Here is a 113,625-nt window from a genome sequence, read left to right on the forward strand (position 1 = left end):
AAAAATTCCTAAAGGAATTGAAATTTTTGATGAAATTAAATGTTATTTTATTCCAATTATTTTTTGAAACAGAGCTTGAAATACGTCCCATGGGTACCTACAGACACGTATTAGACTATTTATCTGTAAATCGTCGAGTAAATTTGTCAAAAGTGAAAATCGAATTTTTCGAAAAAAAGGGAAGGGGGGGTGCCAGAGATTTTCGACGAAAAAAAAAAAATTTCAATTTCTTCTGAAACAAGTATATTTGCTTGCGGTGGTCAATTACAATCATATTAGGAGCAAAAATACCCCCAAAATCCTTCCCACTGTCGAGAAAAAAATTCCTAAAGGAATTGAAATTTTTGATGAAATTAAATGTTATTTTATTCCAATTATTTTTTGAAACAGAGCTTGAAATACGTCCCATGGGTACCTACAGACACGTATTAGACTATTTATCTGTAAATCGTCGAGTAAATTTGTCAAAAGTGAAAATCGAATTTTTCGAAAAAAAGGGAAGGGGGGGTGCCAGAGATTTTCGACGAAAAAAAAAAAATTTCAATTTCTTCTGAAACAAGTATATTTGCTTGCGGTGGTCAATTACAATCATATTAGGAGCAAAAATACCCCCAAAATCCTTCCCACTGTCGAGAAAAAAATTCCTAAAGGAATTGAAATTTTTGATGAAATTAAATGTTATTTTATTCCAATTATTTTTTGAAACAGAGCTTGAAATACGTCCCATGGGTACCTACAGACACGTATTAGACTATTTATCTGTAAATCGTCGAGTAAATTTGTCAAAAGTGAAAATCGAATTTTTCGAAAAAAAGGGAAGGGGGGGTGCCAGAGATTTTCGACGAAAAAAAAAAAATTTCAATTTCTTCTGAAACAAGTATATTTGCTTGCGGTGGTCAATTACAATCATATTAGGAGCAAAAATACCCCCAAAATCCTTCCCACTGTCGAGAAAAAAATTCCTAAAGGAATTGAAATTTTTGATGAAATTAAATGTTATTTTATTCCAATTATTTTTTGAAACAGAGCTTGAAATACGTCCCATGGGTACCTACAGACACGTATTAGACTATTTATCTGTAAATCGTCGAGTAAATTTGTCAAAAGTGAAAATCGAATTTTTCGAAAAAAAGGGAAGGGGGGGTGCCAGAGATTTTCGACGAAAAAAAAAAAATTTCAATTTCTTCTGAAACAAGTATATTTGCTTGCGGTGGTCAATTACAATCATATTAGGAGCAAAAATACCCCCAAAATCCTTCCCACTGTCGAGAAAAAAATTCCTAAAGGAATTGAAATTTTTGATGAAATTAAATGTTATTTTATTCCAATTATTTTTTGAAACAGAGCTTGAAATACGTCCCATGGGTACCTACAGACACGTATTAGACTATTTATCTGTAAATCGTCGAGTAAATTTGTCAAAAGTGAAAATCGAATTTTTCGAAAAAAAGGGAAGGGGGGGTGCCAGAGATTTTCGACGAAAAAAAAAAAATTTCAATTTCTTCTGAAACAAGTATATTTGCTTGCGGTGGTCAATTACAATCATATTAGGAGCAAAAATACCCCCAAAATCCTTCCCACTGTCGAGAAAAAAATTCCTAAAGGAATTGAAATTTTTGATGAAATTAAATGTTATTTTATTCCAATTATTTTTTGAAACAGAGCTTGAAATACGTCCCATGGGTACCTACAGACACGTATTAGACTATTTATCTGTAAATCGTCGAGTAAATTTGTCAAAAGTGAAAATCGAATTTTTCGAAAAAAAGGGAAGGGGGGGTGCCAGAGATTTTCGACGAAAAAAAAAAAATTTCAATTTCTTCTGAAACAAGTATATTTGCTTGCGGTGGTCAATTACAATCATATTAGGAGCAAAAATACCCCCAAAATCCTTCCCACTGTCGAGAAAAAAATTCCTAAAGGAATTGAAATTTTTGATGAAATTAAATGTTATTTTATTCCAATTATTTTTTGAAACAGAGCTTGAAATACGTCCCATGGGTACCTACAGACACGTATTAGACTATTTATCTGTAAATCGTCGAGTAAATTTGTCAAAAGTGAAAATCGAATTTTTCGAAAAAAAGGGAAGGGGGGGTGCCAGAGATTTTCGACGAAAAAAAAAAAATTTCAATTTCTTCTGAAACAAGTATATTTGCTTGCGGTGGTCAATTACAATCATATTAGGAGCAAAAATACCCCCAAAATCCTTCCCACTGTCGAGAAAAAAATTCCTAAAGGAATTGAAATTTTTGATGAAATTAAATGTTATTTTATTCCAATTATTTTTTGAAACAGAGCTTGAAATACGTCCCATGGGTACCTACAGACACGTATTAGACTATTTATCTGTAAATCGTCGAGTAAATTTGTCAAAAGTGAAAATCGAATTTTTCGAAAAAAAGGGAAGGGGGGGTGCCAGAGATTTTCGACGAAAAAAAAAAAATTTCAATTTCTTCTGAAACAAGTATATTTGCTTGCGGTGGTCAATTACAATCATATTAGGAGCAAAAATACCCCCAAAATCCTTCCCACTGTCGAGAAAAAAATTCCTAAAGGAATTGAAATTTTTGATGAAATTAAATGTTATTTTATTCCAATTATTTTTTGAAACAGAGCTTGAAATACGTCCCATGGGTACCTACAGACACGTATTAGACTATTTATCTGTAAATCGTCGAGTAAATTTGTCAAAAGTGAAAATCGAATTTTTCGAAAAAAAGGGAAGGGGGGGTGCCAGAGATTTTCGACGAAAAAAAAAAAATTTCAATTTCTTCTGAAACAAGTATATTTGCTTGCGGTGGTCAATTACAATCATATTAGGAGCAAAAATACCCCCAAAATCCTTCCCACTGTCGAGAAAAAAATTCCTAAAGGAATTGAAATTTTTGATGAAATTAAATGTTATTTTATTCCAATTATTTTTTGAAACAGAGCTTGAAATACGTCCCATGGGTACCTACAGACACGTATTAGACTATTTATCTGTAAATCGTCGAGTAAATTTGTCAAAAGTGAAAATCGAATTTTTCGAAAAAAAGGGAAGGGGGGGTGCCAGAGATTTTCGACGAAAAAAAAAAAATTTCAATTTCTTCTGAAACAAGTATATTTGCTTGCGGTGGTCAATTACAATCATATTAGGAGCAAAAATACCCCCAAAATCCTTCCCACTGTCGAGAAAAAAATTCCTAAAGGAATTGAAATTTTTGATGAAATTAAATGTTATTTTATTCCAATTATTTTTTGAAACAGAGCTTGAAATACGTCCCATGGGTACCTACAGACACGTATTAGACTATTTATCTGTAAATCGTCGAGTAAATTTGTCAAAAGTGAAAATCGAATTTTTCGAAAAAAAGGGAAGGGGGGGTGCCAGAGATTTTCGACGAAAAAAAAAAAATTTCAATTTCTTCTGAAACAAGTATATTTGCTTGCGGTGGTCAATTACAATCATATTAGGAGCAAAAATACCCCCAAAATCCTTCCCACTGTCGAGAAAAAAATTCCTAAAGGAATTGAAATTTTTGATGAAATTAAATGTTATTTTATTCCAATTATTTTTTGAAACAGAGCTTGAAATACGTCCCATGGGTACCTACAGACACGTATTAGACTATTTATCTGTAAATCGTCGAGTAAATTTGTCAAAAGTGAAAATCGAATTTTTCGAAAAAAAGGGAAGGGGGGGGTGCCAGAGATTTTCGACGAAAAAAAAAAAATTTCAATTTCTTCTGAAACAAGTATATTTGCTTGCGGTGGTCAATTACAATCATATTAGGAGCAAAAATACCCCCAAAATCCTTCCCACTGTCGAGAAAAAAATTCCTAAAGGAATTGAAATTTTTGATGAAATTAAATGTTATTTTATTCCAATTATTTTTTGAAACAGAGCTTGAAATACGTCCCATGGGTACCTACAGACACGTATTAGACTATTTATCTGTAAATCGTCGAGTAAATTTGTCAAAAGTGAAAATCGAATTTTTCGAAAAAAAGGGAAGGGGGGGTGCCAGAGATTTTCGACGAAAAAAAAAAAATTTCAATTTCTTCTGAAACAAGTATATTTGCTTGCGGTGGTCAATTACAATCATATTAGGAGCAAAAATACCCCCAAAATCCTTCCCACTGTCGAGAAAAAAATTCCTAAAGGAATTGAAATTTTTGATGAAATTAAATGTTATTTTATTCCAATTATTTTTTGAAACAGAGCTTGAAATACGTCCCATGGGTACCTACAGACACGTATTAGACTATTTATCTGTAAATCGTCGAGTAAATTTGTCAAAAGTGAAAATCGAATTTTTCGAAAAAAAGGGAAGGGGGGGTGCCAGAGATTTTCGACGAAAAAAAAAAAATTTCAATTTCTTCTGAAACAAGTATATTTGCTTGCGGTGGTCAATTACAATCATATTAGGAGCAAAAATACCCCCAAAATCCTTCCCACTGTCGAGAAAAAAATTCCTAAAGGAATTGAAATTTTTGATGAAATTAAATGTTATTTTATTCCAATTATTTTTTGAAACAGAGCTTGAAATACGTCCCATGGGTACCTACAGACACGTATTAGACTATTTATCTGTAAATCGTCGAGTAAATTTGTCAAAAGTGAAAATCGAATTTTTCGAAAAAAAGGGAAGGGGGGGTGCCAGAGATTTTCGACGAAAAAAAAAAAATTTCAATTTCTTCTGAAACAAGTATATTTGCTTGCGGTGGTCAATTACAATCATATTAGGAGCAAAAATACCCCCCAAAATCCTTCCCACTGTCGAGAAAAAAATTCCTAAAGGAATTGAAATTTTTGATGAAATTAAATGTTATTTTATTCCAATTATTTTTTGAAACAGAGCTTGAAATACGTCCCATGGGTACCTACAGACACGTATTAGACTATTTATCTGTAAATCGTCGAGTAAATTTGTCAAAAGTGAAAATCGAATTTTTCGAAAAAAAGGGAAGGGGGGGTGCCAGAGATTTTCGACGAAAAAAAAAAAATTTCAATTTCTTCTGAAACAAGTATATTTGCTTGCGGTGGTCAATTACAATCATATTAGGAGCAAAAATACCCCCAAAATCCTTCCCACTGTCGAGAAAAAAATTCCTAAAGGAATTGAAATTTTTGATGAAATTAAATGTTATTTTATTCCAATTATTTTTTGAAACAGAGCTTGAAATACGTCCCATGGGTACCTACAGACACGTATTAGACTATTTATCTGTAAATCGTCGAGTAAATTTGTCAAAAGTGAAAATCGAATTTTTCGAAAAAAAGGGAAGGGGGGGGTGCCAGAGATTTTCGACGAAAAAAAAAAAATTTCAATTTCTTCTGAAACAAGTATATTTGCTTGCGGTGGTCAATTACAATCATATTAGGAGCAAAAATACCCCCAAAATCCTTCCCACTGTCGAGAAAAAAATTCCTAAAGGAATTGAAATTTTTGATGAAATTAAATGTTATTTTATTCCAATTATTTTTTGAAACAGAGCTTGAAATACGTCCCATGGGTACCTACAGACACGTATTAGACTATTTATCTGTAAATCGTCGAGTAAATTTGTCAAAAGTGAAAATCGAATTTTTCGAAAAAAAGGGAAGGGGGGGTGCCAGAGATTTTCGACGAAAAAAAAAAAATTTCAATTTCTTCTGAAACAAGTATATTTGCTTGCGGTGGTCAATTACAATCATATTAGGAGCAAAAATACCCCCAAAATCCTTCCCACTGTCGAGAAAAAAATTCCTAAAGGAATTGAAATTTTTGATGAAATTAAATGTTATTTTATTCCAATTATTTTTTGAAACAGAGCTTGAAATACGTCCCATGGGTACCTACAGACACGTATTAGACTATTTATCTGTAAATCGTCGAGTAAATTTGTCAAAAGTGAAAATCGAATTTTTCGAAAAAAAGGGAAGGGGGGGTGCCAGAGATTTTCGACGAAAAAAAAAAAATTTCAATTTCTTCTGAAACAAGTATATTTGCTTGCGGTGGTCAATTACAATCATATTAGGAGCAAAAATACCCCCAAAATCCTTCCCACTGTCGAGAAAAAAATTCCTAAAGGAATTGAAATTTTTGATGAAATTAAATGTTATTTTATTCCAATTATTTTTTGAAACAGAGCTTGAAATACGTCCCATGGGTACCTACAGACACGTATTAGACTATTTATCTGTAAATCGTCGAGTAAATTTGTCAAAAGTGAAAATCGAATTTTTATCAGATGGCAGACCCGTGCCCATAGGGAGCTGCCCCACCACTTACACACACTAATACCAACCTCCTTGTATATGAGTTCTGGCGTTTCGTATCTCTTCGAGGATTCGAGAAAGGCGGCGAATGTCAGTCTATCTTTTTTGCTCTTAACACAGCCGAAATTCGATTTCGCATAATCTTGAGCCGAGATTCTCGACTGCCCAGGCATTTTTGACTTTCCGTCCTATGTAGGCGTATAAGCAAAATACCATAATGAAACAAAAATTTTGTTTACGGAAATACACGTTTTAGGACCCCTTGATCATATTTTAACTATTAAAAAAAAGACATTTTTTTACTATGCTTATGAACGTGCGTTCATATATTTATACTATTAATACTATTGGGTCTAAACAACCGAATAAATTTCACTGTAATTTTTAATTTTTAAATCTGAAAATATTTGAGAATACTGTCCTATTTGTCCTCTTTGTTTAGCAATTTAAAAAAACGCTGACTCATTAAAATCAATCATGAAAATGAATGGAAGTTGACACCGCCCCTACTGAAAATAAAGGACTGGAAAATTTTTGTTCTTTCAATGAGGGAAACTCTTTTACTTAATCTTTTTCGAAGGCGAAGGCGAAAAAGTCGATTTCGCCACGGCAACAATGGTTGGACGCGACGCGTGGACATTCCCCCGAAATAGAGGATCGGCTTTTGTTTTCCAGAAACGCTAGCGACAATGTATTTTCCAAGAAAGTCGAATGTAAGGACCACTGAAGGACGCTCAGTCTACGATACATTTATGACAGAGTTTTGGGGTGCATGTGGCCTAAAGAGCGAATGAGACTAAACAGGCCTGGCAACGGGTGACGCGATAGCGGACGACCGCGTTGGGTCTCCAGGTAGCACGTGTCGAGGCATTGATTGTTTATGAATAGAGAGAGAGTAGTTAAAAGAGGCAGACGACCTGACGTCGTACTGCTGGAAAAAATGAAGACTTTGTCCTGAAGGATCTGGCCACAGAGTGGGGAAGGCGTGGGACCTTCCGGTAAGAGCACTGTGAGGAACGGCACAGGACTTACCCCAGAACCGTCAAAGGCAAAATTTCTAACATACAGGCATGTCTCTATAAATTTCAAATCCATTAATCAATATGAATTTGTGATATCATGTCAGCCAATTTCGAAAATATGGTTTCGAGAAAAACTCATTTAAAATTTCTTGTATGATTATTAACCGTTGGGTACTCTTCCTTCTAAATGGCTATAACTTTGTTATTTTTACGAATTTTTTATGAGTCTACGATTATTATAATTGCTAAATGAAGAGGACGTGTTCCGAGTCAAAAATCAGTTGCGGGGTTTTAAAAAAGGACAGATTTGCAGGTTTGTTCTCATTAATGTTTGCAGCGTGTTTGCGAGGGATGTGTCCGATATATACATATGTATATAATCAATTCATTTTCCTTCAATAATTCTCCATTGCAAAAATTCTACAGTATTCTTACATTTTTTTATATTTTAAAATTTTCCCATGTTATTAGAAAGTAGATATACGACGAAAGTTATACAACTTATAGTTCCTAGCATGTATAACATGTATATGTATATAACGCATGGTCGCTTCGTATGGAAAGTCAATGAATCTTCAAAAAGCGCCCAGGTCCGATTTCGAGAAATGTAAGGTTTGTCAGTCACGATGGCTTTTGTCGTTTACTAACGATTCGAACAGGTGGCGATGCCAGCAGGCTTGCTTTCGAGAAATGTAAGCGACGTCAGCGATGCAAGAGCGAGAAGGAAAGCGATTATCAGCCTGTCCTTCTCGGCTATTCCGAAACTCAACGAGCTCACGTACACGCAATTGGGCATAGTGTGCGAAAGTGACGAATGAGAAGTTTCCGAGGCCCCGATGCACAGTCTGATTAAACTGATTTCGAGTCGCAAATACGTTTCTGGCGAGTTATTTTTTTAATAAATGATGTATTACAATTTAAAATAAAAAATAGAGAATTTGCGGTGTACGTATCAATGAAATACATCCTTAGGAATTTTAATAATCTTGAAATTTGTAAATACTCTTAATCGATTGATTTCTCCAATGAAATTAATCGATTAATGTCCAATGATAGACCCTACAGCTTTAATTCCGTTAAAAAATAATAAAATTTATGCAATTTTATTTTCTGTCCCACTTCCTCTTGTGTTAATTTCTGAATCTGTTGATAACGTTGCGAGTGACACGAAAATGGTACTGGGGTCCCGGGACCCCAGAAACTCCGGCCGAAAAATTACATTACGTGAAACGTCTATTCATATATCTCGTCTGTGTTCATATATCTCGTCTGTGCGTTCGCTTCTCATTATTAGACACGTAGCGGCACATAACGGTAACCATCGGTACTTCGATGTTTGTTTCGCGTGCCGAGAAGTTATTATCTGTACATCAAACACCGCCGAAACGTTATCTGACGAATAAAAGAAGTATCAAATAAATTTTCATAACGATTAAAATTTCGTTCAAACGTTCAAACATCCTTAGAAACTACATCGAACGCGCCCGGTCCCGTTCATTCCGACAGCCGATCACCCTCCAACCTACAGTTTCGAAGTTTCCAAATCAATCCACCATGGTTAACGCGACGAACGCCTGGCGTCACGACGCTTCGCCACCATACGTTTTTTATCGAGTAGGCGAGCGTGCGTGCGTCGATGTCGGGAGAGTTCGGGTAACCTCGCGGTTTGCTCGTCGGTCTAAACGTCCCTGTGATTCCCCATTCACTCACACCCATCCACCCATACGGGTTAGCATCTCGGCGCACGAGGAGTGGTTGGCAAGTAAGAGAGGTGCGCAATCGACGTGTAACGCCAGTGTGCGTAAAGCGTGCGCGTGTGCAGTCCAGCGTATCGTTTTGAAGCGCAGTCGTGCGTATGCGTGGCCGCGGTGCAGAGAGGAACCCGACGTTGAAAGAGCAAAAGGTGCGCGCGAGCGTAGACAGAACGGCGGCGTCGAGCGCGAGCAAACGGAGTCGGCATTGGTAAGCGCGATTAGCCGAAAACGCGCAGTCGCGCGTCGATCCTGTCGGGTGGGAGGTGATCAGCTGTAAACACGCGAGGAGCGAAATGTTCGTCCTGCAAAAGTCTATATTGTGAGTACCCGAAATTTTTAACGCAAAAACCGCGTACGAGGAACGGAGAGAGTCTCGGTTCGAAGACGAAACCCGCTCCGCGTCGTTGCACACCGGTGCAGGGCAGCAGCACGCACGTGCGCGCCGCGATTCCGGACCACACCGGGCAAAGTGGAAAAAGCCAGTGGAATATTCACGAGAAGGGCCGTTGGTAACCTAGCTTATGCCGCAATGCAGTGCTGAAAATAGGAGCGCGCAGAGAATCCACGATCGATACGAGGCCACGTTACTCTGCGCTCTGTAGGACAGTGCCAAACACGATTGTATCACGCTCGCGTTCCGGTGGCATTAGAAAATTCTGCCCTTCCGGTCCATTCCTCTTTCAGTCTCATCCTCACGGGCCACCTGATCCCTGCGCGTGAGAAAAGTTCGACGACCATTCCCCGTTTCGTTCCACCCGGAGTCGTCCTGTTTCGTCCTTTCTCGCGGAGCGTCGACCTCCTCGACCGCCCGTGCGACGTCCAAAAATTCGAGGAAAGATGGATCTCGGGTTTCGGTGAAACTTCCGATCGCGAACGACGATCTTTTATGTCGGGCTAGCTTGCATCGAGCATCCATCTACCCGAGCGTCTCGTTCGTATCAAACGCTTAGTGTAAACGATGACAAATCGCATTGCTAAGGTAACTCATAGTCTTTACAAAGTAGTCAGCCTCTGGGAATAAGTTACTAGAGGTAACAAAGAATGACGAAATTCCATACATTGTATGAGTCGATCGTCAACTTGCATCTATCTTTGCTTCCAATATAGCGAGGTTCATCAATATTCCAAAGATGCGATAGAAAATGGAATGCAAGCTATTCGTGATGGAACGTCGAAATTTTGTTTTATTTTGTGTAAAATAATTATTTGGCGGTTTAACGAATTAAACAATTTCGGAATAAACATTAATGTACTTTAAAAGCGACTGGAGTAAACTTGAAACGCTCGGTGCAAACGCAATCGAATTACATTAATAAATGAAAGATGACAATTTAATCAGCCTTAACTGAACTCCTTGCACTCGAGTTGTCTCTAGAAATTAAACGATAATGGTAATCTGAGAACAAAACAATGAAATTATAAATTACGATGATAATCTGGTTGCTTCGTTTTTTTCAAGTTGGAATTTCATTGTTTTGGTTTTACGTTACTGTTGTTGTTTAGTCTCTGAAGGTGACCAAAAACTCAAGTATCGAAACGTTCGTACAGAGCTTGAGTTTGGATGTATTTATTTCTTTTGATTGTGTTTGTCGACACGAACCGCTTTGTTATCGATTCGGTTTGGCGCACCTATCGTCGTAACGAGATTTTTTTATTGATCGGGGGAGATGCGTGAAGCTACGTTACAATGTACCTACGTTTCGAAGTCAGCATTTCCAGCTACATTTACAGTTTTTATCGTAAAATTACAAGTAGACTGCAAAAAAGTGCAATTTGGAGTATGCGATACTAAATCAAACGAAGATCTTGATTGTTAATTATAGCAAGGATACAAAAGTTTTTCGCGACAATTCACCGATATTCATTAGATCAGATCGGAAGCAAAAGCAAGGTTAGATTTGTCATGCACGAGACACGATAATGCGGACGAGCCTTGAAATTTAACTATGTATATTAACAGGCTTGTTTAGAAAATTACAAAAACGCTCTAGAATCAGTTTCTCCACTATTTTTCTACAATATCGAACTGTTTTACATGCTTCTTAGCACTGTAGAACGACTCATTAATGACTTCCACAATAGCTGAATAATATTTCCTTTGTGCAAGTAAATTTGTTACAATTTCTTTTTTCGGAAAGTGTTATTTCTTGTTTGCGTTTCTTTACGTGTTTTCGCTTCTTTCTACCGACCACGACAAACGAACGTTAATGAGGATGACAAATTAATATCACAATAATCGCCAGATGGTCTCTGAATACAAGATACGCGGCGCCATTTAAGAGCTTGGTGCAGAATTTTCTGGAAAAATATTCTATGTCAATACTGAAATATTTGGATTATTTTTGGATAAAGAAAACTTTTTACTTGTTTATCCTTAGTGTCATAGCATTTTTATTATGACGATCATCATGCAAGGTCATTCAAGGCCATGCAATACAATAGATAAATACCGATACGATGCCTGATGTTTTTTCATGTTGTCGGTCTAACATGCTTCTAAGCTATGACATGTATATAAATACACAATTAATAAAAACAGTAAATAGTGAATTCCTTGCATTGGCCGTGCTAGAAACTAATAATTCTTTAACTTGTCGTTAGTGTCAATACTGTTCTTAGTGACCAGTTTATGTTTAACAGCTGCTGCTATCAGCAAACAGTTTCCCTTTTTAGAGAAACTCAGAAAAATTCAATAAGGCTGGGATCAACTAAAATATGATTCTAAATATAAATTATTAAGGAAAAACGAAAGAACTATCAAACATCGATTGTCTGTTTTCCGATCTATAATTTTGTAACACACTTTTGTTCGTGACTGTACATGTTTTTAAAAGAATTCATGTGACGCGTCGGTTTATTTCTATAACCTCACAGTGTTCAGCGTTTTAAAGAGGATTCTCGGAAATTGACAGTACTGCGGTTTCCATAAAGCAAAAAATAGAAATACTTTGACTTCGTTTAATTTTGCGCTGTGTGCTCAAATTGTTTCTGTTCCAGGATGTATTTTCAAATTTATTTGTGTGGTCTGTACAAACAATACTCGACTGCAACCCCTTACCCCTTTATCATTAACTTAGTTTTATACAACAATGGACGACACTTCTATTAAGGTATTAATAATACCTACTGTTTATATTGTATTATAACTCCATTGGCATACACATTTACTAATTACCGGTTTGGTAAATATGGCTCGCAAAACAAACCTCTATAAAGTACTATATGACCAAATAACCTTGTACATAATGTTTCGAAATAAACTTGACACGAACAATTAGTACACAGTAACCGACAGAAGACCGTGTAACCAAGCCTCTATTTTCACTTTCATTTACAGTACGATGTTAAAAGAAGCAACAAACTATTGTTTGATTTTATTAAAGTTACTTTGAACACAGCTTCCTTCGGTTCAATTCGTTTTAGTTTTATGAAAACACAAAGGACAAGTTCGACGTACTCAGTGACTCAAGTATTCCAAGATCATTCGAAAATAAAAGTCATTTGAACTTGAAACGAAAGTCGTGAACTTATAAGACGTCTCGTAAATATAGTAAAAAGTATCGAATACCACAGTCTTTATTCAAATATTTAAAAATAACTACAGAATTTTGATCGAACGTTTAAATAAAAATTACATTTAACCCGTTTGCATCATACATATAGAATAATAAAAAATATGGCCCTATCGCTATATATTTCTTTTAACCCAGTCTAATGATAATAGCCAGAGAAATTACGCATGTAGATACATATATGAGCTAATTATGAAAATGGGTTAAACCTAACTGCTTAAAATAAAGTGAAATTTAATATTTAAATGCTTGCAATAAAGTAAAATGAATCATGTAATTACAATTATGCTTTTACTTGATTAAAATTTCGATTTTTTATTAAAATAGTACGGTGGCCGTTTAACAGATATTTCATGTAAAATACGTTTCTAAACACCCAGTATATAATGTGATTCTTCTTTCATTGTAACACATTGTTTCTTGGTTATTACGTACGTGAGTAAATGTCGCAAATTTTGCGTTGCACAGCGATGAGTAATAAAGGAAGCTTCCTCTCGCGCGAGCCTTATAAAATAATTCCCTTCTTTTTTACGTGAACAATTTGTCGTGAGAAGTCAGAAGTAAAGAATCATAACATACGTCATGGCACCTGTCACTTTCGCATCGGTAAAATTATATCGGCGCTTTACGTAACACGTTAAATCGAATAACTTACATAATGCATGCTAAGCATGGATTTATTATTTAGAGCGTTCAAATGGAATTCTATGTGGCCACATTGTACGTTACGCAGAGAATGGCGTAAAGTTATGTGAAGTTGCGGTAATAATACATTACCACAGACAAGAAACAGTTTACGACTACTTTTTCGAATGCATTTAGTGATAAAAGTTATTGCATATTCATGCCCGTTAGGCAAACGATTTATTATCTTAAACGATGGAACAAGCTCGAAAGGAAGAAGTTAATTTAATTGCCACAAAAAAGCCGCAACAAAATCTACATGATTTCAGTAATTTCAATATTTTTATGCGCGTCTAGCAAGGATACTTATACTATACAAAAAGATGTACTCTCGTTATATACAAAGTTTGCAAAATTAGTCAATAATGTCAGAAACATCTTTGTTGCATCGAACAGAAAAATTGCAAATAATTTTCCTGTAAAGTTCTAGTTAAAAATTTTATAAATAGCGTTGCAGCAATTCACATTCAAGTTGCGTATCTTGCGCGCATAAATACATTGTAACGAAGAAAATCATTCTGCAATAATGTGTGCACGACTATGTGCGATTCTACAACAAACTGGTATGTGCGATATGTGCTTCCGTATGGGAAGGTGACGTCACTTGACGTCACGCAGCTGAACTCATTCGATGACGAGGAAACCGTAATGATCAAGGCCACCATGTGATACGCAATAAACCTAATTCTACAAATCAGTTGCGTAAAGGGACTATCGATTCGATCAAAACTAACTAGACAATTCTAAAACCATATTTTTTAACTGTTCCATGAACGAATATGTAGAAGACATTTTACTACACAGATTAGGATAAACAGTATTACGAAATAAATATTATAAAAAATATAGTTCGAATGTGCATACTTTATTTTCGTAAAACAATATTGTACTCGAATATGACAACAATTTGCAAAAAGTAACTGTCCGTAGGTATGGCATAACAAACATATTTTCTTTTAGAACAGAATGATTTGAACGAGCATATTTTTCGGAGTTATTGCTTTAAATCTGGCCGCATGCCACTGAAATAATAATAGATTACCCTGTTCTCATTCAGAAATGAAGTATATATTGTTATTACACCTAAACGCGTGTCTTTAAAATACCTTTCCTTTCATTGTATAATATTATTAGTGTCGCGTAAATAGTTATTAAATTAAATGCTATATACGGAACGGAAATCATTGAGGCAAGTTCTCCGGTATTATCACTGCTCATCAAACGCGATCAATTGCAGTCAAACATTTAATTCCCGGTTCAGTTATAACCAGATCAAACTGATACCGGTGTGTTACACGACGTCCAGCTATTATCTATACTTTACGGTTAATTGATAAATCCTGTCTCACTAGAATGCCTGATAATAAGCTCTTGATAAAAGTGTATTGCACTTGACTCCTACATGCGAAATTATCGTTGACGGGGATCAAATTAAACAATGAAAATTATCATTTAAACTTAACAACGCACTCCAAAAAATATGCCACACCGAGAATATAATTATAGCGCAAAGAATTAATTGGCTAAAACGACAATGAGGTATGCCAAATGAAAATATTGTAGGTGCCAAACGCAATCTTGTATAATTTTTATCGTCTTTACGTAATATATACCTAGCAAGTTCTAAGTTTTTCCTGCATTCTTTGTTCATTTTCGTTTGATGACTTTCGAACACCAAGGTATAGTATGTACTTATAATGAATATATTATTATCGCATGATAGGCATCGAGTTATCGGCGCGATACACAACTTTTCTTGTTGCGTTGCCTTCAGAATATTTTTAATCGATACGAACCTTTTCCTAACATTTTTAGTGTCACGATACCTTCGTTCTCGTAGCACAGCATATATAAAATATTTAACAGTACGCCAAGAACTTAACCTTGTAAAATACTTTTAAATACGATCATCATAATATAACAAGATTGTTTAAAATCAAATGATGGTTACATACTGAATATTATCACATTGTTTGAACATTTTCACTACTATATTGTTCTGTTTGGACAAACCTGCAGCCAGAACTACACAAATATTATCTACGAAACATTTGTTTTGCCGTGCTATTTCGCTAGCATGGATGTGGGTTTTAACAATCTGCCATTGGATTCTAATTTACGAGTCAATTTACGAACGAAACGTAAACGGACGAAATTAATTTGCAAATGAATCTGAAATGTTTATTCGTTACTTATGAATCAGATTTGCCTAACAATGCATGCAGTCATATGCTCTCTATTTCTCATACAAAAAAAACAAATAAACCTGACATAAAAACGGGAGTTCAGGTTAGTTCAGTAACACTTTGTGTAACAATACAATTTGAAAAGTATATTTAAGAACATAATCTATTTGTAATTACACAGTTTATCTCGTCTATCGTCGTTAAAATGGTCTACGATTTGGCACAAGGTTGCGTGCCACAAGACTGTTCGTGTCGTGACTTCTTGATTTACATCCCTATAAAATATTTGGCAGCATAATTTGATCATATTTTATTGTTACCCTTATACCTAGCAAGGAGTGTTTCCACGAGAAAGATTATCATTTATTATAAGTCAAGATTATTGACGAATGAGTCACGCATTTCGCGAATACAGTTAATCGTGATTTCGCAGAAGTGGTTCTGGTCTGTTCTCACGGGCGTCATTTCATAAAGTTTTTCACAAATGACTCACTTGGTTGAACACACTAATTGGCATGTGCCCCGTTTAAAAGCCTATAAACCAGCAAATATTTGAACGCTGAACCCAATATTGAAATTTTAGAAACTGCACTCACGCTCCTAATCTAAGATAATCATTCTCGTGTAAGAGCCTTCCAACGAAGTTATTTTCTCTGGGGAGAGTTACAAATTTTTTTTGTTCTATCGAGTTGCAACCTAAGTAAGTTTGGTTATATCGAATATTTTTGTTTTCATTGAAAAAGTATGCAGTTAAAAAGACAAAATGTGACCGGAGTACTGTTTTTATACCGAGCTTCAAACGAGTTCTGCAAATATTTTTTAATTTGAATTTAAAAATAAAAGATCGCAACAAAAACTATGGACCGTTTCGTCACATATGTCCGCTATCTAACAGATTGGTTGGATTCTAGAGCTTTTTTACGGGTAGAACATGTGCTCATTCCTTGAATATTATTGCAGCGTTTAGATAGCAAGATCCCCTTTGAATTAACCGAGAGACAGTTCCCGTTAAACGTGCATTTGGAATGACTATAAATACGTCACAAGGGCAAACACTGGTGGAGGTTGGAGGAATTCTGCGACCAACTCCCGGTCATGTTGAAATTCTATGCGACATTCTCGAATGTTAGGTTATTAAACAATAAAATTTACTTCGAGTATACAAATTAACGCGATCGGTTCGTTAAAGAAATCGAATATCGTTCGAACATATAATTTCTTAAGCAAAAATTTCTCTGAGAAGCGTAGAAAAATAAAAGTAAACCTAATTTAGACAGCATTATATGTTTTTTTTCTTTTACGAAAAATTACATTATACGTATAGTTGTTTCGTAATCTGATTGAATGTAGGAAACTTGGTTCGATAACATCAGGGTTAGTCACGATTCTGTAGGTAACGGACAACATTTCTATCAGGAAAAATTCGCTTGCGTCTAGCAAAGATTAGGTTAACTACTCGAGTCTGAATCGAAAAATTCTATGCATAAATCCGATAATTATTTACTCCTTTCGCGAAAGATTTATATCTGCTAGCCTCTGGGTGAAAATTAGCAACGAGATAAATTTTAATAGCACTCATCTTGCGACTTATGGAGGAAATTTTGAAGCTTCGTTAAAAATCATAACCATAAATGATCTAGAAGGGGGGAAAATCTATATGCTCTTAAAAATCGCAAAATATTTTTACTTGAAAGAATAAAGTGAATAATTAATTTGCTTGTTGTGCGTGTTAGGTCAACCAGCAGCAGAAATTGTGCAGGATCATGGGCTCGAATCCTCCCAGCCTCGCACCCTGCCGCGAAGGATATTCAGCAGAGGGACATCCACGAGGTGTGCGGAGACGTTGTACCGATCAATATGGTGAAAGGTATTGGTCATTTAAGGGATCCCCGACTTAATAAGGTACATACTAATTAAGTCCTTAATATACCCTATTTGTATCGACTGTAGGGGTTGATAGAACTCATTCAGTGAAACAAAAAGCAAGTTAAAAAAATACTGGCTCTATTTGTAGACAATTCTGCAAGATATTTTACTTTTTTCTTTAATTTATATACAAGGTATAATAATAAAGAATAAACTCTGTAATTACTTCAGTGTAAAGACTTTTTTAGGAAACACGACCATTTCACACTGAGAGGTCGTTGTTAGAATCTTTGCTCTGAAACTAACAGTGTCATAAATATTACGAATTTTTAAATGAAAAGTACTTTGCATGGGCCTGTGTGTCATGGAATGAGAATGAATTTAATTTTCTATACTGTCGAACAGGGTTTGGCATTTACTCTGAAAGAAAGGATATCTTTGGGTATCCACGGTCTGCAGCCACCGAGATTCAAAACTCAAGAAGAACAGCTGGCTCTGTGCAAGGCTTCGGTTATGAAATATACCGAGGACCTAAATCGATATCTTTATCTCGTGGAACTGCAGGTAAAGAAACATAAACCTACTCAACAACTTATAATAACGTACATGCTTTCAATTATAAATACGAAACGCTTGTCTGTTGCAGGAAAGAAACGAGAGATTATTTTTCCGTCTATTAAGCGAGAACATCGAGCAAATGATGCCAATTGTTTATACCCCTACCGTGGGATTAGCCTGTCAGAAATTCGGCGTCATTTATCGCAGACCTCGTGGATTGTTTATTACAATATTCGACAAAGGTCATATTTACGAGATCCTGAACAATTGGTTCGTATTTTTTAAATATCATTTAAACCTTCGTGTATCCATTAACGATAGAGTTTGGTTTCATAAGAATTATACTTCTATTATTTTTCTCTATAATTCTGCTTGAATAAGACTCTTTTCTAAAATTTAGCGATGGAGTACGTGATATGATTGTAGTGTTAAGTATTATATCAAATAATCTGCAGTAAAGCAAGTAAAGAATTTCTTGCGTTTAACTGCTTATAAACAAGATATCGAAATACATAGTGTAAATGTTTGTGGAAAGTGGGACACATGTGCTCGCACGTGCATTCTTAACTAGATTTTCGGTATCATGAGTTTAGATAAAGAAGCAACTGTCACAGATATTCTGTACGCGAACTTTAAACAGCTACACTTTCATATGCGTCGTCTGTCATCTGTATACGTTATTAATGCATAAACAGTTAACAGAATATCCAAAGAATTCAATGTTTTTTAGTTTTTATTTTTGCTTTGATAAATGTAAAATCATATCCTGATTAGAAAGTGGAAAAATGTCTAGACTTTAAGATTCAAGGACAGGAAGAACATATAGTTTGCTTTTTCAAACGATAGCGCAACAAACACTTTAATCACGTAGATATACGTAATCCGCCGGAAGGAAAACCTTAAATATTATGATAACTGTTTAACAAAGATAAACAATCTAAACAAACGTCATTCGCTACGCGATATATAATTGAAATCCTCGATAAAATTCTTAAGACCACACATCGTTTAACGTGCATGTATCGAAGGCCTCCTTTTATTTCTTACGTTACACAAAACGTTAAAAGCAATTTACGCTGTTAACACGGACGATTATTTTTAACGCAGGCCCGAGCAAGCAGTTCGCGCGATTTGCGTGACTGACGGGGAAAGAATTCTTGGTCTGGGTGATCTGGGAGCGTGTGGAATGGGAATTCCAGTAGGAAAATTAGCTCTTTATACAGCTCTGGCAGGCATTAAGCCACACCAATGCCTGCCAATTACTATTGACGTAGGCACAAATAACGAGCAGCTCAGAAACGATCCGCATTATATCGGTCTCAACAAACCGAGAAGTCAAGGCGGGGAATACGACGAATTGATCGATGAATTTATGGCTGCTTGCGTGAGGAAATATGGTCAGAACGTTCTCATACAAGTACGTTTCTAAAAAAAAAAATATACTACTTGCCCTGAAAATTACTACTTTTATTCTTCCTGTAGACCAATGCAGATGCTTTACGCTTGCAAATGATTACAGTTTGAGGACTTCGGGAACCACAACGCCTTTCGATTCTTAGACAAATACCGCGATAAGTATTGTACGTTTAACGATGACATACAGGGCACCGCTGCGGTTGCGGTTGCCGGAATTTTAGCTTCCAAAAGAATAACGAAGAAATCGATGAAGGAGAATAGGTTCGTCTTCTTAGGTGCCGGCGAGGTACGCAAAATATATCATAACAGAATCTCAAATGTAACAGTTATTAACGATGTGCAAACTTCTTTGCTAATTTACGAATGTTACTGATTTATTTTGACGAGTAACGGGTCCCAATTTAGTTCACTACTTATTACATACAAATTTGAATTCGACATATCAAAAGAATCCAAAAAGGAAACATTTCATTAATTGAATTATGAGATTCACCTTTACCCCATAAGTGAGTAAAGTGTTACAAGTAACACGAAAAAATTAACGAGACCTGTCTGTCCTCCAATGCTCCTAAAAAGAAAAATTAAATTACTTTTGAGTAAATTTATTTGTTTCGATCGCAGGCGGCTATCGGAATAGCCGATCTTTGCGTCAAAGCATTGGAAGCGGACGGATGCACGGAACAGCAGGCTCGAGATAATATTTGGATGATGGACATCGACGGATTGCTCGTTAAAAACCGACCGGATGGTAACCTGGATGGTCATAAGGTCTGGTACGCGAAAGATCACAAGGTGATGAAAAACCTGATCGATGTTGTGAAAGAAGTGAAACCGACCGTTCTGATTGGTGCGTAAACTTTTGTTCATCGACATGCATCGATTTCTGTCTAAAGTAGAAATATTCAAACAGGCGCATCGGCGGCTGCAGGAGCGTTCACTCCTGAAGTATTGAAAGAAATGGCCAAGAACAACGAAAGACCATTGATCTTTGCATTGAGTAATCCCACCAGCAAGGCCGAGTGCACGGCTCAGCAGGCGTACGACTTCACGGATGTACGAATATTATTTATTGTATTAAATTTTGCAAGAATAGGCGCGTTGCTAAAATCACGGAAAATATTGTTTCCTCCAGGGAAGATGCATTTTCTCGTCGGGATCGCCGTTCGGCGAAGTGAATTACAACGGGAAAATTTACAAACCCGGTCAAGGAAATAACGCGTACATATTCCCTGGAATCGCATTGGGCGTCATCGCGACCGGATGTCATCACATCACCGAGGATTTGTTCCTTATTTCCGCCCAAGCAGTCGCCGATCACGTGAAAGACGAACATCTTGAGATGGGTAGCCTGTATCCACCGTTAGGCACCATTCGTGAATGTTCGATAGACATTGCTATTCGAATTGCCAATTACGCTTACGCGAGAAGTAAGTTGCTCGTCGTTATTTCGACTTACCTCGTCTTACGATTTCTAAGATAGAAATATAAGAATACGATTTCTATTTTAACCCTGTATGCGTTATTGTATTTTTCAAAAAAGAAATTATTTATTTTAATTAATTATCGAAATAATTGACTAAATTTTTTAGATACAGGAAATGAAATTTCAACTATCTAGGTATTTTGAAATCTGCATATAAAATCCTTTCCTTTTCAGCTGGATTAGCGAGCGAATATCCGGAACCGAAGGATATACGCAAGTTTATCGTGAGTAAAATGTACGATGCCAACTATGACAGTCCACTACCAAATGTTTATGGTTGGCCGGGCGATTATGCTAACCCTCGCATTCTGCCAGAGGTGTAAGTATTCCAACATTTTCACAAATGACCAAAGTTCCCTATGTCACTTACAATTTCATCATACAAGCACTATGAATAGAAGGAAGTTTTTTAGTAACGATTTACATAATTAGGAAAATAACACGTAGTTTGATAGAAAGTAGCAGTAACAGATAGAACTCACTTAGGAAAGTAATAATGTGTAAAAGAAATAGCGAGTTTAGACGCAAACGAGACTGCAATGGTATCACGATTAGCAACACAGTACTTTAACATTGCACGTAGCTTCTTAATCTTTCGAAAAAGTAATGGCACTTGCAAAGTAAGTTTTGGTAGTAGCTGCAACGCAACTAATTTTATATGCTCAATTTCACGCCAGTATTGTACGTATACTAATCTTTCTTTGCGAAGAAAAAATAACCATGACAAAATTTTAATTTTTTCTCCGCAAATTGAAACTTTTATGCAGGATAAACTACGTAATTGGTCCATCCAAATTATTCTTCTTAGTTGACTAATCAAATTTTGTTTTATAATCGAGAAACATTTAAAAAATTTGTTTATATTTTTCTTTATATCTATCTTTATATCTGAGTTCTATACCTTGTCTCAAGATCTGATTAGATTTTTAGCAAAATCGATCTATTGATAATGATAAGTACCACTTGTAGTTTATTGGTTTTTAAAGTAAATATTATCTTCAATTGTTTTCATTGTCAACTAACAATAAAAATAATACAGGTAGAGAAGTTACGTGGTTAATTCTGTATAATAACTGCTTGCTTTAAGGGCTGTAGTACCATTATTTATCAGTAAACAGCATTCTTTTACCATCGGTTCGTTGCTCGACAGCGATTGATTTCGTTACAAGCAGCTGAAGCTTTAATTAATTTTTTTCAGAGAGACTGTAGAAATCCGCCACGATTTAAAACATCTGTAGCGGGTTTTACCGAGCGGGATATTCAGAGGCTATCATTATTACTATTGTCGATAAAAATATCGCTGTGCCCTGAATTGAAAATATAAGACAGGTCGTGGCAAATACAGGCAACAGTGCAGTTTTAAACAGTTTTAACTGTAAGGACTGTTACTTTGTCAGTGACTAATACCAGTGCTTTTACGATGTAACTTGCACGAAGTGTTAAAGCACGAAAAAAAAAAATCACGATGACATAGTGCTATTACTACAGCATCGTATGTCGCAGTAAGCTAACATTGCAGTATTTTAATGTCCTCCTTCATCCCATAAACAGTACAGTATTAGGATTGATAATTTAGCGCTCGGAATCATGATAGGTGTTAATCATTGAAAGTATTTAAAGAAAGTTTATGGACTTGTTGTCCATGTACGCTCTACAATTACGTTTTACGAAGCAAACAAGTGAAATAGTAACGTATTCCTTCGTAGATTAAAGCACTTCCATGCAATATATTATAATTTTACAATATACGAATAGTTTAATACACCGATACTTATACGGTGATAGTTTTCGATCAAGAAATGAATATGAAGGTGACAAGTGTGAACGCACATTTCGTTTTTTCTATTCATGTTTAATTTTTTAAAACAAACTTTTCTTTTGAAATTTTACTTTGAAGAAACAATGCCCTTTTGATATAGAAACTAATTCTTCGTTGTATGTTTAAGGTTGCCCGATTTTTCCTTTACGGACGACCTTCAAGTGAATGTCAGAAGTCCGTAAACCCACCCCGAAAAAACCAACATAATTCCTCAGCTCATATCCTCTAACATGCTTTTACTTTGCGATGTTTTGTATTTATATACACTATCCCAATATACATTTCTCAAAGACTTTGAGTAAAGATTATTCTAAATATATTCACTGGAGAGAAGTCGCAAGAAACGACTATTTCTTTCCAATTTTGAATAAATGTCTTATTATTATTTCAGCAATTGGCATTCACGTTCAATCAGTACCATTTTATTTATTCGTATCCGGGATGTCCCGTAATTCTCAATGTAATCGATAAGTGATTAGTATCGCGCACAAAAATAAGTAGCAAACTAGAATAATATTTATTTGTACAAAACTTTGTTTCTGTATATTCTTGACTGAATTTTGACTAAACGAACATGGGTAAAGTTTTGAAATATATTAATTAAAGAAGTGTTGAAGGCATTCTTTCGGTTATAGTATAGAACAAAATCAAAATTTTTGCTATATTTAATCATATTTTTCTTAGACACAAATAGTCAGTTATAAGAAGAACGTTTTATAAATAAATTAACAAAACATACAATTCAGGTACAGAATACAGTAGAACCTCAAACTAAGTCTTGTACGAACAAATTATTCTATACTTTGAAACTTATTTTTATACAACGAATCACTCACATTTCGGTTATACTCCGAATTTCGAGACACTCAGTAGAATGTACATCAAATTATGTTGAAAAAGATCGCGAAAAATCGCGCGTAGAAAATATTTTTATTCCGTAATAAACGTCGAGATATCATGAAATATTTCGCGCTCTTAAATATTAATGCAATTACGTGTCTGTTCCTGAGACATCCTTGATCTTCGTGTTTATCGAGCGATCAGGAAGCATCGTTAAGTGATTCTATGCAAATAAAATGATACAACCTATTTTTCTCTACGTGAAAAGTGTCTATTTTTCAGGGGTGTGTTGGAAATGCCCTTCTTTGCTGTTAATATTTCAGTCTTTATATATACATATATATATGTATATAAACGGTGTATTCTGGTGTCTAGCATGCTGTGCAATACCTAATCCTGTGAAACCTTAGAAAACTGGTACACGCATATAATGTGCTTGCTATGTGTCGCAATGTAATTAATCATTAATTAGCAAGAATGGTTATTAAATTTGGATTACCTATACGTAAGGATATTTGCTGCCACGAGTTTGTTTAATTTGGTTACATAGACATAAAAGCGGTGATGAGTTTAACCAAGCGGCGCGAACTCACGGTGTAATGCCGTTAGCTCGCGATAGATGGACGTTAAAAAATAATCAAAACTGATGCGCCCACGAGCTGATCTTATTTTTGCGTGCACGTACCTCGAATACGTCCACGACGAGTTGCTTGGTTAAACGAGAAATACTGAGAAGTATTATGTTATTACTAACAGTGTTCTTCTCCCAACAGATTATGACGTGTTGGCGAGTCTAAAGACAAGACGACTACTCTGATGTATACACACACGTTTTAAGTTAATTTTATCGAATGCGAAATTAAATGTTTTGTAAAGTGGCCACATCTATAACCGTAGGAAACCGAAATGTTATCGCGTACAGTGTTAGGGAATTGACGGTTTCAATCGAGATTCTTTGCTCGTCGATATTCAGTACTTATTTATTGATAATTTAATTACCGTATCTGTATTTTGTGACGATGTATACGATACCAGTATGTATATGTTATTCGCTAATTCTAAGATCGAATTCTCGTGGCCTGTTTCAACGGAAACTATTTATTTAATTTATTTATGATCTGTACTCTCTAACGTGCCATTTTATGTTGGACAAGTATTATTGCTGCGCGTGAAACGAGTAATGCCACGAAATCGAGAAGGAATTTTTTTTTTTCTTTTCTTGAACTTTCCTAAAGAGAAACCCCGGTGAATAATTCATTAAATTGCAGCAGTATTGTCCACGGAGGCTTCCTCGATTTTGTCTCCTGTAACCATATGCATAAACGGTATAGCTTATTTCGCGTTATTTGTACGCATTTCATATAATTATAATACAGCGTGCAAAAGAGACAAATCAGCATAAAGGGGCTCCATCCGTGGACAGCGCAAGCTCATATGTATGTCGCAGATCTGTGCGACGTGAGTTATACATTAAGTAACTTTGTCGAAAAAGAATGACGAACATTCGGATTAAATGTTCCCATCACGAAAATATTTTAACCCATTATTAGATATACTGTGTAAGGCCATGCAAGTTGTCGCACCGTTTGTTCAATTTAATAACGTATTTGTACACATTATGATCAGAAAAAGAAAAACAGTACAACATTGTAAAAGCCGTATTTTTTGTACCACATTGTAATTTTCACTCTTACGTTAAGTAATATACGAAATGAAAATTGTCTCAAAATGTTCCTGTATGTTACATAAAATAGAAAACTTCGATCGACAACATCGATTAGATTATAATTACTGCCACGCTACAGGCATAAAGCGACACCTGTCGTACGAACTATTGCGGATTCACACTATGTTTGCATAAAAACCATGTCGCGGATGTAGGAGCGAGAAAAGAACGGAAATTATATTATCCAAACGTAACTCCTCGCTCATTGAAATTTGTTACTGTGCGTATAGACTATACACTAAGGCTATTAATAAATGTTAATTCATGATCGTTAGTGCGTCAATTTATTTCACTGTACTCCACTTTCGATAGGTTTTTTTTTCGAAGAGACTTCAATTAAGCGTGAGGGAATTATAATAGTAGATTTATTAAACAAAACTTTATGAAAGTAATTCAACTATGTACATAATTATAAAAAGTATTTTCCTTATTGAATGTTTTCACTCTTTTTCGCACTTACACGTGTAAAAGTTATCTGCATAACAGTTGTCAACAAGTTTTAGCCGTGATATAAACTGCAAATAGCACCAATGAATTTTGATGAATTCATTTTGTACTGCTATAATTTATCTCCAATACATCAATCTGCCATCCGAGTTTCAGTATTTAAGGTAAACTTTCAAGTATTAATTTCTTTTGTAAGTGTTGGATTCATCTTGTGAGTAATTGCATAGAATGTATTGTCCATGAAAGAGACACATTGTGGATAAACATTGTCTGATGTTTCTCATCACATGTTACAGGGTTGAATTTAGTTGGTTACTTTTAATCAGTCCCTAAACGTGCTAATGTACAAAAGTTATACCAACTTCAACTCCTCCAAAGACCCACACGGAAGCGTGCTACTGTCTTAATATGCTACTTGTATTAGATTCCTGCATCCCTTCCATTGAAAATATATTATATTTATTTTAGGCACTATCGTCAGAAGCGTTTGGTTCGTAATCAGGATCGTCGTCGTCATCGTCTTCCAGATCCAAATCATCGAGATTTTGAAACAGACTTTCATCTACCTTAACAGCATCTCCTACAGATTAAAAAATGAGCGATGCATTCTTACTTATTTTCTACGTCTCGATTTAATGTGAACGTTGTGAGAAAATGTGATCACTATGGACGCTGACATACGGAGTTCTTATGCCAGGCCTGACGAACTGGCGGCCCGTGAGCCCACAGTGGGCCCTTTACCCTCACTCGTTCAACCATCCACTTGATCGTCGGAAAGTCGCAGTGTATTACCCCTTTCTCATCCTCGCCACACGCATACTTTGGACGTATACTGTCACTCTTATCACCCCGCACGCACACCGTCATTCTCATCGCCACACGCACACTATTCTCGTCACGTGCACTCTTGGTGAGCATGAAAGTCACAATAGTTCCCGACCAGCCAACCAATTCTCCCACCACCAGATTTCATACTAATTAGGTTAGGTGCCCAGCCACTGGGCCAGAGTAAGCATAGTTGGGAGAGGGGGACAGTTCTACGCATGCGCGAAATAGGAAAGTAGGGAAAGAAGCCACAAGTGGCTTGCGAATCGCTAGTTCGTCACCCCTGCAATACGCGATTGCATATTCTGTTTTTTGTAATAAACATTGTAATAAAGTTTATTATAGAGATTAAAATTATTTTTTTAGCATGCATACGACAGACACGTATATATACACTCTTCGTATGCGAGTGTTCATTTTTAGAAAATACTCTTTGAAAGCGTATATATGTACTCTTTGGAGCAGAAGGGTTAGAAAATTCATAACGATACCATCATCTAAGAATTTGAGGTCTGATTGATCCAATGTTTTGTCTGTCATAAATAATTCTCTGCCTGTTAATTTTTTCCCTTCGCGTTCAGCCATTTCCCTTCGCTTTGTATATCCCATTTCTTGGTCAAACTTTTCTTTCCAACTTAGAAATGTTTCTACAGTGACTCGAGTTCCTTCAAACTTTTTCTATAATAATGAAAATGAAGTCACTTTCACATTTATACACTTTATAAAATTAAATACATATTTAATTAAATATACCCTTTCTGCTTCTTCTTCTTCTTTGAGTTTTTTTGTTGCAGACTCTTCTCTATTTAATTTAATTTTGTCCCACTGTACATTAAGCCATTCCTGAGCAGCACTAACTAATGTGAATACCATAACCATTCCAAGATTTTCATTCATTTCTTCTATTAAATGATGCTTTAATTTTTCTGCACTCCCTTGTTCAAAGTTCTCTTGTTCTTCTATTGATATGAGGAGTGCCTCGTCTGGATACTTTGCAGTGTATGTAAATTCTAAACGACAACTAAGACCATTCACAGTTTCTGGTTCATACTCCTCTGTTTTAATGGGTATGGCAAATGTGTAATATGGTTCAGTAACTAAAACTATGAAAAATTTCTATTTGCAGTGTTTTTACAATTGAAGCCAACAAAACAATAATTAATACAAATTTGTTGCTTCACTAAATCAACAATTTGAATGTAATTATTGAGAAAATAGTAATGTGTTTATATTGGAAAAACAAATTTATAGGTTATGCACCGTTACTTACTTTCCAATTCACCGCAATAGATTGATTTCAAAGCCTCGATTTCATTGTACTGCTCGTCCTCGTAATCCATGGTGTTTGGATTAAAACCAATTTATTAAAGGCTCCTTATGTTACAGATTTAATTGATAACTTCGACTAAATTACAAGAAATCATGTTATAACCATGACAGCAACGGCAAGTAGCGCTGCAAAATTAATGCTGCATACTGCACATGCGCATAAATCGTTTACCAATTTCCGCTTAAAGCCGCTGTTATATTGAAAACGTAGCTTTAAGATCAAAATTTAAATATAATGAACAAAAATCAAAGTGTACAACGCTTGAATAAATAAATGGAAACATATTATACATTGTGCCAATCAAATTTTGTATTTAAAAAGCAACAAAATATGTATCCCACGATTCTTCCAAATGTAATATTTTAAAAATTGATACTGCTTTCAATAAATTAAACTGTACCAAAGTTTCATTATTATTACAAACGGATCATATAAATAAAGAAAGAAATTCTTTATAGGATGAAAGGTAATCTCTCTCATGTTGTTCTTAAAATACATTAAACACAGTAGCTCCGAAAATATGCTAACTGTATTTTTGCGAACGGTCAAACAACATTAATCAAACACAGAGCTGGTAATAAATTTTAACTATTTATCAAACATTGACTTCACAACGAAAACTGCGCGCAGTCATGAAATTCGTTGAGAAGAAACTTACATGTAGGTCAAGGCAAATAAAAATAAGTTTGGAAAACAAAGTGGTTCTTTTTTACCGTTCTCGCTTTTTATTCTAGTCTTAAAAACCTGAACTACATTGTCAGCATTATCTTTCTCGCGAAATAAATGAGTAAACGCCTTTTTATAATAAATATACAATACTTTTGTATTAAGTACCAACACTTTTTTGAGTAAATCTATCTTCATTATTTCAAATTTACAAGAACCGATGTCAAGAATTTTAGTATTGTTGAGGTTTAGGAGTAAGTATAGTTTTGTAAGGCCCATTCTGTGATACGATTCACATAATTTTATTTTAATAGCTTCATTAAGATTATTGCGATAACGTTGCAGATAGATTCGTAAATTATTGACGTATAACATGTGCTTGTAATAGAGTGGAAAGCAGGTCATTTATATTAATGGTGAATAACAGAGGATCGAGAATACTTCCCTGAGGTGCACCTAATTTGATAGGACGCCAGGAGGATTTCACGTCACTTACTTCCTACAAAACCTGATAGCGATCACAGAGATATGTGTAAAACCAGTTAATAACAGCATATGAGCATCCCAAACCAATCAGTTTACTTAACAAATGGTAGTTCATCTATATTTAGTGAACCCAAATAGCTTGAAATATGCAAGAATATTTTTTTTAACCAAAGAAAACAATTCAACGCCGAAAAGGTTAATACATTTTCCAATCGATTGGGTAATTAATCAACCGAGTTTAGACCATGTTCAAACTAATTCCGAACAACTTAAAATCAAAGGTAACGTTAACAGGGATTAAATAAAAGTTCATTTCATCGAAGCATGAGGGTATTATAGAGAATGTAGACATTCTTGTTTAAATATTTTAAATATTACGATAGAGAATTTTGTTGTCTGCTATAAATGTGATAATATTATAACGTCAAATGATTACTACGTTGTTTTCTTCTATAAATATATTTTATGAACATTGGAAATAAAAATGTTCCATGACAATTACACATACTATTAAACTGTCCTAGATTATAGAGATTAATATTTGGATATTATATGTAGATGTAAACGCTAATATATTTGATGAGCATGCTGAAACAGATGGTGTAAATACTTCGGGTGAATATTAACACGAGGTCAATTATAATCCCATAATAAATACATTGATATTTGGGAATTTTGGTGATATTTCAACAACACAAATACAGTGATCTGGATAAAGAGACGACGGGCAATTAGAAAGCAAATATACGACATTCAATAAGAGGGGGATTGAACCAAAATATACTTTAACAAATAATTGCTCAACATAATGATAATAAGTACAGTGACATTCCTGAGGAAAATACTATTTTTAGAATTCCTATTTTGACACCGACGTATAATAGTATCGAGGGTGGTAAAATTGACTTATTTTTTAAAAGAACAAGTAATATAATAAAATTGTGTTTGCTTTTTAAGAATTTGCTTCAGATTAAGCCAAAGATATTTTTGAGATGCAACAGCATCGTAAATGAAAGCATACAGGCATATTCGAGTGTTGCATGTTTTTATGGACACGCGAGAGTTACGGAAAACATGAAAGAAAAATAGGTGTCCGACAAGTGAGCAAGCATAACACACGCGTTTGTTTCTATAACTTTCATAGAAGACGTAGAGTTCGAAATATATTTAGTTTTTTAAAAAAGCATTTGAACTACGTATACGAAAATTTGACGAGAAACGTTTGAAATTTTATTCAAATCAAAAAGTATTATTCAATCGTGTTTCCTCTGACGGTCTACGATATGTCAGACGCCGAATTGGCGAAGATTTGAAACCACAAAGCAGTTTATCGACTATGAAACATGGAGGTGAAAGCATAATGGTGTGGGCGTGTTTCTCTTGTAGAGGCCCTGGACCGATACGCCGAATTAATGGAATTATTGACTAGTTTCAGTATGTAGACGTATCGAAGAATACAATGTTTCCATAAGCACGCAATAACAGTTTCATTTGCCAAAATGATAATGATCCTGTTATCGTGACTTAAACTTAAATCCAAGTGGAATACAGTAAAGACAAGCTAACACCATTTTTTTGTTTGTAAACTAACAACACTCGAAAGCCTCGAAATCTATACATATTTCTTTTTTTAGACGATTTTGTAATTAAATATAGCACTATAGAGGTAACATTATTAAATTTTAAGTGAAAATAATTGTTTTAATTACTTATTATAAAATATCAAAATATAGATTTTTTTGTACAGTTAAGTAAGCATATTTCAGTTATTTATATGTGCCATAAGCATGTTTTAAACCATAAACAAAGAGTGCAAAGTTTTCAACAATTTAAACTTTGGGAGAGCTTATAAAAACATGTGGAAAAGTGTTAGACGTCGGACTTCTTTTTTATGAAAGCTGAGACCATTGTTAACAAGAGCATCTAAATTAGTTTATGTTAAAAAAAGACCATAAAAAGAAAAGATATAAATCGCTTTGGAGGCCACTATATACCGCGTATTGGTATCGCCATTAAAATTTTTGATTTCAGATTCGACATCAGCAATCTCGAAAACCCTAAATTACCAAGTTTTCGAAAGATTCGATGAAGTCTTGAATTTTCGGCGCGTTTCCGACACTTTCGGTCCACCGTGCCGTGGGTGAATTGCACGTGACCGGTTGTAACGAAACGTAAAAAAATGTCTCGTACCGCAAAGGGTTAAATTGTTGGAACGTACCCAGCCCGAATTCGTACGCGGTGCCGGGTAGCGCGCAAAAGCTTGCAGCGGATGTAACACGTCCGTAGACCGTCAGGTGGCCAGGAGAGCAAGCAAGCGCGGAACGCAATCAATATCGTTCGCAGAACGCGACGACGGTGCCTCGTGCGTGGCAGCTCCGGCCGAGCTTTCAGTCGGACGTACGGTCGCGACGAAAGCTCACCCGAGGCTCGCTTCGCCAAGCGCGTGTCCTGCCGCGTCGCAGCCGTATCATCGCGAACCCGCTCGGGGGTGGTGGAGTTGTTAAGCTGCCGACAAAATGGCGACCGCGATACCAAACAAATGACTCCGCGCGAAGAAAGCTGGCCCGCGAGCCTCGCGTGATTTCGACCGGTCCGTGGGTGATCGTCTGCTACTACCTCATAGCCGATACCATTTCGCCGAAAGCACGAAAGCTCGAATGCGTGGACGCGGTCCGCATCTAGGACACTGGGTCGGCTCTATCGTTTCGCGCTCGCGACGACGTGCATTCGGGAAACACCGAGAGGGAACGGTCGTCGAGGGATCGCGGCGCGGATCGGCCGCCACGGCGATCGAATCGATGCTCGCGTGAAGGATTTCGGTGAGAATTCGATTATCGACCAGCGATCCTCGGGGCTCGGGAACGACTGGCGGACTAATGGTATTAGAGGGTCCCGCGCTGTGCCCGCTTCTTAGCTGAGTGACGATCGCGGTTGGTCGCTGCCGGCTTCGATGGCCTGACGAATAACCCAGACGGCTGCCGCGATCGAGTTACGCGACCATGCATTTGCATTTCGAAAAGAACAACAATGCCAAGTGCGACTGCAACATCCTGTCGCTCAGCTGGATGGGCAAGGTACCGGATGAGTCGCCGGAGGTAGGTGATTCGTTCTTTCGCAAGGTTATCGGAGCGTAGTCATCGGAACAAATTGCATAGCCACCTACGGACGTGGCCAAACCGACGTTCTCACAATTTCACGACGAGATTGTTCGTTACGACATAAACGCGCGTACCAAGAATTTTATTAATATTTCGTACGCCCGCCTTTAGCCTTAATTACATTTCACGCGGTTAGGCGTACCTCTTATTAGCCTTGGACATGAATTTTTAATATTTTCATCTTGAGAAGTGCCTCTTTCCTTCTTATGGTAATGTTCGGTAGTTTAGCCGTGACAATCGACCATAAATTTAATCAGGGTTGTATTTAAGCCTGCGTATTTACATATTTGACCAAAAACTTCGTTGCTCATAAATTATAACCTGTTTTTTAATAATCGACAAGATATTGACAAATTATTTCAATATTAAGGCGGTTACCTCGTGTCTTGGGTAAAAAATTCATCTTTTTACGGATTCTTAAAGTTTAGGGTTTTCACGTATTGACGGGAATATGGGCGTTTAAGTAGGAAGGCTTGTAGCAAAAACTTTACCGTAAGCAGAATTTAATAATAAAAACTAACCCCATTGACTTGAAATTTTGGATGTACATAAAATATACATCCAGTTTTCGTTTGAACCATGATTATTTCAACTTCCGTTTGTAATATAGCAATGAGGCATAAAACTTGTAATAAAACTGGTTTTATGTCGTCGTTTCGTCGCAATTATTTTTAATTGAAAATTAAGAACATTAAGAGTTCTTCATTATTTTGTACTTCTTTATTATTATCATATTTATATTTCAAGTCGATCGGTTAAATAACTTTTGAGATATCGTACACGCCGTATAAAAAAGTTATCGTTTTTTAAAAGACTACTTGAAAATTTAGGTGTCAACTCAAAATACTATAATATAACGAATTTTTAAAATTTTACCACAATATTTTCATGAGGTTTCTTTTAGAATTCACTTATTGTTAGTTACTAACAGTTTATCGTCCAGGTAAATTAAAGTTCGACTAATCGAAAATGTGATAAAATTTATATATTGTACGAGGATCGATATGTAAATGTACCTGTACAATATGTAAATGATTTACCGAATAGTTGAAACAAACAAAAAATGACTAAATATGACCTATTTTTCGGTCAACAAAACAAAAGCCCCACTTAAAGTTTTAGCATTCGAGAAAGAACCCTCTAGATCAGCCCTGAATTTTTGGCACCCTGCAGTCAAGGGCGCTACCGTCTTGGCATCTTGCAGTTTTTACGAGTTTACTATACATGTTCTACAAAGTATACGTCACGAAAGCACGTCGAAATCGCGGGCAGCATACAATCACGGTTAGAACCATAGTGCCCCAACTTTACACAAGACCTGGTTGCGATGTTTCTGATTGGGATTCAGCGAGCAGAATAAAATTTCACACGACACAAGTGACTAATGTTTATAATCCTTTGCAGTAGTCTACGATATGGAACGAGATTAAAAAGATTGTTCGTAGAATACCAATGTAATTGAACAAGATCTTCTTAGGAAAACAGTACGTCTGTCTCAAAGTAATCTGTAAATATGTATTTACTATCCGCACGACAAGGTAACCAGTTTCACACTGAGTTCTAGACAACCTTGACTCCTTCACGGAGAAATTAAACGGAGAACTCTGGACAGCAGCTTACGTAAACTCGGTCTGAACGGTAGAAACTTCTATGAAATTACGGATGAAGTCGATGTAAGCGGTAACGATAGCGTCACGAGTCGATTTCAGTCAATTTCCCAAGGCGAATCACACGTACTGGAAAGCTAAAAATATCGCTCCTGAATGGAATTTAAAATTTAACGATATGATTTTTTGACTATGAATATATTCGTCGTACCAGACTATTGAAATTTATATTTTTTGTTTAAAAGGTGAACTTAACCGATCGTCAAGGTACGCTGTCGTGTTAGGTGGATTATCTCACTAAATGTTTCTAAATGTCGGACGCATAATGGCATAATCGAGCCAATAATACTTGTTCAACGCGATAAGGTTGCACTAGTTAAATATCACGAAACGCCAACGCGTGGCGGATCTTGCCGGTCTCGTCCCTTTCTTCCGCTCTTTTTTCGGTGAATTTTTAGATCGTCGAGACGGTCGTCGGTTATTTTAGAAACGCGGACGCTACACAGGATCGAAAGTGTCGATCCTCGCCGCGGTACGCGTCATAGAAACCGTAGACAATGCCCGTCCTGGAGCGTCGAACGTGGTCGTCGAATGCAACTGGAGCAGTTGATACGTCTCTGCATTATATTCTATATTTACCTGCAGGGAAAAATGACCTGAAAACTTGTTATTCTCTAGCCTGGCTTTAAGCCCCTAATTAACGCGTTCACTGCCGTCCGCGAATTAACCCTTGCGCCAGTAATCAAAATATTCACGGTTGTTCAATAACCGAGGCATGGAAGAGCTTCGAACTTCTCTTGTTTCGTTCGGTTGGTTGGTGTCTTTTTGGATCCAGGTATTAATTAGTTTTTATTCATTTCTTTTCTTTATTTTTTATGGACACGTTAGAAATCTAAATACACGAATATTGTTGGAGATAAAATATGGATCTACGAAGATCCAGCAGTGATTAAAATAGACATGCACTGTATTATATAATGCAAAGGTTATATATTTATGGAAGAAAGTTCGTAGCAACTATTTTTTTTTTTTCGAAGGATCATTATTTTAAAACTGTTCGATAACTCTTTTCGTTGTAGTTCGAACTATACTTGGAGGAAGCGTGTGTTTTTTTAGAAGCGTATAAATGTATGCGTAAAGTTTTAAAGCGTTATTATTAAACGCGTTTAAAAAAAGGATTTAAGATGCGTTTGCCATGGAAACGTTGAATCAATTATCCGTATTTCGCGTGAACAGGTTGATTTGTCATTTTGAGCCGTGGCTGGTGCCGCGTGTTCGGTATGAAATTAACGACACTTCGATGCGTTCAACCGGCATTCGTTACGGTTTGACACACGCGCGCAAATTGCCACGTACTCGATCGTTATTCGAGCGTTAACCGTTTCGTCAAAGCGTTCTCGAAAAACCGTCTGACTGAATTCAATTATCTTCCTTTGTAAAATCTTCTATTGGTAAATTTTCCGATTTTACAATTACCGTTCGGCCGAATTCCGATAACGATTAAATAAAAGAGCCATTTAGTCATCAATTATCGTGACATACATAACATATCCTGACGAGTTAGATTTAGCGAAAAAAGTTTAATTGGAGACAATTAATTCTCAAAGCGAGGAGTGTCAATATGCCTAGAGAGGTTAAAAGTAAGGTTAATAAAAAAACCTAATTAATAATTAGTCAAATTAACTTTGAGATGACCTTGCCATTTCCACCTAGAAACCTAATCATATCCATCATAACGTATCTTTGTTTGAACAGTACGGTTTTAACTCAACAGTTTCTTTCGTATCTCTAAACTCAATTGCTCACTTTATATGAATCACTATGTATTTTTTTTAGATGTCACTGGCTAGACATATGTGAATATATTCAACGTATTCAATGAACTGTATCGTCATATATTACCGGCTAAAAATATATCAACTGACGTATCGTTACTATTTATGGCACAGATAGATATGGCAAAGATAATTAGCTTCTACTTGCATTGAAAGTAATTGTTTTATTATAACTGTTTATTCTTATAAGCGACCTTATTCTGGTACACGCTTATTATTAGTAGTGATACTACAATACATTAAAAATATAAACGTTTCTGAAATTATGTGTTTAGTTGCTCAGTTGTATTTAATGCATACATTAAATCAAAACAGTCTCTTGTTTCAGTTTACATAGAATTCTTCATATAAATAGAGAGTTTAACGCGTCAATGTTCGGTTGAAAATGGCCAGCTGCATTCAGGAAATGCTACACCGTTTGTAAACAATTTCAATACTCCGTTGTTTAATAAACAGTTCTCCTCAAAATCTTTGATTAAACTTTACCAGCGTATTCTTCAAATAACATTGATGAAACAATGTCATGCAAAACGCAAGTCAGCGAATATTCTCTTCTAACAAGATAAATTTTGTCCCGACGAATGTGCTGGTCGTGCAATTGTCCCTCTATTAAATCGACGACTAAAATAACTTTTGTTAAGGCATTTTCCAACAAACCGAGTGAAATGTGCCGAAGCTCCGTTATGCTTTTGCTTCTACATCAAGCGCTCGAACAAAGCTGGCTCGAACTGTATCGCTGGTAACAGGTGAAAATGATCTATTGTCTGCAAGATTCCTCTGAATTGCTACAAATGTGACTTTGACTGGTCAATGCCGCGTAAAAGTTTGCCGATAGAGACACTCGGATTCTCTACTATTCCCACTTGTATCTGTGTGAAACGTATATCTGCCATTTTATGCTCTACGATATCAAGATTTATCGCAAATTACAGAAAATTGTAGCTGAAGAAAATGTTGTTAAGTTTCTTCTTTTAAATAATGGAACAGCCTTCGTGAACGAGCATGCAGACATTTTCAGAAGTTACTTTCGTACATAGTTACAAGCTACACAAATTTTTATAAAAAATTTTCCAAACCATGTTTCTCAGGTTTACACACAGTTTATTATCGAGCACTTTCAAATCTAGGCTACCAGAGGGTTACTCTCCAACCGAAATGAACTCTGAAACGTTGTTCCTTAACCACTCTTGTACTGAAATGAATTCTAAAACATTGTTCCTTAACAACTCTACCCTCGTGTAGGGAAAATTATAGTTTTCGTTTCACAACTTTCTTGCAGCTTTTTGGTACTCGTTTATCTTAACACATTTATCAATCACTGCAGCTCCGACACTAGTTTTCTGGCAGGTCAAATACGAATCACGGAACGTATGTTATAAATTGTGGTCAGAATTCGAGCAAATAGCAATTTGGATAACTCGAAACGCGCTCTGACAAAAATCAGTTTTTAAAATAATTTTGGGAACTCTGCGTTTGTTTATTTAAGCAATCCTTCTTTGTTAGATTTGAACTACTAGTCGATGACTTTTTCTTGAAATATCTTTTACAAAATTTCCAAGCAGAAGGATATCCAACACTTTCGAATAAAACTTCTCTGGATTCGAAGAAATCGAATTTCAAGGCAAGGAGGGCGCGTTTGCCATGTTCGTGTCGGCGTTGAAAGAGAAATTGGAAGACTCGGTTCTAGTGCAGGGTCGCTCAGGGATCAATTATTGAAGTCGCTTCATTAATTCAGCGCTGCGCGTGTCTTGGCCGGAAGTGAACGGTGCAATATTTGAAAACGAGAGTCGCGTCTTCGAAACAAGGCTCCGCGGAGCGATTTCCTCGCGATTTTACGATAGTGAAAGAGGCGTTCGCGCGTCTCCGTCGGGATTTCGTCGCTTCGCGGACCCGGTTAATAATACCACGGAGAGTTTCGAGACCACATCAAAGCAGGGTGGAGATTGGAATCCGTCGGGGTGCAGCGGAAGCGACTTAGCGTCGAGGGCGGGCAGAAATTCAGAGGGGCGACGAGCGTGTACGTGTACGTAGCCAGGCCGACGGTGAAGATGAAGTTCGTGCCTGGTGTCTCGATTAGATCTTTTCACGGCATGAGCAGCGGATGCCGGGCTTTGTCGAGCTACGCTCACGGGCGTCGCACGAGTGGCGCGAAACGACGCTGGAATAGCCCCGGTTGGACCCACGAGGACAACAGGGAAGGATATTCCGTCTGCTGCAGAGGGAATGCAACGTTTATTGATTCCCAATGCCCCACGTCGATGGTGCACGTCTGTGGGAAGCGCGCCAAATTTCGAAAGGGGATTTCCGTGTCAGAGGTGAATCGAAGGTCGTGTCGTTGTGGGTCGTTGAATGAGCGTCGACGTCACCGACGACATTTTCGAAAACTGTGTTGTGCCATTTCGAACGTTGTTGGCGGCACTAAATTCTGGAAACGTGTCCTCGTTAATCGTAACATTGTGTATCTACGAGCAGTTAATTTCACGCCTTCGTGTCGTTGTATGAAAATCGAGTTACACTGGTTATTAACCTGGAGCTGAAAACTAACGAAAGCTGCACCAAATTTAGTACGTATCGAATCGACGCAAATAATATACTCGTTCATATCTAAGTAGGATTAATTCGATCGGCAAAGTTTAGCGCGCGCTGCAGGGTGCGATCGATCCGAATTCATTACGCTTCCTGTGTCCCTTGATCGACGAATTTTCCTCGTTCGACGACTAGCTCAGCTTCCGGAGCTAATCGTCGATCAACGATTTCGTAAAATCGTTTCATGCGACGATGAAAAGGCATCGCGTCAAGGTGGTACTATTACGGGAAAAATAATTAAGTTTACGGCTGATCGATAGAGTCCGATTTGGATATTCGGGGACAGATTTTCATTACAATTCGGCGAACTACCAATCAGTATGTACGAGTTCAACTACCTTCCACTGCTAATACAATAAATGCTTAATTTTCGTTTGTTTGCTCGATATATCTAACCTCGAGTCATAACTACAACTGAGTTATTCCAACTGATCGATATTGTTTTGGCTATTTGGAACGTACGTTTCCTGAACACACGTACAGCAAGCACACTCTGCACGTTTAAGCGCCATTAAGACGAGCAAAAACTTACAACCCCTCTGCTTCATTCCTCGTTAAAAAAGCTCTCGAGAACTAATAGTGAACCATTACGCAGGGCTCATGTGAAATAGTCATTTTTACTTTACGAAGGTTGGCTACAATTTTTGCAGTTGTATGCACTGGGTATCAGTTAATTTCGTCGTAAAAGAACTCGTAAACGAAACTATCTTCTTCGTGGAATATCCAACATTCTAATTTTGTCGCGCGAACGTCCGAGGCTAATGGCTTTAAAGTAGCTGACGTTCGACTCTGATTTCATCAAATCAGGAAAGGGAGTAAAAATGAAAGAAAAACAGAATTATGCTAAACTACGTAAAACAAACTTTCTTTTTAAATCCATGTTTTAGTTTGTCCACGCTGCGTCCAAAGTTGGATGTAACGCCGCAAATAAATCAAAAAGTTCCTTGAATTTTTGGAGCAAGTTTTTTATGCCTCGTATAATGCATAATGTGGTGAGAACCAGAATTTATTTACTTTGAAGAGATTATACTCGTGCGCACGCCATCAACGTTGCTTTTAAACTTCCTTAGAAATGTTTAAAATATATTTATATTTGTTTAAGACCACCGCGTTTGTTTCCAGAAATCTGTTCTTTCGTGAAATAGCGTGAGTCAATATAGATATATGTATATTTAAAACACACGTGACTTTGATGTTTGCACTACAGGCGACACACGGATGAACGAACGCGATTTTCCAGATCAAATAATATACCGTGCTCGTACTACGGATTGTACTCAAATCGATACCGTCATTATTGAGAATCTGTTTCGATCTTTGCTGCGAGCTTTGTTTGCGGTTAGATCGAATTACCACCACGGTGCTTTTGTAGATACCACTCACTTCAATGTCCAGGCGATAACACGGTATAATGAATATCGTATCCCTGAAACATTACAAATTTATATCCCACAAAAATTGTATTTCAGGATAGAAATGTGTACGGTGGAAGAATAGCTTGGCCGAATGGAAAACGTTCTAATTTTTAACCGAGAATTTCACAAAGTGTGCTACGTTCGCATATTATTTCGTTCGACTGATTTCTGATTTCTGATCTCTCTACGTTCGCGAGGAACCAATTCCTGCTGGTTTCTTTTTGCTCTCCCAACCTCTGGGCTCCGCTGTCTTCTCGTCCTGGTTCGTGAAGAAAGACACGATGGGTCATCAATCACAACCCCAGGAAACGTTTCCAACCACTCGATGCGATACTTGTCGGTAGTGGAGCCCTCGCTGGAAAGGAGTGCCAGTATATAGTGCAAATGTACCCTCAACGACGTTAATGTACTCACATGTTGATATGGAAGTGCATTAACGATTTTGAATGTGGGACGTTCCCACTCTCGTACTGAGCAACGAGGCCACCAAGTATGTGTTAATGCGAAGGAGACAAGCGAATGTCTGTTCCGGGTTCGCCTTGCGTTACAGGCTAAGATATCTAAGGTATTCCCCTCGGGTCCAATGTCTCAGATTGTAATACAAAACAACCAGAAAGGAATAAATCAGAGCGTCGATTATCGGAAATATCAGGTAGACAAAACATTTTCGATAAACAAATTTTTAAATATGATAAGAATTTATATCAACGAATTGATTTCGCGAATGGTTAGTCAATTTAAATAATTTGTTGATAAAAATGTTCAATAAATAAATAAAAAACGAAGTTAAATTTTGCTTCTAATAAAATAGCTTTGTACCGAAGAAGTAACAAGTTATTTATTAAAAATATAGATCACCGGTGGTTTATTATTCAATAATGAATATTCTGTAATACTTTATTCGGTGCTAACCAACCTTCGACTGTAATACTTATAAAAATAAATCCATGCACGACCTCGTTAGGAACTATTTTTAATTAATCTACAACTTTTTAACGCTTTTTGCTGCCTTGAACCATGCAAAAAATACTTGAATCAACTCCGTAACTTTATAAATTCTATGACGTTTTATGTAAACGTACGAGTTCCTTTCAAAAGCGTTTATTAAGGAAATTCTACGCTGACTGAAAACCGACAGAGTAATCGAAGAAAATTAAATCTTTCTTTAACTCCGAACTGTTGAATAATTCAAGTTCCTAACTCACGAACGTCGCCAAGTTTTCACTGAATAGAACACGAGAGAATAAGGGCAAGTGAAAATACAGCTAACGTTCCAAAAGTATTCGTGAAAGATCCGGAAACCATTTAAGGATAACCAGAATGCTGGGTAGAAAAGCGAAGTCGTCTTCGAATTTCATCTTTGACCTCGGTAACTTCTTCTTTCGATAGTATTTATTTTATTTTAAGTTATTTGTAGTCGAAACCAGAATGCAAACCTGTTGAACAAATGAAACAATGCACAAAATAACGACGGACTAAGATAACCTGTTGGACAATCTGCGTATTTGTGATTTATATGTATAATTAATTTCCGCACTTCATCATTTTAATGACGCAAACTGGTTTGTAATTTCATGCGTTGAAAGATGTTGAATCATTTTCGGGACACGTTGGTTATTTCGAAAAGTATTTCATTATTTCAAGTACAAAATTGTTATTGTCAAAGTTATTTCGTCAGATGAGATAACATAATTGTATTTAAAAAATGGAATAAACTTGAAATAAGAAAACTTGTTATTTAAAACAGTATTTTAAATAATGTCGATTTAAATGTATCTGTGTTTGCCAAGTTTTGGTCCGTTTGGAACATCTATAAAATGATTTGTAAAATAATTTATATCGGAATTACTTCCATTTAAAGTAAAATATTTCATTTTTTAACCCCCCCAGATCTGCAACCGTTTCATTCGATCCTTATCGCCGAAAACGATCAAAATTCGGATTCGCAGGGTTCGATTTGGATCGTAATGGAATGTGGATATAAAAATACATGTCGCTCTTGAGGCTATCGAACGTTTGATGATTCGATTCGTCTCGAGGATCCATCAAGACAGAACGGCTCTATTGTTCTCCAGGCCTTTGTTCTTCGGAATAAATGGAACTTCTCATTTTAGGTGTAACGTGTGTTGTAGACGAACGATTGTCCGCATTAGCCAGGATAGATCTTCAACCAGAAGATGCAATGAATTATGAAATTTTACGAGTACATAGGCAATTCTTTCATAAATAACACATTGATAGTAGTCACAGGTGACCGATTAAAAAGAGTTTTTTTATTATTTAGGTACTAGTTCAAAATTTTCCAGGTCAATATTTCAATCGGTTCACTCATTCTGAATACCAATCAATTGTAATAAAACGATGTCGATTACATGAATACATGATTTTATGTCTCGTAACATTTTAGTGATAATAAATTTTCTACGTCGTGTATCGTGGCAATAAAACGCGCGATTCTATCGTATCAAAAGTAAAACTTGTTGGGTTTCCTGAAATCGGATATTCGGAAAACTGCTGTGTCTATTCTATTCGACTTTAGTTCATCCTCGCCATTAAAGGGATATCAAGTATCCGGTACGGTTCCAACTTCGCCTAGACCAGGGTTGAAGAACCTTTTGTTACTGGAAGGCCGTCTGTTGCCTCATAAGGCTGCACGCTCTGTGCACTACTAATTTTCTTATAATTATAAAAAGATACCCACTTAAATATAAATCAATATCTTTTTAAGAACCCATAAACGAGGAAATGACTTTTTAGTTACGTTTTCCGTCAATGTTTTCATTTTTATAGCTTTCCCTATCTATTGGAATATTTCAGTCATCGCTAAATAATTATTAACTCTAACTTGAAAAGTAACACAAATATATTTCGCTGTGTTTGAAAAGACCATTATTTTCTATTGTTGTACAATACACTACCAAGAGCAAGCCTAGATGTTTACGAAGAATATACATTTATATTTATATAAGACTTTGTGACACTCAAATTAAAATCATATTCTCCAGTGACTTCCTTTGGAGTTAATTTATCGTAAAAGCGTGGCACACCCGCGAGAGGAATATCTAACGATAAAAAGTTCGCTTGAAACTCGTACCGCAACATTACATGCTTAAAAGTTTGCGTATTATAGCCATTGTTTATTGTCATTATTTCTAACGGAAAATATGAAGTCTAAGGTAAAAAGATTAATTTAAATTATGAATCGTAACAAAATTTTGATCGATAAACCAATATTTCTCCTTTACTGTGTTCTGTTACTGACGGAAGAGTAAAAATCAGAATTTGAACATTTTACCGTAGCACTTAAGAACACGATTTTGCCACTAATAGTTTGTGGAGGGTAAAAAATTCTTTGTTCATGTCACGCGGTCCCTCTCGTCAAGAGCATACAGTTAATTGCCGAGTCAACTTATTCCTCTCGAATAAGATATATTGTGAAGTAGGCAGAATAAATTGAGGTTGAAGCGTTCAGTCAATCAGTGGGAAAGTTGCCAACCACTGAAGCTTCAATTCATCGCTCGGAAAGAAACACTGTTCAACGTCCATAAAATATTACACGATATCTCGATGCAAATATTCGTTCGAAGCGAAAAGATTATCAAACAACGTGCTATAAACAATTACTTAAAAATGGTTGCACAGACGAAAGATTAATAGAGACCGAATAGGCCAAGTTGAAGCTTTGCTTGTCAACATTGCCGCGGGAAACAATTACACGAGCTTAGGTTCTCAGAGTAATTGTTGGAACACAGAACCAATTTTAACTTTGAAACGAGGTCGAATCGGTCATATTTTTACATGGATCTCGCGTGTCATTTACCAGCTCCGAATCTATTGTCAAAGCAATTCCCACCAATAATGAAACAGTGTATCTGTACACTGACGTTTGCAATATAGATGATGTTGGATATTTCGAAGGATGTGGGCCAAAAATATAAAACGTTAATTTTGGATATTTATTAGTTTTTATTGAATGCGTACGTGACGGCTGGGAACCAATATGTGTAATCGGCGACCTTAATGATCAAACTTAACCGATTTCAATAATTTCCAGTTTCACCTTGCGTGGCCGGAATATTAATCTAGCCTAACCTAATTTAAACCATCGATTAGATTAAACTAGGTAAGACTCGGGTTATTATCCCGGCAGCCAACCACTCAAGCTAGTATTTAAGGTCTTATGCAAATACGGAAGAGGATGAACTTCCGACATCTTCACCGAATTTTCCCCATACAAATACTCTAAATAAATTTTTTTAAACGAAGAATTAAAGCAATACAAATAGAAATGAACGTGATATTGATTGTGTTTAAGAAACCACATATAGTATTGAAAGTTTTTTATTACTATCTCGAAAACTAATAAATGCTAGGAGCTTAAATTCTACATTTTGGTTCCATTAGCTTTCCCTGTGATTTCTCCCAAATTTCACGTACAACCGTGATATTTCTCGCGGCTGGTAGGAAAACATCACGCCCGCAAACCTCGAATGCGGTTCCTTTTTATTTCAAGTGCTCCAAGTGTCTTCTACGCCGGTTGTTGAAGCGCAGTGAATGTCGAAACCCTCCGTGCGCGTTGCGCGGCTTGTTGCAGCAATGTAAACGTGCTTTACGAGCAGCTTGTGTCACGCCTGCTACCACATTTTAGTTTACGCGACCAGACCAATAATTTGCGAAAACGGTTATCCAAAAAATTTGCAGAAAAAATAATCATTAACAAAACTCTGTTACATAAGTCGAAGGTAACCATTATCAAAACATATACACGACTAAAAATATCAATTTCTGAACATTCTGGTTACACAATAATGATTATTTTTAGTTGTTGATAATCATTATCTCGGTTGCTCGTAATAATTATCGACGAGGAAAATTGCTTTATCATTCATGTTTTACCATTGCTAATGAAAGTCTTGGTTAAAATTACTCATAATCAGTATCAATTACGTAAATTGAATTATGGTAAAAGAGAGCAGATTAAAACGGATCACTTTAGTATATAAATATATTTCTATCGTCGATAACTGATACGAACGACCGAAATGAATTTCCCTCGTCAATAATGGTTATTGGTAACGAAAAAAACTTTTATACCCGCTATTTATAACTGAAAGCATTTTAGTCAAGAAAATTATTGTTAACCTATAACTTTTTTATCTAATTACAGTATCAATCTTCTTAAGTTCTATTATGTCTGGTAATATCGTTTTGCAGTTAATAGTTCCCAATTTTTCCGTTTCAGTTCGTGACTCATTCGTTTTATTTTCGTATTTGAAACACGATACTATTCACGTATGAAGCGCGAAAAAAGACTGTTTAATGTCTATACGCTAACCATGTATGTTGACACTTGAAGCAGAAACAATTATTATGTATGTATGTCACGAGAATCATAGCTACGACTAGCTGAAATAATCTTCCTACATAATGTTCATAACGTGAGAGAAATTTTTTTCTAAATATTCTGATCCAGGGATATACGCATCCTGAATTTTCCAAAAGAGTTTAGCACACTTGTTACTAATGTATCCAATGTATTTTAAGTAAATTACGATAATTTACACTTTCAAGTAGTAAAATCGGGACACCGTATTCATTTAGAAGTGGGTTAGATAGTGATTTTTATTTCGAGCCGACACTGCCTCTTGTATACTGTTCGACGAGGGAAATTAATAGGATACGACAGGAAAAAGTAAAATAGAACAACAATGACCGAGTTTCGCGCACAAACGCCCGGTGGCCGAAAACTTTTTATATTTTTCGTTGCCTCGCAGACCCAGTTTCTGATCACTTAAACGTGATTTTAATTTGGTATACAAAAGTGTAAAAATAGTAACAGTTACATTACAGTTGTATAAATGTCATTAAAATTATTTTTCGTATACGTAAAACTCATTTTTATCGAGAGACCTTCACGAATCGCCTGATAATAACGTCATGAATATATAACGAAGGATATAACAATTGTTGTCAGTAGATGAGAATGAATGATACGTATTTATCTCATTGCTTTCGCCTGGGACCGCTGGGTCAATGTAAACAGCAGAGGAGATGATTCCGCTATTGGATTCCAATGTAAAAATTATCTCTCGGAAGTGAGAATTATTGTACTTCATAACTAGCTGTTACCCGCATCATCGCCCGCATTGAATTCTTTTTTACGTATCTCGTTGCATGTGGGAAGTGCAGCAAGAGTGCATTCCTAACGCTAAAATAAAAAACCCAGTTTGTATAAACGTATGCCTGATATTATTTTCTACTCAAGTTACAGCTTCTTTTGTCTTGTAATAACTGCCTATCTACCTCCTCTTCCCGTTTCTCTTGTACTACGAGTACAGTTCGATGCATTTAACACCTGTTATTCTCGTCTAAATGGTAAAACGGCGATTTAGAAACCGCTCTAAAGTTGTACTTACGATCGAAAGTTCAGTAGATATTTAGTTAACCAAAAGCTGTAATTCGGTTGAAGTGCTCTATAAACTCTACGTTTAAGTCACAGTTACAAAGTTACAATTTATATAGATAACGTTTCTGGAGGCATCACCCACGCGTCGCTAAAGACGAATAAAGAGCATCGCGCCGAATAAATATCTTATTTACGACGGTAGTAAAATGAAAGGAAACGAGGCATCGAGTCGCTTCGAAAACCCTGTCGTTTCCCTTTTCACAATTGAACGCCACTGAAAAGATGCCGGACCTTTTGTATTCATTGTGTAAAGAGGAAAAGGTTGCGCGACTATAGCGGGGCGAACTGCTGCCAGCGGCGTTGGGTAGTCGAAATCTGCCCCTACCTTGTCGCGTATTTTTCTAAGGGTTCGTATCGGCTCGAGTAATTACGCCTACATATGTATGACAGGTCTGAGGGTGAAACCCTTCCAACATTGAAGCCCCCGCCACCTGACGCAGCCGCGCTTAAGTGGAAGAGTTACGTGCCGACGAATAGTAATACCAACCGCTGTGTTTAGAAGGCGTACTCGCCTGGGCACGCAAGAAAATCCATCTAATTCTGGAAGGCGCCCGAGCTAGCCGAATACAAATTTATAAGGTTCAGGGAAGTCGTTATCGTCTAGCTTCGGGTCGCTGATCGATCGTGAAAATGATTACCCTCGTTTCTATTTGGGGAAGGCGCAGCCCGCGAAAGGAGACGAATGGCATTATCGGATATTGAATGCAGCGCAATGTAAACTATGCATAAAATTTAACGATTCCGACCTGCACGCTCCTCCGATGCAGTGTCTCCCAACCCTTGGTCCGCAACAATTTTGACAACACGAAAGAAACCCTTGTAGCGTGCAAAAAAAATATTTAAAATTTGTACTTTGTTTGGGATTTAAAAGTTTTTTTAATTTGAAACTCTAGGTCAAACAAAATCCGATCAACATATTAATTTAAACAAATACGATAAAGTTAAGAATTGCATTTGTAGAAGTCATAAAGTTGTACCAAGAAAACGACGATGGTCGCACTTGAAGACCGTGGTACAGGTGTACAGCACTCATAGCACTTCGCAACCCTAACTCTAATGCCGAGGGGCGTGAAAATTAATGCGCAGTCAAGTGTTTCCTTTGTTTGTACCCTATACGTCTGACAAACTGAAAGAGCGAGTATAATCGTGCATCGAAGCAAGGTCGAATAAAAGTTCGTTGCTTTTCAAAGTTAAGTTTTTAACAAATGAATATAAAAAGGATTGGTTAAGAGTAGAACGCAGCGACGCCACAAATGTTGATGAACCTACTTTTAAAATTCACAAACATCGCTGTCTGTATTCACATATCTTTTCTTGAATAAATGGACAAAGGATTCGACTCTGCTACAAAACAAGAAAAGTGGGGGATACAATTTTCCAAGTTCAGCGAAACGTTTCTAAAAGAAAAAAAAAAGCGGGAAAATAAAAGAGTATAACAGCGTGGAAACTACAGGAATGGGGATCTCTTCATGAAACTCTCTCCATGCAAATGAAACTTTGAATCTTTATGCATCCACAATGGTATAGTTACGCAATTATAATCCGTGCGAGAATTTCTGTTCCGTTCCACTGTCTTATTCGCAAATAGATACGAAATTTTAATTAAATATACTGCTGCTCGATTTTCTGGCGCGTGAAAAGATTCGTTGGCATATTTCTCCGCTTGTAATTTGACTTTCAAATTCTTGTTAAATGTATGCCACGAAATTCACTGAATTCTGAAGGTTGAAATAATACATGCCGCATGTTACGAATGCTTTGTTTGTCGTGCTAGAGTATATTTACCAAGTGCTCCGCGATGTAACTAGTAATACTTTCCAGCATGATTGACAAGTTATATGATAACGTTATCAATATTCTATAATCTATGTTCTTGATAATTTCATAATAGCTGCAAATTTGCACATTATTAACGATTTGCAAAACAACGAATACTTTTTAAAATAGTATATCGTGACCTTGAGATTGACCCTGAATCTGAATTATTCACCATGATCTATGTAATTGTGTGCAATATTGACATATTGCCGAATAGATCATGAGGTCACCAACATTCGGATCACGTGACGGGGTAGAGACTAGTAAAATTGGATTGGTGGGTGGGGCCTTGGGGTGGAGGAGCCCCCACCATCTAGAAATCCGAATGTCGGGTGACGTGACAATCTATCCGGTACTATTACAACCCTGGATATGTGTCGTATTTTCGCGTCTGATACAAATCGATCGTCAAGTGGCACACACTGATCGACAGATACATATTCAACATATTACCGATATCTTCTCCGTATAGTGTTTGTTTATATTAGATAGGATCCAGTTTGACATTAGAGATAATATTATCAAGGATTTATCTATCTACAACTGGATTGTGAAATCCATAAGGTCATAAACTTTTTATATAAATTCTCAAGTTCAATATCAGTTCAATATTACGATATCTAAGTAATTGAATCATTCTTCATGGAAATACAAATAATCGCGATAAAGTAAAAAACATATCAAGCATCTTCGATACCAATTCGAACCATCATCGTTGAGTAATGCATTTTACTACTGTCTGAAATCCTTCGCGTATACGTCATCGACAGAACGTTTTGGGATAAAAAACGACGATTGTTCCTTTCTCATTTAACAGGACGAAGGATGGAAACTAGACCGTACAAATTACTATCAGGAGGGATGGTTGGCCACTGGTAACGCTCGTGGCCTTGTGGGGGTGACTTTTACTACGTCTCACTGCCGAACGAGGGCCACGGAACTTCCACTGAGAGCAAATTACAACCTTCGGGGACATCGCAGCGAGGTGAGTTCTATTTTTCTTAGCCAGAACACTTTTTCTGCGTTTCTTCTTCACGCGATCGTAGTAAACGAGACGCGGTGAAGTGTCATTTAATTTGCTCATTTCCCCCTTTTCAAACCAGTGGAGCGGTTAATAACGTTGATCGTTTTAATTCCTGGAACCCCTACGTTATTCAAGAGGCAGTCCGTAAACGTTGGCTGGAAAAGTTTCTTAGTCAAAGGTGCGAGTTCTTCGGTTCTTAAATCATATTTGATAGGATGAGAATACACTCGAAGCCCCGGATAAATTTATACAGTCTCGATCGGGTTCGATAGGCGGTAGTTCCTAAAATTACACAATTAATCGACGACTTTGTACCTGTCGATAAATTATACCACGTAGTAGTATTTAGAACAAAGTAATCTAGCAAGTGTAGTATCAAGACATTTTCAACATTGGTAGACTCAATTTTTTATATATTGTATCAGAATTTTTTTAATTTATATGCCTTATTTCTTTTGTTTTGAAAATTCCCGGGCCCCCGTTAACACAGAATGTTCTTCAAAAGAAATTTCATATTATATTATATTCGTTGATAGAGAGCACCAGAGGGCACATAAAGCAATCCCTGTACAATAAAGGTTTAATAGAACTTTGCTCACAGAGTTGGTTGACTATCTTTATCACGAGAAAACCAGCGAGAAAGACGGTTGACAAACTCTGTGCTTTAAATCCCCAATAAACCTCTGTATGTATGAAGCTACAAAGAAAAGTCACTCTCTTTTCAACATTGTATTAAAAAAAGAACAAAAATTCCACATCAAGCCACACCAAGAAAACATTTATTTTTAAAATCAATAAATAGCAAGTTATTTTACATAACAATTATATATAAGTTCAATGCAAACTTCTTTGAAGTTTAAAACTCTAAATTGGCGATACTCAAACTTTTTCGATATACCGACTCCTTGGTTCCATAAATTACCCACCAGTATCCTCCAACTTATAAAAATAAAATTACGACCTATTGAAAAGTTAATATTGTAAATGCCTATCTGCCTGGTGAATATAAATACACTTGGCGCGTGGCAGTCGTTGCAAGGAAATTTAATATAACGTTTTCGATTCTTATTTATAGATTCGCTTCGATACACATTAAAGACAAGTTGCCTAGATTGGATTGCGTTCGACATTTTCTAACACTGTAATATTTCTAACAAAGAAGAACAAATATTTACCGATTATCATTCTACATTTATTAGACAATTCGTTGATAAAGGACATTTTTAAATAATTCTCAATTGCTCAATTTTGATCATCAGTATTCCAATTTCGACCATAACATTATACACGGAATACTAAGTTTCTTACTTAAGTAAACGTGTACAGGGGTGCGTCACGCAAATGTCACGGGTTATACCTCGTATTTGGTAAGAAAAGAAAAAGACGAATGATATGATAATGTCTATTTTTCTGTGTCCTCGTTTTTCTTAATAGACTTTTTACTCGTATCAATTTTTCGAACCATTTTGCGTAAGAAAGTGTAAGGACACAACGCTTAAAAAATCAATATTTCGTAAGATATTTCAAGCGTTTGCAAATACGTATACTTTATTGAAGGTGTTCGAACACAGTGACCTCCATGCCTTACGAACCCTGTATCGTTCCGACCACCGTGTCATCTGCGAAACTTCCCAAACCTTGCCCTAATCTATCATCCCCTCTTCTACTTCCAAAATCCTTAAAAGCTATTGCAACCTACATAGATAGCGATTTTTATCTCCAGCTGAGATCAAGCCTCGTGTGTTCTGTCCGACGAGGAAAGTAAATGGTGTACACCGAGACTGACCGACATAAAGCAACACCCTGCGAGCCTCGCATTACACCAACCCGATAGCCAAAAAATTATTATTATGCACTTCCTCATTCTTTATCAAACTATTATGAACAGATTGGCGAGGTTTTCCAAACGAAAACGAACAGAAACGCAACGTTACGTAATTATCAATTTGAATTTCTATCGGATCTATCACTGTTTCTCTACCCAACCCGATATATTTTTATAAAATACATTAAGTTGTTCACTCGAAAAATGGATTCGTTCCAAAAGCTTCCCGCGTGAGTCAAATACCATGCATTTCAAATTAAGGAGAACGCGGTATCGTCAGCAAAGAAAATGTGTACAGTGTGGAGTAATATTTGCTTAAACTCTGAGCTCATGAGGGCTGATTAAAATGTCTGACCTGGTACACTAATCCTTTGCTTCAAGACTGAGTTTTCCCCGGCCACAACCCGCAAAGTCATCCCTATCACTATTTATGTTCCTTACACTCGAGCGTACGGCAGCTGTGGGTTCAAAAACTGACTGGTCGAACTCCAAAGCGACGCGTCGCGGCTAAAAGCGCGGCAGCTGTCGACACAAACTAAAACAGATTTATTTTCAAACAGAAAATGCTCAAAAAATATTTTTTAAGAACATTGCTTCTATTGGTACTCCACTCAAAAATGTAATACAAATTTTATTTTATATAATGCTATCCATTACACTCCCACCCTTGTATAGGCGAAATCACTGTTCTAAACGCTGGCCATTCGTGGATCGCGTAAGTCGTTATCGATACCCGTTGATCGAAATTGATCAATTTGAGGTATCCGAATAAGTCATAACGCGATAATAAATTTGCAACATAGCGGCGCGCGGACGGAGCATCGTATCGCAGTTTCGCAGCCACGAGGGGCCTAATTTTACGGCTCACCCCCTAGCTTTCGACACCGAGTCGTCGGGTGTAGCGCGTTGACAGGTGCGGCAGTGATACGAGTACCCCGCAATTTTCAATCGGTGACCCATTTTGCGGCCGCGCGGAACGAAGCCTACGAGAAGTTATCGAACACGTGCAGAGAACATTGTGTCTGGCATACACACCCTATCTGGCCGAAGCCAGTCCATGACAGCCTATTACATGACGCGAACGCGTTAAATCGAGAAAGAAATTGGATGGATGCGAGTCACCGATAACACTCGACGGATAATATTTCGGTTGCTCCCGGAGCAATTTTTTCACCTCTTCGACGATATTCCGGTGGAATCTACATTCTACGAACCGATGGGAAGTCACCAGTGGCGTAACCAACGTTGCTGTTTATTTTCAGTTTTATTTTATTCGACATTTTTACTGCGCGTTAACAAAAATATCTACGAGAATAACACAGGCATTGTACGAGAAAAACGGTCCCAGAAAGGCTCTGCAGTTACGGAAAATAGAGCCATTCTGGAACTTTGGAAGGGAAAGGAGTTTGAGGAATAGGGCGAAGCGAGTTCAAGGAAGAGGCATTGGGTGTTTTGGAGATAGGATAAACTATAATGTTTCTAAGAAAGGAAGTTTGATTGATTTGAAGATCTTGTATGCCTGCGTGCTAATACTTATGATGAGTCCTTTTAAAGGAAAGATAATCCTTTTCTCTACATTTCTTATTCAGTAAAATTCCGATTATCCGGCATACTCGGGACTATACCTACGTAATAAAAACGAGGTATAATCACAGATGAGATATACAAGTAGACCTTACATGTAATGTATTTTTTCGGTTCATTTTTCTGGTGCTTTATTTTCGTATCACTCGCAACATTACTAACAGATTACAGAAATGAACACAAGAGGAAGTGAGACGGAAAATGAAATTAAAGAAACATTTCTGACCACACACTATATTTTCGGCAATGAATTTTTTTCTCGAAAGTGCGTAGGAATTCGGGGTTATGTCTATTCACCAAAAATACTTGTAATAGGCCCCCACAACCAAAAATAATTTTTTCAAAATTATTTGAAATTTTTTAATTTTGTCGGAAAAATCCATCCACTGAATTTTTTTCTCGAAAGTGCATAGGATTTTGGGGGTGTGTTTATTTACCAAAAATGATTGTAATTAACCTCTGCAACGGAAAATAATTTTTCCAGAAAAATTTAAGCACCTTACTCCTGTCGATTTTTGTTAAGAAATCGTTTTTGATTTTTAGTAAATTTGTTTGACGCTTTACGGAAATGTTGTTTAATAGTTTTTCGTAGGTATCCATGAGCTTTACTTATTAAATAAATTTCAACCGGATGCCGGTTAATCGGTACTCTACTGTAATATTAGAAAAAAATAAAATGTTAGATCAAAATCTTGCAACAGATTTCGAGATTTGGACGCGTAGATTCACCCATCGAGGCGCGAGAAATATTTGTTTTACAGCTTGTATGTCGCGTGTTTCGTAGTAACACGCAGACTTTGGTAAAAAATCGACAGGTGTCTGTATAACCTGGGTCTATTTCACACACTTTCGTGTAAGTTTTCATTGAGGGTAAACTGGGTGCAAACAGCGCCGGATCCTTTGTTGAGGGTGTCAATCGATATTAAGCCGTGGGCTGTTGTAACGAACCGCGACTGTTCCGGCTGGGCGTCGTGCAACTTTGCGAAATATTTCACTGGGTCCATAACTCCTAGGAAATATGCAAATGTTACTTCCGCTCGCGATCAAAATATTAATATTGCGGGCATAAAATTGAAAGGTGTGCACTATTGACGCATCCCCGTTCCCCCGTTTTACACATTATTACTTCATATTCCAGCCCTTCCCTTCTACCATCTTCTTTTTCGCCGAACCTCCTCCGCCTATAGAACGCTTTCAATTTTACCGGACAGATCTTGCTGGCTTATGAAAACATGCAAAATGAAAAAATAACAATCCACGAAAAATATAGCATTTACGTACTTAAGTCAGACATATCGTTTTCGAAATACGGTGACTTAAACCACTTTTTCTTGAAATGGAAAACAATTTTTCTTTTGTGCAAATATAGTCTCAGTAACCGTAGTACAACCGAGTATGGGGTAGTTTTTTTTATTCAAAAACAGATCGAAAATGCAGAATAAAATTTTGTTGTTCAATGTCCCGCTATTGAGAAGAACAACTTTGAATATCTGTTGGATATGAATTAGGAATACAGTACCGCTTGAGAAGTTGCTCTGTGACAACTTCGAAGGCAACTAGGCGGAATTGAATCGTTATTATCTTCATCTAGCTCGTTTATGTTTGAGAGAGAACGAGAGTGAGAAACAATGAGAGGGAGTGAGATACAATTAGCATGATATAAACAACTCTAAAAATTAGCAAGGATAACTTCTTGATATCTCATTCATGAAATTCGTTAAATCGTTCTAATCATTTATACTGTAAAAGTCTATATTTACGTTTGTTCTGACTCACTTCCTATTCATTTTACATTTTTCTAAAATCAATAAATAACAAATTATTTCGGATGAAAAATGTTATGGACTCGTTCTGCGCACATAACGCGTACTCGACGAGCCTTCAAAGCCGTTTATTCTCAAAATCGAGAGGTTTATTTATAGAAATTTTGTTCAGAACTTTCGGTTTATTGTTTCACGAAAAAATTTCGTCTCCCTAGAGCGAGCATTAACGCTCACGCACTTCGCTTTCATTTTCCTCGTCGTCTTTTATTCGGACACGCCTTTCTCGTTTAAAACTTCGACACTCCGCTCTACAGATTCGGAGAAAAGGGACCGTAACTGTCTAGCAGATTTACTCTTTGAGGGAGTGGACAATTGGAGCTTTGGTCTGGTGAAGTTTCCGGCGCTGTTAACGCAGTGAAATATCCCGACGTTTTTAAAAGCATTCGTCATGGCGATAAAATTGTTAACGTCTATTTAAAAATAAAAATATTTTCAGTACTGATATATGGCATAGATATTCTATCGTTCACGGTGCAAACTTTTTCCTTCAACGTTCTGCCATTTTTACTTCGTATAATATATCATTTCTTGAGCTACGAAAGAAGTTTGAGAGTAGTATAATACGTTTGAAGTCATTTTTCTTCAAAATTATTTAGCAAGTTCGTCCTACTGAATTCTGATTCTTTGTTTCAATATGAAGTAACTAATTTAAGTAATTAAAGCAGCATTAAATATGTAAATGCTACAAGTTGTTGAAAATGTTTTCAAAAAATCTATAATAAAATAATCCTTCAAAATTTTCCGTTTCTTGTATAAATCCGAGAAATATTTTTCGATTTTTAAAGTTTTCTAAATCCTGAAATTTGTCCCCTGCCTGCTAGCGACTCGACGCGACGATTTGATCGTTTAAGCCAATACACTTAAAAATCTTATCTCTCATTTAGAAAATGTGAAGAGAACAGAAGTGGAACTTCGAACGAGATTAAGTCGTGAATGATCAACGTTATGTTTGCTACAGATTTATGCAAATGGTGTTGAAATATTAAATTAACCAACATTCTTTGTATCGTACTAAAAGGAATTTTTCAAGCATTGTATTATTGTTTTATGGATTTTTCAGAAAATAAGTTCCTACGAATTAGTGTGCTTAAGTTTTCACTGACGTATCTAAACTTGTTTCATCATCAGTTCATGTTTTCATGGATTTTGTATTTCAAAGTTAGTCGTCGTCGTTGCGAATTATAGTTTGGAACTAATAACGTTGTTAATTAAATCGACATCAAACTTCTGAGCACCGTACGATATTGCGATGCGTGTTCGTGCGCGAGTTGCGTGCCGGTAGCGTGTTTAATCGCTAACTTCGTGACACCCATGATCGCCCACCATCTTCAAAGACCTTTGATTGATAGAGTCGAAGAAGTAGAACATCGTGCAATGAGTAAGGACGATTAAATAATAAATGGAAAATGAGTTTACACGAATAAATATTTCAGTGCAAACATCACTACGTTTGCAACTAGAGTTGACTATTTAAATTCAGCGGGTTCTTGAATTACACAATATATCAAGTCACGCGTATTCATAGACACGCAGTTCAGCCCTCGGTTATGTTTTTGCACATACGTATTCGTATAAAGGCCACATACGTGGACTGAAATAACATAAACGTCACTTTGACCAACAAATTCTCGACTAAAACTTGCTAGACATAATAGTATCTATAGTTAGTAGAATACCAAATCCTTTTTCCTGTATAATCTTCACTGGGTGTTACCAGGTACGGTATAAAGATTCACCCTCTAATTTATTTACGACTGTCAGGACAAAACTGATTACACATACCTATAAATTAAGCTGAAGGAAACTCTTTTCCAGTCTCTGTTAACGTTTACAGTTCTTGACTCGTAGCAAAGTAAATGAATGATTGTTGAAATAAGTACATGATCCTTGATACCTGATCGTAGAGATCGTAAATTTCATAGAATTGGCGTCAATGCGAGGATCAGCAGTTTGCAGACAAGTTCGAGGATTCTTAAGAAACGACGCCCCTCTTATTTAGACAAATTTAAGTTACGCAATTTTTCCATCAACATTGGCAAAGACTGGAACGTGTCTTTTGCGTTCACTTCGGTTCACATTTCAGAGTTTAAGGGTAGCCGACGTGGTATCGATCTGGCACGCAGTGCTGTTTTAAGACAGTGACTCTCAACCCTATCTTCAGAGGTATTTTAATTTCAAGCTCTTTTCATTGAAGCAGCTTCTTCTGTGCATCCTTTGGTCACTTGGTACATCATTTGACGTGATTTTCTCTATCGTTGCATATAATTAGTTCTAAGGCCGTAGACGAAACCTCGAAATTTATCAGTCTGTACAGGACTACATCAAAATAATTCTCATTTGTTTAAACATGTAAAATTATGCAGTCTCCAAATTCAGTGATTCGTGTTCAATAAATTTTGTCCTTTTAATTCGCAAACACCGCCTCGAAAATGACCGTCTGCAGTAGAATATCCGTTGAAATCGCAGCCAGTTCGCTTCTAAATATACCAGCACTGTATTTCGCGATCTTTGTACCCTCGAAATAAAAGTCTGTCTTCGTGCGACTATTCACCGTGGTAACTTTTGTGAGATACCTATCCATTGTAGTCGATACACAATAGATTTCAGCTTCATTTATGCTTCGTTTTTGTCATCGAAGTGTTTAAGCAGAGAAACCCACCGTTTGAATTCCTCGCGAACAGAATTCGTGGTGGATCACCCTAATTTTCGTTTTCGCACGAGCGTCAAACTCAGGGTATCGTTATAAGTACCTGAGTAGGTCAGCCAGTTGATAATAACTGTTGATAATAACCATGATGGATCGCCACTTTCGAAGACCAGACCCGTTAGGGTTGTTATCGACTTTTTCCCCTCGTGTTTTGGTTAACATACGAACTTGATAATCGATTAAGAGCGCGAGTCAGCCAAGTAATATTGCAACCGGAACAGGTGGTAATTAGACGGGGCCAACTCTGGAGGATTCATCACGCGTAGAAGAAGTTTCTAGCCTACGCTGACGATGACGTTCTTCGTCGTCCGAGCAACGCGTGGTCGAGTGTTGTCATGCAACCTGACGTTTTCCTTGACCAATAAACGAACTCTTTTCGCTCCAATTCATTGCTCAAATTGATCAGTTGGCATTGACAGTGATCCACTATGACTCTTTCACCTAGTTCGAGCAGCTTATATTAGAACACATATGTTATATCTCTCTTGCGTGAGAATATTAGATACTGATGACTTTTCCAGTCAATGTTATTTGACCAAATTCATGCTTCTTCGACTTTTTTTTATCTAGGGTGAGTTCGTGCTGAATCCATCTACATTGTAAATTTTTCCCATTTTACGCAAACGGTTGGTTATAATTCTTTCATTTGGGCAAAGCTTCTCTCGAGTTTTCGTTGCATTTTCAATTTGAAACGAAGCCCCGAGCTATGTAAAATTAAATTTACACAACCGTTTCTTAAACCTAATAAATGAAACTATACATCGCCCCGTTAAAAAGAAGTTAACGATTCCGAAATACTCTTGATACTTCCAGCTGGAAATAAAAGTCGTCACGCGGTGTTCTTCGTGAAATTAATCAATTGCTGCCCGAAACATTCTTTTCTATCTTTTAAAGCAAACGAGTTATTCGGGTGACCTGTTTCAAATGTCCCGACCTGTATAGGACGCAAGGCACAAATGAGTTAATGTACTGTATAATTTGTTCGTATTTACCGAAGTGTTTAAGCTGGGAAATCCACCGTTCGTGTTTCTTGCGAGCAGAATTCACGGAGGATCGTCTTAATCGTAGTTTTGACCCTAATGACTAATGCCGTGCCTAGATATTTTGACATCTAATACTTGAGGAACGAGGATCGATGGTTCTGAAATCTCCAAGTCCGCTATTTTGAGAACTATAAACCGTTCGTCTAAATTGATGACAGTGTCTTCAGATTCTACGTGAGACAGCATGCTTGGAATTTAGAAATTTTACGTATTACTCGGTTCAGATAACCTTGGGCGGTGAAAAGAAGTTCGATCTTGATGAATCCGACGGTTTTGATGATTATTGGCGTGACCTGGCTAGAAAACCACAGAACTTTCCTCAGCGTAAATTCGGTGGCGGTTGCGTTATCATCTGGGATGTCTTTGGAGCTTGTAGCATGCTCGAGTTGGAGTTTACGGCCCACAAAATCGACGGTGAGGAATATCAACGCATTTCTACGAAGCGTCTGTTGTACATTCGAAAATTTCAGAGTCAGAAAGTCGTTTTTTAGACGAGATTTAGCAGAGATTTATTTTGGCCATCAGTTTTTACTTTTTCCCCGCTAAAAATTGTGTATTACTCACCCTCCTATATTTTTCTACAAATTTTTAAAGTGGTTTAAGAGAACATTTTATACGTCTTTTTATATTTCTAAGAACGCGAACGTATCGATGTAAATCTTTTTCACGACGATTTTGTTTTCGTCGACCGTTGAACGTGCGAAATCAATTTAGACGCACGTATTTTTGCGAAAAGCTTTAAATTCTGAAAATACGGTGGCGTAATTGCGACGCGTTTCGTACCATCCATCTTGTTCCGGTTCACAGGACGGACGGTGTCATCGAGATGCCGATGATTACGACGCGTTCGGAACTCCGCCTTGTCGATACGAGCGTAAGGCCAATTCTGGGACACGTAATTACCAGAAAGGTCAGCACGGTAGCCACGACACAGGTGCTCGGGCAAAACGACGCCCATCGATCGTGAGAAAATCAAATTTTAATTGGCCGAACCGAAGAAAGCCGACTGCGCTTGGAATTGTATTATTTTGCGTACAAACGGACGGTCGTGGGCATAAGCTCTCGTATTTTCAGTTATTTCTGTTCTAGGCCGTACCAACTATGCTTTGAACATTTACGAATCGATACACGCGACTGTACAGGGTGTCTCGTAATACGCGGAACCTGGCATCGATAATTGATTCAACATTTGAAAACAATGAAATAAGTTTGTAGCAACGCGCGTCACGTTTTACCTTGTTCCGGTGTTCCAGCGAGTTTTGCATTGCAATAACTCGTTCGACACGCTCGGTTGGTACCACTGATTCCGTTCGACTGTTTACAAACAATGCTCGACGTCTTACGTACGACTTCGTCGAGTGTTTCGTAAATACTGGTTCGTAGCGAGCTCGTAAGTCTGTATTGCGCTTTCAATCGGTTCGACAATAAAGAACTTGTGTGTTTGTTGGTACCAAGAGCTAAGATATTAATTCCCGCGTGTTGTTTTATTTATTTGAAAAGGTTCTTTGTAGTTGCCTCGGAACAATTATATGTGGGTTAATTAATTGCTCGTTCCGCGATAATATTTTAAAAACTTAACCAAAGCCACGAACTAACGTGAAATCTTGATGTTACGATTATTTTCGTGTTTCGTACAATTTAGATATTTTGCATTTTCTGTCCTGGTCACCTACATTTCGCTAACGCTTCTTCGTCGTGACGTCATTAGCACTCTGAATCACAATTCGCGTGTAAGTAACGCCAGGAGAGACATCGAAAACATTAAATGGCATAAATCCTGCGGGATATGGAAATACGAGATGCACTGTCATGGACTTCACAACCCCAAGTTTTCAATTAAAGTGATAACTAAGTGGAATATGAAACGAACAGTGCAGAACTGCGGAAGCGAATAAGTCGACTGACGAATTCAATCAGAAATACATCGTTCTTGAGTAGTTGATTGCGAGAAGGGTTGCCCAAAACATGGGTGAATAATTGCCCAGGGGTTATGAATTTATTTGGGTTCGTGAGCATGTACTTCAACGATGATGAAGTTTATCGAGTACTCGATCCCCTGTAACTGTTCCTAGCTTCAATAGCGAAACAAAAATCTGAAGAAAGTGTTTCGAGTGTAGATATAATTAACGAAAAGTTTTTTTATTCTGAAATCGTTACTTTTCGGACGGGGAGTCACTTGGCAAAGAAACTCGTATTTCGAGGCTCGTATTACTAGAGATTCATTTTAAAAAGAGACGCGATAATAGGGCGCGAGCATTCGTCGATTGCGAATAAATCTCGTCCCGAGCAAGTTAACCGGGGCACAAGGTTATATCAGGACCAATGAAGACGTAAATACCGAGACAGGATATACGTATCACGCAACGCGGACGTCGAGCCAAAAAGGGAATAGGATCTCTTCTTGCGGATGTATGGCGCATAGTCTCACCTTGACATTGAAAAAGCCTGGCCGTATAGAAAAGAATGTCATTGATTTACGAAACAAGTTCACCGAGAAACATTACAGCACTTGCCGCAGCTTTCACTGCAATGCATTAGCCGTTCAAACACGTTACGTGACAGACACTTTCCGTCAGGAACGAAGGATGAAAATATTCCCCCGCGTAAAGGTTGATTCTCACCAGCGCCCAAGAAGCGCGACGCTCGAAAGAAGCTCGTTAGAAAAAATTATAACCTTGTTTTAAACGCGAGTGTTATGGATCATTTATTTGTGCATAACTTTTATTTCAACTATTTTTACATACCCTTTGTCGTTTACGATTTATAAGCACTTAAATAGGAAGGGTGGCTCGTACAAAAGGGTTGATAAATTTAACTAAATCCAACTAGTTACATAAAAATAATCGCCATATATTAGTCGATTAACGATAAAACTTTGAGAAATAAATGCACCGAGTTCCTCTACTGTTTGACACTCGACTCTTCGACCTTTGGCCACTCCCTTCGTCTGTTTGCTCGAAGAGCAAGAGCAGAAACTAACAGGCATTTTGTCTCTGTCTCAAAATATAGACTGTGAGAAGAGTCGTAGGTTCGGCGACCCATTCTCGTAAACCGAAACGCTCCGGCCATGTCACAGAAAATAGCTGAGATTCGCCACGACACTGAAAGAGAGGCGGTAAAAGAGGGCGGATTTCGCCGGCGGGGAATTGTAGGTACTTGACCGGACCGTTGACTTGAAAACTTTAGCTGCAGTTAGCTCTACCCAGAAGGGTTTGATTGATTTTGTTCCTCTTTTGATATATCCTTAAGTACAACGATTTAAGAAAAAAATATTTTATTACAAATGCTCGATCTCAATTTCAAGAAAACGGCTGTAAAATCTAAACGTAGAGCCCAAAATATCTATTTTTATTTATAAATTCTATTAAGGAGAATGTTCCGTGAGCTATTACTGTCACCCCTAAAGTGTGTTTGACCGAATTATTGACACTCCAATTAGTGTCAACTGACCAAATACTGTCGGAGCAAAAGACCCAATTATTGTCCCCTTAACGAAAAGTGAAGTTCCTATCTTAGTGAAATTCGACGATACACAATCCTTGTATTACGATTGCAATTATTTTTTACGATGTACATAATCTAAAAATTCCCCCCAACTCCCTCCTATTCATCGTATAAATTAAAACCACGGGACATGTAAGATTTCACTACTCGTTGTTTGTAATTTACTGGTTTGCACAGAAAATTATACACAGATATGGTAATCGTATTATCATTAATTTTTCCTTTTAACGCGCCCTTAACAAGGGTTGCCCTTGTGCCGTGCATCATTAGATTCAACGGAAAACGAACGTTGCCTATAGTGCTTTCCGGGCCATACACAGCCATAAATCTTGCACACAAATGACCCAAACCGTGCGCTTTGTACCACTGACCAACCTCCCATGTTTCTCAATTACTCAAAGTACATACAAAATAGAGTTTCGTGGCAGCACGGCTACTCCTTTAAAGTCAAACGGAATTTCTGGCAGTCGGTATAATTTCGGCAGTGGAAGCGAAAAGAACTCCTTTAACACCAATGTGTACTAGTCAACGTGGTCAAAGAGAAAATTCTAATACCATAAATATATCTTTGAATGTAAAATTTCGTGACATCAATAAATATAGTTAAAATTATAAAATATAAGAATCGTGAAGATCCAGTGTTCGACAAATGATTAAAACCAGTGACAAAATGGTGTTAAAGTTCACGGAGGTGAATTCGGAGCAGTGGCGTCAGCAGTACGACGCATGTGACCGTGCACCAATCCGTATTTCTCGTGTGTGAATCGGAGTATGTGGGGGATGCACGTCCAGCTAACTGAGATTCAAACATCGGGCGCCGGAAGTCACACCTGTGCTTGTATCTCTATAATAAAGCCACGGCTAGCAAATTGATTCATACCGGTGCGAAGATTGTATCGCGACGAAAGGTAACATATTTTCGACAACACCCTCCCTGTACGAAATAGATGCGAATTGGAAAAAGTTCGAGAATAATTTATATGGGATCGGAATCCATGAACCAACAAGAAGTAAACTCTATAGACCTATAACATCGAGATAGAAGCGGTTCGGTGGTGACTCATTGGAGAAGCTGTCGGTCGTCGATACTTTGGTCATCGAGTTCGAGTTTCACCCTCCGTGCACATCTTTTCCTTCGATTTCTACGTTCAACGCGAGAAATGAAATTGTAATTTCTCCAAAACAGATTTCTGAATCTCCCAGAACCTTATCGATACTAACTTTATTCTTGTACGAATCAAAGTTTCGAAATTAAAAATTCGTCGAACGAGCTCGTTGATATTCTTCTCAATTTCTTCGCCTCATTTTTAGTTTCTTTGTCTGCTTTCTGGCATCCTCGCTCGTCGACGAACTCTGCGAGTGACGCCATGATTTTTTTCTATTCTCAGGAGTGGGCTCTCGCTGTTCCTTCGCGATCTACTTTCTTTTGCTCCTGCTGTCGTCACGCCACCTTTTCTCTCATCAAATATTATACGTGACAAAACTGCTATAGATTTTCACAATCACACATAAGTACTAACTTATTAACTGTTTCACGTCCTTCCCCACGATTTCTTTATTATTTCTATCAAACCCTTGAAATCGAAAAATTTCTTTAGTCTCTTTTTGAACTCACATTGCATTTTTATGTTTTTCTAAAAACAGATGTTTAAAGATTATTAATTAAATTTACGCGTGCCATGAATATCAATAAAAAGCTAAGTATTAATAATAATTTACATAGACAACCGCTGGGACATCTGCCTTATGGGTTTTCGTTATTCGCGATAGAAGGAGCGACTTGGCTGTTAATTGACGATACGACGTGTACATAGTTAACTAATTTTAGACGAAAAACAGGAAGAAGTGCCGGTAATTACACGGTCGGAAAGCCGCGGAACTGCGATGGGAGGACCATCGTAGAAAAAGAAACGAGACGCAGTGATAACCACCCTCGGAGTGTGCTCAAAGGATTATGCAACATGGATCCAAGCGAAATCCTCAGTATTCGTATACAGCGACGAAAGCGCAAAGTGCCAAGGGACGCTCGGCGAACGTGAAAATTAAACCTGGATATTTGCATTGCACAAATATTATACGAAATATATAGCGAAATAGAATTTCAGCTGTAATTACGTGCTATAATCCCGCGTATTACAATCTAATCTAAACTCGTGGACCGTAGTTTTCCGGTAAATGGGATTCCCGTACCCAAGGGCTTGATAGAAAATTTCGTTTTCACTATGGCGATACTTGATGTTCCAAATGTTCGATCTACGAGTTCGTTGTAATGCAACATTTTATTCTACTCCGAACAAGTTTATTTTTAAGAAAAGAATATTCTGAAAAAATTGGCAGTGCAATTGGAAAAGTAATCAATATTGTTACAAGATGACCAAAATCATGGAAAGAATGTTTACGATAGCAGATGGCAGAGTGGCTCGATTACTAATGTGGAAAATGTATATTTTGCAACGGATGTACTCAATCAGAAAGGAAACGATCATATTAGAAACCACCACCGGAAGGAACAGAAAAACGTTATCCTCGTACATAAAAGGAAAACTCAATTTCGCAGGGCCAGATTATTGATCGTCGACAAATAGGCGGAGAATACATTGTGGTCTGAACTACAATCGGCTATCGCAAGGAATCAGAAATAGGTTTCCCAACCGATAGTATACGGAGAGAAAGATACGTCGAATGATTGAAAGACCATTAAAATAACGTTTTATTTTTCTACGTGATACTATACCAGTACATATTGAAAAAAATGGTGAGAATTTTCAGTTAATGTTTAATGCGCCACACTTGTGCACGGTTTAACATTTTTCGAGAATTCGTTTTCACGTTTGGATGAAAAGTAGACCCTTCCTGAGGTCACGTTGCGTTTCGGTGCATTTCTCAAGAAAGTCTTTATTAAAAATATTTCACTTTGTCCACGTACGATATTCCCGACCGTCGTTACTGAAAATACAACTTTATGTCGAATAATCTGCCCGCCATTGTGCTTCCGGCCGAGGAACATGCATGTGTCCCGCGAGGAACGAAAAGGGAAACGCGAGAAGAAAGGAAGAACGGAAGAAAGGAAAAAGAGAATGAGTGAAAACGTATGAACAAAGAGCACGGAGAACTTCTGCGCCGGAGTATTTTTCACGTCCACCTGTTCAATGAGAAAATATATATCCCGTTGAACAAGATGGCCTCCTGCTGATGTTCGAACACAATGCTGAGCGAGCGGAATGCACGACGAAACGCAACCGGAAAATAAAAGCCGATAATTGTACCTGCGCCCTAGATCGAGAGATCCGATAAAAAGCAAATAATGATCATGAACCCTATCGCTGATCATCGCTTCGTAATTGATTCGACATATTTTCAGCGAGAAAATTAATACTCGATGCTTCCGATTCATTTCAAATCCATTGTTTCTACAAGGATTAATTGGGGGAGTTTAAAAAAATATTATTTACTGTTATTCGTTTCTTTACAATCGATTTTAATTTAGAGTTAAAATTAATAGAAAGTTGCAGTAAATTCTCTGAAATGGTTTCTGGTGTAATATTATATTTTTTGGTGAAATAAAACTTAGTCCGTTTGTCATGGCAAGTAAAATATGTAGCACGGTAGCAGTCTGGCATGAAACTGCTCAAGAGTAATATCCGTCCCACGATTAAGCATAGAGGAGATTCCGTAATATTATGGAACTATATGATAACAAGTGGAACTGAATATATTCGCTCAAGATGAGATTTTAAAAAGTAAATCTGGTGACATTTATGAATGAGATTGCAAAAGTATGCTCTAGTAAACGTTTAAGGTTACACAGTTTCCAATTGTTTAAAGACATTTGGGGCTCGTGAACAATTTGGCGTGTATTGGTCTGGTACGTTAACGCGTTAAATCCACCTAGTGTACACCTAATTACAGAAATTCGTGCCAAATCGGGGAAATATAGTCAGCTTAACGCTACTACCCCTTTGTCTCAACCCGTGTCTCGACGAGCTTGTTAACACGTTTGTTATCGACACTCGGTTAGAAAACCGTCCCTCAGTAATCTTATTTAATACAGTATGTGGCAATAATTATGTTCGAATGGAATGTAATCGCTATTCAGAATAAAATACTTACGGATAAATTGGTTTGTTTTATTATTGCCATAAATATGAATCATTAGTTGGGGAGCTTCAAATTCTGAAAATTGTCTTGGAATTCTTGAAATCGTTAAAACAGGTATTTTTCCGCCTCAGATGCTTATGGATCCCCAGAGGACGATTGCTAAGTGAGATCTAAATCAACTGTCTACCGACAATTACTAAAAGGTCATCCCCTCTGTGCTGTCTAATCACTCTACTGCTCAATTTCTCGTCTCCTCGCGTAACTCCACAGACGTGCGCTCTCTGTCTCCCAAACAGAAAAGTTGTCCAGACGTGAAAGTGGAGATTGCATCCAGCATGGCTTAAAAGTGGGGAGAAATTGCTTTGTGTGACCAATTGAGTTAGACTCAACTAAAACATCGGTCTGACGTTCTAGAACTGATTAATTAGCAAATGGTCGTCCTACATTTGCCAGTAATCGAATAACAAATTGGATAACCCAAATCATGCGACATTCACTTTCACGTTTAGAGAACTCTATTACGGCTGAAGTTTTCCTTCGGGTCATTTTCAACTAAATAACGTTAACCATATTGTTCAAACTCATTTCGACGATTATTTGAAGACCGAATATAAAGCAATCGTTTCGCGGTTTGATCATAATTATATTTACGTACGTTTATTTGATCCGATTATAGATTAATTTGTCGCGCGACATCGAATCGAACATTGACGTGATTTTCAATTTTCTGGAATACTAAAGAATTTTCGGATACCGTGATATTTCGTGTCGAATAGTACATCGTACAATAGCAGAAATCTCTCAATGGGTTTGTTTGCGTGAGCGGCTTTCGCAGCTCCACATTGTTCTAGGATTAAATATCACCATGTCAGCTACTGAAATAAGCAGTCGCACAATGCGGCGCCGTGAAATAAAAGACGGCCTTACACAGCTCGAAGAATATCTAGTAAAATACGAGCAAGATCCTAATCCGTGGAAGCAACTGAAAACGTTACAATATAATGAAAATTCGAGTCAAGGAACAGTTTATAGCAGAAGATATTTGCGTCGATCTACTTGCGATCGCTGAGAAATTGCTGGCCAAAGATAAACAGAAACGAACGCACGAGCGATGCCAAGACGCACTCGTTGCCTTCGGTTTGAGAACGTGGCCAGAGTGACATTGCCAAATCTTGAATTACCGAAATTGGATGTCAAGGTCGAAGGATTGCGTAACACCAATAATACAAATGAATCTCTTACTACGATCCGTCGCCGCGAACAATTATTAGAAACAAAGCCAGCGGGGAAACTAAGCTGCGCCATTGCGATAGCTTGTCAATCATAAACGAGGACATCTGATATCGTTCAAATTATTGTAAGAACCTGTACACTCGTGGAACGTCGCGTCGCGTCCATAGAAATCGGACAACGTAAATCAGATAGGGGCATGGACGCGTACTATGCCAAAACAGTAAAATCTGGTGAATCGTTTAACGTGAAAGGCTTCTTAAACATTCCCAGCATTCGTGTCAGACGTGTGAAAGATTTGTAACAACTGAATATGATTTCTCCGGTAGAACCAAAGCTATTTGTTCGAAACCATACATCGAACAAATATCATTCTGTTTTAATTGTTTAGGTTAAATACTATATCCCAGCTTACCTCACAGATCTGAAGATTAAAGAGAAGTATAGTTCGTGAAACCCTAGTCATAATGGGAGCCATTCGGATCGCGATAGCGAGCATTAATCGCGGGCAATGTTAACGCGAATAAATGGACGATAAGAGGCAATGAAAAGAGACGATTTTAAATAGTTCTCGTTAACCTCTAATTCGCTACAAATATCATTGTCGACAAGTCAATCATGACAATATAATTACTAGATACGACCATCGCGATTCCTGCTTTCAAACGACAAAATCTAAAATCGCTGTATAAACGAAACAATGTGTGTTTGTAACAGATTGGCTAATTATCGTTTGAAATTGGAAATTTACAGGTCAAGGCAATATAATTCCAGGATAGAAATATCTCCTAGAAAGCGCTGCTCCCGCACGATCGGTGACCGAAGCTATACACAATGGTAGAGGCATAAATTCATGACTACAGCTACCACCTAATGACGATACACTTGTCTCGCGGAGACTCTCAGCCTCCTCATCGTTTCTCAAATCTGCAATGTACCGTGCAAAAACCACTCGATCACGAAACAATCAGAATCTGAGAAAACATCAAACGTACACATGCAAACTTTCATAAGACATTACCATACCAGATATTGATTAGTACAGGATCAAGGTTATCCTTCGTCAGCATCAACCGGATCAAGATATCTTCGCTTCAAAGATCCGATCTTGTCTTATAAATAACTTAAATTGCTTATCGGTGCAAACTACACTATCCATAACGACTCGGGTTTAATAAATGTGTCGTAGAGCGAAGGTATGCTTTTAAATGTCTACATATTGCATTAAGAAGGCGATAAATTGGCTAGTTATATTTATTAACTTTTAAATATATTCTAATAAATGTTTTAGTTTGTGCCTTGAAAGACCAAATATTTCGATTCAAGTAAATTTTCGTTGGAAAATTTTCTATGCAATTTTGTAAAGAATCTTTTTTTACCGATTCGTTATGAATGGGTTTAATAAACACAAAATTATTCCCTATCGAACAAGTTATTTAATTTGTAATCGTGTCTGTGTGGAATTCCGTATAGTACAGTAGTACCTCGAGAAGAGAAATTCGTATAAATCTGGTCCGCAGGGAGACCGATATTTCCCTGAGAAGGTATTCACGACCCTTTTCGAATATATTGGTCGCTCCAGACGTTTCCCACAATCTCGCATTCTCCACGGTTTCGATGCCGCGTGAGAATTCGAGGCAACCATAGCTTCTTATCGATCAGCCTCTTTATTCTATCTCCACCGTACCCTGACTTTCTCAGTCAGTCATGTTCGGATAATATATATCATACTTTTCATTTCTCGCCATTTACCAGATTTTATTATGCTCGCGGTCGCGATCCCTTCGAACGATCATGCTTAGGTAAGGAGAAACGGTTTCGCTAATATATCACGAAACTACCCGTTTCTCAAGTCTCGAAATAATAATTCACGTACAAAATATGCAAAAGCTACATATTATAATAATTCTATATCCTTGCAAAATAAGAAAGAATATTTTTGATGGATTTGAAGGGACGTTAACGGTGACTTATGTTAAATTCTGATATAAGCGATGACGAACCATAACTCTAAAAGTGAGAAAATCCGATCGAGAAATCTGATGTAACGCGATGAAACCCTGAACATATAAAAGCCGCTTAGCGGACAGCGGCACGTCATCCTTATTGCAATAGTGGTATCCTATACCTACATACTAATATTCCCAGTACTTACGTTTAATTACATCATTACGGCCCAATGAACACGATTTTAGTTTTTAAGATCCTTTTCTGATAATAGTAGAATGTCTAATAAAATTGTTTCTAATTAGTCCTTTATCGCTTTCCGACCTACGAAGCAGAAAAGTATTGGATCTTATTCTTAACAGTTTTAAAAATATTAACTATACACGGTAGACTCTGTATTTAATTTTATAGTTTCATGTTTTCAAATCTGTTGTAATAATTTGATTAAATATCGCGAGTACGTATAAACTTGAAAAAGAAGTGACGCGTACGGAGTATCAAATCAGCACAGATGGAAAATTTCCATACAATGAAAGACGCTCTATGGAACCATCAATAACTCCCTCTTTACACTCCCTGCACGCTAAGGCGTATACTTATAGCCCCGTACAGGGTGGACGAAAATCGTAATACTACTGAAATGGGAGCGATTCTTGACGTGAATATAAATCGAATATGTGGTAAAAAGTTTTCGTGAAAAGTGGTAAAATAATTGATTTTGTACGCGTATATTTGAAGCTCGCGCGCGTTGAGCACGTGTTTAATGTGTCCGACCATTGCTCGCTATTTCTACTTCTATCGATGTTTTTTAACCTTGTTAGTGGTAATATCCGGTATTATCTACAGTTTTACCATTTTCAAACCAGTTAAAACCCAGCTAGAACGATATCATCGTCACTGTTTATAAACACAGGTACAAGTAGAAATAGTCAATAATAGTCAGACGCGTCCGGCAAGTCGTACCCTTGTCGGAATGACTTATTTTATTCCATACTTTTACTGAATTTTTACTCCACTCTGTATACTGTGGGACCCTTCATAGTGTACGTAGATCGAAATATCTTCTTGTCACTCGTGTCACGTACGAGATCCTCCTCCTTACTTTTTCGCGGTTGGTGTTACGACCCTCCCTTCCGTGAAGTTTCTCCCCATCTCTTCGTCGATTCTTTACAACCGAAGATCGATTGAACAAGCACGTGGAAAGCAATTAATCTACAGTGTCTGTTTATACGTTGCAGCATCTTCGCGGGAAACACCTACGTAATGTTAATTATTTTCGACGTGAAAGTTTCAGTTTTTCAGTGGCGCCTTGCGACTGATTTACCGCACAAATAGCGCCATAAATTTGAACGAATCGCTGAACCATGTATTACCTATCAGAAATACTCGAGAGATATTTTACACGCAGGATGTCTCTATTAGAAAAAGATATTTCCGTTACTTTTAATGATACGTGGAAATACCCAAGGAACAAATTGTTTGATCGAAATAATAACCAAGCTTAAAAAAATGCTGAAATAATGAATCTATAATGCTGTCCGCGAAAGGAATGCTGTTTCGTGACCAAACGACGTTGAAATGGTAACTAGTAATTCATATCGATCTGAGCCATGCTATTTAAAGCCAAGTCATGTTTCTTAAACTACTCGCTACAAAGATAATGTGCCACAGATACGAGCTAATCTATTTTTCAGTACAATAAAATATTCTCTGTATTATGTATCATCGATAACACTGTTTCAGAAGGAAAGAAACGATCATGCTTCTATGTTTCTCGTGTTCCGAAATTTTTATCGTACAGTATACGTGACTTCTGGCATAGCGTGACAAAGAATGCTTAAATACTTTGGCCCTAATGGTGCTAATAATAAAAGTTAAAAGGACAGAATGCGCAATAATGCACGAATTTAGATATCAGTCTTCCTTGGTACGATAGTTCCCTGTACGTATTGAAAACATTCGTTCAATAAAATGAGGTAGGCACACGACAAAATTGTACGCGAACATACGAGCCAGTACATGGACGATACTCGTCGATCGATGGACAGCTTTCATGATAGAGCAATGACACGTTACTAAAGATAGCTTAAGCATAGACCCGGATTTATTGTTTGCGGCAAATATCTATGCTTTGCTTTCTGGTAGACGACGTTGGTGTGTACGTATCGTATAAGAGCATCGAAGAGTTAATTATAACTCTAGGTACTTTGAAGCATCTCTCCTTTATCGCGTACTCAAGATTCAAAGGTACCCTTATGTTTATTATTCGGATAATTTTAGATATCTTTATGTGTTCATAAATCTCAATCTATCGCGATAATCACTATTATTTTTCATCGAATAATTTTGATGTATGCGGTGTACGTTGTAAAATCGTCGCGTTTATTACACAGTATTTGTTCCCCTTTACTACTCGAGTCCAGTAAAATTGTTTTTCATGTTTATTATGCTTCAGGAACCATGTAATTATATATTTTTCTTATAGCAAGTTTCAAAGTTTGAACGTAACCTGTGCAATGCATGAGCAATAACTTTACAGTAGTTTTTACACCCAGAATGCTCCAAGGAAATGATTTATGTAAATAAATCAGGAAGTTCCGTATAAAAAAACAGTGTAACTGAACTTTGCAACAGCACCGATGCACTTGGAAGAAAAAACGTATCATAGGATAATATAGGCAATTAAACCATGTTCCTCTATACTATTCTATCATCACTTGGAATAGAGCTATAGTCTGACCCAGTTACGAGGCCTATCCTATGGATGCAAATGAATATTAAAACTATGCTACATTCAATACATTTATAATGGAGTTAAGAGTATAATGAAATAATAAGAATAATTGTAAATTAAAATGTAGATGCTGGAAGAGTTCAAATATTTAGAACGAAGATATTAATATTAGGTTATTAAAAGCGTGATCTAAGGAGCTATGACAAAACGAAACGAAGGGGACAGCGAGTTCAAATCTTTTAGCGACACACTAAGACCCGAATTGTCTTTGATCTTACGACTGTAATATACTTCTCCAGCAAGGAGACGTGAAGACGAACGAGTGAAAGTAACAAAGGATGTCTGCTCGTGAGAGCTCTCCGATATCAAAAGATAGACCTCGTTTATTTCAAAACCCATTAGTTTTCGAACTAAATTACTGCAGTAAAAAACGACGAAATATTAGCAAAAAATTTCTATAATGATGGTAGTATTGCGTGGTAAGATTATACAGAGTGTTCGGCCACTCCTGGGAAAAATTTTAATAGGAGATTCTAGAGGCCAAAATGAGACAAAAAGCAAGGATACTAATTTGTTGCTTGAGACTTCGTTAAAAAGTTATAGAAGCATTTCCGGCCACTCAGTATATTTTCGGTAAAGAATTTTTTTCTCTGAAGTGCGTAGGATTTCGGGAGTATGTGTATTCACCAAACATGATTGTAATTGGCCGAAAAATTTGTTCATCTTCCTGAATTTTTTTCTCGAAAGTGCGTAGGATTTCGGGAGTATGTGTATTCACCAAACATGATTGTAATTGACCCTCGCAACCAAAAATAATTTTTCCAGAACGATTTGAAATTTTTTAATTTCGCCGAAAAATTTGTCCATCTTCCTGAATTTTTTTCTCGAAAGTGCGTAGGATTTCGGGAGTATGTGTATTCACCAAACATGATTGTAATTGGCCGAAAAAATTTGTCCATCTTCCTGAATTTTTTTCTCGAAAGTGCGTAGGATTTCGGGAGTATGTGTATTCACCAAACATGATTGTAATTGGCCCTCGCAACCAAAAATAATTTTTCCAGAACGATTTAAAATTTTTTCATTTCGCCGAAAAATTTGTTCATCTCTCTGAATTTTTCTCTCGAAAGTGCGTAGGATTTCGGGGGTATGTCTATTCACCAAAAATGATTGTAATTGACCCTTGCAACTAAAAATAATTTTTTTAGAACAATTTGAAATTTTTTAATTTAATTTTTTAATAACTTTTTAACGAAGCCTCAATCAACAAATTGATATTCTTGATTTTCGTCTTATTTTGGCCTCTAAAATCTCCCATTAAAATTTTTCTCAGGGTGGCCGAACACTCTGTATAATAAACTCGTGAATCTCGCTATGACAAAATCTATTAGAATTTTGTAATATTCTACATATAATGTAATTCCAAAAGCCCATCATTATTTCGTTTATTTAACAAGCGTTCATTGTAATTTTGCGCTTATACGATAAAATTATGCGGGTATAAATATAGTGTAAATATATAATGAATCAAAATAATGTTTCACGAGTGATCATAAACTAATAGGATCAGTATACATAATTAACAAACTTGTGTTGTATATTACGACGTAGTCAGAATCGTTAATGGTATACATGTTTTCATTATTATCTTACAAAGTTGTAAAGTCAGAAGCTAAAATTCTGCGAAGACTGTTACGACTAAAAGAAAGTCTAACGATGACAATAAACTTGAAACTCTTGTAATCAAAAGATATACATTATTTTGATTCATTACATAATGATGGAGCAGAAAAATCAATTTCTATTACACAGTCTAAATATACTTGATCCACGGGAGAATATTTAATCAAAGTTTTTTCTTAACTGATTAGGCCGGAAAGCTCATTACAAATATCTCGCGAAACATCAGAAAACCCATTTACGATCGAGAAAACCTGTTCTTGAGATATTACCTCGTTATGACACTAACAGCAGCTTCAATTTACTTTCTATATTAAAGGTCACTCGATTATCTTAATAAACGATTTTAACTGAACCAATTATCGTTTGAAATGATGATATTCAAATTAGAAGATTCTTTTTTGAAAATATATTTCTATTTTTAGATATTTCTATTATTAGAGAATCTAGAATTGCTTAAAGGGGGAAAGGAGGCTAATAAAAAATTTCTGTAGCCTTTTCGTCTTCTACGGATAAATATTCAAGCAACTTCAACCCCGTCTGCGCTCACTTGTCGCAACGAAAATCTGTTTCGCGTGGAACCACAAGTTAGCATACTGTAATCTCCATAAAGACTTCGTTTCTGCTTCAAAGACCGTTCACTACGTAAGCATCGGAAATATTTATTCGATGCATTTCTCTCGAGATGCATTCTTCAGAAGGGAAGGATCAAGGTAGATTTGTTACGACTCGCACCTATCGCACCGTTACACTGCGAGCGTTGTATCAAGCTCATCGCTTAAGGCAAATTGCGCTATGAATAACGAACCATGCTGGCCGAGACCTTGACGCTTTCAGACAGCATTTACCGAACTGACCCAGAACTTCGTTCGGGTTAAAGGTTTAATCTCAGAATACAGTGACTGGAAAGACAACGCCCACGTGATCGTTGACACGGCAAAAACTACTAATACTATTTCAATACTTTATTATTCACAAAGTATTCGTGCATTCGGTGCACTGATTAAATACATATCTGAGTTTCTTTACTATCGATACGTGAAAGTGAATTTTCTGTTGCAGGTGATACTCGTGAAGTGGAACGAGCCTTACCAGAAGTTGGCATCGTGCGACAGTTCCGGCGTAATTTTCGTGTGGATCAAGTACGAAGGAAAATGGAGCATAGAACTGATCAACGACAGAAGTACTCCAGTCACGCATTTCTCTTGGTCGCACGACGGACGGATGGCTCTCATATGCTACAGGGTAATTCTACTTATCGAACTTCGAATATTTCATACCAATGGATGCTCCTCGAGGGTTTCGATTTCAGCAAGCTCGCTTAACGAAAGGGATTTATAGAGTGCATATCAGTCTCTTGACAGTGAATCGCGTAGCACCTGGATTGGGTCCAACTGATAACGTTGTTTCCACTTGTGAATCTCGAAACCCACCGTAGACAATATCAAAAGCACAAAGGGCTTTATTAACAAAACTATGACACGTTGAGCTAACGGACGTAAAATTGATTTTATGGAGTACTTTTAGAATTGGCATGTGGCAGCATCAGGAAATAAATATTGAATTTCTAACCGAGGACGGTCGAATGAAAATACATCTTATTGGCTGTATGCAAAGCGAAACGATTATTCATTCCGGGAGACTATGTATACGCGCGGCAATACAACTTAGATCTGAAATAAAATGCAAACTGTAGTGTACGTGTGTGCTCTGAATTTAAAATCGAGCACGCTGAATTATTTATGCGCTCGGTAAAGATCCTGTCCTTCTTTTTCGTTAAATAAGTTTCTATATTGAAAGGCTCGGATGAAAGAATATAAGGGCATGACATATGATGCACGTTTCCTGGATTTTATAAATAAATGTCACCGGATCGTAAGAATAGATAAAAATTTGTTTCGTTGAAGTTGCTCAAGGCTGTCGATCAGACTGTAAATTAATACAATTATTTTGTAACTGTTACAGCGTATCAACCGAGTACCCCAGTCAGTTATATTCGAATTTTAGTGTACGGCCCGTGTTTTAACTTACTTTACCACAATTTGGAACAAACGAAATAAATTAATCGTATTTCATTGCAGGACGGTTTCGTACTGGTTGGCAGCGTTGCTGGTCAAAGGTACTGGTCATCGATGTTGAACGACAAGGCTACGATCACCTGTGGTATTTGGACACCAGACGATCAGCAGGTAAATTATACTTTCGTGCTTGGAAACAAAAATTTCTTTACATACGAAACAGTTCAAATTCATACGTGGAATATGATACTTTGATATCTGCTTCTAACCTTGCGATACCCACGTTATTATAGCGTAGTATTACACTCGATCATAGTTGTCAAAGTTTCATTACAATGTAAAAACATTCTCGATGCCAGTGACAAATTATCCCAGTAACGACGTCATTTGTATCAATAAAAGTATATCCATACAAATTTGCTATCTAATTTGTATGACGTAGAAGTGCTAACAAATAGATGTCTATAAAAAAAGATTCGTTTCTATAAGGATCGAAAGATGCTTTAATATTTTTTATGACGATGTGACATTGATACACCTTGATATAATTACCAAACTTGTTTATCACTCTTTGCCCATACAATATTAATACCGATGTCAACAGGTATATTTCGGAACGACGGCAGGGCAATTAATAGTAATGGATGTTCATGGAGCGATGGTATCGGAGGTACAATTAGCAGCTGGTGTCACTTCGATGGCTTGGAGCGCCGAAAAGTTTACGATGGAAGAAGGAGATGACGATTTATCGAACGATAGATCCCACAGAGGTATCGATGATCTCGCATAGTACCTTATAAAATGATACGCTCGAATAGGTGAATTTTAAAGAGACGAACGACAACTTTAAAGCGACTTTGCGTATACTTTTATCGTTACCTCGATACGAACACACCTATACTATACTTTTAATAGAAACAGTACTTAAAAACTTTTTAATAGCTCATTTTCGAGGCAGTCGACATTAAACGAGTGAAAAGGATCAAAGTGTACGCGATAGTTAGCTTTATAATGAGACAAAATCAAGTGGCTGCTGAAAACCATCGAAAGCTTACCACCATAATATTGATTGGCAACTCCTTAGATTTCTACCTATTCGTAAAATATCCTATTTAAATATTTTCACATTTCCTTGAATGGAAATTTTTAAATCCCTCCTGCTTTGAACGAACTTTTCTGGATCGTAGACTGACGTACTTTAAAGTTTTATAACTTCTTTAATGGTTTTTCTTTTTTGATCAGACTCCATCATAATTTATCATTCTGTTATGCTAAAGAAAATGCGAATAACTTCGAATACTTGTTTCCAACGTGCTATTCGTATCACCTTCCAATTTTTTAACGCAAATGATTGTAATTCATACAGTTCAACGATTTGAAAATTCGTTAGCTGCACGCTAACCCCCCGGAAACACAATTGGTATTCTAGGGTTAAACATTAGGATCGTTAGGGAACCGAAAGCGACGTTATTCAAATATTCTTGAAGTAACTTTGTGGCGTCTGCTTACTTTATCAATAATTCTCCCGCGAAGTTCGTCTCCCGCGATTCATTATTATCGTCGGAAGGGAGAATCAAAATAGGATAATTAAGGGAATGAGAAATACGTATTTGCAGACGACCGGAATTACGTGCTAGCAGTCTGCCTCGCCGATGGCAGTATCGTCATGCTGCGATCATTCGATGACGTATCGCCCATAACGATACGTACGAACCTAAAGGCGCCGTTGCACGCTGAATGGAGTAATTCCAGAAAATTGTTAGCGATCGCCGGTACGAAAGATTCGGATAGCCCTCAGAGCAGCCCCCACGAGTACACGAATCTTCTAAAATTTTATTCAGTCACCGGTGCCCTTGTCTACACTACGGCGATACCGTACACGCAAGTACGTATATTTTTAAACGAACGTTTGTCTACACTAGAGAGCCGAAAAGATTGTTCCTAGATTAAATTTAGATTTAGTGACCAGAGGTATTGACTAATTAGCAAGATTTCATATCGTTAAGAGTAAAGTTAGATTTATCTCGTACCGTAAATATCACTCAAGGCAATCTTTATAGTTCCATCGTGAGTAATCGTGAGATATTTCGATCGTAACGCCTGTTATTTTTTCCCTTATCGATATCAGTGCGCGGTATCGGCGCTCACGTGGGGCCACAACGACAGAAGACTTTTCGTGGCGACCGGAGCACGCGTCCACGCGGCGTGGGTGTCAAGGTAATTCGCATTTCTCCGCGTAGATACTTTTATCTTCGCCGTTTTCGTACAAAAAGTGTCTGAGACACGATGCATTAACTCAACAGGCGCGTAGGTTCGCTGCAGTTGTTATCTCGCTTGGCTGTAAGAGCAGCTCTGACAAGGGAGTCCTGTGTTCAGCAACTTCCATTGCCACCGAGATTAAGAGCATCCGTGGCCGCACTTTTTGCTAGTACAATAAGGTAAGACAATCCGAATTTTGTCTAAGATAATTTTGTTCCCTGAACTTCACTTTCCAGTAAGCCCCGCAATTAAGCTAACCCAAACCTTTTCAACGAGTTCTCCACAGCAGGAATTTCCAAACTTTTTCAACTTTATACCTTCTCCATCAGTTTTTTATTTACTTTACACACACACATATACATATATAAATCGATAACGTAACTGCAGGCAACAAAATTGTATTCTACATTTTCGATTTATTTTTGTGGGTAGAATCACTTTATCGATTATGCCACTCGACGCGAGAAATACGCGCGACACTGCTGTATTGGTTATCACTGGGTCATCTTTTAATAAAATCCGACTAACAGTTTATTGAAATACAATCGATATTTGAAAGCGTCACCTCCGCATAAACTTTTGGTCAAGTTGGTAAAAATAAAGATATCGAAGTAAAAATATTAATTATTCAAACACTGAACGACTTGGTAGTCAACGTGTTAAAAAACTCTTCAGAACAAAATTAAATTGTTGTAAGAGGTAAACATAGTAATAGGAAATAAATTTTTTTTATGATCATCTTTTTCGAGATTTTAAGGCCATCGATGGTTTTTTATATGTTTCGTATATGCTCTTACACAGAATAAACTAACAAATTCAACGATCTGTGATAATGCATACATACTTTCATTTTAATAACGCATCTTGAAGCTTCATCGGGTGTTTAATGGCGACCATTATGTCCAATCGGGAAGTTTGAAACCATTTTAATCATTGTACGATGAACCTGATTTATTGGTACCCGGCTGTAAATTTAGAAAGTTATTATCACGGTAAAAGTCTAATAGCATGACATCCGGGGAGACCACTTTCCAGTTTCTTGTCTTTCGATCCGATGTCGTGTAAAATCGATATCCAATATTACTCTTGCTATTCTAGAGTAATATGCTAGGTACCCGTCATGTAGAAGCCACGTGCATTCTCTATTATTCAGTGGAATATCGATATGTGCATCAATTACGCCGCAGAAAGTAGAAAACCTGTATAGGTCATTGATTAGGAGGTTACAATTGTACATTACTATCAATGGTCGCCATTTTCAGCCCCTATTCAGGGTATGTTAACCTTCTTAGACCTCGCGATATGTGTGCATTATATTTTAATATCATAATTTTTTTTATACATAATAAATGCTAATAAAATTATGTAACATTTCCTATTACATTTACAATTTATTCAAAACTGCTTCAAAAAAATACCTAAAATTTAGGTTCCTAAAGTAAAAAATCGTTGAATTTTCTTGCTTATCCTCTATATAGATATATAAACAAGTATACCATTACATTTAAAAAAATATCAATAACTAAAATCTCGAAAAGAGTGATATCTTGCATGTCGTTGCGTTTGCCCCTTTCGATCGATTCAACTTTGTCTTGAACGATTCTTTCGTATAACAAGAAAATTAAAAAGAGAATTTATCTATTTTTATCGAACGTCTTTGTTTAACGTCTTGAACATCTTGATTTTAGATGTTCAGTACCAGAACCAAGGGAACTGAGGCGTTTCGTGTCGCGTCCGCCCCCAGGAGGAGGAAGATTACACTGCACTATGCTCAGACACGCCGTGGAACCCGTTCCTTGTTACACATTATATTTAGAATATTTAGGTGGGCTAGTGCCGCTTCTAAAGGGCAGAAGAACGAGCAAAATCAGACCGGAGTTCGTAATATTCGATCCCCAAAGCCAGGACACCCTCCAAGTTTACGAAGACACGTTGCAATGTCCATCGTTCAGCGATGGATCGGATACGGAGAGGGACACAGCCGACTTGTGCGGATCGCCTAGGAACAAAAGGAAAAACAGACGGAAACGAGAAGAGAAACTGAACGAGGAGAGCGACGACCTTACATACGTAGACACGTTACCCGAGGTAACATATTCATTTCATGTTTATAAAATAAGAATGGACTCGATGTATTTCGAATTTCATATAGAAAGACAGACTTTCCGAAACATGGTCAAAGTTTAAACAATCGCTTTATCAACATTCTCAAAATGAGTATAATTAATTGCATATATAAAATAATGTTAACGTGTGAATAATACACACATTTTGAGAATTTCTGCTATAATTGATTTCATTTACATTAATTCTTTTCTTCCGAGATAATGGAATTTATTTTACTTTCTTCGCTAACCGTCTCTTTAGGCTGATTAAAAGATAATTTTGGCTCTTTGAAGAGCAATATGACCTTTAAAAAGAAACTATTTTTAATACCATCTGAAAGGGGACCTATATTAAAGATCTAGCGAAATGTAAACATCTTTTTTCCATTAAAAAGATTGCAATTACCTTATCTTTCTTAAATATCATATATTTTTTATCGTATTTTTAAACTGCGTAAACGAGTCGATTTAATAATACGATATAATGTATCGCTTTAATTATCTGATTGCAATGAACATAAACAGTTACAGAATTTACCGTCGACAATTTTAAGATAATAATATGCATTAATCAGATCTAAAAGATACGCGGCTATCCTTGAAGAAGCCTAAGCGATCCCAGTATTGATTCGCAACATTACATATTCGTGTAAAGGGATCAATATCTTCATATCTTGGGGCATACAATTTTGGTTTAAAAAGGGGGAAACTTCTTAGTGCTCTCGAGGGTGCATTTGGCCTTATCTGACTCCAGATAGAAGGACAAGCAATCTGAAATTTAAGAATAAATTGGGAAATTGTGTATCGAAAAAGAAGAAATACATCGGCTATTTGCAATCGCTATAAACGAGAGTAAACAGATATCCAAATATCTAGTTTCATCATCGATTGCGATCAGGTTTGTTTGACCATGTTTAGGGAATTTTGTCCCATTCTAGGGCGTGAGGAATTATGTAACGTAGCAAAGTTTAACGAGCCCCGTGAGCCTCTGGGTATTGTAACCGTTCGCGTGATCAGCAGTGTCACAAGACTTATCTCTTTGTAGCACGCGAGGCTGGTCGAAGTAACGTCCAATATCTGGGGCACGAAATTTAAGTTTCACGGGTTGGCGGAGTCGGTACCCGCTAACTTGGGTCAGGTTACTTATCGAACGTCGCTGCTGCATTTGCAACCGCGACAAATGACCCTAGTGATGACAGAGTTGCGTGACGACGTGCCAGCAGGTACGTTATCGAATCGGCATGATCAAAATGCCAATTTGTCGTAAATCGAAACGTTTTTCTCCCAGGTCCGGATCCCACGTTCAATCCGAATCTGTTCTCCGAGGACGAGGAGGAATCGTTCCAGGAACTACAAAGTGCCTCGCGAAGCACCTCCGAAGCCCAGCCCCCTCCGATCGCACCGATGACGCCCCGTAACGCGCGACTGAACTCCAATCGTCCGAAATCTCAAATTTCCAATCAATTCATGACCACCGAAGCCTTACCCACCACCCTGTCCAGGGTCGACAATTACGAAAACGAGTTGCCCTACGTTGACCTGCAGGAAATGGGGAATTTGTACGAAAACTTGAGGACCACCTCCACGAACACCTATCGAACACCGTCGAGGCTCAACCCGCCGAGGTGTTGCGACGTGCCAGCCCTTCAGTCGCCAAAAAACGCGGTCGCCCCCACGCAAACCATAATCGCGACCTCGAACACGGGAACGGATTACTCCAACAATATTCAAAGGATGAAAACCGTCCTGGCTGACCAACAGACCGGCATGATCACGAAGAAGGAGCTCGAGAACAATAAGTTCAATCAAATTTCTCAGGACGACAAGACTGTATTGACAACCTGTCCCTCGACCATTATCCCTATGTCCATACACAACGGCCAAACTTCGAACACGGAGGCTTCTAGCAGCCGCGGTTGTTCCCAAGGCTCTATCGTGAACGGTCTGGAGAACAACAACGGTTGCCCTCAATCTCAGGCGATATTCCTCAACGGGGTCCAGGGTAAAACTAATCACGGCGTCAACCAAACGTCATCGATAAGCTCGTATTCCCATGGTCCGTACAACAAGAACGGCATACACCTGGCTAGCAATCATTCGCCGGCGTGTTCTTATCAGTTTCCAGAGAACATCGATCAATGCGTGGGACAATCTTGCTCGTACTGCACCTCGAGGATCAAAGACTTTAAATCGCACGAATCGTGCGGGAAAACGAACGCCAGCTACTTCGGCGCGTGCGGTTCCGCTAGCAGAGCTGACGAAATGCGTTTTATCGACGACGAGGCTCACGGCGAAGCCGCGGCGTTGGAATCGTCGCGAGGCGTTCACAGAACCCCAACTGTCGTTAGCATCGGTCCCCTTTGCATAAACGATTCCATAGTCAGAAGCTGCAGCGTCGGCTACTTGGACATGGTCGACGCGCAATTGGTCCCCTGCGACGTGGCATTGAAGATGCTTAGAAAGGAGGCACCTAACAAGAGACTGGTACTGGTTTCGAGGAAGACGAAAAGGAGAAAAAAGAATAAGACTCAGCACGAGATTGGCCAACAAACGTCCAAATCGCCGAGGCTTCGCAACTGCGGAAAGTCCAAAAGTTTGGACTCCAGCGACATATTTCCCGCTACCGAGCATATATCGTTGCCACCCCAGTTGCCGGAACACGTCGAAGAAGCAATCGGTGCTACCAGTCTCGAAACGACCGAGAACAAGAGTAACGAATCGCTGGAAGAGTCACCAGAAGCTGTAGAAGCATCGGTTGAATATGGGAAGCACGTCTGTCGTCTGCCTGCCGTTAAACCGAGCCCGATAGAAACCTGTACTTCACCCGTTAGGTAAGCGTGTGTCTATTTACTGATAAGACCAGTAATAAAATATCGTTCTAATTATTTTTCCTGCCAATGAATTTCATAGACTATCCAGTCCAAGCGGTTCGTTAGCGTCATCCTTGGACGGTCTTGCAGCTCGACTCCGAGATTTCGACGAAAGCCACTCTCTACCACCACCGTCGCCTCGACCATCGTCCAGGTAAAACATATTATATCATACGAATCGTTTGACAAATCCTCTTTTCTCTAAGAACTTTTTTCAGATTGCCTAGAAGTTCTCCCAGTAGTCCAGCACCGTCGAAGAAAGGCAAAAGACCGGCGTCGGCTTCGCCGATTAGAAGAAGGCTACTATCAAGTCCTTTACTGAGCAGAAAAACGCGAAAGAGCCGGGGTGAGAGTTCGGACGAGGAAGGGCTGCTTCAAGACGAATCGTCGGGAAGCTACCGGGACCTCGAAACGTTCCAAAAGGCACAATTACGCCAAAAGGTTGGCAAAAGTTATAAATATAGGTATACACAGTATCAATGAGCAAACTTGAATATTAGAGATAAGCGTTGAGAAAATATGCATGAAGTAAATTACTTTTTACCGGAGTTATAAAATAAACTTTCTAAATTCGTTAAACTTGGTCAATTTCCATTCGATTCGTCCATATAAAGATTTTAATATTACTCAGAGGGTCGCGAAGAAATAGTAATGCGTTTCTAATCACGATGTGCAGTTGAAGCAAAAGAGTGGAGGAGCATCTGCTCACAAATCGGAAGCAGTAAGGCGGGAACTTGTGATGCATAATAAGGCGCCGATGTGGAACGAATCTAGCCAGGTGTATCAGCTTGATTTCGGCGGCAGAGTGACCCAAGAAAGCGCGAAGAACTTTCAGATAGAATTTAAAGGCCGACAGGTAGAAAACGACTGTCTTTAAACGATAGCCTTGGTCCGCGCGATCCGATAACTAAAATCTGTTTAAATCTTTTGCCAGGTGATGCAATTCGGAAGAATAGATGGGAATGCCTACACATTGGATTTCCAATATCCTTTCAGTGCTTTACAAGCCTTCGCCGTTGCCTTGGCTAATGTTACACAACGGCTCAAGTAACTGTTAGTCGCTGATACTTCATTTGATACAGGTATGGAAATAATATCAAGAGTTAAATACAACGAACGTTCGATCTTAATTTTCGTCAATTCTAAAATATTCAAACACGATTTTCAGATTCGCGTGAAATTTGTAATACACGTACCAGAAACGCAACCCGGAACGTATGCTGTAATTAAATCGAAATATTCGTCCAAAAAGAAAAAAAAAAAAGAAGAAAAACCTAGCAAGTCGTAGAGGAATTAAAGCTGTAACAATACGCTACACATAGAATTACAATGAATGAAAGACATCTTTAAATACAGCTTTTAAGCGTGTAATAGAGCCGTATGTCTTTCGATTATTAAAACTAGTGACGGGCTAGAAATAAGTTCTTTAAGTAAACAAGCGAGCATCAACCAGCCATCGCCACGATAGAGAGGGATTTTTGCACCGAAATCTCGAGCCGAATGCATATGGCCTTGTGTGTAGCACGAAAACGAAAACACAAACCCTTCTTAAGGCCTTACGCGAGCCTCTCGAACGAACGCCTTCAAGCTAAAGTAAACTCGACATACACTAATTTCACTTCGCGGATCTTACAAGTAGAGAGTTAGTAGTGGGAGTCGCTAATTTCGATAAAATAGGTACTACATGCTAGACTTACACCTACGAAAATAACAGATTAATATTAGTCGAATATGTCTATGAACTTTTAAAAAATCAGAGGTTAAAAGTTCACCAACAATATTGTACTTACGATTTTCGTAGGTACAGTTCTACTCGTCCCATATCAATTTTATCGAAATCAGCCGTTTGACACTACTAATCCTCCCCTTGTTAGCGTGGACAGTTGCAAAGGGACTTGAATTCGAGCGGGACACAATGGATTTTGTTGTAAAGGAACCGTAGTGAATAAGATTTCGTTGAATGCTTCTTCGCCGTACCGTCCAAAATATTTCGTTTCTCCCAACTCTTCGAGTGCTCATTTTTGTATAGTTTATGCGACACGTTGAAGTCTAGTAATGCTGTTGAAAGTTCACCTCGTTCATTTTTGCGGTCCGCCGGATGTATTCGAATTTTATATACATATATATTGACGGACCCGCTTATCGGCGCGTGCGTTTCATGTTGTTCGATTTAAATGTTTCTTAATGCATATTATAAAATTAATGATAACGCTAAATGGTAACTTTTAACGTCCGGCCTGTGTTCTTCCTTATCGAAGTAGGACAGGCGAAATGGTGATGGAGGCGGGGGTGGGGGGGGGGAGATGGTGGTATGGAGTCAGATTAACGCAAGGATGAAAAGCATTCGTCTGTATGCCAATGTGTGCACGCATCAAACTAACTGTCGTCTATACTTAACCCATGATCGTTGTACTTCATTCGCCTAATTGTAAGTAACGCGGAAGATCAACGTCAGGCCTACGCGAGAAGTGCTTAAGGGATACTTTTTCGTTGAATCAAAATTTCGAGAGTGGGGCGCCTGGAACGATGATTAGAGAACATTATGATGGAAACAAATTCAACAGATCGTGAGCGATCTTTGAGTGACTAAGTGATTGTATGATAAGTTGAATATACGCTAGAAACGCGATTCTAAATTTTGTTGCCGTGTAGGTGCGCGTAGATCAATTTCGTTAAAGCATTCGTCAACATAACAGTAATTCATAAAATCGAGCATACGTTTGTTAAAGGATATGAACAAAATTATTGCACAGTTCGATCGAAGGAGGAATTGACTTTATAACATTGCATATAAGGTGCAATTTTTTCAGATATACGTCCTTCGCGTCCAAAGTTACGGGTGTTTCGAAATCAGTTTCCTTCGACTATGTTCACAATCACTGTTCAGGCCGCCCCATACTCACGAGTTAGCGATAAATATTTATATCACACATTGTCAGTAATCGTGTCAGTATATAAATCCACTAGACCATGCGGTAATTTTGATTTCTAGGCAACGTTGTATCCTGAATTATCTACTATTACCAGTAGTCGACAGCACGTACACATGTATCATCAATACTGAGTCAGTTTTTTCTTTACATAGTATTGCATTTGCACCGCGAAACACAAACCACAAGCTCATGGGAATAGTATTGTACAGGATGTCCCATAATCCATGGTACGATCGAAAAGACAATGATTTGCTTGCTCCATAAACAAAATGAAAAACATTTTATCGAACGATACTAATCTCAAACTTTACGAACTTTGTACATAAACAGTATGGAATCCATGAGTCAAGATTTATAAGTTTATGAATTATATTTTAAAAAATCGACTGTTTCAAAACCTAAGACTCGTGCAAAACAAATTTTATCCCACGTTTTCGATTTATAGATTCGACAAAAATCTTCTCTTTTCGAACTGTACTACGGATTTTAGAGTACCCGGTATGAGGAAGCCTTAGTTTCAAAAAGCAACGAACATCTGGAAAGAGAACGACACGCATTTTTAAAGTATCACCATGGATTGATCGGACCACGTAATCGTGGGTTAGCAGGTTGAGTACCGTAATAGATACCGGTATCTGTTATTAATATTTCTATTCAGATCATGTCTGTCAATAGCGACTAACACTTCGACATACATCACTTTCATAAATAAACCCTTACACTAGCAACCTTCTAAACAATATCAATACCATTGGAAACACTGTGAAATAATTTTGACCATTGAAATATTGAATATTCTAGTTTTTACATAATAATTTAAATAGAAAAGTGTGAAAGGTTCGCTCGGTACTCAACCCGCTAACATCCTTCTGAGAGTTCGTTTGAAGTTCGCCATTGGTTCGTATGTTTATCGAAGAACATTTTGTATATGATCGTTACAGAGTTTCCTTTATTTACACGAACGAGATGCGACTGAGGGATCATTAAAAAAATATAAAAATAAAAACAAAAAAAAAAACCCAAAAAAAGAAAAAAAAAGTGGAATTATAAAACGACAAAAAAAGGAAAAGAAATAAAGAATCACGTTATAATGAAAGTTCCACCGATGGTTAACTTTTCATACTTGCACGAAATTTTGATATGAAAAGATCCGCATCAATGTGACCCACTTATTTTTAATATATACGTCCTTATTGCATTTGCCGAACAATACGGGCTTAAGTCACGCGATAGGCAACGTTTACGTCGATCACAAGCAATTCTTCGCGCACCGTTATCTTCCAAGCTCTGTTAAAGTTAAAAAACAAAGAACCGGTGTACTCGAATTAGAGTCAATTGATCGCTCAAAGCCACTGGGACATCTCGATTAAACGGTTCTGTGTATCTTACCGCTCGATTGTTGTTTTTTGAAAAAATTAGCACAATGTGAGTAACGAGTTTATTGCATCTTTGAATAATCATTTGAATTTAATTCGACTATTGTATTTCTGGATCATCGCAGAGTGCTTTTTTGGCGATAAATAGAGTGCCTATACGTATGTAAATTGAACGGAATAATCTACAGTAGTCTACGTTAACTGTCGGAAGTTGCTTGATTGTATTGTTGTACAGCAATTGTTACTTCAACATATGTATTATTAAACCGACCGAGGCGTTTGTAGCCACTCGCGCCAATCGTGACTGAGTTCCAAAATGTTCGGCCTAGCTCAAGTCAGACTACACGTACGTTGATCTATAGATGGTAGTCTCTTTTTTTCGTTGGTATATTATTCTCTTTCATTTACGAGCGTAATATTAAGATTATGCTTCTATAAAAACGCTATGCCACGTGTGAAATTCTGCGACTGAGTATTATATAATAACGACACGATATACATAGTGTGCAAATCGTATCAGTATTGTTTTCTCTCTTACGATGAGATTGTTGATTTATCGTCTTAGTGCTGAACAGTCATTCTGTACATGTGCAATGCAAATTTTGTTACCGAGTACATTGATGATTATCAGATATTTGTAAATAAAGAAAGAAATTCTACACGGCAATGGTAATTTCATTCCCAGTTTCTGTGTTTTATAATGCAATTATATTTAGTAATCGAAATTAAATACATTAACCTTTAAATGCATTAGTTAGTATATCATTTCAATTTCAACTTTGTTTTTACATACTTTTTACCCATTCAAGGTTCAAATGTTATACATTCATTAAATTAAAATTTCCATTGTAGATTTAATGGAATAAAAGCAAATGAATTCAAGCTATTAGCCAGATAAGATAACCGTGATTCAACAGATAACGCTATATTTATCGCCGCGAGCTTAAAATATTTCGTAGAATGTCTGTGTATAAAATGTCCTCGAGCCATTTTGTGGTATTTGTATAAGAAATGGTTAGGAGCTGCCATCTGTTAGTTGTTACTTTCACATAGAAATCATTTTGTTACGAAATGAAATACGCCACTCCATATATTGAGAGTTGAAACTGGTTTTTTGGGTGCAAGGTGTAAGCAGTGATCCTTGCAAGAAATTGTTTCGACGTTTCGCCAAATTGCAATTAGTTCCTTCACAGGTCAATAAAATAGGTGTCAATCGTATAGTTATTATCTACTACAATTTTTTTTCGAAACATTGGCAGTGTTTTATATTTTCTTGTGAACCGTTCGGACTTCGGAATGCACGTTTGTAGTACACTTTAATGCCAAGTATCGTTTGAAAAATTTGGTACGTATACAAGAATTCAAATATTGCTCCATACATATATGTACATTGTAGCATATATGATTTTATAAATAGAACACCGAAGTAAATGTTACTAGAATCAGTACCTTATTAGAATGAATGGATTAGTAGAACAAAGAAAAGTACAAAGCGAGTGGAACGAAAATACTAGAAAGTGAAATACGTTAAAGGAGGGAGTATGAGTGTAGCGTGAGTGCGAAAGTGAATGTAACAAATGAGTGAGTAAATAGTGTGTGTGTGTGTGTGTGTGACTACTGAGAGTAAGCGAGGGAACAAGAATAAATAAACGTAAACACCTGTTTTATAAGCTAAAAATTTGTCTGGTAATAATAATAATAATAGACGTTAATGTACATATTACACTGTACAATTCGATTTGGATTTATAAAGTAAAGGCAAATAAAAATGTATAATATAAACAGAATTTTTTCAGATAAATATGAATACATTCTGTCTAAACCCTGTAAAGGGATTTATAAATAATTTGTTTCAAGACAAAGAACCATGGCAAATAGTGACTATAACAAGTACAACCATTTTCACCACAATTTGGTTGTGGAACTTTGTCGTTCAAGATGAAAGTGAGTTTATTTAATATAAATTTTAATATCTGTGATTCAACTATGGTAAGTGAAACCTACTGTAATTTGTTCCATAGGTCTAATAGAACGTGGAAAAAAGCAACTTTTTAGATTAAGAAATTACATACCAGCCATTAGAAATAAAATTAATAAAGGACTAAATAATATTAACTTGTCGTTTGAAGCAGAAGCTTTACAAAAGACAAAGGGTGTTCCATTTATTTTAGACCTTCCCAGTAATGGCATGGAAAAAGTTGAAATATTAAAAATAGTACAGAATTGTGTAAACTTAGGTAAAAAGAATAACAATAAAAAAATGTTACTTTCTATGGAACAAATAACAAAATGTATGTACTTTCATTTAGGTGGTTATGACTGGAAAAATGGAAAAGTATCTGGGACTGTGTATGTGTCTGATTCTAAACTAGTACATTTAATGGGAGATGTTTATAAAATTGCATCATATACAAATCCCTTACATCCTGATGTATTTCCTGGTATATGTAAATTAGAAGCTGAAGTGGTTAGAATAGCTTGTCATTTATTTCATGGTGATGAAGATTCTTGTGGTACAGTAAGTTGTTTTCAACTTTCAATAATATATAATAAGCAATATAGATCAAAATAAAACAGAGTTTTCTTTAGATGACTACTGGTGGTACAGAGTCAATTCTGTTAGCATGTAAAACATATAGAGACTATGCAAGACATATGAAAGGTATTAAGAATCCAGAAATGGTAATACCAATAACAGCACATTCTGCTTTTGATAAGGCTGCTCAGTACTTAAAAATTAAAGTACGTTTAGTACCTGTTAATCCACATAGTTATACAGTTTCTATTAAACATATGGAAAGAGCCATAACAAGAAATACAGTAATGGTAAGAATGTAAATATCTCATTAATTTTTACAGCTATATCAATAAACATGATATTAATGTAGCATCACAACAGTTAGTAGGATCAACTCCAAATTTTCCATATGGAACAATGGATAATATTGAAGCCATTTCTAATTTAGGGATAAAGTATAACATTCCAGTCCATGTTGATGCTTGTCTTGGTGGATTTTTAATTTGTTTCATGCCAAAGGCAGGTTTTAATATACCACCATTTGATTTTAAACTACCTGGTGTTACAAGTATATCGGCCGACACGCACAAAGTATATAAATAATATTGAAATTATACATTCAATTTTATTTATTTCAGTGTGAATATAAAATTCAACTCTTTTTTTTTAGTATGGCTATGCTCCAAAAGGTTCCTCCATTATTCTTTATAGAAATAAATCATACAGACATCATCAATACACCATAACGACTGATTGGCTTGGAGGTATTTATGGTTCTCCAACAGTAAATGGTTCGAGAGCTGGTGGAGTTATAGCTTCATGTTGGGCCACATTAATGTATTTTGGTTATGATGGATATATAAATGCAACTACAAATATTATACTAACCACTAAATACATTGAACAAAAGTATATACCTGAATTTGAAAGAAGTTTGTCAATTCTACTTTTTTATATATAATTATGTATATTTAATTAATTACAGTTTGAGAAAAATGGACGGAATATTCATTTTTGGCACTCCAGCTACTTCAGTTATTGCATTGGGATCAAACGATTTTCATATTTATAAACTTTCGGAAGCTTTGAATGCAAAAGGATGGAATTTAAATCCACTTCAATTTCCTTCTGGTATACACATTTGTGTTACATCTGTTCACACTGAGCCAGGCGTGGCAAATAAATTTTTGAAAGATGTTGAAACTGAATTGAGTATAATTTTGAAAAACCCAAACATCCCTGTCAAAGGAAAAGTAAGTATAACTGATAAAAACATAATATACAAATAATAATATATTTTCTTTTAGCTTGCAATTTATGGAATGAGTCAAACCATATCTGATAGAACTATTGTTGGTGACTTTACAAAATACTTCTTAGATTCCATGTATTATACGCCAAAAAATCAAACAGCCACAGTAACGGACCAGAAATTTAAAAAAAAATTGTATTTTTCTTAAATATTTTCAACCGAAATAGGTTGCTTCTTTTAATTGATTAGGCTATTTCTTCTTATGGGATATTTGATTTCCCTTTTTATTATTTTATTTGGGAGAATAGAAGGTAACATTTCAGTTATCTAAATTAGATGCATCAAAAAACTTAAAATAAACATAATGATCTGAACAGTATTATCTTAATAATACCTCCATCTATCATATTATATAAATTAATGATGTAACATATATTTTGTACAATAGTATTTTTACCTCGTTAAGAAGATAGTTTGATAGTACAAACATTTGTTCTAATCAAAAAGATACCTGTGTAACAGATTTCACAGAAACAACCAAGAATGAATTTTATAATGTATCTATAAAAAAGAGTTTTCGTCAATATGTCGATATCGAGTAGCATTTACATATTTATATCTACAATATATTTTGAACTTCTTTTTTACTGCGTTTGTTTGTACAATATTTGTAAAATGAAAATATAGTAATAAAACTTTAATTTATAAATTATTAATAGTTTGTGTACATTAACGTGATATGAATATTCAAAGTATATAAAATAAGATTCTATTAATTATATACCTTTAATAAGAATGTATAACGTTTGAATCGACCGAAATATATTTATTTAACAGAAGTATAATTGTTGTGCATTTACTAAGAATAAAAAATACCCGTGGTCACTATACTTTCCAAAAATACCAAGCATACAACCAGTTAACCATGTCGAAGGACGAAAGGTCCGAATCGACATGTTTGAGTTAGGTTAGTTTAAAATCATATGCAACTTACCAATTGTTGAGTACGATCATCAGCGAAGTCATCTGCATGGTCTTACTGGTTACCAGGATGTAGGGATGAAATCTAGAAACTGTAAAAAACAAAAAAAAAATTATAATCTCTTTTTAAAATTATAGACATTTTTAATATAATATAAAAGACTACATATTCTAAACTAAGCAAAGCTTCTTAATAATTTTAAAAAATTTTGATTGAGATGGCAAAATTTGAAAGAATAAATTTTTTCTAAACGTACATAGAATAAAATGTGATAGTATTTACATTTTTTGCTCGTGGAGCATCGCTCGAAATTCCTCTTCAGTGATGCACTCTAATACTGGTAACGAGTGTTGACTCTACTTTTGCGTTTTCCTAAACTCTAAATGATACTTTAATGAAAGCAACTGTGCTTCGAAAAACAGAAAACTATTAGACAGAACAAACACAGACTCTACAGACCGCATTGCGCGCGGTCATCAAAATTTCTGAAAGAAAAATTGGAATTCGAAATAAAAAATAATTAAGTTACCACACAGACCTGTCTATAAATCGATTTAATATTCATTAGTATTCATCAATAAAAAAACAAAAATATGTAAACAGCGGCGGTAACATGTATATAGAAAAAAATGTTCATAACAGTGACCTTGACAACATATTTCAAGGTCATCGAAATCGGTGAGGAATCACTAAAGTAAATAATTACCATAGTAATTCGCAACTCTAATTCGCAATCGCGTTTACTAAAAATTCGCAACGCTATTTTTAAAGCAAACGCCGGGTTCCTAGGTTTGCATAAAGACAATCACGAATCGTATTTATTCGCAGCACTAATATATCAACGCGATAAATATTTGTTCGCAACTCTACGAGCAAACGCGAACATTGTATATTATTCGCAACTCTAACTTTAATCAGGGGCTATTGGTACATGTACATAGACATGTACTGGCCACAAAATAAACTAACTACTACTAGTACTACAATTGGGGTAGAATTTGGGCATTGAAAATATCGCAACGCTAAATAAAAAATCGCACGATTGATCAAGATCGCAACGCTAATTTATAACGTGAAAATTACAAACGCGGTTGACATCCATTATTATATATATAAAAGAGTAAAAAAGCAACGCGAATCGTGATTGTTCGCAACACTACCCTGAAAAGCAAACGTGAAAAATAGTATTTCGCAACTCTACGAGCAATCACGTTTATCATATATTCGCAACGCTATTTTTAAGCAAACATTCGGTACCTAAGTTTGCAAAAAACCAATCGCGTATCGTTTCAAGGCGCAACACTACCCTGAAAAAGAAACGCGAAAAACAGTGATTCGCAACTCTACAAGCAAACGCGATTATTGGATATTCGCAACTCTATGTATATCATAACCGCGAGTTATGGGGACGGATGGCTGGCATGTATGGTGCAATCATGTACCATCAGGTACATGCATACGTGAGCGAGTCAAAAAAATAAACTAACTACAACTACAGACGAGTTAAGTGACAAAGTAGTAACAGGAATGACTTTCCATTCTCATCCGAGGATGAAGATGAAAAGCCATTTGTTGCAGCCCACTCTTGAGACAGTTTGTCAGGGCCTCTTCGGCTCATTGAGAGCCTTTTCTTTCTTCGGCGGTCCTGCCGATGCCTGAAACTTACGAAAGACCGGGCTCAAGATTTTGTGCAATACGTAATCTTCCAACAATATACGAATTGTTGCAAGAGCATACGTGGTGAATCTCGAGCGGGACGAACGTTTCGAAAGGGACCTAATCCCGACCGCGAGCACGAGAGAGCAACTTTAAGAGTCGCGCGATTCGAGGAGTCGAAAATAAAGCCGAAACAAACAGCACAAGTGCACCGTTTGAATCAGCAAGATTTCTACTCTCGAAATCGTAACTACAGGAACAGAACTGCCACGCGAAAACGCGCCTACCCGAATTACTAATGTGGACAGTCCTGCCCTGACCCTACCTACTTAGGTTTAAACACACACACCAGAGAATAAGTTACCTACCTACCTAACCCTATATTTAAAAAAATGCAAAACTCAGTCTCTCAAACAAACACTCCACGGTTCTCATTTTCAATGTCCGGGCGCGACCTAAACTAGAGAGGACTCCCCGGGGTTCCTCCGACACCCGGACACAACCTCATTCATACTCTAATTGTGTACGTACCAGTTTTTGCAGTGGACTGACAAAGCTAGTGCCCATTGCGTACTTTTATTATTTATGTAAAACATTTTAATATATCTGATATAGTCTTTATTAAAATATACTCTATACATATATGATTATATAAGATTGAAAAGCTAATTCATTATGCATTTTACAATATTATCGACGTGTATGCAATACGAACAATTGCCAAGTAAATATTATTATTGTGATTGTTATGAATCTAGTGTCAAAAAATTCTGTATCTGAATTGTGATGAACTTTTGATACGATGCACTTCCACAACCTAACCACAAACACACATATGTGGACAGTACATCGTGCACGAGACACCTAGCATTGTCAGTCGCACAGATAAATTATTATTATAAATGTTACAAACTAAGTCATCGTGCCCCGTTGCATTCGCTCGTGCAAATAACACTTGGGCATGTGCATGAACTTAGGCAACGAACACGGGAAAGTATCCTGAAAATCCTGACTAAAACAACTGGTTATTAATAATTAACTAAACGTTATCTATTCTCAGTTAAAATAACTCGACTTGTTATATGTAATATATCAACAACAGAGTACGTTAATATTGAAATATATTATTATTCAAGAAAAATTTGTGATTGAAATTTAATTGTTCAAAATGTAAGACTTTAATAAAGATTTCATGATAAAATAATTTACTTTGCAAATTGAAATAAATTAGTTAAATTATTATTCAAAATATTCAATTAACCTTGGTCGATTCTGTCGTCAAAGTAAATTTAAAAAAAAATAAAATTAACATGCATGTTCCTTTGAGTTGAAAATCGACCAGTCGCGAAACGCCTTCTTGCACATAAAATACATCATATGATGTATTAATTAATAAAACGAATATTTAATAATTATATTAATGATGTAAGATATTTTACTCAATCATACGATTAATATAATGTTTTCACATTATATCAATTCATATTCTACTCAATTATTTAATTCATATAAAGATAATAAACATATTTCATATATTTTATCAAAATTGTGTAATATTTATTGATAACATTAAAAAACGCGAGTGCAAGAAGACCCTAGCCTGCACTAAAAAAATATAACTCATGGGTATTTTTCATACCCGCGGTCACTTAACTCGTCAAAAATACCAAGTATACAACTGGTCACCCGTGTTGATTCGGATATTTCATCCTACAACATGGTTAGGGACCAGAGGAAACAAAATAGCATGCGACTCACCAACTGTAGAATTCAAGCACCCGGGCGACGATGTTGCCCAGTAGGAGTCATCAGCGAAGTCATCAGCGACGTTAGAAACGAAGTCAGCATCAATCAGTATATCGATATTTCATCTTTAAGAGACACTATTGAATCTATCGAATAATCGAAAGTCGGATGCTGCTCATTGTGACGTCGCAGGAGTATAAAGATTATAAATCATTAATTAATTGTTTGTTTCATATCTTTTTATATTAATTTTATTTACATCATGTTTTAATTTTATTTATTTTCAGTTCTTCGAGATATAAGGTTTAACCTTTCTTTCGAAAATACACATCAAGAGTCGAGACGGACTACGTGACTCCCTCACCCCACTCCCCACTCCTCGCGCGAGATCGTGTCCGATCCTGTTCGTCATTCTTCGTCTGGAAAGTGGTGTGAGAAGTGCGTTAACAGCTTCGCGTCTAATTAGGTACGTATTTTTTATTTTTGACCATTTCTATTCTCTTCGTTATTCTCTATCGATGCAATTATACAATATTAATAAGTGTCTGTTAACAAATTTGTGTTTTATTTCTGTGGCAGCTCGTAATTACAATTCAACCACATGAGACTCTCAACTGCGGCCAAACTACGGTCACGCTATAGACGCGACGCCATAATGCTTTGAGAGTTTGTGAACACGTTTCGAAAGGAAACCTGTATCTATACGAAAAAGAGTATTTGGCGATGCTCACGTGCGAAAAATGTAAGTATCCTTTGTATTTTGTTCCGAGTACGCTTAAAAAAAATTGTTTGATTTAAATTTGCCATCAAGTTTTCAAATACGGTAGAAACCTTTCGTAAAAACATTTACTCTTTCTTTCTAAAGGATCCTGACATCTCATCATCGTACTTGTGGATCCAGAGAAACTCGACGATGATCTCGCTGCTGACCTTGATGCTGACTTCGTTTCTAACGTCGCTGATGACTCCTACTAGGCAACATCGTCGCCCGGGTGCTTGAATTCTACAGTTGGTGAATCGCATGCTATTTTGTTTCCTCTGGTCCCCAACCATGTTGTAGGATGAAATATCCGAATCAACACGGGTGACCAGTTGTATACTTAGTATTTTTGGCGAATATAGTGATTGCGGGTATTTTTTGTACCCAAGCGTAGGAACATATACATATATGCCTACATAGGTCGGAAAGTAAAAAATATCTGCGCATTCGAGATTATGCGAGTTCGAATTTCAGCTGTGTTGAGAGCAAGAAGGATAGACTCACATTCGCCGCCTTTCTCGAATCCTCGAAGTTATACTTTTTCAATCCCTCCCATAGTCAACTCACATGTATTTACGCACACATTCAGCTGGCTGCCCATTAATACTAATTCAGTGCCTAGTTTCTCAACTGACCGCCATCCATGAGAAGAGGCCGCTAAAATCACCTCCGAATTTTCAGGTCGGTATGGCAGTCAGATTCGGCCGCGAAAGTCCATAAGGTGAAAGGTCTATTCATATACCTCGTCTGTGGTATTATCACAGACGAGATATATGAATCACAGACGAGATATATGAATGGACCTTTCACCTTATGGACTTTCGCGGCCGAATCTGACTGCCATACCGACCTGAAAATTCGGAGGTGATTTTAACGGCCTCTTCTCATGGATGGCGGTCAGTTGATCAGTTGACAGTAATCCGATACACTTGTTATGTTCTGAAAGTTCGGTCAGGCTGTGTTTACATCCTTGATCGCCGATCGCTCGACTTCACCTATGAGTCGGGCTCACGAATTTCTTATCTGCATGACACGAAACCACTGCTTTACACTTCTACACTATGCATTGTCTCTGTCCTTACTCCGTGTGTCACGAAAAAAATATTGCGTGTGACGTCCATCCCATAGTTCGTCCATGTCTGAGATGTATTTCTTACCATTTCTGTGTCAAATCCAATGTTATCGACACAGAATTAAGATAGATTTTTATGTAAATTTGGTACGAATTGAAATAAATAACTTTAGAAAATATACTATACACAAAAGATATAAACACAGAGAAGTTATAGATTTGAAAATCTCAGTATGTGAAAATTTGTATCTTACAAATTGAAAAATTCACCCCTCCTACACCAATAATTAAAATTAAACAAATGTTATATTAATATATCCGATAAATAATTATCCCTCCCCTTGTTATAAAACTCTACTTTTACTATGGAACTCGGTAAAAAGTTATTTGCATATCTTGCTAACAATATTTTAAAATGTATAAATATTAATTACAATCACGATTCGGAATAAAAATTCATCGAAACCATCGATCCATACAAATATCGTCATACCATGATGTTATTCGATTACAATTTTTAATCATTTTCATTGGGCAGTAGCTGAAATAGTTATTAACAATATCGACCAAACAAATAATTGTTTGAAATATTATTTTTATCAGGAAAACGATGTCTCGATGTCGTCTTTCGCCAAGGGAGTTGACATGATTTCCGCAAGAACGTTCGGGACTGCGAAATATCTCTCGAATATTGAGTAGCCTGTGAATTAATGATGAGTGACTAATCGCGTGTACCGAAAGGGTGGAAACTGCTTTGGCAGTGTTTTACGCGGAGTTTCGGTTTACATAAATTTAGAGAGGCACGGGAGTTAAACAGAGTTCAGCCAGTTACGAATAGCCTGCTCTCGACGACGAGAACTAGCATGCTTCGGAAGATCCCCAGGATGCGTGATAGCCTGGTGACATCCACGAGACGCTATCACCGTTATCGTGGATGGTCATTCTGGCATACCGCCAATTCCTTGAACACTGGGTAAAAATTCAAACATCGCGACGCTCGCCAGTGTCTCTGACCCCGTTTACGTAGATCCAACGTAGCTTGAATTATCAGGTCAGTCCGTAGGTTCGTACGAATTTTTTAGAAATTTTTCTTTAATACTTTGAATACCACAATGAGCTTGTTGACGGGAGCTTCAAGCTTACAACGTTTCTCTAACCTTTTAACTACCGCGCTTGAATATACTCGTGCACGAACAATAATATTGTTTTAAACGATCAAATTAAAAACAACTCCAGGTATATAAATCAATCGAGAATAATACTGGGAATATCTAGTATTTTCATGGCAGAAATCGATAGAGCATTGAATAGTTTCAAGTTATGTATTCAGCGTCTCTGAAGCAGCTTTAAATACTCTTTACCGTTTGCTTACATCCAAGGCGACATAACACTTCAAAGATTTCGATTCTAATAAAGTACTCTGTGATGGGTTATTACGATTTCTCTTTGGTAGATTCTCACAAAATTATCCCCACCTCTCTTTGGAACTGTTCCAGATAGGAGTTTAGTTTTCACTGTATTAATTCTATCCCATTGTTCTCGTTCGCGCCCCTGATCCATATAAAAGCGAACGAGCTGGATAATGTTACCTTAATATTTTTATTTTAATGTAACTTGCACGATAACTATTTTAATTGATGTGTATGTTTTTCGTAAATAATTGCCGTCCTCGATTAAAGTAATATTAAAACGATGCGTCCGAAAGTACCGTGACGTATTCGTCCCTGTTAATTTACTATCATGCAAAATTTCAATTTATCATGTGTAGCGTGAAACTTATTGTGAGTTATTCGCAATTTATAGCGGGTCAACCGAAATTTATCGTAGACTACTTGCAGTTTACCGCCACTTAAAACTTTGTCGTGGTTCAGTCGTAATGTATCGCGATAGATTTATTTTGAACTAGTTTCTGTCTAGGTACAAAGTTATAATTTTATTTGTATAGATTTGTTGGATAACAAATTCAATAACTTGTTTGTTGCATACAAATTTTCAATCTACAAACGTAACTGAGTTGTATTTACATATTTTGTTCCTATATAAAAAGATTCAATGCAAGCGAAGTTACGGGCAACAGATGGTAGTAAATATTTTAGACTTCGCTGCAGGCCAAAGGACAAAATTAATGATACTGCACATTCACATGTACAACGGAAAACAAAATTTAAATTTTGTTTTTAATCGAAGTAAATATGATTCTTGAAAAATTAGTGAATAGGATGGAATTGTTTTTAAGTAATTCTGATTAATTTTTCCATACAAATAGATAATGATACGTGAAACTAACAATTGTGTGGCATTTGAAAACTGTACTACGAGTGGGAACGACGAATATTCTATTTTACTTTTTCAAAGTCTTTCATCATTGTCACGGTGTTGTTAGATGGGCTATGGTTTTTTCAACCATGCACGTCGAAAACGGCGTCAGTGAAACGCTTTGATCGAGTGAAAATCGAGGAAAACCAACAAAAATTGCTGTTTTGGTTGCAGTAACAAACAATCCTCAAATAAGTTGACAAATTGAGTGTCATTTTGTTATTCCTAAGCAACTGTTTGATACTTGGAAGTCATACATTCCATCCTTTCCATATTTGTAAATAGACATTGGTACAATTACAACAAAATAAACGTGGTATTCAATATTGGTTTACTGAAAATTCTAAATAACTTCGATAAGTCGCTGACCAGCAACCATGGGACATAAATGTATTATTACAGATCACATTATTGGACCATCTCTTTATCGATGGCACCTTGAATGTAAAAACATGCCAATTTTTGGATTGCTAAATTACCAGAGTTATTAGAAAAAATTCCTTTATTAGAGAGAAATCGAATATAAAAGTTTAAATCAAAAGTTTTCTCAACATTGCATCAGATGCAATGCAAATACACGATGACATACTCGCTCGTGGAACTTTTTATTTTGTACAATGCAATTTAATAAACGTAATTTCATTATAGTATACATAAACAGAAAAACTTTCATTAATGCTGTGCGGGTCAAGAATTTTCATCCAAAATGTTTTCATTTAAATTAAAAATTCATTTATTAAATTCACTGTTCTTTTCATCTTTTTAGATAAATCCAATCCGAAAAAGAATAACATTTCTGAACTGAATACTTTCCTCTTTACCTAGAAACTTTCGATCACTGGTTGGATATATTGAAATAAGAGCATTTGTTTCAGACGCTTAATTATCATCATTACGTTATATTGCTATCGATTAAAACACAATAACACTCAACTGGATGCATTGTTTCGTGTAATTTCGATAGTTTACAAACTGCACAGATTGCACGCATTCGAGAAGAGCGAAATGAGAAATTACAACAGTTGCGACTACAGCTGTGTGCACAAGTAATTGAAAATATTCCGATTATACCGTATCGACCGGTCAAAAGCCCGATAATTCCTGATTGAAACTTCCTCCTGGCAATTCGGTTATCGTTATAATCGCGTCATCCGGCTCGAAGACGAGAGATTCCTATGTTGATTCAACATTAGCTCCAACGAGTTTTCCTGTCACGTACGACCTTTCGATTAAGTTAATTATTTTGCAACAGAAGGCCGTTGCCGCGAGCACGCATTGTTAGTAGCGATGGGATCAAGCACCTTACAAGTAGCCTGAAATCCTGATTATCTAAATAAAAGTCGTCCGTAAGAATTTCCAGAAGCAAACATTTTACTAATCGTTCCTCACTTTTGTTCTTGGTGTACATGTTACCGTAAAGGTCCTTAAATATATACACTTATTAGTGAATGTTTACCTTTACCAATTCCACCAACGAATGTGTATGAATTAATGTGGCCAAGAAATTTCTACTTTCAACGAAGTCGGAAGCGTACGTATCCCTAAAAAAAAATTTTGATCTGGTAACCCTAAATATAATTCCCATCTCTATCGGACCCATGTTTGTCATCCATCAATACGATTAATGGAACACGCTGATAAAGTTTGGCCAAACATTTCGGGAACACCTTTAATATCATAAGTGAACTCAGAAAATTGCTCTATTAGTGAGACTGAAATAATCGTAACTCACAGTTTGCTGACATGGTGGATAGAAAGGGGATATCGCCTTGCAATAATTTAGAAGAAGAATGGTCTTGATCAATGAGCTTGTGATATATTTCAATCATATATCAAAAATAATAAATACACTGTCTCTTACGTACTCGGGGCAAACTGAAGGCAAGTAAGAGACGAACGAAATTACACGCATAAATAGCTGTATGAAACGGTGATACGTACATCGTCGTCCCTATTGTTTCTATTAGATAATAGATCAATAAATACCATACTGTTGCACGCTTTATTCCGTGGTACAGACAGCGCTAAATCTCCAGGCAACCAAGATACACCCGTTACTCTTTACGTGACCACTATTCGTTGTTTCTGAAACCTCGACATGTTGCGTTGTCATTTCGTGTATGTCGTTAATCATTTGCCTTTGTAGTACAAAAATAGCTTAAATAAATGTTCGAACATTAGAAAAACTTCCAAAAGACGCGAACGAAAGACAAAACGTCGGTTCTAGCGCGCAATGAGTAGATTTGACGAACGCGAATGGAAACGACGTAGCAATCAAAGAACTGTACGAAACGGCTGTCGCGGTGGAATTATTTCACAGAAAAAATCTTTTCCGTTACCGTGGGACAAATACCACGACTGAAAAACACAACAACGTTTTGCACTGTGTCTGGCAAAAACCCCCTTGGGTGTCCATCGAAAATTGCTCGCGACTCCAAAACCTCATTCATCTGTGAAAATACTCTTTTGTTTCGGAAGTACGAGACAGCAGGCGAAATCATAGAGTTTGTATACCGAGTCCAGAAGTTTTAGAACTCTAAACATTCTTTTTAATAAACGACTTTACATTCGTCACTGTTCCCATTATCATTCTGTTTGTTTCATTACATTAGGGGCGTGTCAATACGCATTGTAAGTTCATCGATATAATTTTTTGTACATTTTAGGGTGTCTGCGAAAGCACGTATCCTTTTCAACCGTGCCTCGTCACGGTTCCGTTGACTTGATCAATTTTTTCAACGCGTTATGACCGGTACGAATACCCTGTTTCAGCTTTTGGGTGGACGAATATTGACGTCCACCGTCGTAAATTCTTCGCGCCATTAATCCTCACGCATCTTCAATCACATTATTGTCAGAGGAGACCGCTGGCTATTCTAACATAGCGACATTCTCGTTTCCCGGCTTTGTCTTTGTTGATTTGCTGTTATGAGTCGTTGCATAATCGTGCACGAACACCAAATTTACAGCCTCGGAACGATGGAAATGGTTTCGAGTGGTTTTCCTGGAACGACTTGGTAATTAAAACTATTTGTTACTTTTATATTATTCCATAATATTGGAAACAATTAGAATCTAAATTGAGTAATAATTGGAAGAATATCAAATTCAGTGATTTCGGTAAAGTTTCGTAATCTTAAAACTTTATTTCCAACGTTTTGAACGCGACAATGCAGCAATTCATAACAGCAAATCAGCAGATACGCGTCTGAAAAACGTGACTATCCCCTGTATTAGAGTGGCCAGCGATCCCGCTTGACATTAATCCAATTGAAGATGTGTGGGGATTAACGGTGCGAAAAATTTACGACAATGGACGCCAATATTCGACCACCCATGAGCTGGAACGGGCTATTCGAACCGCGTGATACGATCTCAGGCATGACACCTTGAAGGAATTGATCGAGTGAACGCAGAAACAAATAGAAAACTAAAAAAGTTAGATGTTTAAAAACAATTTTTTGAACTTTCCAGGGTCCAGTGAAACGTATGCAAATTTGGACGATGTTCGTCAGAAATATTGAATATTCCACAAAATTGTTTTTAAACCTTCTATATGATTGTGAACGAAATTTTTGAAAAACTAGAAAATCTAGCCACGCGCGTGTACCACGAAAAGAGGCAAGGCGTCGAAGTCAATTAAAGGCAAAGCGACTCAAAGATGCCGAAAAAATGGTAGTTTACGAAAAAACGGCCAATGTTTTCTGACGGATGTCGATGGCGAAACGTGGACCGTGGTTCCCGATAGGCTAGGCTAGGATAGGTCGGGCGTCTCGAGTACGCGCTCTGCGTTCAGGCGTCGCGACGCGAATACCGCGAGACGGCAGGCAGTATCGTGGAGGCGCGCGTCCTGTTCCGATCGTGCAACCCTTGAATCTCGTGAAACGTTTCGGTCGTCGTCGATACGCGCGAACATTTACGATTGATCCGAGTCGCTTCGATCCCAACGCCGGTTCAGTTCTTTTTACTAAAAATTCTCTTTCACGCGGCGCAGGGAAAAAAACCGAAAACTATCGCCGAAAGAAAAAAAAAACACGGGATGCCCGCTGGTGAAAAAAGGTGTACGAAAGTCTGACGGTCGAATTTGCCTCAGCATTAGCGTCCATTAACGACAACGTCGGGACAAACTTAGTTTTCGAAGTTGCATTTCGTGTTGGATACCATCTACGCTCGCGGACCAGCGATATCGATAAACTAATCGCGTCGAATTCATGCTGCTGGATACTTTTCGCTATCTTGCGGCCAACGTTTTCACGATCCTCGGTGATGCGACTTTAATTCGAAAAATGTGTGCTCGAGATATTTCGACGAAACGGACTGTGTGCAGATTGTACAAATAGGCGACTCTGTTGAGGTAAATGCATTTAATTATAACGTTAACCCATTAAAATTACACTTCGTTAACGTCGTTATTAACGGTTTAATAAATGTTTTATTTTTAAATATCCACTTTGAGTTTGTTGATATTAGCGACAACGTAATTATTATTTTAGAAAATAATGGTGAGGTTTGTAACATGAGTGAACAGTTCGGACCTGAAATCAACACAGTGATCCTGATGATTGAGTTAATGAATAGCTACTCTCTCGTACTTATAGTCAAATACTCGGGCATTAATGACTTTTTCTGTAAGAATTGCAACATATGATATAACATAAAGTAAATTTCCTATCAAAATGTGTGTCAATAATTAAGAGTTTATATCGTAAGCAAATACGAATAACATACTACGGTACATTCTGCGATAATACGAATAATGCTGGTTCATCAAATAACATCAGTGTGTTTTCAAAAGTAATAAAACTTACGTTGGTGTAATGCTATGATAATCGATTACATGGAAAGCAAATTACTCCCATTTTTCTCAACAGCCTATTAGTTCTCGTGAAGTTGTTTAACTATTGTTTTCTTACAATAGAAAACGTTGATTTCTAATTAAGTCAGTTTCTATAGAAGTTTCGATGCAACATATAAAAATATTATTACTTCATTAATAACTAGCCTTCGGAACTTCAATGTTAATTTTAGCGTTTTAGGTCAAATGTGACGTGTTCAGTTTTAACGATTATACTTTTACGTAGAACTATACTCGAATGCAATTCATTAAAAGTACTTATCGTTGATTATTCTCAAAGGCAAATTTTGGTTTAATATGAAAATATTTTAATCACAGTTTTTAACGTTGCCTGGGGCAAAAAATTTCCACACATATGGATACGACGTGTGCATTCATACGATTTTAATAGATGTCTGAAGAGCATGGAAATTAGTAAAATTTCACGGTCTACTATGGATCACCTGAAACGCTTAAATTGCACATTTACCAGAGATGTAATTGAATGAGACATTAGTATAATATCGCAGTACTATCTGATAAATTGTACCCGTTGAACGTGCTTCACTGTTTTAAATTTAGTGCCCATGTGTTCGCGAAACGAGATCGCAGTTTTAGTGTTTTAGTGAATTAGTATTAAAATAAATCGTTCGTGAAAATGAAACAAGGCGGCGAAAAATCGTTAAGCTGCTTTCTACGTCGAAGAACGAACCACATAAATAATAAGTTTTGTTTCTGTCGAAGAGTTATCAATGATTATCGATATTTACTAATTTTGTACTAATCTTTGAAACGAATGAAAAATGCTGTCCAGACAATCACGACTAATAATGAGCAGAGTTACGTGTAATATTGTTTGAAATTTTTGTTTGTACAAATATATTTTACACTCGCTGTATGCCTTTGAGACAGGAAGTCGGATTTTCTTTAATTAACTCCGACAAAACTTACCGTCGACGGAAGTTATTAACGTCTTTGCATTGACATTTTCAGAATTTCTGGTCGCGTCGTTGCGCATCTATGAAATTCAAACGGGTCGCGAAGCTTTAATTCCGGGCATCAGAAAGTTGCGAAGAGAGTCTTCTCCAAGTACTTCCGATGATTGTGACTTGCGGGCGTAAAATGTGCCTGTGAAACGCGAATATCAGCCGAAGCTGGTTGCCTTTGTCGTCGAACTGAGTGACATTCGCTTCGATCGTAATAGGAATGGTTAGATAAGTAATAGTTATTAGCAATTATTGAACAAATTCGTGCACCGTCGCTCGAAAGTATCAAGACGCCTGTCGTTTTAAACGAAACTCTAGCATTTGACGTAAATAAAGAATTTCGACCTACTTCTGTCACGTTAACAGTGTTACGTAATATAATTATGCGTACAATGGAGAATATAAACGAAATTTAGAAACCTTACGTTGAGTAGAGATATATGAACGAAAATTAAAACGTATAAATATTGAAATGAAATTATTTTTAATATTCTCGGATTTTATGTATAACTTTACGAATAAAATCAAGAATTAATTAAAAAATAAGATTCTATATATTTTCTCTTACGATTGAAATAGAAAATATACAAATTTCATACGTTCAACGTTTCCGGGGATAAAAATTCTTCTGTGAAAACAGTTTTCGTAAAATTGCCAATCTCGATGGTCAGTATTTTTTAAACAATTTTGAAAACAACGAAATGTTATCAATAGTCTAATTTTGCAAAAAATACACGTGTCCGTCACTTTTGAATATTTTACAAATTTGGAAAATTTCATTAAAGTGGGGCGAGAAGGGGACGGTTTATATTTCGCGGATGGTCCTTGACACTCCATTCGATTCTCTAAGACTGTGAAAATACACTTAATTATTCCAACAAGAATAGAATAACATTAATGCGCATTTATGTATGTTATGAATCAACTATCTAATAAGCTCATGAGATTAAGTCTTAAACCAATAACCTACTAATGGTCTATTAGTCTAGAGGACTAATTGTGATTTCATTATGTAACTGTGGTGATTAAATATCCCAATGTTATTTTATAAACCTGGACCTAACCGTTTGAGCCTTTCTTATTAAATTAAATGTGATGGAATAAGTATTTAAAAAGTAAAGCACACACAACTACATGAAAGTAAAAACTATTCTAAAGTTAAAACTAAATGATGTACTTTTTACTGAACCTCTCTCTTTACCTCTATTTTTATAAAGTTTATTTCGACAAAAATTCCTACAGCAACATAACATTATACAGACTCGTCGAAAAGAATCTTTTGAAATATGCAGTATTTGAGCAACACCAGATGTATTTAATCCACACCTAGCACAATCAATAATAGTCCAACATAAATAGAATAATATTACAAAAGAAGTTAAAAAATACTACTCCACAAGAAAAAACATTTGTCCATACCTTCAAAACATTTCTAATGTATCTTATGTATTTCGAGGTACTGATTCTAACAATAAACTGTCCCTATTGCATCAAGTTTTGACATGTATTCGATAAATTATGGACGTGAACACATTTCTACAATGCGTTGCAATTGTCGAATCTTGTAGAAACATTTGTCGATGTCCAGTGAGTTTCAAATTTTAAATTGCCCGATCGGAATACAGTAACTGCTACACTCTCGATTATAAAAATACTGTAATGCGATTCCGACAAATGGGACTCGCCACTCTATTAAACGCGGTATCGCGGTGAGTGTTCTCTCGCGATTGGGTTCGTTTCACGCGAAATCGAACACGATTTAGAATAATATTTAAAATTTTGCTGAAACTCGAATATGCTGTAAGCTCCAGTTACCTTTAAACACATCTGAAAGAATTTAGAAATATATTGGAAACTGTTTAAAAAATAGTGGCAACTTTTATTCAATAAATTATACTTTGCTAATTTTCTTTCTCATCTTCATCTAATAATTGAACGATATTTCTCTGCAGCACTCACTCTGTTTTCGTGGTACTTTGCAAATACATCGAACATATCAATTTGTTGTTAGTAAAACCCATTAGGATATGTTTCGAGTTGATTTCATTTAAAGTAGGTATAAGCATAGACGCTCGAGACGCAAATCTATCTGATAATGATTGAAAATATATTTACCTGACACTGAATGCTTTTTCAAAAAGTACAAAAAATCGTGGTAAATAATGGGGCACTCTAATGGCATGAATAGAGATAAAGGCTACCGTTTAAACTCCATCTAGAGCACGTTTCTTCCAGTTTTCTTATTGTTAGATCGAGCAATTAAAACAGCTCTGATTGCTGACCAGTGACCCATGACACGATCATCGTTGATTGGTGATTAATGATGGCACGAGTCGAGCGTCTTAAATAGACTCAAACCACACATACCAATATCAACGTGCCGTTTAACTTCTGAAAATGCTAATTGCACTTTTCTCAAAGGACACTGTTTACACCCGAAAGCCTCAAATATATCTTAGTCTTTTAATTCAAATTGTAATTACAGTCGAATCTTATTACATTGGAACTCTACAAGTATTGCAAAGATGATAAATTTATTACGGAAATAAATTGCAGAAGAAGCATTTAAACCTAGTAGAGTACTTTTTACAAAGCTATTGTGTAATTGCATGTTAACGTATCGTAGAATCTTGTGCCTCTTACAGAAAAGCGAACTGAAACTACTAATAGTAATTTTATACCATTAAAAGTGGCAGATTGCAGTCTGGCCTAGTTACTGGTATCACTCTGTATAGTGATATCAGGTATATTCGCCTGACCATTAGTTCCGCACGATTTGTATGTTGCGTTTCGACGTTGACTTCAATTACATACGATTCTAAAATATCACCATTTTTGACAATTTTCCAGAGAAGACGAAATAGAATTGTTCGATACTTAAAATATACATTTTTCAAATTTTCTCTATTCGTCCCTGCGGTTATGAAGTCGCTCTTGTTTAAAACAATTACGTCGAGAAGGGTTGAAGAAAATTAATTTTTAAATTGAAAAAGTTTTCGTTTGGTACTCCTGCGTCTTTACTGTACGCATTCAGGACCTCATTTGGATATTTCATTAGCCATAATATATTAAATCAAAGTTGTCAGTATTGTTCGACTGTGGAATTAATAATTTCACAACTTGTAAAGTGTTCGTAGCTCGATCCAATTCCAAAAGTCTCCAAGCTGTTCGTCGAGCTTCTTCCCCATTCCTTTTCGAAATTTTACTACACACTTCTCTCGACGATCAATTTCCGAATTACCGGTTTGCTGACTCTGATATATTCCATGACCTTTCGATAATCTATGGAAATAAATACGTCGTGCCGAATCGCCTGGGCAGCGTACACGCGCGCGAGATGGAAATCACAGGACGCTGTAGAAAATCCGGTACGCGGGATTCGATTCTCTAATTGAAATTGACAGCGCGCAACGGACCGTGAATTTTGACAGTTACACCCGCGACTCACTGATTATGAAATTTATGAAAGCGTGCCGCCCAACCGCGGCTGTTACAAGTATTTAATAACGCATCCCATTCGCCGGAATCGCGATTAAATTTCACGGATCCCAGCGACGCTGCTTCAGGTGCCAGATTTGCGTTAAAATTAACCGCCACATCGTTTATTATTTAACGTGCTTTCACACGTTCGATCGCCGTTTACGGAAATTCCCTCGTGTCGTCTTTTCTTGGACGTCGGATGCAATTTAGAGCGTCGAAAATATTGATTACGTTCATTCAAATACTCGAACGATACCGGTTAAAAGTCGATCAGTTTTTAAAATCTGCGTAATTAAAACGCTATTTATCGATTTACAATTTTATTTATTCGCCTGTGGCGGTTAGTATTGTATATATTATAGCAACCGAGGTGTCGGTCGAGCGCTTGTGAGAGCGCGACCCCTCTGGTGGCGAGCATGGGACGTACTTCAATCAGGGAGTCCATGTGATAATTAAAAAATAAAACGTGGACTATAATGGATCAGCAAAATTTGATTGTAATGACAACTTTTTTTCTCGCATTCCTCTCGATAAATTTTACTTCGTTTTCACTGTATATTGTTGGGGTTAAAATTACAAAATCGTGCAATGTATGATCATCGTTGAAACACATATTAATAATCTCTTTGTTGCGGCGTTACGATCATTAATGCGACACGAATCACGATATTTCATTAAGTAATTGCGATCGTTGACAACAATTTACCGTAATATCTGTTACAGAATTTCTGCAAGTATTTATAATTTGGTACACGAGTGGATGAGTTACGGTTCGATCAAGTGAAATCTATTTAGATAATTGTCGATGTGAAATCTCAAGTTTCATTACCTATAAATCGTAAAGCGGTACGTGGCGGTTAACGGAGCCATTTCAAAGAGAACGAAATTTATTTAAGGGATGTTCAGCGGCGCGTAGTTTAGGGCCAGTTACGTTTTCAGTTCTGTTTTAAGATGACGTAGGGCAATATAGCTTTCATGCGAGCCAAGAACGCTTCTATTCGAAATTTTGTATACGTAATTTAATGTTATCAATATTTATCGAAATATTCATTTGAAAACGGATTTGCAACGTGTTGAAACATATTTTATTTTATTACTCGCGTCCCGGTTAGCGTTCGTATTTTCAATTGTTGCGCAACACGCAGCTAATTTTGCGAACGAAACTTTTTCTGTAAATTTTTTTTAAAACTCATTTGTAATATTTTTTACAAGGAGGGTTTCCAATTTTTCTTTCCGGCGAACATTGTTTCGGTATTCTTGAAAATCAGCTTGCGAAAGGACTATTAAAACGTTAAAACCCTGGGACACGAGGTGTACAGTTGTTCAAGATTCTCGGTTTACGATGTCTTGCAGGCAATAAACGGATATTCGAGACACGGAACAGAGGCAGAAGCAATTATTACGCACATTTTGTATAGATGAAAACTTCGAGTAAAGGATAAAGATAAACAGAAGCTCAAGATAACTGAGATTATCTGTATTCAAAGAATAAAAGCTACATTTACTCCAAGTGAACCTACTCGACGGATAGAGGTAGTCTTTTTGTTCGAGAAATGTTTATCTACACTTTAGAATAAGGTTTCTATCTTTTAAGACGGTGTTCCTTCACCTGTAAGCGCTTGAAACGAATCGCTTTATAAAGGCAGAGTATGACGAAGAGAGGTCTCGACTGCGTTTTGTGCCACGCATTACGAATACAAGTACGCACCCTAGAAAATGCAACGGTATTGTGTAATGTTAACAGTGCTTTGCAAACGTAATGAGATTCTTCAATTAGTAATATTCAATTTTAAGCACCGCTGACCTTAAACTATTCTCGAATGTGCGACACTGTTTGAAGAATTTAATTAGAGACGTTCATAAATATGTCTAAATTATTTATCTTACAAAAATAGTGCAGTTTTTTCTTGAAATTAGTCACTACGCGAATACGTTTTACATGCAAAGCTAGAAAAGATTTTATGAATAAATTTGTCTCGTGTCTCGCGAGGGAGCTTAATTTCCTCAGAATACGTTATAAATGCGAAGTTATCATCTACAATGTGTTGCAGCCTGCTATTTCGCTGTTTCTGATTCTAAATCACGCGACACATTATTCCTTCGAATGTAACAATTTCACAAATTTAGATTCACCGATTCGTTATTACAATATCCTGAATTTGTAATATTGTATAAATTGAATACGGAGTAAATTAAATTATAATATTATTCAATTACTCCGGAGGTGCACTTAACGGATGAGCAAAAGTAAATTCGCTCGAATAGAAATTAAACGCGAATAATAAATCGAGAACTTCTACTCTGGAAGCACAATCACGTCTTCGATAAAATTTAATAATAATGAGTTCCGGGTTTCGAGTATCGAAACAAATTGTTAAAAAAATTAAACGGGGTTTCCTCCAGGCTTTGTTGTATTAAAATTGATCGAAAACGTGATTGTGCTAGCAAAATGAAAATCTCTTTTTTTCGATGAATTATGATACTTCTATAAACCATTGCTTTTAGATTTTGATTTATTCGCCAAAGAGACAATAATCTCTGATATTTGCGCTGCTTCTAGCGATTAGTGTAACTGATCAAGCACTATTTGATTATAAATAATAAATCACTGAAAATGCAACTGAGTTTCGTTAAAATATATAACTTGATCATAAATTCTACCGAAACGACGATACAGTTTACAATCACGTTTTTTTCAAAGTAAACACCAACGCCCACTTGTTTCAACGTTATACACAACAATCCAATAGCCTGTCTAAAAACCATAACGATTGCCATTAATATTTCAAATTTGTTTTATTTATTCGTGTTGCTCGTATTTACTCTTAACTTTAATTTACAGCGCTAACAATTTAAATATTGAAGTTTTGAAACATTTTCCATCGTGTCTTTCTTTGCGGATGGAGTTTGTATTATTTGCACAGTTCTACCAAAGACGTGACCTAAGAAGAAAAAACGTTTGGTGCACGAATATCGGAAAGGAAATAAAGGAAAAGTACACGACGCTACTTTACTGCCTGGTCAAGTGTTCATCTTCTGTACATCGGTAATTCAGTAAACAGTAGTTGCGTGCATAAATTCTTCTCCGCAGTTTGCGTGAAACGTTTTGGAGCATAGATAACATTTAACATTGCACGGACCATTGCAATCGATGTTCGTGCGGTGTCGTTAAATACAGATAAAATATGCACTATCAGTTCATACGTTTAGAATCTAAAGAAAGTGGAACACGTTGCAAAAGCATTTCGATGGAAAATTATCATGTAAAGGTCAGGCACTGCAAAACTTACACGCAGTCTTTAATAAACCAACGGTGTGCTGGAGAACAAGGATAACAATCCCAAAGAATTTCTAAAGATTGCTATTGCAGAAGCAAATTATGTCGATACTTATCGCGCTTCATTGTTTGCGTTCATCGATCGTACTCTTTTAGAAAATGTACTCTGGTGGAAACGACGAAACAGTAGAAGCCAGTTTACCTATTTTAATTAAATTCATTAATTTATACAAAATGTAACACGTAAAAATACACGTTTCGAATGAATATGTGCAGTGGAATTTACTGAACAAAATACAAATCGAGTTTGCGCGTAACCCACGCAACTTTATTTACTTTTTTGAGAATGCAAATTGGCGGAAATAAATTTTATTACAGAGGGTGTACGTTTCCCACGCAGTGGTAATATTTTGATTCTGTTGCAAGACTTTGGTAAATTTCTAACTAAATTGAAAGTGTAAACATTGGCGTTGTTTTTAATTATTATTTGTACATGGAAGATCGAATGGAATATGAGGGCAACGTTTATGCTTTGTGATGTAATTTACCAAGTAACAACGAAAGTTCTACGCTATTGTGAAAGTAACATTTTTAGTAGACGAACACTGTGTGAACTTAAATAACAATCGTCTTTGTAGAAAGAGATGAAGGTAACTTCACTAATAACTGCATACATACGGGAGGATAAACTTAGTCGCAAATTACGAGATAAAACGTTAAAATCGGTACACTGGGAAACTTCAGTGTCTCTGTAAAGTAGAATCGTAAATCACAGAGCAAACAGAGGTTATTACGAATTTAGGTACTAGGCAGGAGTATACGACATAAATTAGATACTTTAACTTAATGCGTTTAAAGCAAACAAATGGCTTAGCATCAAATGATAATAAATGAAATAACGTTAAATGTACAGAAACATGATTCATTATTTATAAATCTTTTGGAACACAAACATCAAATCTAACGAATAATATTAAATCCATATTTTTGTTTATTGACTGGCATGTTCGTGGAAACTACCGTAACAATTGTGAATGAGATAGATTTTCAATGAAACATGTTAAAAAGTAATAGAGTTCGAAACAAATGTTGAATATGAAAAAAGTTTGATTTTTTCCAAGTAATCACAAGTCTGAATAAAAATTTTATTAAACCATAGATTGAACCACTATAGTCAATCGGATATTGATAAAAACGTGGCATGATTGGCTACAGTGCTATCACCATTGTTGGCTGAAATTTTTATTCTGGCCTTGTGATTGCTCGTCAGGTACCAGACGCTTTCATTATTCAGAGCATTTTTTTATCTTCGCGAATTTTCGAAAAATGTAATCAAATACAATATTTCTTTCGCTACTTTGAGGGTGGTTTGCCGTTTAAAAATTTTGTGAAAATAAAGTCAGGTAATAAAAGAACATCGTTGATTTTGAATAAATTTTGAAAGTTTGCAGGCAGCCAGCAGTAAGGAAGACGTATTTCTTTAAGATATAGTAATTGAACTTAAACGGACAAAACTTTTTCCAAACTTTCCTATCTATAATACTGTCTTGGATACTATGGGAAATACGAACAAGTTCTTTAAATAAATACTCAAGACTGTGCTTGTCAATATAAATGTTAAATTAAATTATGAAACCTTTAAGCTAATGATTAGTATTTTAAATAGATGTTCTATTTATTTTGATGTGCATTTACAAATATTAATAATTACAAACTGAAGTTGAGAAAAATGATTCTTCTTAAAGCTCTACTGATGTACCAACAGTTTTTTTTTATAAAGGAAGGGTGCAAAAACTGTTTAAGAAACTTCTTTCCAGCACCTATAGTTTCCAAGATAGAGGTAAAACTTTCGAAGGTAATTTCATTCCTTAAACTTTAGTTACGACAGTGAAAAGGAAATACGTATTCCTTACTTTTGGCTGCTCTACAAACCCACAAAGTTTTACCAAAGTTAATATTGGACACTTTAAGAATATTGATTGTCAATGTTAAATTGGATCATTCTACGCCAAATCGTCAAGACGGTCATTTTTAAAATATTAGCTGAGATTCGATAAATTTTATTTTTTCTTATGTTACGAAGAAAGTTCATCAGGCAATTACTTAATTTTCTTCGTACGATAAGCTTCATGTGACCCACGATAAGTATCGAATGACGATAAGTGGTTCCCAATATA

At 36.8% G+C, this 113,625-nt stretch overlaps 4 protein-coding genes across 8 annotated transcripts; 3 read left to right on the forward strand and 1 right to left on the reverse strand.

Annotated features, from left to right (window-relative positions):
- Positions 1-8,985: 8,985 nt before the first annotated feature.
- On the forward strand, positions 8,986-25,447 carry LOC122401690 (NADP-dependent malic enzyme-like). 2 transcript variants are annotated; one of them, XR_006259450.1, is made up of 12 exons: positions 8,986-9,342; positions 17,199-17,367; positions 17,737-17,895; positions 17,978-18,159; positions 18,997-19,306; positions 19,409-19,591; positions 19,927-20,152; positions 20,216-20,358; positions 20,438-20,732; positions 20,963-21,107; positions 21,987-22,163; positions 24,221-25,447. XR_006259450.1 is itself a non-coding variant. In XM_043403981.1 (11 exons), the coding sequence occupies exons 1-11, from the start codon at positions 9,317-9,319 to the stop codon at positions 24,225-24,227; spliced, it is 1,845 nt and encodes a 614-aa protein (XP_043259916.1). In that variant the 5' UTR covers positions 8,986-9,316; the 3' UTR covers positions 24,228-25,447. The 2 variants fall into 2 exon arrangements, 1 of the variants encoding a protein (XP_043259916.1); XM_043403981.1 differs by lacking the exon at positions 21,987-22,163.
- A 70-nt stretch (positions 25,448-25,517) lies between these two features.
- Positions 25,518-27,889, reverse strand: LOC122401691 (RWD domain-containing protein 1). 3 transcript variants are annotated; one of them, XM_043403984.1, is made up of 4 exons: positions 27,716-27,889; positions 27,199-27,500; positions 26,937-27,123; positions 25,518-26,200 (listed from the first exon to the last, which is right to left on the reverse strand). In XM_043403984.1, the coding sequence occupies exons 1-4, from the start codon at positions 27,783-27,785 to the stop codon at positions 26,085-26,087; spliced, it is 675 nt and encodes a 224-aa protein (XP_043259919.1). In that variant the 5' UTR covers positions 27,786-27,889; the 3' UTR covers positions 25,518-26,084. The 3 variants fall into 3 exon arrangements, with proteins under 3 accessions (XP_043259919.1, XP_043259918.1, XP_043259917.1); XM_043403983.1 differs by having other exon boundaries at positions 25,518-26,197; positions 27,199-27,548; XM_043403982.1 differs by having other exon boundaries at positions 27,199-27,548.
- A 3,451-nt stretch (positions 27,890-31,340) lies between these two features.
- LOC122401666 (tubby-related protein 4) lies at positions 31,341-84,358 on the forward strand. 2 transcript variants are annotated; one of them, XM_043403941.1, is made up of 16 exons: positions 31,341-32,022; positions 48,630-48,797; positions 74,071-74,253; positions 75,090-75,197; positions 75,631-75,796; positions 76,643-76,911; positions 77,155-77,243; positions 77,330-77,464; positions 78,974-79,373; positions 80,436-80,613; positions 80,679-82,221; positions 82,301-82,414; positions 82,467-82,701; positions 82,937-83,116; positions 83,195-83,342; positions 83,429-84,358. In XM_043403941.1, the coding sequence occupies exons 1-15, from the start codon at positions 31,927-31,929 to the stop codon at positions 83,309-83,311; spliced, it is 3,981 nt and encodes a 1,326-aa protein (XP_043259876.1). In that variant the 5' UTR covers positions 31,341-31,926; the 3' UTR covers positions 83,312-83,342; positions 83,429-84,358. The 2 variants fall into 2 exon arrangements, with proteins under 2 accessions (XP_043259876.1, XP_043259878.1); XM_043403943.1 differs by having other exon boundaries at positions 82,479-82,701.
- A 173-nt stretch (positions 84,359-84,531) lies between these two features.
- Positions 84,532-90,540, forward strand: LOC122401664 (sphingosine-1-phosphate lyase). Its single transcript, XM_043403938.1, is given in 11 exon segments — positions 84,532-87,238; positions 87,422-87,914; positions 88,366-88,513; positions 88,591-88,806; positions 88,879-89,087; positions 89,159-89,395; positions 89,469-89,678; positions 89,758-89,996; positions 90,073-90,340; positions 90,395-90,502; positions 90,505-90,540. Coding segments are annotated over 9 exon segments (1,650 nt in total). The 5' UTR covers positions 84,532-87,238; positions 87,422-87,914; positions 88,366-88,371; the 3' UTR covers positions 90,526-90,540.
- The last annotated feature ends 23,085 nt before the right edge of the window (positions 90,541-113,625 follow it).

Source organism: Colletes gigas, unplaced genomic scaffold, assembly GCF_013123115.1.
Source record: "Colletes gigas isolate AHSC1104 unplaced genomic scaffold, ASM1312311v1 Colletes_gigas_Sc00027, whole genome shotgun sequence".
NCBI classification, from domain to species: domain Eukaryota; kingdom Metazoa; phylum Arthropoda; class Insecta; order Hymenoptera; family Colletidae; genus Colletes; species Colletes gigas.

Excerpts from the sequence above, each read along its gene's own strand:
- LOC122401690 (XM_043403981.1), top strand. The coding sequence starts at position 9,317 with ATGTTCGTCCTGCAAAAGTCTATATT. Across the intron at positions 17,368-17,736 it reads GGGATCCCCGACTTAATAAG|GGTTTGGCATTTACTCTGAA; the intron begins GTACATACTAAT and ends ACTGTCGAACAG. Across the intron at positions 20,359-20,437 it reads AGGCGTACGACTTCACGGAT|GGAAGATGCATTTTCTCGTC; the intron begins GTACGAATATTA and ends TGTTTCCTCCAG.
- LOC122401691 (XM_043403982.1), bottom strand. The coding sequence starts at position 27,785 with ATGGATTACGAGGACGAGCAGTACAATGAAATCGAGGCTTTGAAATCA. Across the intron at positions 27,549-27,715 it reads CTATTGCGGTGAATTGGAAA|TTTTAGTTACTGAACCATAT; the intron begins GTAAGTAACGGT and ends AATTTTTCATAG. Across the intron at positions 27,124-27,198 it reads AAGAAGAAGAAGCAGAAAGG|AAAAAGTTTGAAGGAACTCG; the intron begins GTATATTTAATT and ends TCATTATTATAG.
- LOC122401666 (XM_043403941.1), top strand. The coding sequence starts at position 31,927 with ATGCATTTGCATTTCGAAAAGAACAACAATGCCAAGTGCGACTGCAAC. Across the intron at positions 74,254-75,089 it reads TGGCTCTCATATGCTACAGG|GACGGTTTCGTACTGGTTGG; the intron begins GTAATTCTACTT and ends ATTTCATTGCAG. Across the intron at positions 82,415-82,466 it reads TCGCCTCGACCATCGTCCAG|AACTTTTTTCAGATTGCCTA; the intron begins GTAAAACATATT and ends CTTTTCTCTAAG.